This window comes from Megascapheus bottae, chromosome 21 (assembly GCF_031878675.1).
Source record: "Megascapheus bottae isolate mThoBot1 chromosome 21, mThoBot2.hap1, whole genome shotgun sequence".
NCBI lineage: Eukaryota > Metazoa > Chordata > Mammalia > Rodentia > Geomyidae > Megascapheus > Megascapheus bottae.
In genome coordinates, this window is record NC_143529.1 from 37,040,068 (window position 1) to 37,182,144 (window position 142,077).

Genomic DNA, 142,077 nt, shown 5'->3' on the forward strand with positions numbered 1-142,077 from the left:
TCTGCTGTAATTCGAATTTTCTTCCCATTATAATATAGCTCCTTCTTTGTTTTTGCAGCATTTACGATCAATTCCTTGGTATTCGGGTCTAGTGTCTTTACTATGCTATGTCTACATGAGTTCCTTCTAGGATCTTGCCTGTTTGGGGTCCTGAAACCTTCAATAATGAGAGTATTTTCCCTTTTGAAGTTGGGGAAGTTCTCTGCTATGATTTTGGTGAATAAAGGTTGCATTCCTTTGTCCTGAAATTCGGCCTCCTCCTCAATCCCTATTATACGAAGATTAGACTTCTTTGCTGCATCTGCCAGTTCATGGAGCTCTCTCTGGTAGATTCTGACTGATTTTTCCAAGGTGGCAATTCTCTGTTCCAGCTCTTGTGTTTTATCTTCCGTTTCTGATGTTCTATTCTCCATCTGCTGCTTAATGCCTCCATTTTTGCTTGAAGTGTGGACGCTGAGCTGATCATGTCTTCTCTGAGGGCATTAATCTTTTCTTCCATTTCTCTTTTGAATTTGAGGAGCTTTTTGGAGATTTCCTGCTTATGTTCTGTTTTAATCTCTTTAGTCATGTTCACAATCATCTCCTTGAATAGGGTCATGTTTCGTGTCTCTTCAGGTGTCATTTCGTGGGATGGTGACATCTCTCTCGTCCTTTGCTCTTGTTACCTTTTGGGCTTTGCATGGGACTTTGATTATTTATGTATGTCATAATTCATCTTTGCACTCTCCTCAGCGTCGAGAACTGTTGTTGTAGTTCTCTCTGTGGTCAGTAGGTAGCGGTCTTTACTTGGATCAGGACCGGTGGTTCTGGGAATATGTGAATACCTGTGGTTCTCAGCCAAATTGATTCCTCTGCTGACTAGGTCAGAGTTTGCAGTTTTTGCAGGTGTTCGGTCGGTTCTCAGAAGCTGTGTGCTGCTGCACGACTAGCTCTCAGCCCAAACAGTGGCCTCACAGTGGGCCGTGGGATGGATCTGTGAGCTTCAGTCTCAGCGTGCTGGGTGGATGGTTGGTTTTCCTGTGCTGCTTCTAGGGGCGGGCCCCGGCCAAGGGTCTGGGGTTTGGGAGTTTCCAGGGGCTCTCAGCAGGACCAGCAGGAGACCGCTCTGTTCCCAGGGGCGGGGCCCAGCTGAGGATGTGGGCTCCAAGGGCAGAGCCGCGCCTTTTTGATTCTCAGAAGGTGAGCTTGGCTGCTGGTCGGCCCTTCAGTTCTCTGCTGCTTTGTCAGAGAGTCTGTGACTGTGGGGGGCCCCTCGGTGCTGTCTTGCTCAGGATTCCCAGCTGGAGGATGCCCGACTCAAGATTTGAGGGGGACAGATGCTGGCTCCTATTTTCCCACACACCCCACCCGCTGTTGTAAGGCAGGGTCTCAGCGCCCCCCACTCTCCAGACCCAGTGGCCTGGAAGAGGAACCTGGTGGGCAGGTGGGAGCTGGGACACCTCCGCCTCCCTTGGTGGGGTGCTGGGTCTTAGCACCGCCTGCCTGTCAGTCTCCAGTCAATGGCCTGGGGGAGAGGGCTGTTGAGGGAAGGGACAGGATTCTAAATTCCTTGCCCCCCTGCTCCTGCCGGTCTTTCTCGGGCGGGGTGGAGGGGTCTGAGTTAAGTTCTATAGCTTGGCACCAGCTCTGCTTTCCTGATGGGTTTGGGGACCCCCCCTGTGCTACTCACACCTCTGCGTTCGTCTGTGGGTGCTGCACGGTGTTGGAGAATCCTTCACTCCCCTCGGATCTCCGCTGCCGCCTGTGTTCTGCGTCTGGGTTCCGCTGCTTGCTGTTCTGGTTCCATGTCCGGGTTCCGCTGCTTCTGCGGTTCGCTGGCCCGGTCCTATGCTGGTTTCTGCAGCGGTCAGGGCTGCCCGGCCCGGCGCTCTCTGCTGCGGCTTTTCGCAGCTCAGAGCCGGCGGAGAGAGGTGGGGGAGGGGTCCTTGCGTTCCGAATTCTTTGAGAAAGTTGGATGTGAGCTTTATCTGGATTTCTTTTCCGGTTTGAGTCCTTCTCCATTGCTTTTTGAGTTTGTTGTTGTGGGTTTCTTAAGGTAGTTGGCTCGTGGGACTCCCTGGTTCTCTCTTTTTGTGAGAGAGAGCTAGGCAGCGTCCCTATTGTCTCGGCGCCATCTTCCACTTGGAACCCTTTCTTATATTGTGGTTTTCCTAGGGTCCTTGGCCTGCCAACATCTGAGCGCTTCCACCAAGCACTAATCCAGCTAATGCTGGGCACCCCCGCCATCTCTTCCCAGCATTCCACACCTTCCTGGTGGCCCCTGGGCCTTCTGGGGGTTGAAAGAGTCATCTCCATGACCTTGTTTGGTTGTGCCAAGATTGTTCCATGTTCTGGGAATGACCCCCCCACCTTGTTTAGGGTCCATGTACTTGAACCCCAGGTGGTAACAGCTTGGTGCTCAGTGGTTAGACACCTGAGCTCTGATTCGACCAGTGGTTTGAGTTAAATAGTCAATCAGGTAATTGTACTTTCCCTATAAAAGCAGTGTAAAGTTCTTGCTCTGGGCCTTTTCAGCATTGCCGGCTGTTGGTACGTGGAGGCCCGAGTCTAGACTGGTAAATAAAATGACCCCTGCTTTTTAGCTTTGACTGTGGACTCTGGTGGTCTTTTCGGGGTTCTAGGAATTCGGGTACAACAGTTTAGCCGCACCCAGCCAATCACTGAGTCGGTGGTTCAAGGACAACAGCTTTATTGCATTACATAACATATCTTACTAGGGCAGAGAATTATTTTGTTAAAACATGTGCAAGATAATATACAGTGTGGAGACCTGGTGACAGACTCGTGGCTTACCAGTGGCCAAACGAGAATATTTCCCCTCACGTTCTAAATTTGACACTAGTACTGACGAGCGTCTAACTTGAAACGCGTGTGGGGTATGGGTGTGTGAAAAAGTGAATTTCGGTGGTAGACAAACCTTCCATAGATTGAGGACCAATCAAGCACGGGAACAACTGCTATGGACCCGTGGCCAGGTGTCCAGCCGACTGAAATGAACGGAGGCGGCGCAGTGGTGGGCGGGCGGGCAGGGGCATCTGTACGCGGCCCAAGGCTTCTCGGGTGGGCAGTGGAGAGCTGGGGCCTCACCATTCCAAAGAGGCTCAAAGCTGTGTCTCAGAAGGGCATTACTTTCTCTTTTTCTCCTTTTTTCCTTTCTTTTTCCCTTTAGGCCTCTCCTTTTCTTTGCCCCCGATGTTTAATGCTGACAGGCGTCTCTTCCCCAGAGGGGTCTTTGCATACCAGTTCTGAAATAGAAGACATGTTTCAGAAAAGATACAGAGGGACTCTTACAAAGTAAGGCAAGCCTGCGACGAAGGCAGTGGCTGGCAGCCACCTCAAACAGGAACTCTTCTTACCAGGTTTTCTGTGTGACTTGAAATTTTACCTAAGGGCTTTGCAGTTTCTGAGAATCACAGAGGGTCACTCAAGACAGCTGCTTCCCTGCACACTGCGGTGTCCTGGAGATGTGCATTTTCTTGGAAATGTAACAGGGCCCTTAGACTACCTGTGGCCACTAGAGGTTTCACTGGTGGCCACGGGAACCATTCCCCTTCTCTGAGGGGGACTGAAAAATGGAGCCCAAACAGCAGCCGAGGCCTCAGTGACTGAGACTGTCGCCAGCCTCACCATCTGGTTTAAACCTGAGAAGCATTTTGGCTTATGAACTGTACTGTTACAATATTTCATGGAACACTCATCTCAGGTTATTTATCAGGTTTTGTTCCCTGGGAACAATGCCATCATCCCTTACAAGGTTCGCACAGTTGTTTGTATCTGTGAGAGGGAGTTTTGGGGATTGATGAATTTGAGCATCTTCAACCCAACTCAACGTGCCTATTAGCTAATTTAGCTGGATAGAAGTAGTACATGGGTAGTTGTTTTTCCTCACTGCCTTCCAGGCACAGTTCCGCTGTCTGTGGTCATCTACTATTGTCAAAGGGATGGCTTATTGTGCAGCTGGTATTCTGGGAGCTTCTAAGTCAGGCAATTTTAAGATTTTCACTAATAGACCAGGGTATGGAAAGTTCTAGCATGTATTTCTTCAAATAATTGTTCTGCTATTTCTGCCCCCTCACTCCCCGCTCATTTCTTCTGTCAGTTGAATGCCATTGTCTTTGGCCTGAGTTCTGTGTTTTCCTGTGTGGGGTGCTGAGGGAAAGCCCCCCGACTGCCCTCCAGCCCCTGCTGTGCTACCTGGACATGTCTATCTAGAGCTCATCACTGGCACGGCTTTTCCATGAAGGCTAACTACTGTAGTATTTATTATTCAAGGTCTGGATGGCTCTGTACATTTCTGATGGAAGTCCTGTTTTCACTTGATTTCTTTAACATCTTAATTACACTCACTTAAACATTGTTTTGTCCACCTGCAGTTAACATTAGACTTCCGAAAATGTTTTGAAATTCTGATTTTTCACATTCATTTTGAGTGTGAAGCTTTGCGTTGTCTTTGTCACTCATTTTTTCTTCTGGCAGTTCTGCAGTTTCTTCTAAAGGGCTTCTCAAGCTAACCCATGGTAGTCTGCATAGCTCAAGGCCAGGACGCCAGCAAATTTAGCCCACCTCTGCCACACAAGGCAGCAGTCACCACAGGCTCCCGACACTGACATCTTTGAGGAGCCACTCCTATGCCTCCATCATCTCTCTGGAGCTGTGGTGAGGGCTGTGAGAATTATAATTACACAATTAACACTGAATATTTTCTTCATGCCTCCATGGACTAGGGTAAAATTTCTTGGAGCAAATGGGCCTAATTAGAAGCAGCTACAGTAGTACATTGGACCAACACAACTCTGGAATTTGATGACTTCTTTTCATCCTGAAATTTGTCGCTTATTGCACATACAGTAGAGCTGGGGATGACTTCATGTCTTTGAAAAGTGAAGAGAGTGATGCCGTCTTTGGAGACTGTAGGTGAGGAGTATGTGCATTCCCACTCCTCTTCTTGAACAGTAGACTTGGCCCGCAAACACATGTCACAGGTAGAAAAACTCCCAAAGGTCCCTCAGCATGTTAAAACCCCACACTGAGGTTTTAATATCCTCAACTGAGTTCCTCAAAACCGGGAGGAAAAGCAACAGTTTAAGAAACAGAAAACAAGGGAGAATTTCAGAAAAAATAGGATCCATCACTGTAAGAGGATATTTGCGATTAATAAAAACAATCTTAAGCCAAAAATTAAACAAAATACTATTTACTAATTAAATAGAACATTCATTCAAACACTAGGCAAACACTTGTCTGGAGTTGAAAATGTGTTCCTCCTCTTTTCTTTAGTTCAATTAGGGCTGGGTTCGGAAAAAATATGGCTGATGGGACAATCCTCTCCTGTTATCCATTTAAATTTTTTTTTTTTTGTCGGTTGTGGTGCTTGGACTCTGGGCCTGGGCGCTGTCCCTGAGCTCTTCAGCTCAAGGCTACCACCCCACCCCTTGAGCCACAGCGTCACTTCTGGTTTCCTAGTGGTTAACTGGAGATAAGAGTCTCACAGACTTCAGTGCCCTGGCTGACTTTGAACTGCAATCCTTAGCTCTCAGCCCCCTGAGTAGCCAGGATTACAGGAGTGAGCCACCATGCCCCGCCTGTTATCCATTTTTGCAAATGAAGTTTTATTGGAATCAAACCCTGAACACTCTTTTCTAATGTATAGAAATGCTTTTGGAATCTGACGCAGAGTTGAATGGTGACAGCAGAGGCCACGGAGCTCTCAGAGCTTGAAGTGATTGGCATCAGGGCTGCTGCGGAGAGCACTTGCTGACATCACAACATCCTTATTGGAATTTTTATGACTATTTCTCACCTTCCACTGAAGCCTTAGAAGAGTGGAAAAGCAATATATTGAGAAAGGAAATGTCCTGATGTTGACCAGTTCTGAGAGGTGACAGTTGGTGAGAATTGTCATCTGGGTGGGTACTGGTTTTCTCCCTTGACTTTCCAGTTGGTCAAGGAGCATCCCATGGGTATAGAAGGAGTGCTGGCTGGCCTGGGGCTGAGAGGGCTGGGCTCCGCCCTGAGGTAGGCCTTGGACACAATGGACAACGCACGTAAATGGTGAGCACTTAGCAACTTCCTGTGGAAGAGGGGCTGGAAGGCAGACCTCCCCTTCCCTGCAGACCCGAAACCTCTCCTGAGGACATGCCACAGCAGATTGTTCTGAGTCCCATGTCATCTCCCTTATAGGGACACAAAAAACCCACAAGTAAAATGTTTCATGGCAAATATGGGGCCAGATTGCATTAGCATGAGGCTAGATGAAAACTCCTTATATAGAGTATTTACTATCTTGACCTTCTTCTGTCTATGAAAATCTTGTTCTCTAATGAAGAGAAGGCCAAGGTAAAGTGTGTGTGTGTGTGTGTGTGTGTGTGTGTGTGTAAAGCAGGAGAGATTGCTATCTTAGAGCCATTCAATTCTCCAGTTTGTCAATCTGTAATCGGCCAGTCGCTAAGGTCATGGGCTATGGTTTTTCTGAATCTTGGAAGATGTACTGCTGACGCTTAAAAGACTGTGTACTTTAAAATGGCCACTTGCCAGCATTCACTGCCTGTGGCGGAGGCTCGGGTCGGGGAGGAGGCGGGAGGAGCGTGGGGGGGCAGCCCGGCCTACCTTGAAGCTCTCCTCCTCCTCTCTGTACACGGGGCTCATGCTGGCCATGGCGGTGATGAACTCCACCGCCGTGAGCGGCTTGCGGCCTTGCTGCCGGATTCGGCGGTCGGTGAGCACCGTTTTCACCACCTCCACGATGTGGCCTTGCGTGAAGCCGTCCGTGACCTTGGCCAGGCAACTGATGTTCAGGCCATTGTTGAGGACGCCGCGCTGCTGCTGAATGATCTTCTTCCACAGAACTGTGCACGGAAGAAGCGGGAGAGCAGTTAGCAATGCCAGGAGAGCACTGCAGGACGAGCCCTCCCGCACTCACTTCCTGCCGAGACACTGCACGGTGCCGCAGGAACCACCTCTGCCCTGCCGGCTTGGCTTAGAGTGGGAGAACAAATCCGTGATCGCTGTGGAGGGGAAGAGAGCAACAGCAGGAAGGAGGACATACCCACCGCTGGGCACAGCCACCTCCTGGCTGGATGTGCACTGCTGTGGTGCATGTGTCTTCCTGTGGTGCGTGTGTCCTCCTGTGGTGCGTGTGTCCTCCTGTGGTGCGTGTGTCCTCCTGTGGTTGGTGTGTCCTCCTGTGGTGAGTGTCATCTCCGGTGGTGAGTGTGTCCTCCTGTGGTTGGTGTGTCCTCCTGTGGTGAGTGTCATTTCCTGTGGTTGGTGTGTCCTCCTGTGGTGAGTGTCATTTCCTGTGGTTGGGTGTCCTCCTGTGGTGAGTGTCATTTCCTGTGGTGAGTGAGTTCTCCTGTGGTTGGTGTGTCCTCCTGTGGTTGGTGTGTCCTCCTGTGGTGAGTGTCATCTCCTGTGCTGAGTTTGTCCTCCTGTGGTTGGTGTGTCCTCCTGTGGTGAGTGTCATCTCCTGTGCTGAGTTTGTTCTCCTGTGGTTGGTGTATTCTCCTGTGGTGAGTGTCATCTCCTGTGCTGAGTGTGTCCTCCTGTGGTGAGTGTCATTTCCTGTGGTGAGTGAGTTCTCCTGTGGTTGGTGTGTCCTCCTGTGGTTGGTGTGTCCTCCTGTGGTGAGTGTCATCTCCTGTGCTGAGTTTGTTCTCCTGTGGTTGGTGTGTCCTCCTGTGGTGAGTGTCATCTCCTGTGCTGAGTGTGTCCTCCTGTGGTTGGTGTGTCCTCCTGTGGTGAGTGTCATCTCCTGTGCTGAGTTTGTTCTACTGTAGTTGGTGTGTTCTCCTGTGGTTCGTGTGTTCTCCTGTTGTGAGTGTCATCTCTTGTGGTTGGTGTGTCCTCCTGTGGTTGGTGTGTCCTCCTGTGGTTAGTGTGTTCTCCTGTGCTCCCATGGTTGGTGTGTCCTCCTATGGTTGGTGACTTTTCCTGTGGCTGGTGTGTTCTCCTGTGGTTGGTGTGTCCTCCTGTGGCTGGTGAGTTCTCCTGTGGGGCGTGTGTTCTTCTGTGGTTGGTGTGTCCTCCTGTGGTGTGTTCTTCTGTGGTTGGTGTGTCCTCCTGTGGTTGGTGTGTCCTCCTGTGGTCAGTGTGTTCTCCTGTGCTCCCATGGTTGGTGTGTCCTCCTATGCTTGGTGAGTTCCCTCATGGTTGGTGAGTTTTCCTGTGGTTGGTGAGTTTTCCTGTGGTTGGTATGTCCTCCTGTAGTTGGTGTGTCCTCCTGTGGTTGGTGTGTTCTCCTGTGGTTGGTGTGTCCTCCTGTGGTCAGTGTGTTCCCCTGTGCTCCCATGGTTGGTGTGTCCTCCTATGCTTGGTGAGTTCCCTCATGGTTGGTGAGTTTTCCTGTGGTTGGTGAGTTTTCCTGTGGTTGGTATGTCCTCCTGTGGTTGGTGTGTCCTCCTGTGGTTGGTGAGTTCTCCTGTGGTTGGTGTGTTCTCTGGTGGTTGCTGAGTTCTCCTGTGGTTGGTGAGTTCTCCTGTGGTTCTTGTGTCCTGCTGTGGTTAGTGTGTTCTCCTGTGCTCCCATGGTTGGTGTGTCCTCCTATGGTTGGTGACTTTTCCTGTGGCTGGTGTGTTCTCCTGTGGTTGGTGTGTCCCCCTATGGTTGGTGACTTTTCCTGTGGCTGGTGTGTCCTCCTGTGGTTGGTGTGTCCTCCTGTGGGGGGTGTATCCTCCTGTGGTGAGTATGTCCTACTGTGGTTGTTGTGTTCCCCTGTGATGGGTGTGTTCTCCTGTGGTTGCTGTGTTCTTCTGTGGTTGGTGTGTCCTCCTGTGGTTGGTGTGTCCTCCTGTGGTTAGTGTGTCCTCCTATGGTGGTGACTTTTCCTGTGGCTGGTGTGTCCTCCTGTGGTTGGTGAGTTCTCCTGTGGGGGGGTGTTCTTCTGTGGTTGGTGTGTACTCCTGTGGTTGGTGTGTCCTCCTGTGGGGGGTGTATCCTCCTATGGTGGTGACTTTTCCTGTGGCTGGTGTGTCCTCCTGTGGTTGGTGAGTTCTCCTGTGGGGGGGGTGTTGTTCTGTGGTTGGTGTGTACTCCTGTGGTTGGTGTGTTCTCCTGTGGTTAGTGTGTTCTCCTGTGCTCCCATGGTTGGTGTGTCCTCCTATGGTTGGTGACTTTTCCGGTGGCTAGTGTGTTCTCCTGTGGTTGGTGTGTCCTCCTGTGGTTGGTGTATTCTCCTGTGGTGAGTGTCATCTCCTGTGGTGAGTGTGTCCTCCTATGGTTGGTGTGTCCTCCTGTAGTTGGTAATCTTCCTGTGGTCAGTGTGTTCTCCTGTGCTCCCATGGTTGGTGTGTCCTCCTATGGTTGGTGAGTTCCCTCATGGTTCGTGTGTCCTCCTGTGGTTGGTGTGTTCTCCTGTGGTTGGTGAATTCTCCTGTGGTGGGTGTGTTCTCCTGTGGTGAGTGTGTTCTCCTGTGGTTGTTGTGTCCTCCTATGGTGGGTGTGTTCTCCTGTGGTGGTGAGTTCTCCTGTGGTTGGTGTGTCCTCCTGTGGTTGGTGTGTCCTCCTGTGGTTGTTGTGACCTCCTGTGGTGGGTGTGTTCTCCTGTGGTGAGTGTGTTCTCCTGTGGTGGGTGAGTTCTCCTGTGGCTGTTGTGTTCTCCTGTGGTTGGTGTGTCCTCCTGTGGTTGGTGTGTTCTCCTGTAGTTGTAGTTGGTGTGTCCTCCATCTTGGGCGTGTCCTTCTATGTGCAGCTACTCTTTGTCTCTTGGTTAGTGGACATCACACCTGGCAGTTTCCAGCACTGATTGAAATAAGCTCTAGGCGCAGTCTGGGCAGGTTTGTATGAGAGATCAGATCGGGGAAGGAGGATTCTCGGTCAAGATGGAGTTACAAACTAGGAAGGAAACCCCAGTGAAACGGCAGAAAGCCACAGCCACTAGACAGCACGTCAGCAGGAAATCGGTGTGACGTGTGCACCAACTTGTAAGTGCTGCAGAAGACAGTCCAAACCTGAGCGGAGACCTGGAAGAGAAGGGGGGAAGACAGAGAGAAAGAGGGAGAGGGAGAGGGAGAGGGAGAGGGAGAGGGAGGGGGAGAGGAAGAGGAGAGGGAGAGGAGAGGGAGAGGAGAGGGAGGGGGAGAGGAGAGGGAGAGGGAGGGGGAGAGGAGAGGGAGAGGGAGAGGAGAGGGAGAGGGAGAGGGAGAAGAGAGGGAGAGGGAGAGGGAGAAGAGAGGGAGAGGGAGAGGAGAGGGAGGAGGAGAGGAGAGGGAGAGGAGAGGGGGAGGAGAGGGAGAGGAGAGGGGGAGGAGAGGGAGAGGGAGAGGGGGAGGAGAGGGAGAGGGAGAGGAGAGGGAGAGGGAGAGGGAAGGGGAGAGGAGAGGGAGAGGAGAGGGAGGGGGAGAGGGAAGGGGAGAGGAGAGGGAGAGGAGAGGGAGGGGGAGAGGAGAGGGAGAGGGAAAGGAGAGGGAGAGGAGAGGGAGGGGGAGGGAGAGAGGAGAGGGAGAGGAGAGGGAGGGGGAGGGAGAGAGGAGAGGGAGGGGGAGAGGAGAGGGGGAGAGAAGGGGGAGGGGGAGAGCAGGGGAAGGGAAGAGGAGGGGGAGGGGAGGGGGAGAGGAGGGGGAGGGCGCAGTCCAGCCCTGAAGGCTGCATCCGGGCCTGCGGCGCACTCTGATCATGCGCAGTCCAGCACTTAAAGCTGCATCCGGGCCTGCGGCACAGTCCAGCCCTGAAGGCTGCATCCGGGCCTGCGGCGCACTCTGAGCCTGCGCAGTGCAGCGCCGAAGGCTGCATCCGGGCCTGCGGCGCACTCTGAGCCTGCGCAGTGCAGCGCCGAAGGCTGCATCCGGGCCTGCGGCGCACTCTGAGCCTGGGCAGTGCAGCGCCAAAGGCTGCATCCGGGCCTGCGGCGCACTCTGAGCCTGCGCAGTGCAGCGCCGAAGGCTGGGCCCAGACCCAGGAAGGAATCTCTAGCACCACTTGAGACTTTCAAGTGCCCGGCACTCATCAAGAGAACAAAGTGGCACAGCCCAGCAGCTTCCTCTCTGAGGGGCCGGAAGTTTGGTCAAAGAACGGAGACACCTCACCCACAGTCAAGAGCAACACTCTCCCTCTTCCAAAGAATAACACCTTACCTCGTGTGGTTAAAGTCACTTAAATATGCTCAGTAAAAACGAATATGAGGCCGGGCCGGGGCTGGGCCTAGCGGTGGAGTGCTGGCCTAGCGTGCACGAGGATCTGGGTTCGATTCCTCGGTGTCATAGAAAAATGCTGGAAGTGGTCGGGTGGCTCAAGTGGCAGAGTGTTAGCCTGGAGAAAAGCTCAAGGACCGTGCTCAGGCCCTGAGTTCAAGCCCCACGAGTAGAAAAAAAAATATGAAAGAGAGAGGGAGAGAGAGAGAGGGAAAGGACAATGTGTGGGAATGAGAGAGGGAGGCTCTGCCAGAGCCTGGCATCTCACCAGCCACCGCTGCTTCCCACACTTTGTTCACTGTGCCCATCGCCGTGCCAGCTTGCCACAGCCCCCACTCTGCCTCTGGTAATTCCCTATCACTGGACTCTGAGCTAGGAGCTATGGTCTGACTCCATGGCCATTGTGACGAGGCAGAAGAAGCATTGGTTCTCTTAGGTCTTGTCCCTAAGACCTTCTGTGACATGCTCCAAACCTTTCTTTATTGGTGGACTGCAGAGAAGCCAGTGTGGGCTCCTGTGACCTCCACGGGGGACCTCCAGCCTGCCTCCCGTGCTTCCTGTGGGAAGCCAAGAGCACAGTGCATCCAGATGGAGGAAGCACACACTGGGTAGAGTGGGCCATAAGCTGGTGGGATGTGGCTTGGTGGGGGCGGGGTGGAGGGCTGTTCTCTAACCAAGAGACACTGACCAGGAACTCAGAACACGGAGGGCCATGTAACCCTTTATGGTGGCCGAATCCAAGACTGACCTAGTGGCTTGCCCTGACACCATTAGTAACGACCACTCCTGTCCCTTTCGCCACCATGCCGCCCCATGCTGCTTCACCATCTCTGCACCATCACCCTCGCACCGTTGCCTAGCTCCCTGCATCCCCTCACCTCTACCACTCTCCTCCACATGGCCACCCCCACCTCCACACTACAGTCACGTCTCCCCACCATTGCCACACCAAACGCCTCCTCGCTACCCCTACACTGGGGCCGGCACGGCCCGGCGCGGGCCACACTCGTGGCTGTTTCCGAGGACGGCTGGCCCTGCAGCTTCCCCTTGACCACAGACAGGAGTGACAGTGCCGCTGCGTGCCCAGATCTCAAGAATATTTGGGGGGCTCAAACTCTTGAGGGTTCTTCCATGGTTGTGGCGCAGACGCTTGGCCCTCCGGTCCTCCCGAGAGGGCAGCGACCAGGAGCACAACAGCAGCCCCCGCCTGCCATTCACCATGCCAGCCTAAGCCTCTCCAAGGAGGCCACACCACCATCTCACTGCCAGTGCCCACTCTCAAACCCTCCTGGGGCCAATGTGGAGCTGGGGTTTCTGAACACCAACTTATGAGGGCCAAGAAAGCCCCGTGGAGTAAATGGATGGCGAGATTCACACAGTCTCTTATTTCAGAGCTGAGAAGACGGGGCTCAGGTCGACCTGGTGAAGACACACAGTGCTCTATCACCTCACTCTCCCACTGTCCACGCACCATCCATCATCTGTCACCTGCCCTACCACTGTCCACACACCAGAGGAGGAGAGAGCCTCACCTTCCTGTCAAGAGAAAAGTCCAAACTGGGCCTGTAACCCCAGGCATGTGGGAAGTAGAGACAGAAGATCTGGATTTGAAGCCACCCTGGGCAAATAAGTTAGCAAGGCCTTGGTGCATTGAGCAAGCTGTCGTGGCAGTGTACGTCTGTATGTCTACAATCCCAGTTGTGTGGGAGGCATCAGTTTGAGAGCAGCTTGAGGACAAGTGTGAGACCCCACCCGAAAAACCACCAAAGCCCAAAGGGCTGAGGCCTGGCTCAGCAAGGAAGGAAAGAGAAAAATCAGCCCCCGGGCCTTTTGTTACTACCGGGGACAAATGTAAGAACAGAACCAGGATTTGCCCTTCACAAGAGCAACCATGCCAAAAAGGCTCCTGTGAGGTGTGGTTGTGCGCCTAGGTGGATGGAGATGGCCTGGGCGCCCCCCCTCCCGGCCCCCACCCACTTCTGAAGGCCACAGGACACTTGCCGTATCTGGAGGCGTAGTCTGGCCTGGGAACCAGAATAATTTTTTGGTAAACCCTGCAAAAAGATTGAAGTTCAGCATCAAAAGGGCGCTGCGTGGTCCCCACGATCAGAATCCTGTCGTCGGGTTTCAGGAGCTTCAGGAATTTGGGGAGCTGCTTCTTCAGGCGTTTGGGTTCATTCTGGTAGGGGGGAGAGAGAGGGGATGTCAGACCACACTCAGGAGCAAGAACCAGAAATGATGGGAAACACACTCTTAGGCCCAGAGCGATCAGAGCCATCAGGCCAGTGGACGTCCGGGCGCCCACTATCCTGCCTGCCTGGACAGCACCTCCTAGCGTGGGAGGTTTTCGTTTTTCCTGTCCTCTGGCTCTGGCATGCAGCACTGGATGAAGGAAGGAAGGAAGGAAGGAAGGAAGGATTGACCTCCACATGGAAGGCCTTAGCATTCCCTCTGCTGAAGGTGGAACCGTGAGGACAGAGGTCCTGGGTCTCCTGTTGAAAACTCCTGGTCCGGAGGGGCCTGGACGCTGTCTCTCTCTAGCACATGGGAAGGGTTCTGACACTTCAAGAAGGGGAAGGAGCACTGCCCACCGGTCGGTACAGCCAGGGAGGCCTTGTGGCCACGGGCAATGCTCTGGCTTTAAATGAAGCCTGCCTGGCACAGAGAGGTGACGAAGACACGTGGGAAGGAGAATGGGGGGTGATGAGCAGATATTCTGAGCACAGTCCTGGCCAGTTCTGCGCCCCTTTGGCCACCAGGCTGGTATTTGGTATATGCTCCTGAGCTCACTACACATGGCGTGTCTGCTTTGGAAAAAGCATGTACTTAGATCCCTGTCCCATTAATAAAATTCGGTTGTCTTTTTATTACTGAGTTGTAATGGTTTAAATACAAGTCCCTTAACCAGTACATGGTACGTAAATATTTGTTTCATCCTGTGAGTTGATATGGCCCATTCCTGCTGTTTTAAATTTTCTTTTGCTTAGTTCTTTGTGCCCTGGAAGAGAAATGTGGAAATGTACTCTTATTGGGGTGTTCTCTGGCCCCTTGGGTGGACAGCAAAAGGAGGAGACTCAGAAATAAGGGACTTACAGGACAAGATCAGAAGAGAGGCTGGGTGCCAGTGCTCAATGCCTGTTGAGTTACCGATTCTCCTCAAGCCCACTAGTCTTTGTTCTTTACTCTTGTGGTCTTAATCATTTACCCTTCCTGAGGCAGATTCCCCCTTTACACCCGACCTCCTGACCTTGCCACCATCAGGTCCAAAAACCACCCCAGGGCGAGAGTGCTCAGGTGACAGGGCTGGGAAAAGTTCCAGTGGAAGATAGTAAGTGCCAAAACCTGGCGGTAGCAAGTCACTTGGCAGGTGACAGGAACACAGAGAAGGTACAAGGAGAGGCGGGAGGTGTGGGCAGAAAGGGATCCGAGATCAGACCAGCAGGGGCCTCGTGGTGGTGGCGTAAAGCTTGCGAGTGGCTCTTCCTCTGTGAAGAGAAGCATCCTGGTTTCTTCCGTTGGTAGGAGACGTTCAAGGAAAGAATCACTGCTTCAGGGAAGGCCTCAGCTCCAACTCCACACACCGGGTGCTTGCCCAGAATCTCCCACCAATCCCCACTGGCCTCACCTCCGCCATGCAACTGTGTTGATTTCAGTATAAACCCACTGCACTGTATGTTTGCAGGGAAAACATTTATTTGGTTGGCTTGTGGTTTTGGTGTCACACCTAAGAAATCATGGCCTAACTTGAGATCATGTAGAACTCCGCTGACATTTTCTCCGAGGCCTACAGCTTGTGAGGGGAAGTCCACCGTGGCTTACTTTCCATTCTGTGTGAGGCAGGGGTCTTTTCCTTTGGCAGACGCTGCTCCAGTTTTCCTGCGTCACTGTTTGAAAAGATAATTTCTTCCTTTTATTGGCTTGACACTTTTATTGAAAGTCAATTGCTTGCAAAAGAGCAGGCTTATTTCTGGACTCAATTCTATGTCATTGATTTGTGTCTTTTCCTTGTGCCAGGCTGGCACTCTCGTCATTGTAAGTTGGCTGGGAATAAAAGTGGTGGGAATGGTGGAGACTTTCCTTCAAAGTTGTGCTTCTGTCCAAGATTGTTTTGGGTGTGACCTTCGAATTTCCGTATGAGCCTCAGGACCTGTGCACCAGTTTCTGCAAATAAGGTAGCTAGAATATGGATGGAGATGGGACCGAGGCTGCCGGTTGGAGATGACTGGTAGCAGTTATTAAGCTTTTCAATCCGTGAATGGAAAATATCTTTCCGTTTATTTAGAGCTTTCGAATTTCTCAGTGTGTGTGTGTGTGTGTGTGTGTGTGTGTCTGTGTGTGTGTGTGTGTGTATACATGGCTTGGCTGAAAATTCAAAACAGTTATTATTTCAGTGACATCTTGCGCCTTTATGGCAGGAAAGAGTGCGGCGAGCAATTCATACAGCAAGCCAACTGGGGGCGATGGGACCTGTGGGTGCTCGCGTTAGCTCCCGGTGTCTCCTGGGAGCAGGCCCAGCTGAGGGTTGTGCAAAGTCAGAGACAGACTTCCTGGGGGCGGGGCCCATCACCAGCCCCAGCCTCTCCTCGCCTCTGCAGCCCAGTTGCCATGGTGAAGGTAGCTCAACTCCTTAGGTGGGAGGCAACATTGAGACCCACATATCCTGGAATGGCGGGGACCCTGAAATTAATTAGCCTATTTGGATGGCACGTTGATCCTGGGGTGCGTCTGCCATTGGCCTCTGCAATAAGAGCTTCTCTGCATCCAGCTGCCGCCAGAGCTGTGCGTTGCTGGAGACGGCGTGTTTGCCACGCCCAATGGGCAGCGTGCACCCCCACGCCGCTGCCAGCCCCTCACAGCGAATCCATGGCTAGCATCTATGCAGCAGTTTCGGTTTGGTTTGCTGCAGTTAGCTCCCCAGCCCCCGCGGGCATTATGAGGACGCCAGGGGAGCGGCGGCGGCCGGCCGGTCAGAAGTAACAAGGGGTAACGGTGCAGAAAACGCGGAATGGCTGCTGGATCTCATTCTTACTGCCTGAGCCTGGGACGCTGAGCAACTGCCATCTGGTAGAAGCTAGAGGGGAGGCTGACTCCCCTGCCCCGAGGGTAGGAGGGGCCCCACCCAGCCTTCCACCAGCCGGCATGGGGCTGTGGTTGCACTCAGTGTTGGACTTGCCCTGGAGTTCCAGAAGCATCTAGGCTTCTCTGGAGCTTTGCAGTGACATGGAGTAGTGGGAGGGGGGACAGAAGGGAGGGAAGCTGCGGAGCCGTGTGCCTTGGCCCAGTGCTGACAGGGTGTTGGGTACCAGGAGGGTCTGCGGCAGGCAGAAGGGCAAGGAAGGTCACTGTCTTCCCGTCTGTGAGCTGGCAGGCCAGGGGTGGCCAGTGAAGGGCATGGCTTCAGCGGTCACCCAACCTCTCCAGCTGGGGGCAACACACCAGGCCTTCTCGCTGGCCTGCTGGGCACTGTCCTCTTCTTCCTGCATGCCGTGGTGCCAGGGGTCAGGCTCCTGTCCCTAGCCGTCAGAGGGTGGTCTCCTGACAGTCGCTAGGCGTGGACGCTGGCTGCCCTCTCCCCCGACTCACTGCTTTGGACCGATGAACTTCTTGCGTCTTACCTTAGAGGCCCCTAAGCTAAGACAGAGGCCTTGAGGTGGGTCACTGGGGAGATTTCTTGGAGGGAAGTTCTGTGCATCCCTCTCAGCTACTCTGGGGCAGCTTGGCCCTGCTGCTGTGCTGTCCTGGAGGCCATGGGTTTCTTGGTTCCCTTGTAGATGGCCATGCTTCTCTGGGCCTCTGGGCTCTGTCAGGATGGCGGCTGGTGCAGAGGAGAAAGGACGCTAGGTCTCAGTGTCCTCACTTCCAGGGTCCTGCGGAAGGGTCTGTCCCAGAGGCTTATGTCCTCTCGCTTTGAGAATCCAAGGGGATCCAGAAACCACTGCTGTGGCTGCCAGAGGCCTGGTGGCTGAGGAAAGGCGAGTGTAGGAGGCCGAGAGGCTGGGGGAGGGGATAGTGGGCTGAGCCAGAGTCCTGGAGTCCCGGAGGGCAGGGGAACCCAGGGGCCCCGCTGTTGCCGTGGCGTAGGCTGAGCTCCCAGGCGTGGCCAGTTTCTCCACACAGTAACTGTGGGGCGCAGGGCCGCTTGCACCTGTGAAAGCCAGGGTGGCTCGGGTCCTCAGAACCCTGTTTGCGCTTCAGTGCAGCGAACACCTGACTCGATGGATCTTCTAACCTGGGAGTGTCCAGGGAACACGTCAGGTTCACCACGAGCCCTGTGCCCACCGGGGCTTTTCCTTTCAGGCTGCAGGGTGAGAGAGGAGAGTGTGTACCCACACTAGAGGGCCACCCGGCGAGGCATCGGGAGGCGTGGCCCTGTTCAGTGCCCGCTCCCGCCTTCACGCTGATCCCTCTATTCAAGGTCGTAAAACGTGCCTGCTCCTGTCCCAGCACCTCTAGTTTTCCTATCACTGAACATGTCACCTTCCTCCGACTGGCTGTGCACTGTGGCACGGCTGAGCAGCTGCTTGTGACTGGTGACAGCCAATCTACAGCCCAAGGAGGTTGTTGGAAGAGTAGGTGTGTGTGTGTGTGTGTGTGTGTGTGTGTGTGAGAGAGAGAGAGAGAGAGACAGACAGACAGACAGACAGACAGAAAGACACAGACAGAGTCAGAAGGAAAGACAGACAGAGTCGGAAGGAAAGACAGACAGAGAGGCCTCATGAACTAGGGGATGTTCTGGCTGGCACCTTTTAACACAGCAGTTAAAGGAATGGAAACACAGAGAGGTTCAATTACTGGCTCAAGGACTCACAGTCAGCTTAGCTAAAAGGTAGAACAAGACTGAAAAAAGCCCATGCTCTCCAACTCCAGGCCAGTGTCTTCCCATCTCCCACGGCTGAGAAGCCCCTGCTCATCAGGGACCCAAACTCTCTAGGGCTTGGGGCGGATTAAGTCCAGTCCAGCTTGGGATGCTCTGGTTTAGTCATTTCAGTGTTTCTCACTGGTGTGGACTTTTCCTCCAGTGTCCGGCAGGGGGCGCTAACCATCGGTTTCTCAGATTAAATAATAAACTTCTAAAGAGTTCCTGAAATGACAGGGCAATCAAAGCTCATTTGGAGAAGAGGGGGGAAAAATGAGCTTTCATTCTTTATCCAAATCATCTCTAACCTTCTAAAAATGATGTATAATACATAAGATTCAAAAGTGATTAAAATCCTTAGGAATTTAATCAGAAATTCACAGTTAACCACTATTTGCTTTGGTGCAAATTGATGTGGAATAACAATCATGTGTATCTGGAGTTTTTTTTTTTTTAACCTGTGGGAAATTCGCTGGTGATTTGTGGGTGGGAAGTGCGGGGGAGGGGAGCCATTGAAAGGAGAGAAAAGGAGGAAGGAAGCAATTGGCCGGGGCTCCCTGGAGGCCCCATGCAAGCCACTTAGCAATGCTGTTGACAATCTTTGTTCATAAATTTTGGGCCTTTCGCTATTTATTAGGAACAATAGGAAATCCTAATAATAACTCTTTTGTGTGCCACTGGAAGTAACCGAGCTGAGTTCTTCAAATGGTTTCTTTCCTCTACATCTGTTTGGGTTGAAAAATCTCCCACCTCCCTTCTCCCCAGTTTTGGTCATTGTCTTCTAAATGACACCTTATAAAATCAGACCCCCGGATCCCTCCAAACACAGACAAGCACTGAGGGCGGAGAAGGCTTGCTGCAGATGTGACTCCCTCTCCCCCCATGTCTGTCTTCTTGAATAGACACGTTTCCCTAACCGGAAGGAAGTTCCTGTAACCTTCACCCCTCCTCCCCATCCCATGGAGGAGAGCAAGGGCCCAAAGGAGAAATTAAACGATGGAGAAATCCTCACCATCTTTTCTGTGTTCGGAACTTTTTTGTAGAATGTTTTCTCTGTGTCTTCAATCCACACCACGGAGGGCTGAAGCTGCTGAGCCACCTGCAGAGGAGAGGAGAGGACAGGCGAAAGAGCGGCCCTGCCAGGTGAAGGGCGCTCCCCCTGCACAGACATCTGCAATCCCTGCTACCCACCACCCCCTGAGCTGCCTCCGGGGCTGGCAGGCTTCAGACCGGGACCCACACAGGGCTGCAAGCAGATCCGAGCTTTGCAGCTCCGAACCTGCCCTGGCTTGGGCACCCCAGGGGCCTTCTCTGATGGATGAAGATTTCTGCCCCTGGACTGTGAGCTGTGCTGCAGTTTGGCTGGGAATGAGCAGCTGTGCTCCATGGGGCTGATGGCAGCAGCACCACCGTTTTAATTACAGTTGACTTGCCATTCCCAGGTTCACTCAGGTTTGCTTATCGCGAGAAAACTGATTTTAGCACAGGCCCCTGCCAGGCTATTTATTCATGTCCCTTCTGCTGGGCCTTTGTGGCCGAGACCCCCCCTGAAGAGGACTCTCAGCCCCTCCAGGGTGAGCCGGGCTTTGTGGCAGAGTGGGGATGAGACTTAACGTGGCCCCTGAATAACTGCCACACACCTAACAATCTCTTCAAAGACCCCCATGACTGCGCAGTTCGGGTATTTTTTGCAACAATTTGTGCTTTGTGTGAAATTGGGACAGATAAAAGCAGTTTCAGCCACAGTAGATATGTGTTATGTATTCCTATTTATAAATTTCTTAGCGCCTCATTAAGGCAGCGGGCATGGTTTTAAACCAAGGCATGTCATTCTGTTTCCCTGGCATTACTTATGGGTGAGGCAGGGCTGGAAAGCAGATGACCTATACTCAAGGACAGAAGGGGACAGGTGCTGGTGACTCTCCCCTGGACTCCTAGCCCCTTGGGAGGTGGAGAATTAGAGGCGGGGGTTTGAGACCAGCCCAGGCAGAGAAGTTCTCAACTCATGGCTGGGCTCATAGCATCATCCGGGCTGTAAGCGAGGCTGGGTTTGGAAGGGTCACCGTGTCAGGCCAGACGGTGTCATCCTGTTTACCAAGGGGACACTGAGGCATAGCTTCAAAGCACGAGACTATTCCCACAGAGCGAGACTGGACAAGGTGCCATGCACCTGTGACCAGCAACTATGCAAGTCTAAAGTAGGCAGATGAACTTCAGGGCTGGGCGTGGTTCAAGTGGTAAAACACCAGCCTAGAAAGCATGAGGCCTTGAGTTCAAACCATAGTACACAGAGTCAGACAGCCACACACATATACACAGCCCAAACGCACCACATACACATGTACACACACGGATACATATATCACACACATACACACACACATACAGACCCCCACAAAAGACTCAGGTAGTTACTGACTGAACTTGGTCCTTCTGTAGCCCAACTCATGGCTGTATCTGTGGTACCCAACACGAGACTTTCAACAAGAAAGCTGCAGCACCCAGGCACTGTGGGAATGAGTGAAGCATGCAGAATTTAAGAATTTAGAATCCCGTTTTGAGCCCAGTCTCCCAGGCGGGATGGGGTGTTAACCTGAGGGCCCGGTATATGTCAGGCGTTGCACAGGTCAGAGCTGGTGTGCCTGGTACTGCTTCCCTCTCCTCAAACCCAGGGATCTCATGGCACGGCTGCCATCCTGTTTTCCAAAGGGACACTGAGGCTTAAAGATGGGATGGGTGACCGGGCCAGATAGCTTCAAAGCACAGACCCGAGGCCGGACTGAAGCTGGAGCATGGGCCATATTCACAGAGGCCACCAGGGAACGCCACAGTGATGCCTCAGAGCAGGGACAGGCGCACGGAGGGGGCCTGGCGAAGACCCACGCCCCTCTCCCTGACCCTAGGCGCTGTCTCTCTGTCTTGGCAGGATTCCATGCCTGTTGCCGGCCTGCCCAGCTGGGCACCTACAAAGGCCAGGCTATTCCTGGCTGCATAGAGTCTACTGCTGGCGCCAGCATCCCATGTTAAGAGCCTCCTTATCCATCGTCCAGGTCTGGGGACGGTCCTTTTCCTGTATTTGGATCATCAGAGAGAATGATGATGGCAAATTCAGACAGGCTGTGGCGGTCATGGACTAAAGTCCCTGCCAGTGCCGCCCACCGTTTCCCGCTCTGAGCTGCTGCCAGAGCTACTCAGCTGCCTGGGTGCCAGGTCACATGCTGTCCTAGTTGAAGGCGACACGTCAGCCAGCAGTCAAGGTTGCAGATCAGCGTCTGGCCAGTGCCCTGCACAGGGCAGTGGCTGCCGCCAGCTCGGCCAGGAGCCGCCCTTGGTGAGATAAAAAGTTGCAGAAAAAAGGCGAGGGCCCCCATCTTCTCTCCTTGTCATCTGTGATCTTTTATTGGATCCAATCAGCCCTCTGATGTGTCAAAGCAACTTATTAAGGGATTCTCCAGCTTACACAGCCCCCCAATTTTCCAAGGAAGTCTGGGGTACGATGCAGAGCGCAGGCGGAGCCTTGAGGAGACAATTCCGAGTTCTCGTCACTGGGCCTGGCCACGCTGTCCACGCCCAGGCTCCGAGCGCTGTGCTGGAACGGCGACACCACAGACAGGCACAGGATGACAGGGATGCGGATTCTGCCCAAGCAGTCACCTGACAGGGAAGCCATGGGTCGCCTCTGTCAGAGGGCCACACTCCTGGCAGTGACAGGTGTGGGGCGCTGGGAGCTGACACCCTCCAAGTACTTCACCCTTCCAAGGGCTGGGACTACAGGGGCACGCCACCTGGCCCAGTCCTCTTCGGCAGCTTAACCAACCGCACGGACCCCTCTCCCTTGCATTCGGCTGCAGTGTGCACTTGCGGGGCAGCGGCCTTGCCGCCGTGGCACGCCCTGACCAGCAGCCGATTTCCTGCGGTTTCCAGCTCTCCGTCTCTCCGCTTTCGTCCCACTTCCTCCCGAGGGGGGCACAGCCGGCTGGCTACTCAGCACTGCAGGGCTGCCCCGAGCCAGCTGCGCGCGGGCTTGAGAATCAAGAGGCTCGTGAGCAGGGCTCCTCTAACTGTCTGCTCCTCTGGGCAGTGGGGGAATTCCACACACACTGGTGTAGTTGTCCCCTCCCAGGCCACCTAGTCAGGGTGACTTGGAGGAGAAAGGTGGAGGACCCAGCCTGAGGCGCCTCGAGGTGATTTTAGAGCCGTGGCTTCACTCTGGCCTCGGGGGCCGCTCACCGCCCACCCGCCAGCCTGCTCGCCTTTTTCTCGGGAGGCCACTGAGACACTGATGTCCCTTCACAAGCATCCCGACCCTGGGCTCAAGTCCTCCTGTGCCACCTTTCATCCCAGTGAGAAGATCTGGAAATCTCTCCCTGTCCTGTCCTCTGCTGTCCTGTCCTCTGGCTGCGGCCACAGACTCCCCAGGAGACCACACTCAGTTGCGGCCGAGGAGAGAGGTGCCCGCTGCTGCCAGGGGGAGCGGAGGATTCGGGCCCAGGGAGGGCTGTTTCCTGGAGAAGACAGGCATGTTGGAGCACAGGGTGAAGGCCGCTGTCCCTTCGTCCTTCTGAAGCCGTGGCCTGGAGCTCGGAGAAGCTGGTCTGTGCAGAGCGAAGCTGCCACAAACAGCAGAAGCTGGAGGAGCCACGAAGGAGGACGGGAAACAGAGGCGGGCGGAGGACGGCAGGTGTCGGCAAGGACACGAGGGGGTGGGTCACGAGGCTGGAGGCTGCGGATGAAGGCTCAAGGTTCCAGGTCTCCAGAAAGTAAGCGCAGGAGCCAGGGCGTGGGTCAGGGCACGCACGTGGGGCCCAGGCTCCCCCGAGGCTCATGAGGGGTCAGGGAGGCTGCCGCCCTGTGGGGAGGTTTGCCTACACCTGAGAAGTCTTCGTGAGAGTCTCAGCGGTCCCGCTGTGGCAGGCAAGGCCTCTGGTGAGCACCGAGGCCTTCGGAGGTGGAGTCCCAATGTGGTGGATCTGTGGGCTCGGGGGGCTGGGAAGGGTGAGGCTTCTCCGGGGAGGAGGTCCGAGCCCGAGTGGCCAGCTATGAAGGAGGGCCAGGAAGAGACACGAGGGGTGAGATGTGAGGGAGGCTTCAAGAGGGCCGCTCCCAAGAACGAGATGCAGGGCGGGGGAGGGCTGAAGGACGGCAGATCCGGGAGGGGACGGCATGCAGGAGGCGGTGACCAGGTCCGTTCGGGTTGTGAGGAGCTGGGAGAGAGAGAGAGAGAGAGAGAGAGAGAGAGAGAGAGAGAGAGAGAGAGAGAGAGAGAGAGAGAGAGAGAGAGAGAGAGAGAGAGAGACAGAGAGAGACAGAGAGAGAGAGAGAGAGAGGCAGAGAGAGAGACAGAGAGAGAGACAGAGACAGAGAGAGAGACAGAGACAGAGAGAGAGAGACAGAGACAGAGACAGAGAGAGAGACAGAGAGAGAGAGACAGAGAGAGAGAGAGACAGAGAGAGAGAGAGAGAGAGAGAGAGAGAGAGAGAGAGAGAGAGAGAGAGAGAGAGAGAGAGAGAGAGAGGGGCGCATGCAAGCACACCATCCTGGAAGGGAAGCCAGGCAAGGATGCAGGTGGGCAAGGAGGGGACAGGTGGCAGGTGACAAGCTGCTGTGAATGGACAGAGGCCAGAGGTTCTATGGGACCGTTCTTTTAGAAAGATGGCAGACAGTGATCCTGGAGCAAGAGTGCAGTGGGGCCATACCCGGCTCCGGGCTGAGGGCCAGGAGAGCGAGGAGGTGGGTGGGAGGGGAGGGAGGGCAGGAGAGAGGGAGGGAGTCGCTGGCCCTCAGCAGCAGTGACTGAGATGGCTGGATGGAGGAAGGGAGAGGGAAAGGGAAGGGGGCTGACGACATCGGGCAGGTGTGCCGACCCAGGGGGAGGGCGTTGCCTATTGGTGCAAAAGGGAAAGGTTGAGAGTGTGCAGGCGGGCACCAGGGCATCTCTCCTCCCACCTGGCACATTATCCAAGGCCCCCGCTCTGCACACCCCATCCATAGCAGGTTCCAGCAGCTGGACCATCGCCCAGTGGAGTCTTATCCACACAACATGGCGTTTACGTCCATCTTAGAAGATGCCCTGTCAGCTTTGGCTGCCACCCTCTGTGTTGGGGCATGTAGTTGTTTTATGACTTTTAATTAAAACCAACAGTGCTTAAACTGGCACTTGGGGAAAGAGGGGCCAGCATTTCTGCAGAATGTGGGCTGAGGGGAGCTGCCAGGCACAAGGACCTGCCTGGGATATGTGATTTTATCCACACAGAACTTCCCAGCCCCCCACCTTCTCCCCTGTCCCGCCCCTGCCCCGTCCACCTGTCCACAGCCAGCCTGCTGGAGACTCTTACCTGTCTACAGCATTTAGCGACTGCATCTGATTTCCCATATTTCTTCTTTTTTTTTTTTTTACAAGCACTAACTAATAAGGGATTCTGCCCTGTGCTCTGTGAAAATGCCCACAGACAGTCTGAATACGATTGATTCATCACTGAGCGCTCCAGATGCCAGCGCGGCACGGCGTGCGCACAGCCAGCAGAGGGCTCTTCAGGCCATCAAATCACCGTGGCCCCTCTGTTCTCGGTCAGCTATGGAGTAAGACAGATTTCCACCCAGGTCAGCCTTTCAACATTCTAGGAAACTCATGCAAACGAGTTAAGGATGTCCTTTGTGGAGCTGATCTTTTCTGTCCCTCAAGGGACACCGTCCAAGGATCACCACTGGTATTTGATCTCAGGACACAATGGCGGAGCAGTTAGAACCTGTTTTGTGTACAGGCACATGAGTTGCTGTCATGATCCCTAGAGGTTTCAGACAGGTCCTCTGCTATAAGGAAATAGCTTAAGGATCATCCATCTGTCCATCTGTCCATCCATGTATCTGTCCACCCATCCCTCCAACCATCCATCCGCCCACATGTTGTCTGTGTGGCAGGAGCTGAAGACGAGAGCCCTCCGGGGCGACAGCGGGGAGTGCTGCTGTGCTGTGGGAGATTTGAAGGGCGTGCATTGTGTGGAGGGGAGGGGCTCACATTTTTTCTGGTTGTTCAAGAGTCTATACTTACTCGTCAGCATGTTTCATTCTACATTTCCTGCTCTTTAAAATTACTGTAAATTTCTTTTTTCTTGGAATGTGTTTTTTTTTCTTTGTGATCCTAGATATTATTTCAAGTCCTTGCTGGAGGTCAGCTTGATTAATTAATTTAAAAACCAGAGGTGATAATAGAAGTGTCCTAAAGCCAGGACTCTGAAGGCAGGAAGGTAAACTGAGGCATCAGAGAGGAGCAGAGAGAGCTGGGGGTACAGGGACTCGTGGGAAGGGTGAGGCAAAGTCACTGTGCCAGGGACAGTGTCACACGCAGGGCCTGGCTGGCGACCGGAGCACGGGCATGCTGGTGATGACGCAGGCCGCACTCAAGGGCAGGGGCTGGGATGAAGAGGCAGAGATGGTCCCTTCCCCTTCCAGCCTCAGGACTGAGTAATTCATGCCCGTGTGCGGTGCATGCATGCCGGCTGCGCCAGCTTCATCTGGGAAGCTCAGAGCAAAGCCTGCGCCCAAAGTCACGCCCTCCCCGACAGGGTGGCCTCGGCCACCTCCGAGGCCCCCAGGCCTCCTAAATGTGTCTAGGGTGGATCAAAATTCTCAGCGCCAGGCATCCGGCCTGGCCCCGGGTCTCTCCTCGGCAGGTCAGCGGCCACGCAGCCTCTGCACGGTGACTTCCAGCCTACATGGCATGTTCCACCCGATGCAGACTGGCAGTCAGCGCCAGGGCTTCTGTGGAGCAGCTCATCCCATGCTTCTCCTTCTTGGAGGCCCATTCCATGACCTGGCACTGTGCAGCCCCCTTAACGAAGGGGCCTTTTCCTCTCACTCGTTTTCTCTTTTCAGGTACTGGGTCTCAGAGGTGAAGATTTCCTCCAGGCTCCTCCGCCTGGCCCCCTCCGTCTCCCGGGCCCTCTCTGGGCATCCTCTCCATTGACCCCGGACCTCCCAGGACTGGGAGGTGGAGGCCGAGCTCTGCTTGGCTGTCCTGGACCTGGCACCTCAGTAGGTCTGAGGGAGTTTGGTCTTTTGTTACCGCAGCTCGTGCATGGCTGCACTGTCCACACAGGGGCGCTGGTGGTGGCGCTCGGGTGAGAATGAGAAATGGCAGACATCCTGTGTTATCCCGCCGTGCGCCTCCAGCTGCTCTGAACGCTGAGGTCCACGCTGAGGAGGGTGTGGTGCCTGCCCACGGCAGCCTCTCTCCTCTCAGCTGCTTTGTCACACAGTGGGAGGGATCAGCTGAGGGCCACGGCTCTGTCTCCCACGCCTCCTCTTGCGGTGGCTCTATTTTAGAGTCCGCTGTAGGCTTTTGCATGAACACTATTTAATACCACCCCGGAAAGCCAGGGCACGCGTCCGCACCACACCGTCACGTCTCTCAGCGTTCCGCTGTCAACCGTCGGCAAATGGGTGGGTGATTAATTGGTACCAGCAACTCTGGACCATCTCTGCCCAGGTCTGCCCTCACCCTGGTGCAAGCTGTGTGTAGTGGCCTGGCTGAGTGGCGTCCTGTGAGCCTGACAAGGAGCCCAGTGGGTGAGTGCTGGGTGCCAGCAATCTCGTGGGTTTCTGTGCCAGGTGCTGAAGTGAGTGTGGTTCCGTGGCTCACCCTGACCCTGGCGGAGCAGCCATGCTAGCTTTGTTCTCCTCGGCCCCCTCTCTCATGCTGGCCCTTGGTGGCAAGATGCAGAAGGAAGAGAAGGGCCCAGGACCTCTGGAGAAGCAGACAAGTCCTCCCTGGAGCCAGGTGTAAGGTGTTGAGTTCTGTCTCTGGCCTCCCTTCTGGGCTCTGCTGGCCATGGTCACTTAGACTCTAAGCCTTGGCATTTCCAAGGAGGCCGGGGAAGCAAGACCATCTCATGGTTAGGGAGGAGCTGGAGAAGGGGCTTCAGGAGGAAGAATTCCCCTGTGGAGCTGGGGAATCTTCTCAGCCACCCCCGACACTATGGTCCAGGAGCCCAGCAAGGCTGACAAAGGAGCCTCCTGTCCTCTGGGGGTGGCTTACCTGCCGATTCCTTTGCTCTAGCTGTATATTTTGGGTCAAAGTCAATACTCTGAATTTTAATGTTTTATGGGTAAAATGGGGACGTTCATTTGTTCCTCACCAGGATTCTGGCACAGTAAGAAATGAAAACATTGTACCACTCACATGTGCCTGTTGCGGGGGTGGCCCACAAAGGCCTTCCAGCTCCGCCGTCCCCAGTCCACTGTGGGGAAAGCCCCAGGAGGCTGGCGCTGGGGGGGGGTGGTCACCGGCCCAGGCCCTGCTTTGTAAACACAAGCTGCTAAATAATATTTCCTGACCTGACGGATACATATTTTTCTAATATTTCCAAAGTGCATCTTTCCTTTTCTACACATAACTTCAGCCACATAAGGAACTTGAAACATCAACTGTACAAGTTGTTTTCTTGTACACTGTATACACCCTTTAAAGACCTCCGCTCCTCGACTTGCTGTTGAAGTTATTACGTATAAAACACAGGAGTCGCCTAGAAACAGCCACAGCAATATGATCTCTGGTTTACTATGATGAAACAAGGCCAAGCTAAGGACTTACTTCCCTGAATGCCACCCCCCAGGGGTGAAAGCCCACCGAGCCTCCTGGTTGGTGCCCTGCTCCCTCCCTAGAAGCCAGTAGGACCAATGACCAGTCATCAGGCCCTGCTGTCACTTTACCTGCTCTAGAAAATTCCACAGACCCGGCTTTGCTGTGCATGCGAGCCACGGCCTGCACGCCTTGATCTGAACAACACACAACATGACCTCACCACACCACATGGCCCCACGCTCGGCTCCCTGCGCAGGCCTCACCGCACCACATCCCACTTCCCTTTGTTAATTAAAAGCAAATACCTCTGCGTGATGCGGATAGTGGCTCTGTCCATCACACGGGGCCTCGCTGCACACAGTTTTAATTGAATGACTCCCCCAGCAGAGACCTCTGGGCCTCCCACTAATCAGCTGTGTACACAACAGAGGTGCAGTGTAACGAGATGAGTGCCATTGGCTGCCACGCCGAGCGGCCTGGCGTGGCGGGGGCATTGTTACACGTTTTAGTGGGCAACCGAATGTTGGATGTCGGTTCATGAGCACTTTAATACGTGCAGCAGTAACTTAGATGATTTCAAGACACAGGCTCTTGACAGCAGGAGAAAGTCATCTCTGCCAGCAGAGGGGTGAGCAGGCTGTTGGCGCTGCCTACCCATGGTAGGGGTGAGAGAAGAGGTCCCAAGAGCAGCTCTGTGTCAGGTGCAGCCTGGCAACCTGGGAAAGTTTCCTAAGTGCCGTGTGCCTGGGTGCTCTTATTGGTAGAGTGAGAGTAGCGATGGTACCCGTAAGGTTGTGTGAGGGCTACATCTCTCTCTCTCTCTCTGTCTCCATCTCGTTTGGGCATTCATTCATCATTATTGTGTGTGTGTGTGTGTATGTGTGTGTGTGTGTGTGTGTGTGTGTATCTCACTTATGCATTCTCTCTCTCTAGCTTACATTATACATCTATTATCTGTATAATTTATATTATATAACTATATATTATATTATCTAGTATGTAACTAAAAAGTGTCTGAAGTGCTTAGATACTTACTAATGTTTTCATACTTAGGTGTCTCCGTCTGTGACTTGGAAACATTAAGCGTCAACAAAATTTAATGTTTTTTTTCATGAACTTCTCTTACTTTCTCTCCAAAGACCTTGGTGCTTAGTGGGTGGGCCCCAAGTCAGGCTGACTGACTTCAAATTCCAGCTCAGCCTCAAATCACTCACTAACCTCTGACGTGTCAGGCAGAGGGACAGATCTGGGCAAACAGCTTTCTTCCTGATCTCAGGACTGAGGGCAAAATCAACATAGACCCATGTTAATGAAACAGAGAACTCAGCAAGTTCAAGATCACCAGCCAGTGATTTAACTGCCTGCTAGAACAAAGCCCAACTTTCTTCAAGGCTCTCTGAGAAATATCTTCCTCCTTGCCTAATAATACACAGTGAAGAATAAGACAAGAAGAATGGTTAGGGAAAAACAAAAAAATAACCAAACAGAGATAGATTTGATGACGAGTCAGTCTTAGAGCTGCAGATATGGACTAAAAGGCACCTATCAAGTTTAAAGACTTGAAGGAAGACATGGCTAGAGTGAAGAAACAGAGACCTAAGCAGAGGAACAAAAAACCCAACCATAAACAAATTCTAGAACTGGAAAGCAAAATGTCAGCAATAAATGCCCCCCGCCCTGCCCTCACGATGTAGTTACAAATTGGGAAGCGTGAAAGAACGGATAGGTAAGTTGAAACAAAGACTGGTGGAGACCATTCAATGAAGGAACAGACAGGGCAGAACCAAGCACTTGTGGAATAACAATAAGCAGTCAGACACGTGCACGTGTGACTTAGAAAGAGAGAGGAGAGGAGGAAGTCAAACCGATGAAAACTAAAATGAAGTGATAAACTTGCAATCACTCAGAGAATAATGATACATCTCACATGGGACATAATTCAAATACTTGGTAACTTTTCATTGGAAACCATGAGCTGAGAAAGCAATATCCTAACATTGTTGAAAGAAAAATGTCTACCTGGAATTCTATACCCAGAAAGACTATCCTTTAAAAACTTAGAGTCAGTGTAAGCCCGTTTTAAGATAAAAGAGTGAAAAGTGAGAAGATCTGCTGCTGGTGCGCCTGCACTGAAAGAAGTGCCAAGGGAACTTCTTTGGCTGAGGGGCCAAAAGGAAGGAGAGTGCTGACGCTGTGCTCAAACGTAACAGGTCATTTCTTCCTCTCTAAAGTTTTAAAAAGACAAATCCCTAGTGCAAAAAAGCATTGTTTTGTAAACGATTGTGGCACTGACATACCTGGATGTAAAATGTGTGATCGTACAAACATAAAGAACTGCATGATCAATGAGTCACTTTGATGTAGACTCCCGGAAGTAGTTCGTATAAAATGGTGCAACACTCACTCTCCATGAATGTGCTTGGTGGCTCTGGTGATTTACAGAACCACCACTAAGAAATCAAAAGAGAGGGGTGGCTACAAGGATAATGGAAATACCAAGAGACTCAAGGCCTAGGGGCTATTCCTGAGCTTTTTCTCTCAAGGCTTAGGGCTCTTCCACTTGAGCCACAATTCTGTTTTCAGCTTTTTGGTGGATAATTGGAGATAAGAGTCTCACGGACTCTCCTGCCCAGGCTGTCTGTGAACCAACATCCTCAGATCTCGGTCTCCTGAGTAGCTGGGATTCCAGGTACGAGCCACCAGTGTACATCTATGGATTTGACAGTGTGGTCTGACCTGGAGAAGTGGGAACCACGACGTCGAGGCGTACCTTGAAGACGACGTGCAGCATGATCTGGAGGCCGCTCTTGCCCGGGTACTTTCCGGCAATGTTCGCTGCAGACAGGTTGAACAGGTTGGCCCCCGTTTCGGTGCAGATGGCGTGGACCAGCATTTTCTTCCCGACCCCAGACGGCCCGGCCAACAGCAGTGATTTCACCAGCGGGGCTTTCTCATGCACAGCCGCAGACCCTGGAAAAGGTGGAGGTTCAGGTTTGGAAATCCTACCATGGAAACTGGTGGTTCTTATGCTAAGGTGCCCTGGGCTGAGGCTGCACCGTGAAGCCCGTTTCCGCAGCCAGAATGAATCCGTGGAAGCATGTGGCCCCCGGCTGCCTCTGCCCATGGGCTCAGGTACGGTGGTATGTATATCAGGGCTTAGGGGGAACTCTGAGGTCTCTGTAGTCTTGGTGCCATCTCGTAACTGTAAATGGGCACTCCTGCAAGAGCTTGCCATGTGTGTGTGTGTGTGTGTGTGTGTGTGTGTGTGTGTGTGTGTGTGTGTGTGTGACTGGAGTGGGACTTGAACTCAGGACTTGGGTGCAGCCCCTTAACTTCTTTTGCTCAAGGCCAAAGTTCTAATATTTGTGCCACAAGTCTACATCTGGCTTTTTTTTTCCATTCCTGGGGCTTGAACTCAGGGCCTGAGCACTCACTGTCCTTGGGCTTTCTCAAGGCCAGTGCTCTACCACTTGAGCCACAGCACCACTTCTGATTGTTTTCTATGTATGCGGTACTGAGGAATTGAACCTGGGTCTTCGTGCATGCTAGGCAGGCACACTACCACTAGGCCAAACTTCCGGCCTGCATCTGACTTTTTGGCGGATAACTGGAAATAGGAATTTTATGGACTTTTCTGCCTGAGCTGGCTTCGAACCTTGACCCTCACATCTCAGCCTCCTGAGCATCGAGGATTACAGGCGTGAGCCACCAGCACCTCTGGACGTTTGTGTATTTGTTTGCAGGGGTTTCTCTGCATGTTGGTGGCACTAAGTGCTCTGAAAGGATTGTGGGACAAGGACACGAGGCTGGCTACAAAGACTTTGTTTCTCTGGGAACCTCCCTCCTTGAACTGAGCAAGTCTTAAAATGAAAAGCAGGACCCGAAGGGCAGAAAGCTGGGCACTTCTCCTGCCGCAGCTCTGGTGGATGTGGGCGATGGGGAGTCTGACAATTGCAAGAAGACAGTGTGAGTTGTGGTCACTTAGAGGGTGCTGCCCTGGCGTCCCGAACACCTGCCCAGCCCTGTGGGCTGGCGTTTTCTATGGCAGAGGGAAGGCAGAGCTCAAACTAGGCCCCAAGCCCTCCCTTGAATTACAATAATTTATGATTGCATGGTGATTTTTCCTGTACTCCTGGGAATGTGATCCACCAGAACCACCACGACCAAGTCAGTTTGCTTTCCGCCAACAACTGGGCTCTTCTCAGTCAGCCGTCGGTATAATTATTTTCCTATTTTCCTTTTCATCCTTCCCGGTAAAACAGAAGTCAGGACATGATGTGACCGATGCGAACATCACTGCACAGTCGTTCACACCGTCCACACAAGCCTGGAGAGCTGGCTGAGCGTGCTCTCCGTTGCATGGCCTCCAGCCGGCTGCTTCCTCTGGTCAGGGCACAGATGAAGGACACTCAGGATGCCATTTCCTCCTGGCCCGTTCAGCATCCAGGTGCAGAGGGCAGCTCTGGGCGGGGCCCGGGCTTCGGGGGCACGTGGCACACCGTGGGGACTAAAGGGGCAAAGTCTCAGGATTTGCCTGGCTTGTCCTTCTTGCTTCAGTGGTCCTGGGGTTGAACTCAGGGCCTCACGCTTGCTAGCACAGGGCTCCATTTGAGTCTCCTCTGGGCCCTCCACCCCCACAAACTTGACTATAGCGACTCACTTTTGACGAGGCTGACTGACCTGGACTCCAATCTGTCCATCAAGTCTTCTCGTGTGGTCGGGATGGCAGGCATATATTGGCTGAGATGGGGTCTCCCTAACTCTTTGCCCAGGGTGGTCTTAAACCACCATCTTCCCGGGCTCTGCTCCTGAGCTATCTGGATATAGGAACCAGACTTTCTCAGCTTTTGCTTGGCCAAGAGTTTCTGGCTAGGCAGAGGGCAGTCCCCGGAAGGGCGCCTGCCAGGGGAAGCGGAAGGTGCTCAGAGCTGCGGGACACAGGGAGGCCTGGGGAGAAGCAAGTCCAGATGGGTGCTCTGGAAGGGGGACATCCATGTCAGCCTCTAGAGAACGGAAGTGAAGGAGGCGTTGGAGAAAGTTCCAAGCCTGAGGCCACAAACAGATCTAAAGCGAGGAATCAGCCTGGTTTTGGGGGAGCAGTGTGTAAATTTGATTGTTGGGGTGTCAAGGACAGGCAGCAGGGAGTGGGGAGGGACAGTGGTACCCATTGTTGAGGTTCCTGAAGGGTGGCTGGAAACAGCAGAGGCCGTGGGCTGGGAGAGGGCGGGGAGATGGGGAGGGAGGAGAGACTGGGTGGTGCCTCCTCTGCCCATGGGAAAGACACACCAGCCCTTACCCAGTGGCAGGATTCCGTAGAGCGTGATGAGCTGTCTGACGTCCAGGAGGGAAGGCATGGGCTCTATGGCCACCTGGCGGAGGGTGGTTCCCAGGTAGCTGTACTCACCTAGGGAGGAACCAAACCCTGGTGAGTGAGGAGGCAGCTGGGAGGATGTCAGGTGAACACAGAACACACGTGAAACGTTTCCGAGCAAGTACAGATCTGGAGAGCTGTTACAAAGAACAGATCCTTCCTCAGATGGAGAGTGGAAGCAAGCCACCAGAGGAACGAGTGCTGCCCTCTGGTCTGGTGAACTGCCAGCTAGGTCGACTATTATGCTAATCTAACTAATAGTTAAAAAATGAGATAAATGTCTCAAAATGAGAGACATACAGATATTGTGGACTTTATATTCTATTTTCTCTCTGTATATGCATGCACACACATATGTACATATACACATATATCCATAGATAGTTAGATGGATGGATAGATCTATCTATCTATAGACAGATATACACATGTATGTCACTTATACAAAGTTCACAAATACATTATTTAAGATTCATGTAGAATTTGTATAGGAGAAGTATAAGCCTGACTCTCAACCGCAGTCATTTGAAAAGATGGGCCTGAGTCTAATTTACAATAAACAGAAACATCCTTTTGAGGGTTATATTCATTTACATTTTTATCATTTTTTAAAGGGTTACCAGAGGAATAATACAGAAATAAATCTCCCCAGGTTTAATTAGAAGATATCAAAGGGCTTAATTGTAACTAGCCATAAATCTGAAGTGTTATTTTCTAACTAATTTAGATAAGGTCACCAGGAAAATTAGTTTGGCTGTCTCCATTTGTCATGAGGCTGGACCTTTACGTGCTCTTATGATTCCCTTGATTTGTATCTGAGTCTGGAGTAAAAATATTCACTGAATGAACCCCAGTGGCTAGACTTTTTTTCTTGGTGCTTACTTCCTACAGCAAGTATTGATTGTACAGAGCTCAGAGGCTGTGTATGGATGAAGAATACAATATGCACAATCATGTGCACGTGAAATACTGTCAATGTTGGAAGCTTACAGCCATCTTCAACTGCTCGGGAGACCAGAGTTGCAATGCAGAGCGTGCATGCTGCCCTGTTGTGGAGGGCACTTCCAAAGCTTTGTCCTTGGCAAGGACAATGTCATGGTTTGGGGAAATGAGTGATAATGAAGGCCTCCATTATGGCTTCAGATACCTTCGCTTTTTAATGAGCAGGTAATAAATACCAGAGTGGCTCATTTAGCCTCCACTAGAATAGGAAGAGATCCTGCAGCAACCATTAAACCCAGCGGTTATTGCCAGTAAACATGGCATTAGAGGGATGTGAAAGTGACCTCTATTTTCCTCCATGTTAATGGATCCAGACAGGCCATATTTTCTAGAACCTAACAGATTTTAGTTAAACAAATTAGATTCGATTGGATTAGTGGCTGTTGGTTCTGAGATCATGAAGGAGCCAATTAGCCCAGGCCACGTTCACACTCAGAACCCGTGTGAACCGGGCTTGCGATGGATGCTCGGGGAGGAGCCACCCTTCCACCTCATGCACTGGGTTAGGGATCAGAAAGTTCTGGACTCCCTGCCTTGGCCCCAAGCATTTTACACGGCCAGATAGCGGGCATGTCAAAGGATGAGGAAACCTAACGCAACGGAAACAAAAGAACGGTAGAAGGTATTCTGGGCGAACGTGTCTCCTTCTGAGGCTTTCTTCCCACAGGCGCGGCTGTGGCTTCGCTTGGAAGTGGGGTGACTGCAAACATGGTGAGTTACATGATTCTGTCGTGGTGGGCCCCAAATCTTGAAGGACTCTGTTCTTACGTAAGAGGGGCCTCTGAACACAGAGAAAGACACACACGGAGTGCCCCGAGAGGGTGGAGATGGGGCAACGTCTCTGCACACACCGGGACACCAAAGGCCAGTGGCCACCAGAAGCAGCAGAATCACCCCGGCTTTGCACCCAGCCTGACTACACTGTGGCCTGGCACTTCTCCAGAGCCTTGTGACAGTTTCAATGGTTGAACCCGCTTGCTTTGATGTGTGTGAAGGGAGGGCAGATCAGCCACACTGGAGACGGAGAAAACTCTGTAGCACTTGAATGAGAGACACAAAGAACATACAGAAACCCAGGAATTCTCCCAGAAAAATTCTTATGCTATTAGGAAACAGAAAGGTTCCTGAAGCACCATGATGATGCCAGGTTGCCTTTCAGAGGAAGTAAAGTGCGTGCGTGTGCATGCGTGCGTGCGTGCGTGCGTGCGTGCGTGTGCTGCTGGGATAAAGTCCAGAGCTTTGCACATGCTAAGCAAGCAATGTGCTACATCCTCAGACCTTGTTCTTTGTTGTTTTGAGACAGGGCTTTACTCGGTAGCCCAGTCTGGCTTCAAACTCTGATCCTCCGGCCTCTGGCTTCTGAGTGATCAGAGGGAGGCACCAGACTTCTGGCGGCTCTCAGTGGCCAACTTAGATAAGAATAAATGGTAGAATACATGACAGGGGTTGATTATGACACACTGGCGTCTGGGAAAGACTGATATCACTGCGGTCTTCATGACCCCATCTTCCTGGCAGATTCAGACTGTGATCGACTCAAAAGTGGGCTGGGCTGGGGAGGAAACCCCATTTCACCACCACCACGGTGATAAGAGATGCAGGTGAAAAAATCAGTGCAGCTCAGAGAGTCTGCTGGGACCAGAGTTTCCAGAGCAACGGGAGTCACGCCAAAGATGAATTACCAACTAGAAAGGGCAGATGAAGCTTTCCATGGAGAAATCTGGGGACAGCCCCTCTGCCACATGATTCAGCGTAAGGCTGCAGGGACAGTGGCACCTTGGGCCCCGGTGGGGACCCTAAAGAATGCCCTCCTGGTGAGGACTGCGTCTGCGCCACAGCAATGAGAACCACCCGAGGAGCTCGGTGGAGGGACAGCTTGTAAGGCAGCTCACCATCTTCAAAACTGGACATGCTGTGATGGAAATGGTGGGAAAAGGCCAGGGAGCCCCTCTTGAGGAAGGAGTCACAGGAGAGTGGAGAGACAGTCACACGGCTGTCCTGATGGGGTTTTGTGAAGAACAGGACTGAGAAACCTGAATGTCAGTAGGGTATCAGTTCACAGCATTTGTGCTAATGTTGGACTTTCCATGCCACTGCCCCGTTGTGGCTGTGTAGGAGGCGGCCCTGGCCCACTGGAGACAGTTTCCTTGTTGGAATAAACCTACCTGCATAGGGAGGAATTTTAAGCTGTGCATTTTCTGGTCATCATCATCATTTTACACACACACACACACACACACACACACACACACACACACACACACACACAATATCAACAGGAGCTGGGTGCCAGTGGCTCGTGCCTGAAATCCTGGCTTCTCAGGAGGCTGAGACCCAAGGATCATGGTTCAAAGCCAGTCCAAGCAGGAAAGTCTGTAAGACTCTTATCTCCATTAAACTACCCCAAATCCCAGAAGTAGAGCTGTAGCTCGAGTGGTAGAGCACTAGCCTTGAGCAAAAGAAACTCAGAGACAGAGCCCAGCCCCTGAGTTCAAGCCCCAGGACCGGCAGAGACACAACAAAACATTGGTTGAAGACTGTCATACAGCAGAGTACGAACCATTCTTCTTTTCCTCAAGTCAGATTGTGCCCGAAAGAATGGAGCAAGGAATTCTGTGAGCAGACTTTTTAAAACAAAACACAAAACACCAAATGCGGCAGGGAGAACAGAGTCCCTTTTGTTAAAGAACTTACGAGACCTTAGTGGCTGCTTTACACGCATCCTCTTAGCTTCCTTAATTCAACTCAGACCCACACTGACCAGCTTTGGTTTGGATGACGGCATAAATGAAGTACACTCCAGCTACTGGACCTCAGAGCCCATGGGGTCGGTGACCCATGCGTGCTTGGTGCTTCATGTACGTTACCGATGTAATCAGAGAGGTTGACCTTCCGTGCCTGGATCAGCAGGCCTTCTTCCACCAGCTCCTTGTACAGAGACTCGATGGTTCTAGGGAAGAAGCACAGGGCCGTGCCATCAGCGGTTCCTCAGCTCGGATGTGAGGAACTTGAACCACATCCACTGAAAGCATGTTCGCATGGATGCAAATAAACAGAGTTGGGGAGCGTTTCTACAATTTGGGGGTGAGTTAGGCCTTTTTAAAAAACCCACACATTCCTTCAGCATGTGCACAGTACATGTCTCCCACCGCTAAGAATGATTCCTCGGGGAACCTGATAACACCTATGACTCTTCTAGTCTTTGCCGTGGCACAAATATGAATTAGAAATTGCCCAGTCAGTCATAGTAATACAGCTGGCCTATGATTGTGCACCCAGCATGTGCAAGCTGTAGGATCTTAATCCCTTGTGAAATTTATTTTTCCTTTTAATTCAATAGTAAGACTTAAAAGAAATATCCACAAGGACCAATAAGGCTTATACTGGAGGTAATGTGTGTGTGTGTGTGTGTGTGTGTGTGTGTGTGTGTGTGTGTGTACACTGAGCCTCATGTTCATGAGTGGCTTTTTCCCCTCAAAGCAGGCACTCTGCAACTTGAGCCACATCCTCGTTTCTGTGGATTGTTTCTGCTCTGTCTGGCATCAGACATGAACCTCAGATCTCAGTCTCCTGAGTAGCTAGGATTACAGACGTGAGCCACCATGCCCAGATGGAGGTGATTCTTATAAGGAAGCTAAAACGTCTAAAGCTGTGTATAATAATGTTGATGAACAATGCATGTGAACAGTGTATATGCTCTTCTATATTGACTTAACATGCCCAAACCACTTCTTAAAGAGGGCTTGGGCACAGAGCCAGCACACTGGTAAAGTTACCCTACCCGGAAGAGTGGAGGTGGAATCCACAGAGTGGATGAGATTCCCACTGGTAATGAGTGGGGTTTGGGTTACTGGAATTCAGATTGGAGCTCAAATGCTATTCACTGTGCTCCTTTCAGATGTTTTGTCTGCTGTTTTTCTTTATTCTTCTGTCCTAACTCTGTCTTCCCTTAGGTTAGGAATTGTAAATACAACTAAATTTAAATAGTTGAATGATCCCACTTGAGTGAGAGAGACTCAAAAATGTTAGTGAGCCTCGGGCCAAATACTATTGGGATGAACTTTAATCCACTCATCTGAGTTTTTGGTTTTCTGAAACTTTATTCCATCACATGTATTTAGCATACTCTACCCCAGCTGATAATTAGGGAAGATTTAATTGTAGTGGAATTTGAGATGACAGCATCTGACCTCTATCAAGGAAATACCAACCAGATTGTTTAAGCTCAAATACTTATTTAATGCACAACACAGACATAATCTAGTCATATAAATGTAAAGATAATTCTCTAAAATCATCAAAACATTTGGGGAGCCAAATCCAAATGTATTTTTGCATTTTTTCCCTAGTGAGATGAATTTCTTTGTTATGGCATAAAACATTCTCAACTCTAAAGCTAACTTGAACTATAATAACGCAGCTGTATCAGGAGGACGAGAGAAGCAGAAGCTGTGGCCAAAATACCTGTCTTAGAGACACAGTGTCTTTACAGTGAAAATGAAGAGTCCTTCGGGACAGGAGGCCAGCTATTTCTGTAATTCTGGGGATTGAAACGAATACAAAGCACTGGTCTCTGGCTCTTTCACTAGAACACTGCCTGCAGCTCAGCCACTGTAGCCCTGCTGTCAGGAAGCTTGGGCCAAGCAGACATCAAGGTCCAGCAGTTGTTACTCGTCTGTGAATCAATCATTTTAACTTGATGATAGGGTTACATTGGCAGATGTGCCGTTTACGTCTTAGTTTATTATTTTTGCTCTCTGTTTTGAGACTGTTTTGAGGAGAGAAGTGGACTTAAGAATTATAAAAGACACGCCTGTGGCACTGTGTGTTTGTCCTTGCTAAAGGGGTAGGAAGGGCCAGGGTGTCCTGTGGTCCCAGGAGCTGCTTCCAGGGGCATCGGTGCTTCTGTACAGATAGATAACTGTCTCCTCATAGTGAGGGCACCGAGTCTCAGATTGGTGCCTTGGTCTATCTTAGGTAGCAATTGGCCCTAACGTGTTGACCCTTTCTCCAACAAATGGGGACTTGAGTGGGGTCCTGTGTCCCGTTCTCTGTGGATACTCTAGAAGAACCTCTTCACCGCTCTGTGGAGGGGTCTGGAGTTGCCTTGCCTCCAGGCAGGCTTCCTCTTCCAGCACTATCTGAGAAAGAACGAACTTCCACCACAGGAATGGAGTTGGGGGGACACAACACATGTCCATTTGTGAGTAAAACCCGTGGCAAGAAAGGTCCACTGCCAACTCCACTTGTAAGAGTCTCAAAAAACTTAAAACATGTAAAGTAAATTAACTTAATTTAACCGAAGAGGTGAAGGATCTCTGTGATGAAAACTTTAAAACCCTGAAAAAGAAATTAAGCAGATTTAAGGAAGTGGAAAACCTCCCATGCTCCTGGACTGGGAGGGCTAACATCACGAAAATAGCAATATTGCCAAAGTCAATCTACAAATTCAATGGTTATCCATCAATCTCCCAACAACATTCTTCAAGGAAAAAGAAGACCAACCCCCAAATTCATATGGAATAACAGAAGACCCCCAATAGCAAAGACAAGACAATCCCTAGCAGGCAAAACAGCGCTGGAGGAATATCAATACCAAACTTCAAACTCTATTATAAAGGCATAGTTATAAAAACAGCTTGAATGCATGAAGACCCGGGTTCGATTTCTGGGTACCACATACATAGAAAAAAAAAAGCCAGAAGTGGTGCTGAGGCTCAAGTGGTAGAGCTCTAGCCTTGAGAAAGTCCAAGGACAGTGCTCAGGCTCTGAGTTCAAGCCCAGGACTGGAAAAAAAAAAGATGAAAACAGCTTGGTACTGGCACATGAATGGGCTCGAGGACCAATGGAATAGAACTGAAGAGGCAGAAGTGATCTCACAGACCTATGGCCACCTAATCTTTGATAAGTGAGCCCAAATCATCAAATGGAAAAAAGACAGCCGCTTCAACAAATGGTGCCGGCAGAAGTTAGATCCACACATGTCACCCTGGACCAGAATCAACTCCCAGTGGTCAGAGATCTCGATCACACACCCTATAAATGTTACAGGAAGGGGTAGGGAATACACTAGGGTTGGTTGACACAGGTTAAAACTTCCTCAAGAAAGACCCAGAAACACAATAAATCAAAGAAAGACTCAATAAATGGGATTGTATTAACCTTCGGAACTTCTGCATGGCCAAGGACAGAACTAGCAGGCAAACAGAAAGCCCATAGATGGGGAGAAGCTTCTTCATTAGCCACACAACAGACAAGGGAGGGCCTCATATCAAAAATATACCTAGAACCCCCAAAATTAAACTCCACAACAGCAAATCCTCAAAGAAACAACCATCCCATTAATAGGTGGGCTAAGGTATTATAAAAAAACTTTTCTGGAGAGGAAGTAAGAATAGCTAATAGACACATGAAGAAATGTTCGACATTTTTGGCCACAAGAGAAATGCAAATTAAAGCTATATTGAAATTCCATCTCACCTCAGTTAAAATGGCCATTATCAGGAAAACAAATAATAACAGAGATTGGTGGGGATGTGGCCAAAAGGGAACGCTACTACATTGTTGGTGGGAGTGTAAACTGGTCCCACCACTCTAGAAAGCAGTATTGAGGTTCCTCAAAAGACTAAACATAGAGCTCCCCTATGACCCAGCAATCCCACTCCTGGGCATTTACCCAATGACCACAAACAAGGCCATACTAAAGCCACCAAGACAACTAGGCTCACTGCAGAATTATTTACAATAGCTAAAATATGAAACCAACCCAGATGCCCCTCAGTAGATGAATGAATCATGAAGCTGTGGTATATATACACAATGGAGTTCTATGCTTCCATCAGAAAGAATGAAATCATTTCATTTGTAAGGAAAAAGAAGGACTTGGAAAAAAATCATATTAAATGGAGTAAGCCAGACCCAAAGAAACATAGGCTCCATGATTTCCTTCATTTGTAATAATTAGTATATGCTTAGGGTAGTCCTAGCAGAGGATCACAATAGTTTAATAGCTATGTCTATGACATATAAAATGACGCTAATTGAAGTGAAACAGGTTTTTTAAAATATTCTTTGAAATGCATGGTGTGAAGTTATTTTCCTTTTCTTTAGTCCCCCCCCCTTTTTGTTTATCTCCTATTGTCACTGGTTTTGATTCTAGTGCACTGGTCTTGTGTATCCATTTATCTGATTTGGGGAAGGGATGGTGAGACAAAGACCAAGGGTGAACCAATGTAACAGCCATACTCACAAGACACTTCCCTGGAAATGAACTTTACAACTGGTGTTGGTGGGGAGCAGGGGAGGGAAAGCGGGAGAAGATGAGGGAGGGGGCAACACTGTTTAACAAAAAATGTACTCATTACCTCACTTATATTATCGTAACCCCTCTGTACATCACCATTACCATAAAATTAAATTGAAAAAAAAAAGAAAAAGAAAGGGCCATCCACAAAATGATGTCCATTTGTGAGGGATTTAAATTTCAATTCTGGATCACGCATGTCTGGAAACCCAGATCTTTATTTTCCATGTTTCAGCACTAAAGGGATATTTGAGCTTAAAAATAAAACAACAACGCACAAATCCGAGCATCAGGGATGGAGAGGAAGTGGTGGGGGCTCCTGGGGGGGAGGGGGAGGGGGAAGCGACACTGCAGGGGTTACTGCAGGAGACACTGCTTGGCCTGTGATGTGAAGCCTCACTGGGATGGTGTTTCCTATCCACGGTAATGAACGCCGTCGCACCCCTGCATACAGCTAACCCCCTCCCATACCCCAAATGCCAGACTCTGATGTAACTGGTAGTGGTGGTTGCCCGTGGCTGGTGCTCTCGCTGGGCATCTTCCTAGAGTCGGATGTGGCCGAACACTTCCCCTGGTCACCTCCCATCCCTGCCCCTTCACAAGGAAACCAGGCCTTACCGGTCAGCCGTCAGGTCTTTATCCTTCTTCCCTTTCTTCCCTTTTTTGCCTTTCTTGTCTTTCTTTTGTTGAAATGGAAAGAATCAACAAATTAGTAAAATCAAACAAACCTTAGCTCTACCCATCAGTGAAGCAAATTGGGCTTTGGAGCAGGGGGACGGGAGGGCGGTGCACTGGACACCGGGCGCAGGGACTGGCCCAGAGATGGGGGCTGCGCTGGCGACTGTGGCTGTGAGGGTTCTGTGCCACCTCCATTCCCCATGGACCCAGGGCCGGCAGGAAATCAGGCGTGTTTGTTCTTGGAACCCGCTGTGGGCCCGCGATTATGTCTCCTCCCTTTGGAAAGTGGTTGCCACACCAGGAGGCTGGACCTCCTAGAGGGGACAGACATGGGCGTGTGTCCACCTCATCACGTAAAGACACAGATAGAGGGGCCTTCAGTGAAGCAGAGAGCAGCCCTCATCAGACGCCCAATCTGCAGAAGCCTCTCTTGGATCGCCCAGCTCCCAGACTGTAGCAAATTTCTACCGGTTAGAAATGTCCCCATCTAGGGACTTGGTTTTAACACCACAAATGCATCAAGCAGTTCCCAGCCACCTCTCAGTTAGCACCTGGTCCCTAAGGAGAAGCTCCCAGGGCCAGAGGCCTGCCCTAACACTCCCCAGGGAGCTGTGTTCCAATGTGACCTTTCCGTGGTGTTGATTGACTGGCAGTTCTATTTAAACTCCACTGGTAGTGAGGAAGGGAGAATTCCACAGCATGGTGGATGAAGTCCTTCCACGCTGGCTGGAGCTCTCCCATTCGGTGGTTTTCTGTTTCAGGATTCCTTATGCAAGCCAGGTTTTCTCCACATACAACGGGCGCCAGGGTGCCTTCCTAACTTTCCACACTCCACTCTTCATGCACTTGTCATTCAGTCATTTAAGCAGCCATGCTTTGTTCGCTAATTCATTCATTCATTCATTCATTCACTTACTCATTCAGTTTGCTGCAAGGAGCACTGCCTCTCATCTTGATCAACTTTGGTCTAATTTTTGCATATTACCAGATAACCACCATCTTGCTCAAAATACTGAACACTTACTTGTCTCCCCTTTATGTCTCCTGACTGCTCTTCCCACCTGCAGGTATGTACTGTAATAATTCACTGTCCGTGCTTACAAATGGAATCATAACACAGGGCCTTTTATGTCTGGCTTCTCCAAATACTATTATGACTGCAAGATTCATCTCTATGACTGCACTGCTATGATTTATCCATGTTTCAGTCTTTTAGAAATCAATGTTTTTCACCGGAAGCCAGTGGTGAATGCCTATAATCCTAGTGAGTGAGGCAGCTGGCCTGGGGAAGACGCATCTGTGACGGTTGTCTCCACTTTAGTAGTCAAAAGCCAGACACAGACTCCAGGGGTCAGGAGCCAGCCATGAGTGAGAAAGCCAAGTCAGATTGTGAGGCGGCCATGAGTTCAAGGCCTAATCCTGGCATAAACACTATTATTATTATTATTATTTCTTTTGAGATAGCAGTAGACTCATAAAGTTTTAAGAAAGAACGCACAGAGGGTTTTCCCACAGAAGGAAGCTGTCTTCCAGGCTCACAGAAAGGAGACCTGCCTCACACTGCCACTCTGCCTCCTGTTCCACTCCCCCTCCGCACTCACCTTCTTTGCTTTCTTTGGTTTGATTGGAAGTTCCTTTTCTCTGTTCACAGCAAGTTTTAAGTTTTTGAGTTCTTGTCTCATCAACTCATCAACCTGGTCACAGATACAGAACAACACTTTTAGGTATCACTGCATGCTTCCATTTCCTTTTTCCCTCCTTCCCTCCTTCCCTTCCTTCCTTCCTTCCTTCCTTCCTTCCTTCCTTCCTTCCTTCCTTCCTTCCTTCCTTTTCCCTCCTGTCCTCCCTCCCTCCCTCCTTCCTTCCTTTCTCCTCCTCTCTTTTTCTCTCACTTTCTCTTTGTTTGTCTTTTTTTGTTCTTTCTTCTCCTTTCCTTCTTCCCTTCCTTCCTTTTCCCTCCTCCCCCTCCTTCCTTTCTTCTTTCCTTCCTTCCTCCCTCTCTTTCTGTCTCTTTTTCTTTGTTCCTTTCCTTCCTTCCTTTCTTCTTTTTTTTGCCAGTCTTAGGCTTGAGCTCAGGGCCTGAGCACTGTCCTTGGACTTTCTCAAGGTTAGAGCTCTACCACTTGAGCCTCAGCACCACTTCTGTCATTTTTTCTATGTATGTGGTACCGAGGAATTGAACCTGGGTCTTTGTGCATGCTAGGCAAGCACTCTACCACTAGGCCAAACTCCTGCCCCCCTTTCTTTCCTTCTTTTCCCTCCCTCCCTCCCTCCCTCCCTCCTTCCTTCCTTCCTTATTTCTTTCTTCCCCCTCCCTCTCCCCCCCTTCCCCCCTTCTCCCTCTATCACTCCTTCCCTCCCTCCCCATCTCTTTTTCTTTTCTTTGCTGGTCCTGGGGCTTAAGCTCAGGCTTTGGGCACTGTCCCTGAACTTTTGCTCAAGACTAGTGGTCTACCACTGGATTCCCATCGCCACTTTCGGCTTTTTCTGAGCAGCTGATTGGAGATAAATGTCTCAAGGACTTTCCTGCCCAGGCTGGCTTCCAACTGTGATCCTCCAATATCAGTCTCGAGTATCTAGGATTTACAGGTGTGAGCCAACAGCACTCTTTTTTTTTTTTTCTTTTTTGGTGGAACACAAATATGGCCTCAATTCTGGGGTAGATGCAAGCATTGCCATAAGTGCATGTTTTACTACTATAGACAAATGTAACTTTACCTGAAGCCTTATTTCTGCCTCAAGTTCTTTCCGCTTTTCCTGTTTGATCATTTCTGGGTCATAGTTCTGAACAAAATTCCAAGATTCATCTTTATTCATCCATGTGTCTATATCCCAGAAGAACCAAGGAAAAGAAAAGAGAAAAAGAAATTCAACATTCAGGTTAAAAGCAACTCTTGTCCTATTGACAGAAGTCAGCCTTTATCTTTGGAAATTCAAGAGAAGGCTCCTTTGGCCATAAGGTGTTTCAGGGATGAATTGTGTGCTGCCCTTTCCCGGGTACAGAGGGTCAGTCAAGGACAGCCAACCTTGCTGAGGGATGAGGAATTTTAAAGCAAAGTAGGGATTTATAGGGAGTCACTGGTCTTTCTTTCTTTGTTTCTTTTTTCTTCTTCTCCCCCTCCCCCCCATAGAGTTACTACAACAAAGAAGAAAGCATTCAGTAGTAAACGGACTTCAAAGTACTTAAGAGAAAAGAAACTGCACTGTGATTATTTATGTAAAAGCAGCTACAGGAACCCATTTTCACGAGGGAATCACAGCCACTCTGCAATCGAGCTCAGCCCTTGGCCCTGCCGCCTTTCCCTCCTGGTTTCAATGGACTGAGTGTGCACAGAAACTCCGCTTTCTCATGACACGGGGGCGAGGGGCACTTCTCAATCCCTTCAGGAATTTCATGGGCATTTGTGACTGCAGGAAGCGGCTTGCCACCCTCACAGGGCCACGAAAGCCCCAGGCTCTGACAGCCAGAAGGAGCTTTTATCCCAAGACTGTGAAAAGCAGGCCCTGGCACTTTCACAGGAGCAGGAGCGGGGAGGGGGAAGGGGAGGGGAAGGGGTTAATCTCAGTGATTAAAATGCTAATGTCTCATTTGTAAAGGAAAACCTTTGATTTTAAGGAAAGGATTGTGGGGCGAAGAGATTGGTTTTGTGAGTTTCTAAGGACCTAGTAGAGGATACAGTCACTGCCAGAGCGGTCAGCGGGGAGATGACCCTGGAGGGGTCCCTTGGGGGACACAGCTGGCTGCCTTAGCCTTAGATAAACACCCCAGGAGAGGACGGTGCTTCTAGAGCTCTCCAGTGAGGCTCAGCAGGTTATTTAAATCCTGCTGGGGGGTCAGTGTCTCTCCTCAGCTCTCCCCTGCGCAGGCCTCACTGGCATTGAGCCTGAAGGAAGCTGGAAGTGTGCAGCTTGGCCAGAGGAGTTTCTGTCCTTGTTCTTCACTCTCATCTGCATAACAAACTCTGATGCGCCTTCTCTCTCTTTTTGTGCCAGTTCAGGGACTTGACTCAGGCTTTGTGCTCTTGCTTGGCTTTTTCCTTCATGTCTGACACTCTTCCACTTGAGCCACAGCTCCACGCCCAGCTTTTTGCTGGTTATTTAGAGATCAGAGTCTCATGGACTTTCTGTCTGGGCTGGCTTGGAATTTTGATCCTCAGATCTCAGCCTCCTGAGTAGCTGGGATTCCAGGAGGAGCTACCAGTGTGTCTTTTCTAGGTATCAGTTTCAGACTGCAGCTTTCACTCTCGGCCCCTCTTCCGGTTGCCTCATATTCTGAGCACAGGTGAGGTAGAAGGGGAGGGAGCCCGTCCTAGGCCATCCGTGCACGAGATGTCCTGGAGAGTATAGCATCGCCAGGGCATCAGGAGAAAGCAGGGGAGCGGCCTGCAGAAGCAGAGGTCGGGCCTGGACAATTGCAGGATTACACTGGCAGCAGGGGTGTCATGTCTATGGATGGTGCAGTGAAGGGAGACCGTCCTACGGTTCAGGCAGAAGACAGTTTATTGGGGCAGAGCTTGCTGCAGGCCTGCACAAGGCAAGGGGCTCAGGGACAGGAAAGGAGGGAGGGGCACAGGGATAAAAGGGGCGGGACTAATGGAGACTGGTGTATATATAGAGAGAGGGCAGGGAGGAGGTGTGGCTGCAGTGAAGCCCTCAGAGCCTGGGGGGCCTCCCCTGACCCCCAGGGGTGCTTGGGGTACAGGTGCTGGGTGGGTCTTCTAGGAAAGATGCCATATATGTGCCAAGGTTGAACAAAAGGGGCCATTATTGTGTGTGTGGGGGGGGACCTAACAGGATGGGCTCCCCAGGGAGGGAAGAGGAGTCACCAGGCGGGTGCATGGGAGGGTGGGAGAAGCTGGTGGCAGAGCCTGTGTGTAGCACAGGAAGCCAGGGAGAAATTGTAGAGGCCCAAGGCCAGCGCGTTCTGATCTGTGTCTTAACGGGCACTGTTCTGAGTGCAGGGGCACCCGTGCTGGACGCCACCCCCTGGCTGCCATCCTGATCCCCACAACTGCTTCAGCCCCTTTCCCCACTGTCACAGTCACACTCTGCACACCGTCCTTGTGCCACCGCATCAGCGCTGCATCTGGGAAGAGGTTGCTGGGTGAGTGTGCAAGTGCCTGAGGGCCGCCAGCGGGTCCTCTGCGCCAAGGTGCATTCCTGCACTGGCACGGCCTCTGGGCCGCATGCTGCTGGCCTCCTATGGCCCTGCTGACCACGGGACACTGGGGCTCCTTTCCCAGCTCTTGTGAAAACAGAATCAGGGCCAGGTCTCAGGCACTTAGTAAATGTTAGTTGACCCTCTTTGTGCCAAGGACAGCAGGTATCAACCCCACCGACGTCATGGTAGCCTCTGGACTTGAATTCAGAATTCCAGGCAGTATGAAACACTTCATTATATGCTGTGAAATCATTAATAGACAATGGCCTGCCTACTCACGAATCGCTTTTTGGATTTATACACAATGTCCTTTAACACACAGACATTTGGATCTTATGTAATTAGCCTCACTTCCCTGTCTGTGTACATATACTGTTCAGAGTGAGATTCAGCTTACTGGGGTAAACACCTTGAGTCAAACTTAAAATTCCCTCCCTTGCTGGATGGCAGTGGCTTACATCTGTAATCCTAACTGATTAGGGAGCTGAAATCTGTGGATCAAAGCCAGCAGGAAAGTTTATGAGTCTTTTATCTTCGGTTAATCACCAAAAAGCTAAAGTGGAGCTGTGGCTCCAGTGGTAGAGTGCTCACTTAGAGCAAAAAAGCTCAGGGACAGAGACTACGTCCTGAGTTCAAGCTTCAGGACCAGCATGCACGTGTACACACACACACTCACTCACACACACACTCACACACACACACACACACACACACACACACACACACCACCCCACTTTCACTCTGACATTGCTAATAAGAGCATGGTGTCCAGAATAGACTGGAGTTGGGAAAGGGGCCCTTGATTGGCTGGTAACTGGACATTTTCTCGTGCTTGCCATTATTGCATTTTTCAAGAATTTTCACAAGAGCGCTAAGGACCAGGTTGATGATGCTGGCAAAACACTTGGAATTTATTCCAAGAGTGGGTGATGCTAAAGAAAATGAATAAAAGCTCTAGCAAATAGTAATGGAAATGTCTGGAAGATCAGCTCACAGTCTCGCAGATCTGCCTTGATTATGCCTACATGAACGAGACTGAACAAGTGACACAAGGATTATCTGTCAGGACTCAGGCACACATCTTAGTTTAACAGAATTAAGACATTGTACTGTACATATGGTATTGGTTTTCTTAATGTAAATAATCTAGAAAATGCCTTTCCTCTTGCTGCTAAGCAAGAGGAAGGGCAGCTGAAGGGTTGGGGTGTAGGGAATGAGAGTGCTGTTTTGAATGGGCTCTCTTAGGGGTGCCCCAAAGTCTTCAGGAAAACCAGAGGAAGGCAGAAAGGCATGACTGGAATTGCATCTCAGCCCTCGGTGACCAGGCACTCACTCGAGTCTCCCTAGCCCACTCTGGGGTTGGGTCAGGTGATCATGTGACCTGGACACACGACACCTGGGCTATCATGAATATGTTTGTGAACTGACCTTTGTATAAGGTATGTCCTTCCTCCACCGAATGAAGGAAAACACTTGGTGTCATTTTCCATTCTTCTTCTTCTTCCTGTTTAGAGCAGAATAATATTTTTGTTTGTTAAGGCGTAGTTTTTCTGTCAAAATTGGACAGGGAAAGGAGCAGGACTTCAGTTGTTTGTTGGTGGCTCTGCGGATTAAAACGTGCCAGGCCAGCACTCTACCATTTTTGTTGCACACTAGGCTCTTCAGATGGGGCTGCTTTTCAGACAGGAAACTTCAGATTATGATTCTTCTACCTCTGCTTCAGTCACTGGGATGACAGAGATGTAGTCCCTAATCAGGACCCCAGGATGGAATGGCCCTATACCATGGCATCCGCCATGTCTCTGTGTAGAGACAGCCATGGCCGCCAGCTGGAGTAACCCATACCCATAGTCACTGAGGTGTGCCCAGCCATAGCACTGTCTCTGCTGTGGCTTCCCTGCAACACACAGCTCCCAGTTTGGTCTAATGTTTTAATGATTGACTCCTGTCCCTGTCTGAAAGCTGCTTCCAGCCAGAGTCCTGTCTGTGTCCCTCTTCCACGGTCCGTGGTCAGGCTCTGAGCTGCTCCTCAGCAGGTTCTGGGCTGTGACCCAGCAGTCCTGCTTTATGGCTATCTGTGCTGTTCCTTCTTCTTGTTCACCTGTACCCTGGCTGAGCCCCGAGACAGCCTTAAGGCTGCAGGCTACTGCTGGTGGCCTGGGTTTCTTCTGGAACACCAACGGGGAGCCCAGGGTGGAGAGCCCGACCGCCTCCCCCCAGGCCCATGCTGGTGGAGAGGAGACGGAAGCCCACCTGCCACCTGCACAGGGCACAGCTCTGTTCTGAACTCCAGGAAAGCACGCTTGGGTTCTGTACCGCCAGAATCCGCGTGTCTGCAGCTACCATAACTGCCCTGCAAGCTCCAGGCAATGAAGTTTCCATCATCCTGACGGTGTCAGAAGCCTAAGGTCATGGTGGTTGTTGAACTCAGAAAGGGCAGAAGTCTTCCCTGGAGGATTCTCCGGCAGCTCTGCACCCACCGGCCCAAGGGCCAGACAGAACGGTAATGCTTGTAGCTCTCTGTCCAGCTGCTGTGGAGTTTCTGGGCACTTACACGTGCACTCAATCACTTGCAAAACTCTGCCAGTTGGTTATGTTGAGATAGGGTCTTTCACTTCATGCCCCGGCCAGCCTGGACTGTGGTCCTCCGATTTGTGTTTCTCTGCGTTGCCAGGTAATAGGAACCTATATGACTGTGTCTAGTCCTTGGTCAAGATGGAGTCTTCGGAAGATTTTTGGCCAGGCTGTCCTCAGACCACACCCCCTGATTTCTGCCTCCCTTGTAGTTAGGATTATGAGCTATAGCCACTGTGCCTGGCTGTGGACTTGCTGGGTATGGCAAAAGTCAAACAGGCCCCAATCAGTTACAACAGAGCCACGCATTTTGGCATCTGTCAGCACACAAGTTCAAATGTCAAGGTGTGAGCCCTCTGCGCTTGTTTGTGGCTCTGCCCCAGCATCTGCGTTCTGGGGTAGAGAGGCTCCATGACTCCCCCAGGAGGGCTGAAAACTCCCACCTAGGCCTGTGAGCTCAGCAGGCCTTTGTGTAGATCTGGAAGTCACAGTGAGTAATCATGTTTTAAAACAAAAACGCACAGAAACAGTGGCTGGCCTGTGCAACTTAACTTGCAAAAAAAATGGAGCGTCTCTTCCCTACGATCCCACCATACCACTTCTGGGCATCCACCCTGAACATCATAACCCAAAATATGATAAGGACTCCTGCTCAGCTATGTTCATCTCTGCACTATTCACAATAGCCAGGCGATGGAAACAATCCAGATGCCCTACTGCAGATGAATGGATACAGAAAATGTGGTGTATATACACAATGGAATTCTACACAGCCAACAGACAAGATAAAATAATGGCATTTGCAGGGAAGTGGATGAATCTAGAGTGAATCATGTTGAGTGAGACAAGTCAAGACCTAAGGATCAAAAGGCGCATGGCATCCTTAATATGTGGCTATTAAATCCAAAGAGTACAAGAGCGAGGACTCAATATCTGCATACCCAAAGCTATGGACATGGTAATGGAAATATAAACATAGCTATATAGACATAAAAACCTATGACTCTATAGACATCATGTTTTATTTCATAAATTAATGTTTCTATGACATACAAACCCTTAGCCTAATTTTGATTAAATTCTAAATACTAAGTCCCAGTGATTGTAAATAGAGATTCCCTTCTTGAACACTTGTTTGTTAAACTTGTCATTCAAAATATGATGTAACAATCAACATTAATAAATTCTTTAATAACCCCCCCAAAATGGAGCATCTCATCACTTTCTGAGTTTGCATTTAGTTTTGTCATTTCTCTGGGTGCTTGCTCACACATTTCCATCTGCACTGAGGCTCCACATTTTCCATGCCTGTCACGGCGTCAGAGGGCTGCTTCTTCCCTCACAAAGGAAGACAAGTGCTGAAGATTCGCAGTACCACCAGAAATGTGTTGCTATGTCCTAAGAGCATCTGTCTCAGTAGGACAACAGTGTGTGCGATGTTTGTCAGTGCAGTCTCCTCGGGATTGTTGGTGAAGAATAAATGGAACTTCTTACATGGACCATCAGTACGGCTGGCTGATTCTCTTCCACAAACACATTCCCCACGACCCCCACGTCCTGGTCTCCCAAGCTCCGAAACCCCTTGTGGCTGTGTTGATGAGAGTTGCTCCCCCTCCCCACCTTGTCGGGGAAAGGCCTCTGCCCTGTCCCCACCCCTGTGTTCTTGCAAAGCCCAGAGTGTTCAGCCTTCCTCCTCACTGCCAGTGGGCAAATTAAATCCTCTTTCTTCTAGCCTCTCCCATGTCCCAACTCCAACATTAGATTGCTATGTCCTACATGTATGTTTCAATTAATGATGAGTAGGAACAGTAGGTATAAAGTATTGCATTCATGTTCATAAAGAACTTTCTGGTGGGTAGCCATCGTTGCCATGTAATGATGGTTAATTTTGAGTGGTGGATTTCTTCTCTGCTCTACTGGAGGGTGAACTCAGAGCCTTGACCTTGCTTTATCATTTGGGCCATGCCCCCAGATTTTATGTATTTATTTGTCTCCAGATAGAGTCTTGTTCTTTTCCCTGGATGAGCCCGTGGACTGTGATCCTCCTGTCTGTTCCCTGGGTAGCTGGGATTAGAGATGGTCACTGCATGCTGAGCATTTCTCTCTCTTGTTGGTAACTGAATACTAAAAATGTTCATTTTACTGTAGTTCCACTATGTCAGGAAATAGCCAGCTCGGGTGAAACACTGTTTTTTTTTTTCTGAGTGTGTCTGTGAGGGTGTCAGTGTCAGCCTTGAGGACGCCAGGTGGCCTTCCCCAGGGCAAATGGAAGCGTCTGACCCTTTGAGGTCAGAATGGAGTCAGGAGTGAAGGAGGGTGGGGCTGCAGCTCTGCCTGGCTGCCTTGGCTGTCTTTGCTGTGCTCAGGCCTTCAGTCTTAGCCTGAAAGCTGCACCACTAGCCCTGGGCCCTCAGGCCTCTGGGTTGTACCATTCTCCAGGGGCTCCGGCGTGTGGTGACAGAGCCTGGGACTTTTCAGCCACACAAAGCTTCATAATAAAACCTTTCTCTTCCTCGCTGTTTCCACATGAAACATGCACTGCTTGAGGATAAACACGGTATCATATGTTGCTGGATAGGATGATGAGATGAGGAGGGACAGCAGCTCAGGGAAACGAAGCCGCAGGAGATCGTTGGGTCCTCACGTCTTCATTCTCGTGGAAGAAGATCTCAATCAGCTTGGCAGACCTTCTCATGCTGGGAGGTCAGGCCCAGTGAGAACTGCTGCCCCGGCCCGAGGAGCCTGTGAGCATCAGCTGTGGGCGGAAGCCGACAGACTGTGAGCAGGCCGTGGCCCTAGGTGTTCTACCTACTGCCAGCCTCTGTCTACCTGGCCCAGCGCTGGCTCCTTCCCAGCCGAGCAGGGCTATACTGATTTATTTTAACATTACACTCTTTCCTTCTCCCCAGCTTTGCTTCCTGTTGTCTCTAATAAATGAGGAAATGGAGGCTGTTGGGATCGGGCAGGCTCTTCCTCACTCTGCCCCTCTCCCTCGGCCTTGGCCACCCTGGCTTTCCCCCTCACCACTGACACCTGGGCTTTGCTCTTTGTACTTGGTGAGGGACACTGGCTGTCCCCTCATTGGGCCACAATCCTGCTGCCTCCTCTGCCTCGGAGCTCCCTCTCTCACCCCCTCTTTGACTGGAGTGAATTGTAGACAAGCTTCCCCATTCCCCACCTTGCAGAGGAAGCATCTAGGGGACAGGTGACACGTGGGCTACCCAACCACGCCTCACCAATGCTTCCCAGCCCACCATTGGCAGCATGGTGGAGGTGGGGGGCTCTCTCCTGGGAGAACTCCTGGTTTGTCTCCATTACGTTCTTAGTTCTCCTTTCTCAGTGTAGACAGGGTCAACTCAGAGAAGATTCGAGCATTCTCACAGTGCTGTGTGATGTTCAGGTCAAAATCACTTCCAGCAATTCCTGATGCATCACTGGTGATTCTGGACGGTTCCATAAATGACGGAAAGAAAACAGAAGAATGGGCTGCCCAGGGCCTCGTCCTGTTCTTTTCATGTCAGAGCCAAGGCTGGTCACGTGACTGATCTGAGACCAACCCACCTGGTGGACACGCACTTCCAGAGCTGCACTGCAGGATGCAGATGCCTCCCTCCCACTCCACCTCCTCCCTCACTGAAGCCCTCCACAGGGCCTGCTGGCCTCACCCGTTTTGACGGAAGCTAAGGAGCCCATGAGAGCTACTCATTTCTTTTTTTTTTCCTGTGTAGCTGTGAGAATTCTTTATATATCCCAGGTATTAGTCCTTTGTCAGATACAGAGTTGGCAAATATTCCCTCTCCCAGTCTATAACTTGTCTTTTTGTGTTCTTCTGTGGGTCATTTATGGAGTGAATTCTTAAACTTGGTGAGATCCAATTTGGCTAGCTTTCTTTTTATGGACTGTACTTTTGATGAAAAGGATCCTGGGGATTTTCCTTATCTTTTTAGTCTCAAAGTCGCTCAGATTCATGGTCAAGTCAATGTCCATAAGTCCACGGGAAAGACCACCTTATTTCCCTCCAAAAAAGTTTAGCGTTATTTTATTAGAGGTTGCCATTTCTTTCTTTTAACAATCACATTGTCACTCTGTAAAGCTGACCTTACATGAACAAATTAATTCTTAAGTAATTCTGAAGGATTTTCCCCTTTAGTTTTCAGCACTTCCTAAATGTCATAAATGCTGATGATCTTAAACTTTGCCTTTTGTCCAAAACTGTTCAGCATTAAGTGATTCTTTAATAGTTAATAAAATACTTGTGCCCAGTGCCAGGTTACGTGGCTGATAATTTCAGATTTATATGGAACAAGCCTCACTAACAGCAGGTTTTTAATTTCCAGATGTACAAGGTCCCTCATGCATATTTAGAGGGAGGGATGCTTATAACAAAATTGACGTTCTTTCAATTTTTTTTATTCATAGGTGCTTTGCAATTATCTCACAGAGGAGAAGATTAAGAAAAAAATGAACTCCACTGAGGGAGAAGTCTTCTTCCTCTCTGGACCAAATGAGAACTCTCACATGCGGGGACAAAGATCACAGGGAGCTCATACCTACAATCCTAGTGATGAAGCCGGCCCAGGAGGAAAGACTTTGAGACTCCTATCTCAAGTGATACAGCACTAGCCTTGGGCAAAAAAGGTGGCCAGGGACAGAGCTCAGCCCTGAGTTTAAGCCCCAGTGTGCATGGGTGTGCATATGGAAGCACACAGACAGGCAGAGAGACACATAAAAATCAGTGGGAAGGTTCAGGGCAGGTCTAAGGATGGTTATCCTGCAGGGAGGCAGGGGGAAGCTCTGGGCAAAAGAGAAGCTGACTGTATGTACACTGATGCACAAGAGCCTAGAAACAAGGAAAAGCCTATAGCGCTGCCTGGGTGGCAGACCAGATCTTGTTACGTACCGTCCTTAAATGAACCCCTAAGTGCTAAGGACCTGAGCTGCCAGCACTGACACCCTAGGTAGCACGAGATAGAACACACTGGCCCAAGTGGCATCTGAAGGGCTCAGCCTGGCGCACCTATCACTGCTGGCTTGAGTTGTGACATGAGGGGCCACCAAGAGCCTTTACGTGTTCATGCAGAGAACAATGGCCTTGGTCCAAGGAAGCAATGAGGCTGAAGTGGGTGGGTGAGAGAGCGCAGGGGTGTGCCGTGCAAGAAGAGGCCGCCCCTTCAGCTGTCCAGATGCGACCCTGCTGTGGGGTTTTTGGGGAAACGGGCTTCCTCACCATCTCTCCCCCTTGCCCAGGCCGATGCTTTGGGCATATGGAGCCTGCTCCTCCCCCACGCAGCCGGATCCCTTCTCACTGCAGCAGGCCCTGGATCCCCAGGCAGTCACCAGGCCCGGCTGCTGCTTATCCCACACCCAAATCTCCCCTCAGTGTTGCCTGGAACTGCGTTTTGGGATGTTAGGGGCACGGCCACTGCTACTTGAGCCAGAGCTGGGTCTTGGCCTCTATCCAGGGGGTGGCAGTGGACCCTAACCTTTAGGATTCCCTTCTGGAGATCCTTGAGATCAGAGTCGCAGGGTTGAAGCAGTCACACTGGGGTCAGCTGTGAAGAAGGACCTAGTGCTAAACGCTGTCACAGTTTAGGCCGGTGCCACTTTTAAGCCCGACTCCATTTCCTGCAGAGGAGCTCATGATGAGAGCCCACAGCAGTCCTGGGGGCGCCCCTCTCCCCACGCCTGAAGATGGGACCTCTATGACAGCACCAGGACAAGAGCACCTGGCAGATGGCCCATCCCATTTCCAGCCCCTCCCGCACTCGGGTGCCTGGTTCCACACCACGCTGCCTGCCTGGTCTCTTGTCAATTCTGGGGAGGAAGAAACACCTGCTGCTTCCATGAAAATGCATCCGGATGTCAATGCTAATAATGATGAAGGTGAATTCAGATATTTGGGCTGAGCTAGGTGTGATTATTTTGACTTCTCAGGGGCTCCTCAGTGGGACAGACAAATGGGGTGACTTATTTTGAGTTGTTAAAAACACACCTCACAATGTACTTATATGTCACAGAAAAGAGGGCAAATAAATGTCAATTCCTATAAAACAAAGTGAGCATCTTTTGGCCACTCGATCAGTTTTCTTAGGAAACAAGTGACTGCAATCTCAATGTACTTTAGATGATCCCATTAACTAAAAGCCAATAAAATTTAAAACCCAATTTCTAAAATTCCATACAAATTCCTTACCTTAGCTTTTTCCTTCGTTGCTTTCTGCACATTCTCTTTTTTCTTTTCCTTCTTTCCCTGCTTCTGTTTTTTCTTCTTACTCTTTTCCTCCTCTTCTTGGCTGGCCATGATGTCATCCATAACCTGGAAAACCCCCAAACAAAACTGTCAGCCCTCCCAAGAGGTGATAGCACTTCCTGCCTGCTCTCTCACGAGGATGATGGCATTTCCTGTCTGGAAGAAAGCTTGCTTGCCGGTCAGGATCTCTCCTCTGCCTTTCCCTGGACCTTGATGGTTGATTGTCCTGAGAAGCTGGATTTTCTGGAGGAGGCAGTGCCCTATTTCAAAAGGGCAGATAGAAAGAGATCAGGGATTTCTGAGTCCTGTTCCCCACCGAGTCCTGGAGACTTTACATTTGCTTACCGAGCAATCACCCATTGCCATTTGAGAGCTGTGAATTTTGGGAGCTGCCAGGGTGACAGTGACAGGGCATCTGTCCTGGGCTGGGTTCATCAGGGAACCTGCGCCAAGACAAGCTGCACTGTCACTTGGGTAGTGTGGCTATTTTAATAGTATGATTTTCCCACTCCACAGACCAGTCTGTTTTATTCATGTAGCTGTATCTGCTTCCGTTTCTTTTCTTTCATGAGTTCATTGTTAGTATATAGAAATGCTACTTTTTTTTTGAATTTTTGCATCCTGTGGTTTTAGTGGATTTGTTAGCTTTGACAATCTTACGATACAATCTAGTTTCCTGTATGTAAGATCACATCATTGGTAGAGACATTCCTATTCGGATATTTTTATTTCTTTTCCTTGGTTAATTGCTCTGGCTAGGACTTCCAGGTCCCTGTGGAAGAGGAGTGGCACTGTGACCATGCTTGGCCCGTTCCTGATCTTAGAGGAAAGTCTTTCACATCCATCGTGCTGTGAGTTGTGTGTGCCTTCTCACAGGACCTTCCTTCTATTAGGGTAAGTTGTCTCCATTCCTGGTTAGTTGAAAATTTGTCTCATGAAAGAAGACTGGCTTTTGTCAAATATTTTTCTGCCTGTATGAAGAAAATTACCTTTCTGTTAGTTTGATGTGTCATACTAATTAATTTTCATACATTCAACCATCGTTGTATTCCAGGGATAGGTACTATTTGATTGGATTGGATTTAAATTTTTTTATTAGTATCAAGACTTACATTTAGAAACCTGTGCCAGTTTTCTTGCTTGCTCTGATGGTACTCTATCATTTGAGCCATGCCTCTAGACTACCTTTTTTGTTTTCAAGATGCCATTTTATTATAAAACGTCATGCCAAGATAAATCAACAACAACCATGAAATTGTATTGAATGAACTATCCTTATTAAAGACATAGATTAGCTTTTTTGTGCCAATTCTGGGCTTAATTTAGGATCTAGACCTGGACACTGTCCCTGAGTGTTTTTGCTCAAGGCTAGCATTCTATTACTTGAGCCACGGCTCCACTTCTGGCTTTTTGGTGGAGTGGGTCTTTCAGAAGTTCCTGCCTAGGCTCGCTCCAAACTGTGATCCTCAGATCTCAGTCCCCGGAGTAGCTGGGGTTTTAGGCGTGAGCCACATGCCTGACGACCAGCTTTTTTTCCTGGTTGTTTTGCAGATGGAGTTTTGCTGGATTTTTCTGTCCAGGTTGGCTTTGGACTGCTAGCCTCCAAATTGCAGTGTTCTAGGACTGGCTAGGAGTAAAAGTGTGCGCAGTTCCGTCACTTTCCTCTAACTCACGCAAGTCAGTTCTCTGGCTAGGAGTAAAAGTGTGCGCAGTTCCGTCACTCTCCTCTAACTCACGCAAGTCAGCTCTCTTCATGGAGCGTCACAGCGCCCATGGATTTTCTCCACTGGTTCCCCAATTTTTTATCCTCTGACTTGATGATTTGAAGAGATGTGTCTTAAGAGTTACTCTTTCTTTTCTGAATCTGCTACTAATGCTCACTAAAACATTAAAATATTGTTATTATAAAGGTTATTGTTATTACATACAGAGAGGTTACAGTTAGATAAATCAGGTAAAGAGCACATTCCCTTGTCAACAGGGCTCTCCATTGTATTTTTTAAAACTCCAGTTATTATATCCTTCTTCCCCCAAATTTTGGTTGATTTTAATATGTTTCATGTGTTTAGTTTTTCATTTTGTTCTTGCATTGTTAGTCTGATTTTATTTGTGCGTCTTGTAATATGCGGCGCCTTTTTAGAGCAACTATTTTGGGTTTTTCATCAGTCGGTGCACCTCTACTTCTTTTGACTGGCCTGTTGTGCTCCTCTGGTGAGTCCCTGTGATGCAAAGGGTCGTGCCAGCAGTCAACCCTCCGGTCTTTCCAGACTGGCACTGGGACGGGCACACCTTCACTGGACGTGCTGTGGTGCTGGGGCTGGGACATGGGGGGAGGTTTCCACGTTGGGAGCTGCTGCTCAGGCTTAGCGCAGGCAGTGATGTCTGGGCTGCACTGGTATGGTCCTTGGTGACAAGGGAGAGTCGGAGGGGTCTTCTGTAAGGGTTGTTGGGGGTCCTCCAACAGCCTCGGGTCCCCTGGCTCTGGGGCAGGATCCCAGCAGTGGAGCCCGGAGGCCAGTGGCGCCTGCGCCATGGAGGATGCCACCAGCTGCAGGCAGGAGCACAGCGGTGAGGCTGGGCGGACTGCGGGAACACACGTGGCAGAGACCATCCACAGGCATGTGCATGACTGCAGGGGCAGCTGCCTCACAGGGACAGGGGTCGGGTCATGGTGTGTGTGCAGTGCACCTGTGGGCCAAGCTGGAGGCGTGCATGGATGTGCTGCTGCGAGGGAGGTGTGGGGGCCCCTGCAGGACTGGCCCTCGGAGCAAGCACCCTGGCCTGGGGTGGGGGGTGTCTCCAGTCCTGCCAGCTCAGCTGGCCAGCGTGCTGTGAGTCGTGTGGCTGGAAAGCTGAAGTGTCTAGAATTGTTTTAATTCTCTGAGAAGTCAGTGTCGAGCTGATTTTGCTCATGCTCTTTAACTGGAGTAAAAATCTTCCAAAATCAGAGGAGCACATCACTGCTGACCAGGCCAGCCATGACTGGTTTGGGCTGGAAGTCCAAATCTGGCCTGCTGCCTCTTTTCTCTTATTAAATATAATTTTATGGAGGGATATTTTCCTATACGATGCGCTTACCATTCCAAGAATAAAATTCAATAAGTTTTTAATAATGGTCTCCAGTTGTCCAAGCCTCACCATAATGAGTTTTAGAAGGTTTCCATCACCCAGGGAGGTCCCCTGGGTCCCCTGTTGACGCTCCCCCTCCCTTCTTCCATGGCAAGAGCTAGCCTCCTTTCTGTCTCTACAGCTTTGCTTTTTCTGGATATTTCATATAAATGAAATCACATGCTATTCAGTCTGCTTGTATCTGGCCCCTCTTGCCAGGTATAATGTTTTTAAGGGTCATCCATGTTGCTGTATCAGCTGTTGGCTCCTTTTAACTATCACCACACGGATATAGCATATTGAGCTTATCTGTTCTTTCATTGATGGGTACTTAAATTGCTTCAAAACTCTGGCCACATGTACAATGCCACCATAAATCTATATATCTATATATTTCCTGTGCCAGTACTTGGGCTTGAACTCAGTATCTGGGTGCTCTGCTTGTTTTTTTTTTGCACAAAGTTCGCACTCTACCACTTGAGTCACAGGTCTACCTTTGGCTTTAGCTGGTTAATGAAAGAGTCTTACAGACTTTCCAGGCTGGACTAGCCTTGAACTACATTTCTCAGACTTCAGCCTCCTGAGTAGTTAGAATTACAGGCATGAGTCATGAGTTTCTGGTTCACTAGTACACAGTGTGTGTGTGTGTGTGTGTGTGTGTGTGTGTGTGTGTGTGTGCGCGCGCGCACGCGCTATTCCTGAGCTTCTATGTCCTATCACATGAGCCACAGCTCCATTTTCAGCTTTTGTTTTTGTGTAGTTAATTGATGATCAGAGTCTTAGAGACTTCTTGCTGGGCTGGTTTTGAACCAGTATTCTCAGATCTCAGCCTCCTGAGTGGCTAGGATTCCAGGTGCCAGCCACCAGCACCTGGTATGGTACACAAGTTTTATGTGAACATGCTTTCATTTCTCTTGGAACTGTTGGGGCATAAACTGTTCTCTAAGGTGGCCCTACCATTTTCCATTCTGCCCAGCAATGTGTGAGGGTCCTTTCCATCTGGTATTCAACATTTGGTATTTTTAAAAAAATCTTTTTTTTTTAAATTGTAGCTCCCAGTGAGTGTGAAATGGTGTCACGTGGTCTTATTTTCATTCCACAGATGAACTAATAATGTTGAACACTGTTTGTTCATATTCTTATCAGGTATTCAGTCTTTCTTTGGCCATTGCTTGTTCAAGTGTTTTCTCCTTTTTGATTGACTGGATCTGTCTAATTATTGAAGCGTGTTAATAGCACTTTGCATACAAATCTTTTAGCAAGTATGATTTGCAGGTACCTCCTCTCAGTGTGTGTGTGTGTGTGTGTGTGTGTGTGTGTGTGTGTGCTGATACTGGGTGTGAACTCATGGTCTTGAGCTCTTGCTTGGGGTTCAGTTCAAGATCGCTGCTCTCCCATGCCACCCTGAGGGCGATGCCTCCATTTCTCACTTTCTGGGATGGACTGGCGTTGAGTCTCACGGGCTCCTTTGAACAACTGGGATCCTTTGTCCTTAGTTTCTGAGCAGCTAGGATTACAGGTGTGAGACACCAGCACCTGGCGGGTCCTTTCCACATTCTTAATGGTGAATTCTCAAGTGGAGATGATATGAATTTTGATAATACTTCATTTATCCATTTTGTCTGCTAGTGCGATTGTAACCTGCATCTTACGTGGCTTGGATTTTACTTTCTCTCAGTGATCTTTCTATACCTTTTGCTACTTTTTTAAAAATTGGGTTATTGACCTTTCTCTTGTAGAGCTCTAGGTATCCTCTAAGCATTACAAAAATAATCTTCCATCTGTGATACTGCAATGAATTCTCCCAGTGAGTGGGTTGGGCCTGAAATGACAATGTCTTTCCATGCAGATTAAAAAATATATAGAGCTCAGTGTATCAAAAAAACCTTTTTCTATGACTCCTGGAAAGTTTTCCCCTACTTTGAGATCATGACGGATTCTTCCTGGTTTCCAATCCATTTGTATTTTTGTTCGGTGTCACATAGAAAGCCTTGTTTTACTTGGAACCATTCTGGAGCTAAGTGCAAAGTGATAGGGGCTTCATTTTCTTTTGCAGGCAACAACATGGTATTCTGATACTATTTATTTCCTTTTCTCTCATCCGTTGGAGATGTCTAATTTCCATGTGTATTTGAGTATATGTTTTGGTTTCCTAATTTATTTATATTAAAGGTGTATTTTTACTTATCAGTCATTTTACTGTTATCAACAGGGTCTTAATAGTATTAAAATTTTTTTTGCCAGTCCTGGGGCTTGAATTCAGGGTTTGAGCACTGTCCTTGGGCTTTTTCAAGGCTAGCGCTCCACCACCACTTCCAGTTTTTTCTGTGTATGTGGTTATCAAGGACTTGAACCCAGGGCTTCATGCATGTTAGGCAAGCATTCTACCACTAGGCCACACTCTTCGTCCCATCAATAGTATTTTTAATTTAAAAAAATTTTTATTAAAGATTTTATTGATTTTTCCCTCATATTTCAAATGTCATGTTTAACACACAAGTATTCAAGAAGGGAATCTGTATATACCATCACCGCACATAGATTTTAGACCCTCAATCATATTTTTTAAATTAGTTAATTGATTATTCTGTGATGGTACTGAGGCCTGAGCTCACAGTTCCAATCACAGTTGGAACTCTACCACCTGAGCTATGCCTCTGCTCCACGTAGTCTGTTTTAATACATGGCCAGTTCATTTAATTATTATTAATTAGATTATTAATATAATTAATATATATCATCAATTATAATGAATAATCGTTATTAATGATTATTTGCTTTGTTTCCCAAGCGTAGGGTGATTACTCCCTCTCTTTCCTCTCCTCTTACGTAACACCTCTGGTACTTTTATTTAGGTCGTATTCTATTTTGGATGACATTTGCGAGAGCTGAGGATTCAGTGTCGAGTCTCCCTACCTAAGAACATGTCTGCCCTGTTCCTTCCCCTGCAGCCCCCAGTGTTGTTTTCAACGTTTCTTCATGTGGAGCACACATGTAATTGTTCAGTTTATTCCTGGGTGTTGCATTTTGGTGGTGGTGCTATTGTTGTAAATGGATTTCTATTACATTTCCCATCTCCCTGATGCCTGCATGTGCAAACCCGGTGCTTTCTGTAGACTAATTTTGTAACTTCCCAGTCCCGCTTCTCACATTATTTATTATTTATTCTTCAGTTTATTCTTTCCGTTTTTCCATGTGTGGAATACACCTGCAATAAATGATCATTGTGTTTTCTGCGCTCTGTGTTGTCTTTCTTGTCGACCAGTGTACAGTGGTTTGTGCGAGGCCATGCTTGGTAATAGCAGTGGTAACGACCATTCTCTCCATTTTCCTGCATTAGTGGAAATGTTTCTGGTGAATTTAATTAAGCATGATATTGGGTTTTGAACTAAGAAAGACTCTGTCATGTTGACGAAGTATCTGTATGATTCCATTTCCAGTGGGTTTTAGTGTTCAGTATCAGGAATGGAGGTGACTCTGTAAACACTCTGGCTGCACCCGCAGTGCAGAGTGTAGGGCTCTCCTTCTCTGGAGCAGTGCACTCTGCTCTCGCATTGCTTGGTTTTCAGCACCTGTGCTGGGGATTGAACTTGGGGCCCTCGGCTCTTGCTTAGCTTTTTAAAACAAGGCTGGTGCTTTACCTCTTGAGCTCTGTCTTTACTTCTGGTATTTTGCTGGTTAACTGGAGTTAAGAGTCTCTCGGATTTGTCTGCTCAGTGTCTGGGTAAGCCACTAGCCCCCAGCTGTTCTTGCATTGTGAGATGGCCCAGCAGCCAAGCCCCAGGCTCCCTCCTGGAGTCCGAAATGGCTGTGGAGACTGAGGCAGGTGTGTGCTTCAATTGTGAGAGATGCCCTCACTGAGCCCGGCCTCGGTGCAGCGGGGGGCAGTGCTACCGTCTCCATGAGGAGAGCAAACCTGGAGGCGAGGGAGGCCCTGACGGGAGCTGCAGACACACTGAGCCTGGCTGTGCTTGTAATCATGGCAGGTGTCTGCCTATTGCTATTAAGTTGTTCAACTCGGTGTGTGTGTGCAGTATGTGTGTATGTGGGGTGTGTGTGTGGTGTGTGTAATGTGTATGTGTGGTGTGGGAGTATAGTGTGTGTGGTGTGTGTGTATTATGTGTGTATGTGGTGTGTGGGTATGGTGTGTGTGTGGGGGTGTGTGTGAGTATGGTATGTGTGTAATGTGTGTGTGTAGTGTGTGTGGTGTGTGTGTAGTATGTGTGTATGTGGTGTGTGAGTGTGGTATGTGTGTAGTATGTGTGGTGTGTGTGTAGTATGTGTGTATGTGATATGTGTGGTATGTATGTGTGGTACGTGAGTATGATGTGTGTGGTGTGTGTATGTGTGGTATGTGAGTGTGGTATGTGTGTAGTATGTAGTGTGTATGTGTGTACTGTGTGTAGTGTGTGTGTGTGTGTTTGTGTGTGTGTTGCTTGTAATCGCAGTAATCTGGGAAGTTAGATTGGCAGCAGCACAGTGTGCGGGCAGTGTAGGCCCTTTCTCTGCCCCGGTGGCTGCACTAGTAGTGCTGTCCTCCCCCAGTTCCCCGGGAGAAGGCAGGGCAGAGGGGAAGGGAGGGAGGGTTGGCATTCCAGGCCAGCCCAGGCAGAAAGGTCCATGGGGCTCCATCTGAACGAAGAGCTGGGCGTGGCGGAGTACACATCCCAGCTATAATGGAAAGCACAAGATAGCCGCTGGATCACAGTGCAAAAAGTGAGATTCTATCTCAAAATAACCAATGTGGAAAAGAGTGAGTGGCATAGCTCAGTAGGAGGGAACCTGCCTAACAAGCACGAGGCCCAGAGTTCAAACCCCAGTACTGCCAAGGGGAAACAAAAACAATTACGCTGTCCTGTGGTCCCCTTTCTGTATCACAAGGCATTAAACAACCAATCCTGCCTCTGTTTTCAGTCTGACTGGGAGTTAACACGTCTTCTTAATGCATCTTGGGGACAACTTAGACATTCCACTGACATTCTTAAGCCTATAATTGCCACCTTTCTAAACCATCACTAGTGAGTTTGGCTGCCTGCAGTGGTCTGACTTTCAAGACACAACTTGTACCTGATGATCCAGACAAATAAGAAAGCAAGGGAAAGGCAAAGGCAAAGGACAGGTCCTCAGGGCAGAGCTGGCTGAACTGGCGGTGGAGTTCAGGTGGAGTTCAGGGAGAGGTGGGGGAGGATGGTTCTGGCAAGGGAGGGAGCAAGAGAACTTGTGGCTAAAGAGGAGCCCTGGGCCTGACCCCTGAGTTCACAGGGGGTGCACAGGGGTGGAGGGCGGAGGGGTGCAAGCCCTGACCTGCAGCTCAGGTCTTCCTTCTGCCCAGAGCTTCATGCATTTGATTCTTTATCCAAGCCCTAGATGGGGTCTCCTGGGCCAGGGCCATGAGCTGCTTTGAAATCTATGGCAGGGGGAGGGGACATACTTGGCCTGCTGCCAAGATCTTGGCTGGAACCCAGGCTCGCCTGCCCACTTGTTCACTGTCTGGGGCAGCGTGGCCGAGCCAGGGGGCCTGTGTGCGCCACTCCCATGCTGGCTTTCTGGCTCTGTGAGGAACACTGACCTCTAGTCTAGGGCAGTTTGTCCTATTATGGGCTTCAGTGTAAATTCTTCAAATAGCATTCTTGAGTCAAAGGGTAGCCATGTTAAAACACTGACTTTCTGTGTCGCATGCAGTAGCCTGCTAGTTTAGGCCAATTCTGCAGAAAATAGGACAGAACTCATGCTCCTCAATTTGTTATTGCCCTGTTTAAAACTTGTACCAATTGCCTAGGTAAACAGGCACAGCAAAATTATTTTATATTGAAATGACTTTGCTAGTGGACTTAAACGTAATTTAGAGTACACTATATGCATGTAGGGAAATGTCACAATAGAAAACCTTTGTACAATTAGCATATGCTAATATAAGGTTAAAAAAGTCATTTCATATTCTGATTCTTTTCTACAGGAATGATTGTTCACATTGTTCTAAGAATGCTTTAAATATGAATGGCAACTTGTCCCCACACCCATGTTCTCAATGATTTCCTGAAGTTACTTTGTGACTTTCACTTCACTTATTTATTTTTGCCGTTTTGAGTTTTGCATACTCAGACATGGCAGTATACTTTCTCAATGATTTGTGCCTCTAGCAATCTGGTTCTAAAAGCATTTTCTATCCTCTGATTCTTAGTGAATATGAAAATTACTATTACTATTGTTACTTTTGTGCTGGTCCTGGAGTTTGAACTTAGGTCCTTGGACCAGTTGTGGGGCTTGAACTCAGGGCCTGAGCACTGTCCTTGGACTTTCTCAAGGCTAGAGCTCTCTCACTTGAGCCACAGCACCACTTTCAGCTTTTTTCTATGTATATGGTACGGAAGAGTCGAACCCGGGCCTTCGTGCATGCTAGGCAAGCACTCTACCACAAGGCCAAACTCCTGGCCCATATTTATTTATTTTTTGCTCAAGGCTAGCACTCTACCACATGTGCCACTGCTTCCTTCTGGCTTTTTGGGGGAGCAGTGGTTGACTGGAGATAAACAGTGTCATGGACTTTCCTGCCTGGGGTTGGTTTCAAACTGCAATCCTCAGACCTCAGCCTCCACAGTAGCTGGAATTACAGGTGTGAGCTACTAGTCCTCAGCTCCAAAAATTATTTTGTTTAGCAACCCAATAGTATTTATTAGTCCATTATTTAATAGTCCATTATTCCTTCCAGTTTTGGCAGTTCTGGGGATTGAAATTTGAACCCAGCATTTTATTCTTTCTAGGGAGGCACACTACCACTCAGACCACGCTCCAGACTTTGTGTTTTGATGTCACTGTTGGGATAGGGTGTCACTAACGCTGCCTGGACTAGCCTCTGGCTTTGGTCTTCCTCCCTCTGCCTTCTCCATAGCTGGAATTACCAGACCTGCACAGCCATGCTAGGTAGCCACACACGACACTGTCCTATTGAGCTTCAGTTTATATTAGAATCAGCTTCAGATACAGTATTCTAAAGTCGGCCTATTTGGGTTTTAAGTTTTGCTTTATAGCACACGAACTGGGCATTTGTTCAAATTTCTTGATCTTCATAACTTAATGTGCAGGAGGTGTTTTGCAAGTACTTGACATGTGCATTTACCTGTTGTTTTTGTTGTTGCTGTCCCCAAACTGTGGTGTTCAATTAATTACAAAAAATAGATTTGTATCTACAACACAACTCCACATCATTACACTTATTAAAGAAAACTTTTTGGACATTTTGATAGGTTTTTTCAGATAAACTTGAAAATAAACTTAATACAAAATTTACTTTGATTATTGTGATTTGATTATTATTACTACTGTGATGGTTATTTTGATCGAACTGCATTTACTTCAGATAGTAAAAGGAAGATTATATATATATATATATATATATATTTGTACTTAATTGAGTCTTTCCATCCAGAAAAATGATCCATTATTCTATTTATCAAATCTTGGATTTGACAGACAATTCTGTACAATTATTTAATTTGTCAATAAAATTTCTTGGTAAGTTTTCGAGGACAGAAACTCATATTCTGAAGTGATTCAATAGTCACTTCAAAAATTGAACTTCCTTTCTGGTTCTTATCTTACTGCTGCTAGCATTTTCAAGGAAATACTAACCACTAGTTCTGACAGAGGCATCCTAGAGTGAGGGAAGGGGGGCCATATGTGAAGGTGCTGAAGGTGAGACTTGTGGGGACAGGTAAGAAGAGGGCTGGGGTCACTCGGATGCTGGGGGTGGGGAGGGGGCAGATGGGAAGGCAGGCGGGAACCAGGACATGCCAGCTCTTGGAGGCAAGCTGCTTAGGGTTTGCCCAGGCCTTAGAATTAGCATATCTTTGTAAAAGTCTAGTCAGGAATTAGGATAAATGCATTTTCAAGGAAACTTAAAAGAATAATGCAGCTGAGTGTGGTGGCTCACGCCTATAATCTTAGCTACTCTGGAGGCTGAGATCTGAGGATCAAGGTTCAAAGCTAGCCAGGGCACAAAAGGAGCTGAGACTCTTATCCTCAATGAACCTCTAGAGAATGGGAAGTGGGGCTTGTCTCAAGGGAAGGGCGGTAGCCTTGAGCGGAGGAGCTCAGGGATGGCGCCCAGGCCCAGGGGTAGGGTGGAAACCTTGGGCTGAAGACTCAGGGACAGCGCCCAGGCTGAGTTCAAGCCCCATGACCCACAGAATTAAAAAAAGTAATAATGTATTGAGATACACCATAGGGCAGGTCCATGCAAATGATGGTGGGAAAATAACCAAGGCCTAAAATATGCACCATGAGCCTGTTAACATTAAAGTCTAAAGGAAGGTGACGGCGAGATATTTACATTTTATTTCTCAGTCTCACGTGGTACCTGCTCTGGAGTTTTGTCAGAAAAGATAACAGCAGAGCCTCCTTCCTCTATTTCAGGGTAGTCAGGAAATGAGCCCGTCAGATTCCTGTGGAAGGACAGAAGGCACATCAAAATGAAAAGGAGGCCAGTTCTCCCAGACCCCTCACTAGTGGTGGTGGGGGGCGCTTCCTGTGGAGGGGAGGCTAGACGCTGCCTCCCCAGGAGCAGGCAGGTGGGGGGGGCAGCCAGCAGCCAGCTCCCCTACTCCAGGACTGCTTAGACTGAGACAAAACTCTCTTTAATACAGATTGTCCTTTTCTGCCTTCTCTTCTCCTTTTGTTTTTAATCTTTCGTTCTCTAAAAACAACATGTTGAGATGTCCTTTGCTTTAGTTACAAATGGAGACAGAAGCACAAATGTAGTGATTTTATATTTCACAAAATCCTAAGTTGGGCACTGGTGGCTCAGATTTACAATCTTAGCTAGTCAGGAGGCTGAGAATGGAAGGATCGTGGTTCAAGGACAGCCTGGGCAGAAAAGTCCACAAGATCCTATTATGAAAATCACTACCACCAACCACCACAAAACAGGATGTAGGGTTGTAGATTGACTCAGGTGGTAGAGCACCTTTCCAGCAAATATGAGGCCCTGAGTTCAAACCTCAGTACCACTCCCCACCTTAAAACAACCCCCACCCCCAAAACACCCCTGCAGCGGAGCCTGGTGGTTCAAATCTGTAATCCTGATTATGTGGGAGGAGGAGACTGGGGGATTTCCGTCTGTGGGACTCATCACAAGAGCAGGCTGTGTTGAGAGTACCCGTGATCCCAGCAGCAGGGAAGACAGGGCTGGGTGCGGTGGGTTGTATCTGCCGTCCATGACTCCAGAAAGTAGGCTGATTATAACCCATAAATTGAAAATAACCAATGGGGAAGCAGCTGGAGGAATGGCTCAAGTGGTAAAAAGACCACTGAGCAAGCATGAGGCCCTAAATTCAACCCTAATACTTCCAGAAAAACCAAAACCACCCTAAATGTTACGTATGATTTGAACATGGGATTCTTATAGAAACACACCAGTTTTCCTACTGATTTAATCACATTCTATCTTCACAGTACCTTTTATTAAGTGCATTGCCTTTTCATAGATAAATGAACATATTTGCCTAATCATGTTGCCTTCTATAAGTTTATATAACTTATTTTATGCAAGGTGAGATTGAATTACTTTTTTTTTTTGGTCGGTTGGGGGGTTTGAACAGGGGCCTGGGCGCTGTCCCTAAGCTCTTTTGCTCAAGGCTAGCGCTCTACCACTTTGAGCCACGGTGCCACTGCAGGTTTTCTGATGCTTCACTGGAGGTAAGAGTCTCGCAGACTTTCCCGCTTGGGCAGTCTCTGAACTGGGATCCTCGGATCTCTGTGTCTTAAGCATCGAGGATTTCAGGCATGAGCCACTGGCGCCTGGCGGAACGACTCTTAAGAATCTGACAATCGGGAATTAAAAAAACAAAACTCCCAAATCCCAGCATAACAGCAGCAAATTTAAGAAGCCATCTATGTAAAGGATGACAGTGCATGCTCACAGACATACGGACAGACACACAGACACAGACACAGACACAGACACGCAATTTCCCACTGCCCCCTCTGCGCTCCTCCTGGGGTGGGGGGACCTCTGTGCCCACAGTGGTGAGACATTCCCCTGTACACGGGCCCTGCCCTCACCCAGCTGGCCAGCCTTCTCCAAACCCTGGCTCTGCAGGCTCACTGTGTGGCTGGCAGAGGTCTGAGCGCCGCGTGCTTGGGCTCAGCTCCCTGTGGGGAGGTGCCAGGGCTGCAGGGTGCAGACAGCTGAGCAGCAGGCATGAGGGCCCTTCTCGTGTTTCCGGGGTGAACAGGTGGGGCCTGACAGCCGTGACTGCAGGTGACACCCACCTGGGGCTTCGCGGGACCCCAAATTACATGGTGTCAGGACAATGGCACTTTTGATGAAATGTGGAAACCACAGTATCTGCTTCCTGTGGAATCAGATCCCGCCGAGTCCCGGGACTGTCCTGGGGCACGGGCTGTCCTTCCTCCCCATCACACGGGTGGCCACGTCCCAGGATCTGGACCCCCCCAGACCAAGTGCATGCTGGGTGCTCCACCGCGCGCGCGGGCCGACTCACTGAGCACTGTCAGCCCGAGGCCCACGGCTGTGGCTGTCTGCATTTTCAGCCACTGTGGCCTGGGACCCACCAAGTGCTTCACACCCTGCACCCGATGAAGACAGTTCTCCCAGCAGCCGAGGGTGGTGACCTTGCTTGGAGAGAGGGTCCTTGCAGGGACCCCGAGGAAAGATGATGGTCTCAGTGAGCCACCTGACTGGAGTCCTCATAAGGGACGTTTGGACACAGTCGGCCACAGAGGGAAGCCATGCAGAGAGGGGCCAGCGATATCCAAGCCGAAGACAGGGGACCTTGGGCTCCACTACTGAAAGGAGACTTCACTGCTGGGCTGAGGACCCAACTATGGCGACCCCGGCACCCGGCTCTGTGGGAGTCTCCCCACGAAGGGTGCTGCCAGAAGTCTTCCACCCCTTTCCTGAAAAGCGCTAGCTATCTCCTGGCTTTCTACAACCTGGCAGTCCTTGCAGCTTCCCGGCATTGCCCCACCTCACCCTGGCTTCTGGGGTGCCCCCTCCCTGCCTTCCATAGTGCCAGCTCACCTAGGGGCCCGACAGCAGCCAGCAAGTTCCCTGTCCGCCTTCTTGCTGGCAGACTTGGCATGCTGGCCTCTCTCTCCCAAGGGCTTCTTGGCAGGGTCCCCAGCTGTGAGACTGGGGGTTCACAGTAGGGTCTTGGGGTTTTTCCTCACCTCTCAGCCTCACCGCCTGCTGTACCAGGATGCTCAGCACAAATGTCACCAACTTACACAGGAGGACTGACTCAGGACTCCACAGGCCAGAGCTCCCGTGGGTACTGTGCTCAGTCTGTCTGCACACTCTACGGGGCTCCGTCCCTCCAGTCTGTTCCTGTGTGACCCGTCCTGTCCCTGCTGGGGCCCGACACCACTGCCATGTACTGCTGTCAGGTGAGTGGCCTGGCATGGCATGTGCCCTAGAGCCCCCTGGCGTGTCACAGGGTGACATCTTCCACGGCTCTGTGCCTCAACGGGAAACCTGTCCTCATCTCAGGATGTCTACTCACGTGGCAGCCCGCTCAGGCCAGGGTCAGGGGATCCCAAGTTAACACCAGTGTCCCCTTTGTCATTCTATTTCCCTTTTTTCTTCTCGAATGTACAGTTGGACTTCAAAAAAGTTGTGCGAGGGGATCAGAACTTAATGTGTCCACCTAAGAGAACAGTGCTTCCCGAGCAGAGCCTCTTTCATCATTCTCCCCTTCTAGATGGCTCCCTCCCTGCTTAACTCCACATTCCTCCCTCCCTTCTCATACTAGTTCACGCAGTGTTCTGGCTGGGTTTGTCCGGTTTTCTTCTTGAATGTTAATTACATGGTTTTCCTGCTTACAGTACCACCCCTCCCGTGACATTCCTGTCACCTCCTGTCTGTCTCCCCCATCTCCTCCACTACACTCATCCCCTCTGGCGCTCATTCTAGCTCCAGCCCCTCCTCCAAGGCTTCACCCGTGATGAGAGAAATAAAATATTTGAGTGGTTGAATATACTTGTCTTCATGTTTTACTTGAATATCAAAGTGAGTGTCGGAGAAGCCCTCTCTAATCCTGTGTGTGTGTGTGTGTGTGTGTGTGTGTGTGTGTGTGTGTGTGTGTGTGTGTGTGTGTGTGTGTGCACCAGTACTGGGGCTGAAAGTCAGGGGCCTAGGAATTGTCCCTTAGTTTTTCATCAAGGCTGGTTCTCTCCCACTTGAGCCACAGCTCTGCTTTTGGCGTGGTGGAGGCTAACTGGAGCTAAGAGTCCCACAGACTTCCTGCCAGGACTGGCTTCAAACTAAGATCCTCAGATCTCAGCCTCTGAGTGGACAGAGTTACAGACACGAGCCATGGGTGTCTGGTGATAATTTCCCTCTTATCTCACAAACAGATCCTGCTGTGGTGGGGAAGAAGGTGACCGCACGAGGATGTTTTGGGATGATAATCACAGTTTCTCCTCGCTGCCTGGTTAGTGATTTAATTGAGGTTTGGGTCTTTACTATTTAAAGTACATTTCAATGCAAAATCCTCTGCACAATTAAGTGTTAAACATGCTGCCTTTATGCATAATAATTATTCAAATTACAGCTTTCCCTCGATTGTAATTCCAAAAGCTACCCAATTATCTCCAAACTTGCACGGTTTCCTGATTTAGTGTGTGCCAGAATGTCATTCTGGAACATCCCACCCCCGCTCCCCACCCACGTTTCATCAGCTCTCAAGTCGCTGAGCGAGGAGGAGTGAGAACAGGCTCATTGCTTGAGCCTGGGAGCCCCTGAATGCAATGGGCGGTGCAGGAGAAGGGGGCCCGGGGTCTGCTGCTCATGAACATGCTGGCACACCTTACGTGCCAGCTCACCACACCTCACCACGAGCCCACTGTCTGGGAACAGGCAGCCTTGTGGATTATATGAACCCAAGTCATAACCTCCAAAAGATAAAACCTCAAATGACCCCCCAATTCCCTCCACATCATGGAGAAAATTTTGTTTTAAATCCATTGCCTTTTAGAAATTCATATTTAAAAAATGATATTCCCTTATCACTAAGCCTAGACTAAGCCGAGAACATTATGAGAGGGGGGAGAAGGGAAGGCAGGAGGGAAGAAAGAAAAGAGGAGGGAAAGAGGAAAGGAAGGAGGAAAATATGGAGAAAAGGAGGGAGGAGAGGAGGAAAGAAAGAAGGGAAAGAGGGGGTAAGGAAGGAAAGGAAGAAGGGAAATGGGAGGGAAGGAAGAGAAAGTGGGAGGCAGAGAGGGGGAGGGAAGAAGGAAGAAGGAAAAACAGGAAGGAAAGAAGGAAGACAGGAAGGCAAAGAGGGTGCAAGGAAGGAAGGAAAGAAAGAAAAGAAGAAAAAAATGGAGGAGGGAAGAGAAGAAAGGGAGGGAAAGAAGGAAGGAAGGAAAGAAAAAGAAGAAAACAGAGGAGGGAAGGAAAGAAAGGGAGGGAAGAAAGGAAGGAAAGAAAAAAAGAAGAAAACAGAGGAGGGAAGGAAAGAAAGGGAGGGAAGAAAGGAAGGAAAGAAGGAAGACAGGAAGGCAGAGAGGGTGGAAGGAAGGAAGGAAAGAAAAGTAAAAATGGAGAAGGGAATGGAAGAGAGGGAGGGAGGGAGGGAAGGAAGGAAGGAAGGAAGGAAGGAAGGAAGGAAGGGTGGGAGGGCGGGAGGGAGGGAAGCAAGGCACTGTGTGGGCATTTCTATTTTCTGCCTCATACTCCTCCAGCTCTTCTAGCACCACATTCCCTTTGCTTCTTCCATTGTGGAGCTTCCAAATTAAGACGCGAGTGTTACATGTCACGCACGCCCTCCCCACCAAATTTCTCGTGGGGCAATGGCTGTGACCGTGGTCTGAAGAGACCAGGCTCGTCATGGCCTACTCTGCCTGCCAGAAAAGAGGCCACAACGAGGAAAGCTCCCCTGTGGACATGGCTGCTGGCAGGCAAGACTCTCACCTGGGTCGGGCTGGTTGGGATGGAGGAAGGCTGTCTCACTGTCTTGGTTTGGTGGCACTGGGGCCCAAATGCTGCCCCCCTTCACTTGACTTCCTGCTTACAGCTGGAGCTCTGCTCATATCGTACTCCCAGCCAAGCTTCTGAAGATGGAGTCTGGCAGATTTATCTGCCTGAGGCTGGCTTTGAACCTCAATCCCTGGGACCCTGAGTAGTCAGGGTTATTCATTTCAGTATGGTTTCCCAGCCAGAGCAAGTAGGAATTATGTATCTAATTAAATAAACAAGAAAGTAAAAAATGTATACTAACCACAAGTGTCATATTTGCTTGTTTCCTCTTATACTTTAGAAGTTCCTCTTATATTTAGAAGTTTTAGAGATGGATTATTAAATAGAACTTATCATTTTTTTACAGGAGAGTTAGTCCATTTTTATTTTTAAATACTTTGGCTTCAATAGTTAGAAAATTCTGGTTTCTCTTGAGGGAATTCAGTTCTCCATTCTGCTTTCTGCTATTTTTTTGGCCTTGACAATTATACCAATTAGTAGGTACAATTGTACTTCTTTTGTTGTTGAGATTATTACTTTTCTGTTTACTGCATTTATCACACAGCACTTAATTCTATTTCTGTCAGTTCCTGGGTTATCTACTTTGTTTCATTGATCTACATTTGTGCGTTTATATTAATAAAACCACTTATCTTATTTTTCTTTATAATATACTTAAAATACAGTGCCATTTGTCCTTCCTATTGTTCTTATTTTCTTATTTTAATCCTAATGACTTTGATAATTATATTTTCAGCTTCAATAAATAATCCTGTTGGGATTTTAATTGAAATCGTGTTATCTCGATAAATCACTTAAAGCAGATCCATCTTCTTTCGATTTCACCAGAAGCAAGACAAAGCCCCCGTTTATTGAAGCAGCTTTTGTTCACAGGCCTCTGACAGCTACACCGATTTCCCTTACAAAGTTAAACATAGACACACTTCTACACTTCCTTTAGAATATGAATTCCTGTTATTCCTCCTTTTACATCCACATTAACACCAATTCCTATCAGGGTTTCCATTATTATCAAGGACAAAAGTCATTCTTATTGTCCTTTTCTGAGACACACGTCTCTATTAAGGTGTAGGTTTCTTGTTTTAAAGAATTCTTGATCTTCCATTCATTTACTGATCTATCTGAACCTGGTTACTTAGTACTGGGTTCTATTCAGGCTCTCATAAAAACCTATGAACTGAAGACATAAACAGTCTTTCCCGGATGAATTTATATTTTATCATGCCAAAATTAATTATTTTTCTCCTTCCTTCCTTCCTTCCCTATCTCTCTCTCTCTCTCTGTCTCTCTGTCTCTGTCTCTGTCTCTGTCTCTGTCTCTGTCTCTGTCTCTGTCTCTCTCTCTCTCTCTCTCTCGTGCCAGCACTGGGGCTTGAACTCGGTCTCCTGTTCTTGCTTGGTTTTTTTCCCCTCAAGGCTGGGTGGGCACTCTATTACTTGAGCCACAGCTCCACTTTTCGACCTTTGCTGGTTAACTGGACACAAGAGTCTCACAGACTTTTCTGCCTGGCATGGCTTCAAACTGGGATCCTTGGATCTCAACATCCTGAGTAGCTAGCATTGTAGGCATTAGTCACTGGTGCCCGGCTTGTGTATTGAACTTCTTTTAAATAAGGAAAGGTGTGATATGAATCAAGATGCATTTATCCATAAACTGCTTTATTGAATGGCAGCTCCTTCGGGCAACTACTTGCAGACAATAAAATGTATCAGAATGATGAGCTCATGTTTAAGTTTTGCATGAGCAGAAATGATCAAAGTTCTCTGATGTATATGATATTCATTTAGCAACCATTTAATGACCTATATTTGTGGGTGTAGGCACTTGAACCTCTTGGAAATATAAAAGAACTCTTTGAAATAACTGGATGATTGAAGCAGAGAAAATGATGGAGAACAGACATGTTAGAAATTGTGCAATACAGAAACTGATGACTATAATTTACCTTTACTTTTTGGTACTGGGGTTTAGACTCAGGGCCTCATGTTGGTTAGGCAGGCGCGCTACCATTTGAGCCAGGTACTCCCTGCCGCCCTTTTTGCTTTACATTTGCTTTTCAGGTAGGGTCTTTCCTTCATATGACATTCACTTCCTGGTGAGAGCTTGGTAGTTCTGTCTCACTGAAATCCTTCCAGCCAGCCATCCCACGATCTGAGCACTGTTGCTGCTGATAGTTTGCAGATGAGGAAGTGGTTTAGGGCCTTGCCCAGGTAGGGCAGAGTGGATCTAGAATCTGCCAGATTGGCTTCCACTGAGCTCAGCTGACCAGCCGAGGGAAGCATGCCCTCTGCGTAGGCGCTGATGAGTAAGGCTTAACATAGGCTTCATACAGGAGATTAGATGTAAAAGGAACATGGGACAGGAGGGGCAGTGTTGCTAATGAGGTGGGTGCCATGGATTAAACCCGGGGTCATTTCCTTCCCCACTGCACCCACAGGCTACCCACAGAGCCACAGGACAAGAGGCTCTGAGCCTGCTAGACAAGCTGTGCACTCCCTCTGAGCCCCTGAATCTCAGTGAGCTTTGTGTGACAAATGCATGGGGTGGGGTGGGGTGGGGATAGACAGTGTTGAGTTCTTACAGAATTTATTCAATGACTAATGTTCCTTTCTTCATAAAACTCCATCCCACATGGCAAACTGCTTTCTTCCTCCTTTATTTGAGGAGGCTTGAGAGGTAGAGCATGGTGCCTTAAATTTTACAGCGAAGAAATGGGAGATACAGAGCATTTGGCAAAGTTAGGGCCTATTAAGAATTTATGCATATTGTCAAAGATTCTTGCACAAATGTGAGAATGGCCAGCACTGGAGTTGGAGGTGATTTAGAAAGCAGAACTACTCCAGTGGTGAATTTCTCCCCAGGGTCTGACACGGGCCTCTGCGGGCCTCACCACTTCAGACTTGCTGGACAGAGATTTATCTGTGTTTCATCAAGTATGAAAAATATATGGGTGGGGGGGTTTCCGGGCGAGCCCTCGCAGTCATCCCGACACCTCCATTAACGTCAGCAGGCCCATAAATTCACCGTGGGTTCTGGGGCAAGCCGCGATGCCACTGCACAGAAGCCGTCCAAGGTGTCGCTCGCTGCCCATAAATTCGCTGACACTCCATAAAGGCAGCACATGGACTTAATTACAAGCACCTCCTTGGGGAAGCGGGGACGTGGGTGTGACACCCGTTTCACCCATTCTCAGAGGAGAGAAGGGGGCCGTGTGCACAGCCAGTCACGCTCCTCTGCCTCATCCTGACTTCCCTAGGGCTATCGCCTGTGTCAGCAGGAGGCCCTGGCAGTGCCAAGGCGTCCTTTCTGGCCTGAAGCTGTTCCTGTGAATTCGGCTCATACTCCATGGACGGGAATCACCCCCAGACAACCTGGCAACCTAGCCTTCGGTTTAAAAATTCAACAAGCTCATTAATTCACTTATTTTGGGCAGTCTTGGGCTTTGAACTCATGGCCTCACAATTGCTAGGTTAACTGCTCTACCACTTGAGCCTCTACCCCAGCCTTTAAACTTTTATGAAATGAAACGACGTATTACAGATGACCTATTATGATGACTCTTCTGCTGAGAAAATGGCACACAGGTTTGTTTCCATGTTCCTATCTCCATCATCTATTTGTGTAGAAAAATCAGTCTCCAGGCTAGGAGAGTGGTCCAGGGAGGAGAAGAACCACACAGCAGTCTAGGCAGACATCTGTCCTGTGTGTGATTTACAGTTTATATCTAAAGAGTTGCACAAAGGAGTTGCCATTTCACAAAGCAGTTTAGGAAGAACGTGTATCTTGACCGGTGTCTTACATGCATGAGCAGACGAGTGTTAACGGGGAGGTGTGGCTCAGTCAGAACATACACTTAGCAGATGCGAGGCACTGAGTTCAAACGCCAGGCCAAAATGAATTACAGAGAAGAGAAACTTTAGGGCCTAAAGGCAAACTTTGAAGACCAGGAATTCAGTGAATATTCATATTTATGATCGTAAAGGCACAAAATCTTTCGGCACTATGCAATGCTTACATTGTGGGATAGCACAGAAGCCAAGAGAGCACACGCACAGACCGGAAGGATCTGTGAGCAAAACCCAGTTCTGTGAGCAAACTGCAGGGCATCGCCCTGTGGCGCCATCGGACTCAGGGCTGTGCCTCTGGTCAGTCCATCTCCTGCTACACCTGCAGCAGAGCTGCCTGGCCCTGAGGCCCTCCACCCCTCACCTTCCTGGCCCAAATGCTGGCATCCCAGTGATACCCCAGAGTAGCTGGCGTGAAGAAGGCAGTGGGGTGGGGGTAGGGGCCTGCAGCTCACCATGCCAGCAGCTCAGGGCACGTGTTTGAAGCTCACAGAGAGGCCCACTCGAGGTGTGTGTGCAGAGGCATGGTCTGTGGCCGACAGAAAGGAATCAGTCACTGAGCCGCCCCGCAGCCTCTGCGTCTGTCTTTCATCAAGACCTGGCGCCTGGATCTGCCACAACAGCCTCGAGCTGCTGGGGGTTCTTAATTTGATTTACTGTGACGACTGACATCAAAACGCGGGGTTTCCTGTGGGCCTCGCACCTGTCCCTGAGGCCCAGGGGAGTAGTGTGCTGACCTCCAGGTCTCGTCCCCCGGTCACAGTGCTCCTCACTGCAGCCTCATGTGCCTTCCACGCCCACAAGGAATGGGAAGAAAGGCATCCCCACCTTCTCACGTGAGCACCTGGCACAGTGCTCCTGTGTCCTCTCCTGACCACAGCTGCTGCCCAGCAGTCACTGAGCGTGAGTTACTGAGAAGTGGACAAGCCGGAACCTCTGACTCCCCTCTCTGAGCGTGACCATCCATCTTGCTAAAATTTCCCTCTCGCCCTGAAAACAATTTGAGCTCCCTGTGCACAACTAGGAAGACAAAAGAAAAGGATGCTGCCACAGCCATGCCACCAGAAGAGACGGAGCGGAGACTTCCTGGGGCTTCTCCTGGATGTCCCCAGGAGTCTGTAGAGAGAGCCAGCCTCTCCCTGGAGACCTGGCCCTGGCTGAGCACATCCCGGCGGGCTCTGTGGTTCCCGCTCCCCTCACACAGCTTGGCAAGGCAGCCCCGTGACCAGGAGGCACAGAAGGCTAGCCTGGCTGTGGCTGTAAGAGCTCCAGCCTCGGGAATGAGAACATGGAGGGCCAAGCATGTGGTCCAGAACTATGACCCAGGTGCTGGAGTCTCTCCAGGATCCCCTTCGAATCTAAAGCGGTCATTCAAGGAGCATCCCATGCCCTGTGTTGTTCCAGTGCCTTGTGCTTATTAACCAACAACAAGGGACATCAAGAACTAGAAAAACTGTTAGCAACACGCCCTTTGCCCCTTTTAAGAGGTGGCAAGGGAAGCAGAGGGAAGGTGAGCAGCTGGCTCATGGTCTCGCAGCAGGGCTGGGGCTGGAACTCGGGCAGTCTGGGGTCTAGGACCGCTCCCTCTGGCATTCAATGTGTGCTTGTGGCATCCTGAGCGTATCACCATACATGCACGGGACACACCAACCCCTCGTGTGAATGAAAGGCAGGGAGGGGCTGCCCCCGCCAGCCATCAGCTCAGGCCCAAGAAACGCTGAGGGCTGGAGCTGGTTTCTGCCTTTGTCTAGGCGTTGCCCTGAAGCTGAACCCAGGCTGCCTTGGTCATAGCCCTGTCAGGTGCCTGACGTCTGCATTAGAAGGAAGGGGTCTGCTGAGGCCCCTGGGCCATGCCCAGCACTCACCTCAGGGCGGTCAGGCACAGGTTTAACAACGAACGGGACGAGGAGGCAGATCGAGAGCAGTGCCCACAGCAGGACATGCATTGGTGTGGGCTGCCCTCCCGCCTGGGGTGGGTCTGTCCCCAGTGAGGGCAGACAGGCAGCTGGCACACCAGGTGGAGCTCCTCAGCTCAACCATACTGTCCACACAGGGTACCCAATGTCCCTGCTGGGGTGGCCACTGTCCAGTGGACTGTGCAGCTCTGAGACAGAACATGAACCCATGGTTGTTGTAGCCCAGGGGAAAATACCATTCAAAAACAGCAGAGCAGCTTCTCTTGAAAGCCTAGTGTGTTTGTACCCTGGTACAGTAAAGAAGAGGTAATTAACGTTTGTAAATCAGGATAACTGAGCTTCTGAAATGGAAGCCCTCTGTACAACTAAATATAAGCACATAAATAATCAAAACCTCCCCCGTCAGCCACCTTTCGAGCTCAGCAGCCACACGTGGCCAGGCTGACGTGTTGGGCAGTGGATATTCTGAGCCCTGTCATCGGTCCTCGGGTCCTGTTGGACAGCATGGCTTAAACTAAACTCAAACTCTGCGAGACCTGTCCTTCACTGTGAAGGGACGGGGGCAGTGGGCCTCTCACAGGGCTGTGGGTGCTGGGGGGGGCCGAGTAATGGTCCCCAAGGATCCCGATCCTAGTCCCTGGAGCAGGAAGAGGGTCTTTGCTGATGGAACTGAGGTGAGAGTCAGGAGCTGACTCTGGGTGATCTCAGTGTAGGCCAAATACTGTCTTGAGAGCCCTGCAAGACAGAGGCAGAGGGAGACTGGCACCTCACAGACGAGAACAGAATGGTGGCGCCTGCCAGAGGCTAGAAGAGGCAAAGAGGGGCTTCTCCAGAAGCTTCCCGAGGTGTCCAGCATGCCAACACTTTGACCAGACCTCTGACTTCCCAAACAAGGTGAAAACATGTTTCTGCTTCAATCCACCAATTCTGGGGCGACGTGGTACAGCAGCAACAGCTAAGGAATGCAAGGCCGTGCATAAAGCAATCTTGGCCCAGAATAAATGCTCAACAAACATTAGTTCCTACTGCTATATCCCGGGGATAGGAAGGAGGACCAGGTGACATGGGGGGGGGGGCTATTGTTTGCTTGATGAATGACAGATACCTCCACCAATTGAACTTATCTTTTCAAATTGCAGTTTTCCACAAAAATTTGCTGCTTTAAAGAATGCACGCTGTGCTAAGGATAAAGGCACCGGGCCACTCTCCTAGATGCTCCTCAGTCCCGGGCTGTGTGGGAAACAGGAAGAGACAGCAGAGCAGAGGTGCTAAAGGCGCCTGGCAGAGGGCTGACACCTTCTTTGTCTGCTCTGGGCAGGGCCAGATGTCCAGGAAGATGCCAGATGCCACTGGGAAACCGTGACACAGGACTAACCAGATAACCCAGTAGGCAATGACACTAAGTATACAGAGTGTGCAACCTAGATACATGAGAAAACTAGAATTGCAGAAAACAGCATTCAAAATGGAAAAAAAATTGTATATGCTAGCTGTAATGCCAATATGTTGGAGGCTGAGACAGAAGGACCGAAAATTCAAGAACAATTTGGGCTACACAGTGAGGCCTTGTCTCAAAAAAAAAAGAAGAAGCAAGAAAACATGGAAAATTCATAAACCTGTCGTCCAAATAATACTTTCTTGAACCTCCACAACCACCTTGATGGCAGGTGTGCAGGCCAGTCTCTTCCGGATGGCGGTCTGAAACAGCGCAGGGATGGCTGCAGACTCACAGCCAGCAAGGGCACAGCTGGGCAGGAACTACACGACCAGTTCCAGGAAGGGGCTGCTTCCCTCCCTGCCTCCCTCTCTCCCTTCCTTTCCCTTTTCTAGCTTAACACAGGCCAGGTATAATAAAAGACAAACGATAACGTGGGAATCAGAAAGCACTGGGATCTGTAATCATGCAATCCTATTCAGAGGTCACTTGAGGAAGAAGGAAAAACGGTAGCACAAAGGGACACAGATACAAGGCAGCCAGTTCACGGAAACGCAGATGACTGACTCCCCACCTCACACTAGACAAGCAGCCCCCACCAAAGGATTGCCAAGACAGGAGTCATGTCTGATCAACCTGGGAAATATTAAAGAAATCAAAATCAATTCATTAATGCATTGATACATGATTGAACACTAAGCAATTGTTAGAAACACGTTTGAGAACATTTTAAGGACACTGGAGAATCCAATGTCTAAGTTTTAGAATTTAAAGAAAGGATCCAGAAAGGTGCCATTGAAACACATATGTGAAAGAAAAAGCTGAATTAAACTTTCCTAAAACCTTTCATAATATCGATGTATATATGCATTGTTAATGATTTAACTTATCTTCTCTAAACTCACCTGACAGATTTCACATGAGCATGTGTTATTTTTAACTTAGGGAAAAATATTTAATTTGGAATTGCTTAAAATTTGACTTAACAGATAACTCGCTTTGGTAGCTATATGCACTGGTAAAATGAGCTGAGACTAGGTATTCTGGGTGTGGGAGTATTTATTGCTTGTAACTTCTCCTAATTTATTGAACTATCCTTGAGTGTCTGACTGGAATTTATCCTGATTACTAATCATGTGTCATGTTCCAAAAGACAATATTTTCTTTCGATTTGAAAAAGCAAGAAGGGTTTTGATCAAAGTCAATCAGATAAATGTAATCCAATTACAAAAATAAATGCACCCTTGACCTTATATGACTTTTTAAAAGGGATTTTTTTTTATAGCTTGGTGAATTCCTCAGTGTACCAGGAGATTGCCTCTGACTGGTCTCCAGACCTGAGGTCAGCAATCGCAGGAGGAAGGATCCTCCGGGGTCTTCAAAGGATGTCCACGAGCTTTGCCACAACTGGGTGGGCCAGGAAGACACTGGGCAAGGTCTGGTCCCCACAGAAACTCACTCAGACCACTGGCTCTCTGCCTGCACTGATGGGTGACGCCAAGCATGTTTTGAGGGTGTTACGTTCACTTTTATCTCTAAAGGCAGGGGGTAAAACTTTTAAAGATCAGTCCAAATCGTTTTCTTCCCTCCCTCCCTCCCTTCGCCCCTCCCCCCTTCCACACTTTCCTTCTTCCCTCCCTCCCTTCTTCCTCCTATTTTCCTAAAACCATACTTATTGAAACAAAAGACTCCTTGCAGGCTGAAGGGTATGAAGTGAAACACGGCCACACAGCCCCATCGCTCTCGTCCCCACGGCAGGCAGGGTCACTGGTCTCTGGCAGACCCATCAAGGTTCCCGTATGTGTACGAACACGTATTTAAGAGTGTTCTAAAACAGTAGTCCCCCGTTATCTGCAGCTTCTCTTCCTGTGGTTTTGGTTTCAGTTACTTGCTGTCAACTGTGGTCTGAAAATATTGAGTGCAAAATTCCAGAAATAAACAGTCCCCGAGTTTACAGCTGCGTGCCATTGGGAGTAGCATAATGAGGTCTTGTGCTAAGCAAGCCTGCCAGAAAGTGGATCATCCCCTTTTTTAGTGTATCCAGGCAGTGGGTATAAGCTGCCACCTTGGTTATGAGACCAGCTCCTGCAGTACCCTGGTGCTTGTGTTTAATCCTCATTTAATAATTAATAAGGACCTCAAACACAATGCAGTGGTACTCATTCTATCTTATTATTCTTTACTGCTATTTATCTCTTACTGTGCCTAATTTATAGACTCAACTTTGTTACACGGATATGCAAGTTTAGGGAAGACGCATTATATGTCTCAGGTCCTGCACTATCTGGGGGTATCTTGGCAGATGCTGGGGTTCTGGAACAAAAGGGAGACCTCTGTATGGGTATGCAAACATATGCAAATGTAGATGTACCTTTTAACTTATCTGGACTATAATTGTACATAAAACTTTCCACCAAGTTTTGTCACTTAATAATGTGCTGGGTTTTTTAAATGTCTATATAAAAATAATCTTTTCATTTAGTGAGAACTTATTTTCGCAAAGCTATTCTCTGACACACAGCTGAGGGAGGGCTCTGGATGATGGAAGAGTGTGAATACAGGGCATAGAATAATCATTAATCATGGTAAGGCAGAAGACTTGGTTCTCCTGGAAAACTGCCTTTCTAACTAAATTCCTGTGATTTCAGTTGGAAAAAAATCCTATTTTCTCCAGATTTAGCCATGTAGTTGGTTAAGAATGGAAGACTACCTAGGTACCAGTGGTTCAAACCTGCCATTCGAGCTACTCAGGAGGCTGAGAATGGAGAACTGTGGTTCAAAGTTAGGCAGAAAAATCCATGTGTTTCTTATCTCCAATTAATCAGCCAAAAGCTAGAAGTGGATGAATGGTTCAAGTGGTAGAGGGACAGCGTTAGGCCCAAAAGCCAAGCAATGATAGCACAGGACCCTGTGTTCAGGCCCCTTTCAAAAAGAACAGAAGATCCTAATAGACTGGCCTGCCCTGTTCATTGCTTCCTGGTGGAATCTACAGAACTCTCATCCTAGTAGCAGGCCCGTTGCTAATGGAAGAAGGCATGTACGAGTGAGCAGAGGAATTAATGGTTGACACACAGAGACCAGCAGTCTGGCTGTGACATGCCAAGAAATAGGGTTCTTGGGTTCCAGATGACAGAAGTGACCCACAGAGAAATGAGGTGATAATATCTCCTGGGGAGTAAGGACTCCAGCTTCCTAAGTTTTCTTTTCATTACGCAAAACCGTGTGGAGAAGGAAAGTGAAGTGTCTCCTCAGAGCTCGGGAGGAGACAGGGGGAAGTGGGGAGGAAACTTTCCGCGAGGGTCTGAGAACCACTCCCAACTTGAAGAACGAGGCGGTGAGGAAAGGGAGAAGGAAGGAAGCAGCTGCGTGCGTGGGATACCATTAAGGATCTGAGCGCATGCCCAGACACCAGCAGAAAACTCAAGTGTTCAGGGAGGGCCCTGAACTTGTGGGTGGGGATAAGGAGGTTGCTTAACACCTGAGACATCTGGGCAGGGCTCAGGAGAACCAGCAGTGTGTGGCTGCCAGTGGGGAGGACCACAAATACTTGGTCCCAAGAGAACCAGTACTCCAGGGGGACAGGCTAGGACCCAGGAGCTGGGACTGGGGCTCTTGGTGATGGGGTGCGCAGAGCGGAAGCCATGGGCTGCAGAAGGAAGACCCCAAAGATCAAGCTTGCCAGAAGCCAAGCCTCTTTCCTTGTGTTTACTGCACATCAGTACACTGTATTACACAGGCGGAGTTCTCCTGAGCTCCACTTAATCTCATCTTGTGTTCAGCATGGTGCTGAGAGCAACAAACTATACTGTATGTGTGTGTGTGTGTGTGTGTGTGTGTGTGTGTGTGTGTGTGTGTACGCACATGCATGCACCATGCAGCCAGGATTTGTGCACAACCATGAATTCACCTACACTCAGAATAGGATGGTTGTAAAGTGCCATATGTTTGTATGAGCTGGGCTACGTTTGTATGAGCTGGGCTACAGTCCACTCTGCCCCATACACAGCAGCGGGTGTGAGTGAAGGCCTGGAGCCTTCCCCCAAACCCCTTCAGATGCCATAGGAGAAGAAGAACGGGGCAAGATTCTTGAGAGGGAGGTGTTTGGATTGCCTCTAAATCTACTCAGAAGAGATGGTTGACCCAAACAGACTACGTTGAAGTAAAAGAGACAGCTGGTGATAGCCAGTGAATGTCATTTTTTTTTTATGCTGTGAGTAAGAGTGGGAGGGAGAACCAGGCTGACAAGTGGAAGCCAGCGTCTGAAAAGCCAGCATTTTATGAGCTGAGTCCTGGCATTCTACTGATATCTATCATTACGGTGGCACATTTCTAACAGCTTGACTGGAGCATAATTGATATGCAATCAACTGCTCATATTTCACGGGTACAATTTGGTACATTTTGACAAATGTGTATATTCACTGCAGCCGTCACCCAAGGACAGGATGAGAGGAGGCCAAGGGGGAAAACAGGAGGAGCCATGCACTGTGCATGCGGGCCCCTTTCTCTCCCCTGACCACCATGCCCTGTCCTCACGGGAAGCACGCAATTTGCACCTTGGCATCCTCACTCACATATCCCTCCTCACATTCAAGATAGCAGACACTTGCCATAGGGCATCCTTAGAAGACAGACGACGAGATCACGCATCTCATCAAGAGAGCTTGAGAAATACCATTAAATATTTCAAATGCTATCTACAGGAGAGGGCAGAGCACCTTCATCACAACCGTCATATCAAACAACCATAGAGAAGCCGTTACACTTTAACTTTGTTAAGTTTAACTTCATAAACTTTGACTATTTCTTTCTTTTTTTTTTTCTTGCCAGTCCTGGACTTGAGCTCAGGGTCTGAGCACTGTCCTTGGGCTTTCTCAAGACTAGAACTCTACCACTTGAGCCTCAGCACCACTTCCAGCTTTTTCTATATATGTGGTACCAAGGAATTGAACCTGGGTCTTTGTGCATGCTAGGCAAGCACTTTAACCAGTAGGCTAAATTCCCGGCCATAAATTTTGACTATTTCTAAAGAAGTATGAGTACCAGAGTCCCAAGGAAGAGGAATCTGGGAGTTCAAACCTTTGTAAATCATGCAAAGCAAGAGACGCAGGCAAATCTCTCCCCTGGCAGGGCTGGAGCAGTGTCTGGCGCCCCTCCCGCCCTCGAGTTGGAATTTAAATGCTGCTGGGACTGTGTGGAGAGGTAGGACCTTTAAGTCTGAGATTAGGAAGGCCTAACGCCATGACCAGCAGACCAGCTTGCTTGTTTTGAGAGTGGTTGGTTGCTGTGGGGTGAGACAGTTCTAGCAAGGAGGAGCTCGGGCCCCAGATGCCTCTGTGTTGCCGCCTGATATAGCAATGTGATGAGAAGGTTCACACCAGCTAAGGCCTTTGTCTTGAATTTATGAGCTAAATAAACCCACCTATGGTATTCTGTTAGAGCAGCAACGGATTAAAGAGAGACAACCGATTAAGGCAATGTCACCCCAGACTCAGTGGCTGGTACCCACAAACATTTCCTTTGTTCAGGAACTAGATGAGCTCAGCTGGGTGCCCTCTGTTCAGCCCCTCTCACAGGGCCACAAGCCAAGTGTCACGTGGGGGGACCCATTTCCCAGTGTACCGAGTGGGTGTGGACTAGAATTAGCCCTCGGAATGCTGGGATGAGGCCTCCACCTTCCTTCTGCTCCTGGTCCAGGAGATCCCTGCAGGCCCCACCCTGACAGCCTCTGCACTGGGCACTGACAATGCAGGCGCTGACTTCCCCAAGCCAGCAGAAGCAATGCATGGAGATAGAGACCGGCCATCACTTCTGCCATATTGTTTTCTTTAGAACTGAGTTATTAGGTTTAAACTTCACCAAAGGGAGGACCTTCGAGCCTTCGAAGGAGTCTGCTTGCCACAGACACAAAATAACCTAAAATATTCAATACCGTTTTGTGAGGGAAAGTGTGATTTTTCTGTGGTCACCAATGCCTTCTAATGGGCCTGCTCAGCTAAGTTAGCAGGCACTGGTGTCTGAGCATCCTGGGAGTCGGGGTGAGGGGACACAATGTCCACATTGGCCTTTCCCAGCACCCACAGGGTGTATGGCCTTCTGCTCTCCCTTTATGAACTAGAACAGGGGCTCAGTCTCCAGAAGTCCTACTGTCCCAGGACCTGGGAGCCCAGGTCCTGTTGAAATTCTGAGGCTGGCAGCCATCTCACAAGCACAGCAGACAGTTCCAGGGTGGAGAATCCTGAGCCTCTTACAAGCATGTAGACCTGCCAGAAGGGTCCAGAGCAGAGGGAAAGCTTTGGATGATTACCGGAACTTTCGTTTTGGAGACACATCTGGCTATGAAATCCTACTTCAAGTAGCTCGTATGTTTGTTTTCAGAACAAGACAGGAAGAATTTTCACTTACACAAAATCTCACTTTCTAGAGATGAAGCCCGGAGACTGCCTCTAAACCCACAGGCTGCTGTGCTTAAGAACCTGACACCAGCGGCCAGGGAGGACCCAATGGGAGCTGGTGGCACACACCTCCCCCCTGCACATGCGCACGCCCGTCACCTGCACTCGATGAACCACTGGCGGATCTGGTCCTGGAGGGTCTCCTTGAAGTCCTGGCCTTCGATCAGCTTCAGGTCCTCCTTGATGGTTACCATGGCTTCCTGGTAGTTGTCCTCGTGCTTCTTCTGCATGTCACTCCGCAGTCGGTCCACATTCTCAGCCTGCACGATGGTGGTGCTGACTTCATTGAAGAGTGGAGGTGGGTTCTGAAAGCGGAAGAGGAAACATTGGAGATGGTGGAAGGGTTCAGGGCCGGGAGAAATGACAAGAAGAGAATCTGGCAAGGCAAGTGGCTTCTGTGGCGTCCTGTGGATGTTACAGAGGAGCTGTGCGGATTGCCGCAGGCCTGGCAGGAGCCAGGCAGGAGCTGGTTCACCCAGGGAAGGGCCCCCAACTCCCCTGACACTGTTCCCATGCCCAGCCTCATGCACATGCGCTCAGTGCCGCGGGTCGCATGCTGAATGCTCTTCAAAGTCCCACAGGTAAAGGTGTGGGCCCCAGGGCAGTGCCGCAGGGAGGTGGTGGGAGCTTAAGGAGGTGAGACCTAGTGGACAGGACTGTAGGTCAGGGGACCCCACTTCCTTCTTCTTCATTTTTATATATTTTTTAAATTTTCAGATACAAGAATTCTCTGCCAGCCAGTGCCACGAGGATGGGAGGCCATGCCACAAGCACCAAGCAATCTGGCCAGTTGATCTGGTAATCCAAAGGATCGCAGCTTAAGCAAACCTTTTATCTTTAAGTTGTTCATTCAGGTATTGTCACTGTGACAGAAAGCTGATTAACACAGTAAGTCCTAAAAATATCCTCTCCCACTACAGAAAGTAAACACTTTGCCAAAGCATCCTGGCCAGCAGGAGGACAAGGGCACACAGAGAAAGACAGCATTTGAAGCCACAGTCAGGTCCTGGGTGACACACGATGTCGGCAGGCTTGGCTGAGGGGAGGCATGGGAACTGGGAAAGGATGATCATCCTGCATCCCGGGGGGCAGAAAGCCACCGAGCTGGGGGCAGCCTGCCACAGCCTCTGAGACACCAATGACAAGTTTCCAGGGATTTTTGCAAGCTACGCATGAAACATATGTATGTTTAGATCAAAAACTACATAAATGTGCTGACATACACAAAATTGGAAACAGAAGCTATCAATATTCAAAACTCATCAGTTTTGGATTACTTTCCTGGTGTGTCTGCCCTTGCTATTATTTATGTATGCTGTGTCTATGAAGCTATAATGCTGACTTCCTGTAACTTCCCACCTGGATTTGGTTTAGTACTTTGCCAGTGGGCACAGCGGGAAGGTTCACACCATGGAAATTGGCCAATGTTGCCAGTAAGAGACAGGTTTTTATCATTTTATTTGATTTTATGGACTCAGAGTATGACAGAAGGAATGTCAGCAATGCAGACGAGCACCAAAACATGCTGCATGCCAGGTGTCTGGAGGCTTGAACAACACAGCACAAGACTATTCTTCAAGGACTGACGTCCTCAAAGAAGACATGAAGATAATCATGAAGAAGTTGTAAATTGGTCTAGCAAAGAAGTTGATCATTTGAGAACAAGAATGGGTGATGTTCTGGCGCACACCCTCTCGTTTCATCTCCTCTTAGACACAGTGCAAAGATCAACAGCATCCAAAACAGAACTGTGTTTGTAGACCACAATTCCAGGTTGATGGCAGATATACAGGTTCAGTTAAATCAAGAAGTGTCCCGTGCAAATCAATGGCTACACGGAATTTGTGGCAGAGAAATGACAGCTTTTATTATTTGTCAAGTGTGTTTATGACATGTTCAACATTATAGCAAATTTACATGTGAAATTTTCTGTCCAAGATAGCCACATTTAAACCCAGCCCAGGGCTGGGTCCCTGGCCAGGCCCGCTTGTGGTGGACATTCCTTCCTGACACCCTCTGAACATCCCTCTGCCTGTCATCCATCTCCAGCCACCCATGGGGTCTCCTTCCTAAAGGCCAGAATCCTCCAAGTCCAGGGCAAAGCCAACCCCAGGTTCTGACATGGGGAAGCACACAGCCAAGGCTCCAAGTGAGAGGTAGAAGGTGGGTTTGGGTTTGAGGAGAGGAGTGTTGCTTGAAAAATGTGATTGTTCTATCACTTGAGCCATAGCTCTGCTCCCAGGTTCTTTTGGTGCTAATAGCTAAGAATCTCATGGACTTTTCTGCCAGGTCTAGCTATGAACCATAACCCTCAGATCTCAGCCTCCGGTGTAGCTGGGGTTCTAGGTGGGAGCCACTGGTGCCTCGCTTTAAGGTTCTTCACCACAGAGTGTTGACTATCTTGTGAAGTCGGTGGACCATTTTGTAAAACAATGCTTTTAAGTTGACAAATATAAAACATATATGCTTGTGATGAAAACCAGTTCTATGAAGATAATTAGGTAACTTGGGATAATTAGGTTGGTCAGGGAACAAAGTGTGGCTCCCATCCCTTCACTGAGGGCCATGCTGCCACCATGTGAAGGGATACTGTAGGAGGTAAGTGTGGTCACTGGGCAGAGGGGACATCTATGGAGTCTCCGCTGGGACTTCTGGTCTACCTCCTGAGGACAGATTCTCCTGGATATGAGGTTTATTCCTTTCCCCTATTTGTTAATTTATACCATCATTTATGTGAGGATGGACTAAGGATGTTTACTCTTTATCTGGGTTTTACTTATTTTCTTGCTCAACTTGCCCCAGCTGTGGCTCTTTGGAGCACTTTTTTTCTTTTTTTTTTTAAATATATTTTTATTGTAATAGAAGGGTTACATTATATTCACCAGATAGAAAGTGCATTACTTCACAAACATTGCTACCCTTTCTCATGTTTTTGTCCTCATTTCCTTTCCCTCCCCTCACCTTGTTTCCCCTCTTCTCTATCCTACTTCAAATAAATATAAGATACAATATTATCTGCCAGATAACAAGGTAAGATATTGTAACAATATGAGATAACCAACGGACAGCAAAAGATATGAGAAATAACATAGTACATTAAGAACAACAATCACACATTATATGGCTCTTGTTTCTATATCTTGGAGGTCCTTTCATTTAGCTTATCTTATATGGCCTTATGTATCTAGGTTTTGCCCTATTGTATACCTCTGTTAGGATAGTCCAAGGTTCACACTAATTATGACAAATGAGGGAAACCATGGAGCCTATTTTCCTTTGAGTCTGGCTTGCTTCACTTAATATGATTTTTTCTAAGTCTTTCCATTTTCTTGGGAGCACTTTCAACTACTGTCGTTCTCTGTATCTCTTTGACTGACCTTCATGGTGTGTGATTGTTATTTCACAGGTATTTGATTTTGCAATTTCAAATGAGCATCTCTTCAGCTCTCTCCACACCCCTCATTTCTGGCCATGCGGCCTCTCTAAGGTGGTCACTAGGTTATAAGGACCAAATGGACCCCACAGAGCCACACCACATTGGTTGCAGGGCATTGGTTGCAGGAGTGAGGTGCTGCTGCAGCGGCTCTTGTTTGACTGTTGTATTGTTAGGCCACCGACAACCAAGCTAGGAGACCTGCAACATGGCAGAAAGGGGCACTTACAGGACAAAGAAATGCTGGAGCTATGGGAAAAATGTACAAGTCCCTTCAGACACAAGAATTGGACTACATTTAAGATCTTTTCTACAAAAGACATTAGCAAAGTTACATCTTTAAATCAACTGAATTTATATCACATACTGAAATAAAGTTCAGAGATTAAATATTAAATGTAATTCACATGTATGAAATCTCCCCCCACCTCTCTTCTCTTCCCTCTCTCTCCCTTTCTCTGGAGAATCTCTGAACCTCAAGGGACAGGGTTGGTTGTCATTATGGAGATTCTACTGAATATAGAGACTTTAGACCAAAAAGTTAAGTGAAGGAAATAAAGGAAATCATACATGTAATGTGTCATAAATATATACATCAGGAAATTCAAGAGAATAATCCTATTTTTAAGGTTAGTTTGACAGCATATAGCTCTTATGCAAAGAGGAAAACATCCTAAAATATGTAAAAAGTGAGTACAGAGTGAGCATTGTTACTATAAAGACCCATGATAAAAATCAAATAATCTGGTTAGGCACTGGTGGCCTATGTCTGTAGGTGACTGAGATCTGAGGACTGTGGTTCAAAGCCATCCCAGGCAGAAAAGTCTATGAGAATCTTAGCTCCAAGTAACCAACATAAATGCAGAAGCGGAGCTGTAGTTCCAGTGGTAAGAGCACCAGCCTTGAATAGGGATAGCACCTCGGTTCTGAGTTCAAGCCCCAAAACTGGCACAAAAGCAAAGCAGGCCAAATGGTTTAAATCTCTGTTCTGTTCAGGTCCATAGAGTCCAGTAGAGCTGAGATCGGGACCCGTACATCCCCTCCTAAATCCCAGAGGTTGGTGCTCTTACCTAACATTTTCTTCTTCCTGGTTGACATCTTAAAGGCAGGGTGATTTTTACCTAACCTCACAGTCATGTGGCTACATTACAGTTCATGTTTTTACATAGATGTTAATGTGAGGCCCAAATCTGTTTGCCCTTGGCTTGTGTGGAGAATAGGGCTGCAGTCTGAGATGGATGCCCCCGGAGGGGGAGGGAGTGTGAGTCCTGTGATGCCCCCACCCCCCTGCTCACTTCGCTGAGATGCTCTGATCTGCGTCTGGTTGTGTGCAGAGCAGGCAGAAGGGCTGGCCAGAACCCCTAACATCGCTGTGATCTGAGTGAGGCAGGAAGTCCTGAGCTTTCTTTGGAGTTTACCACAAACACTGCTTTAAGGAGCACAGTGCCACTATCTGTCCTGCACGTGTCTGTTCTGATGTCATTCCTGAGGCGTGCACACCTCCACCTTGGTTGGTAGAAATGAGAGGCTGAGAGGTGTGGATACTTCCCCCAAGTCCCATAGGCCAAGGAGGAAGGCAGCAGGGAGGGCCGGTTCTTCTCCATGGTGTGGTGTTAATGGACGAGCATCCAGACATGCATCTTGATGTAGACTTTCTCAGACAAAAAATACATTTAGGTCATTCAGAGCTCCCTGCTCTGGTTGTTTTTGAATTTAAGGCTTGTAATATATAGAGGACCTCTGCTAATGAACAGACCTTCCTCTGAGCTAACACATCTCTTCCTCATTAACAGCTTTTGTCGTATGGAATTCAAATTTGTTAACTCACCACGTAAACTGCAATTCATTTAAAAATAAATTACAAACGTTAAAGGGAGCTGAAGAACATGATAATATACCACATATCGGAATGCATCAGCTGGAGAATAATGCATCTTAATGAAGGCTTCCCATGTGAATACACCATTATATTTACAAGCTTTCCATGGTAAATGACCCAGAACGGGATAACGAAACCTACATTTATAGCAGGGTCCTCTGTCAGCAAAAATATACATATTAATAATTGATGTTGCTGAAAAGAAAAAAAAACAGGACTCAATAGGATGCTTCCTGGGTTTGTGGAGAAATAGGACTCACGCTCCATTAAGTTAAAATGCTTATCTAATGTTTGATGGGCTTTCTCCTTAAAATTCCTTGTTCGAATTAGTAAGAGAAAATGGACATTTGTTCAAATAAAAGTTTGTTCAATTTATCAGTCCCAAATACACTTGCAAGTAAGGGTTGCAGCTTTCTCTGAACATGAGCCTTGCCTAGGGAAAGAGGAGGTGGGGCTTGCAGCCCCTTCTGGAAGACTGGGGAAGGAGAGGCGCTGGTAGACAGCAGCCTTCTCCTGCTGCCCCCATCTCTGTGTGGAGACTGGGCAGCATGGGCCCCGGAGCCAGGCTCATTCGCAGGCTGGGCAGTGGGCCTCACGGTCATCCAGGCTGCGAAGCTGCACAGAGGTGGTCTCACACTACAGAAGGTCTGTTCCCAGGAGTTCCTCAGTTAAAACCAGCTGTTTTGCTTGATGGGTTTGTTTCAGATGCCTGTACTTATGGATTCATGTTTATACAAATACACCGAGTTACCCAGCTGAGAAGTGCAGAGGAGGAAAAAGCCTGTGTGGAGGGCAAGGCCGCCCCTCTTCTTTTGCCAGCTAGTTCAGAACAAGTTCACGCCCGGCTTCCTGTCTGAGGTCACAGTTTTTGCAAATATAAAAGTATTAAAGGAGTAATACAAGTTCTAGTCCACAGAGGTCAATTCTTTTCATTAGTATTCAAAAATTTGCTTACAAGTTGAATGTTGGTGCCTCATGACTGCAACCCTGGTCACTCAGGAGGCTGTGACCTGAGGATCAAGCCAGCCTAAAGAGACCCCTGTTTCCAACTAACCAGCAAAATGCAGCCAGAAGTGGAGCTGTGGGTCCGTAGTGGAGAGCCTGTCTTGAGCAGAAAAGCTAAAGGAGAACTTGATGTCCTGACTTTAAGCTCCTGTACCGGAACAGACAGAAGAAACGACCAGGCTGTAGTGGCTCACACCTGTAATTCTAGTTACTCAGGAGGAGGCTAAGATCTGAGGACCAAAGTGGCAGCCAGGGCAGAAAAGCCCACAAGACTCTTATCTTCATTTAAGTACACAAAATAAAGCTAGATGTGGGATTGTGGCTCTAGGGTTAGGGTGCAGCCTTGAACACAAACTCAGGGGCAGTGGGCAGGCTCTGAGTTCAGGTCCCATGGCCAACAGTATAACAGAGAGGTCATTTTGATGTATCCATGTCTACTCCTGCATGCCATACTTCTTGAGCGCTTTCTATTGAAGAAATCATCCAATGATTGTGACTTTCCATTGTCATTTTCCAAGATGACATCGGCTGCTGTTATTTGTAGGGGTCATCTACCTCATGGTCTAGAAGTCCTGACATCCCTGCTCCACAGAGGAGGAAACTGAGGCAACAGGGGGAGGTTCTCAGTGAGGGGGGAGGATCCCTTCCCTTCTCACCCTTCTCCTCTCTTCTCTTCTACTTTCCTTTCTTCTCTCTTCTCTTCTCCCCTCCCCTTCCCTCTCTTCCCTCCCCTCCTCTCCCTTCCTTTTATCTCCCCTTCCCTTCTCTTTTCTCCTTCACTTCCTTCTCCTCTTCCTGTAGTGGTGTGACCACAAGAAAGCTCATCATCACTTGGGTCCTCTGCTCACGTGGCCTTGCCAGCAGCTTCTACAGAGGCACCAGGAAAGCTGTGCCCCGGAGTATCAGCACAGAGCTCCCTCCAGGGCCCCCCTCCCACCCAGGAGGAGGCCACGCCCCGCAGGGCTCCCCATGCTGGGCAATCCCAGCAGTCACAGAGCTCTTTCCAGAGGCCCCTGGTTTTTCTTCTTGAAATGGAGCCTGTGAGTTCTGATTGCACCCGTGCTGCCCTCCCAGGCTCTTTGTCCACTCCCCTCTGTCCTGGTCCTGGGGCCACCACCCTCTCCGGTTCCTCTGACCTTTGCTGACAGTGTCCCAGTCACTCGTTCAGATATCACCACTGCCCTGTGACAGCTGGGTCTCACCAGCTAAGCGGGGCCATGGAAGTCTGCTGGCCTTTCCACTGCCATTAAGGCTTCTTGCTGCCCCAGGAGCCGTGGTCGCTTGGCCTTCCCTAGACAATCTCTTCTGCATGACCCTTTCTCTTCTCTCACCGTGGTTACTGACAGCAGATTTGTATGTTCTTTCCCTTTTTGTGTGTTTTGCAGTACTGGTTTGAACTTCGATGAGCTTGTGAAAACTGAGCATCATTTTTTAAAAATTGTTATTATAAAAGTGATGGACAGAGGAGTTACTGTTCTATGAGTCAGGATGCGTCGGTATTTTCACAGACAGTCCTTGTATTTACCAATGATACTGTTTAAATATCTTTATCTGGGGATCCCAAACGGGAGCAGCCTATCTTGAGTCAGTGTTGAAATAGGCTCCCCAGATTTCTTTTCTTCTAGTGCTTTAATGAAAATGAACCTGTCCCAGACAAGGCTCCACCAGAAAGGGCTGAGACTCTGATGACTAACAATGTGATAAGCTGGCCCACAGGGGCTCAAGCACGACCTCTGAACATGGCAAGGGTTGTCATGTAAGAAGGAAACAGGGACCTTCTTAGTCCTTATCAAAGTCCCAATGTCAGAGCGTTAGCAAACTTGAAAAATAGATCCCATTGTTTACATGAAAGCATAAAAGATCCAAGGACAGCAAAAGTGATCTTGAGCAAAAAAAAAAAAAAAAAAAGAGCAACACTGCAGGCACCTCAATGCCAGACTTCAAATGACACTAGGGAGTCACAGCAACAAAAGCAAGGCATTTTCAAGCTGAACACCGGAAATAAAATCATCTCAAAAAGAGCCTCTCCTCAACCTGCTGTCAGGGACCCTGGCTACCCATATGTGGGACACGGAAGGAGAAACTGTTTCTCACTCTATGCCAAAGTAAATTCAAAGTGGGTCAGGTGGTAGAGCACCAGCCTTGAATGAGAAAGTGGACGAAACACTGGAAGCTATGACATAGGCAGTGAGTTTCTGAACAGGACTGCAGCTGCTGAGAACACCTGGGAAAGGGCTGACACACAGGCTTGCTCTAATGGACTGCACGGCTGTGCAGAAGCTTTGTGATCATTTGATGCAGCTTGGTTCGTCAACGTGTATCGGCACACAACTCTTCCCGCTGGCTTTGGCGAAGGGAGTTGCCCACAGGGCAAGGATCTGGGGCTGTCTCCAGCTTTCAGCTGGCAAAGCCAGCTGGGAGCCTCACAGGATTGGAATTCTGTCCATAGCCATTCTGACTGGTCCTCAGATGTGTCTCATCTCCTGCCCACACCCTGACTGCAGTCACAGGAGGCCCCAGAGAAAATCCAGGTATGCAGACCTAAATCCCTGGCCTCCAGAAACTATGATTCCTGTCCCAAACTGCTAAGCTTTTGGCAATAGATAAGAAGCACATCTTGTCAACTCTGATCAGTAATCACCATAGAGAAAACCCCTCCAAAGCCAGCTGTATCAAAGCAGACCTGTTCTCCTGACCATAAATACTAACAACACGGAAGGTGCCACTGACAGCGGATATGTATGGCTTGTGTGAGGTGATACAGAGCTGTGCAAAGAGGCGCCACAACGGCCTCTCTCCACCCCCTGACACTGCATTCACCCAAGCCACCTGCATGGCTGTCAGCTCTAGAGAGGACATGTGTCTTAGACATCCATTTAAGAGACCAGATCCTGGGCTAAGTTAACTTACCATACCCAGGAATATCATCTCTTCTTCTCTCTGTCTCTCAGTTTTCTTGGACTGATGGAAACCTCGCCAAACCTGGAAGCAAAGGCCAGTGTGTTTACTTGTTCATGCATGCACATGTACTCATGCAGTCATGCATATCGCTTCCTCTGTAATCACAGCACAATCCAGAGCAATCACGATCAAGTCCAGGTTGTATGTGAGTGTGTTTCTGGAACATCTCAATTAGTCAAAGGAAGGATGAATCCTAAACGGAGTCAATAGCCCTCAGCTGGGAAGTTTCGCCCTGGAGTCTGTCAGAGAAACTTACAGAAGGCAGAAGTGCAAGGCTAGATCTAAGGATGGTACTGCATGGCTATACAAGAAAAATTTCCAAAGTGACAGAGGGAACTACAACAAGAATTATACAAATGTACTTTATAACTAGAAATTTTGAAGGAAATAATCTCTTATCTCTCTCACCTCCCCCTCCCCCTGAATCAAGCAGAATTTGGGGCGGAGCCTGATCCTCAGGCAGAATACTGATCATCTGTCAAGCCTGATTCTAATAGCGCCAGGCTGAGATCTTCTTCCTTTTCCTGTACGTAGCCCTGCCTCCGGCCCACAGGACACAGGGCAGGTGGTGGGGCTCACCTGGCCATCAGGTCATGTCCACAAAGCGTGTCAGTGCTCTGGTCATTATGTACCTTTAAAGCAGATTGCTCTTCTTGTTCCTCTCCTCTATAAGTTTATGTCTGTGCAGGAATTTTAAGTTTTAAAGTTTTTTGTGTGTGTGTGTGTGTGCTGGTCCTGGAGCTTGAACTCAAGGCCTGAGCGCTGTCCCTGAGCTTTTTTGCTCAAGATTAGTGCTCTACCATTTGGGCCAGAGCGCCACTTCCAGCTTTTCGGAAGTTCATTGGAGATAAAAATATCATGGACTTTCGTGCCCAGGCTGGCTTCCAACCATGATCTTCAGATCCCGGGCTCCGAGTAGCTAGGGTTACAGGTGTGAGCCACCCGGAGGTATTTTAAAAAATATTATTTATTCGTTTTTTTTTTTTTTGCCAGTCCTGGGCTTGAGCTCAGAGCCTAAGCACTATCCTTGGACTTTTTCCAAGGCTAGAACTCTCCCACTTGAGCCTCAGCACCACTCCTGGATTTTTTCTATGTAGGTGGTACCGAGGAATCAAACCCGGGTCTTCGTGCATGCTAGGCAAGCATTCTACCACTAGGCCACACTCCCGGCCCCTAAAAACTATTCTTTAAGAATTTACATCCTGGGGTCGTGAGTTTGGCCTAGTGGTAGAGTGCTTGCCTAGCATACATGAAGACCCGGGTTTGATTCCTCGGTACCACATACATAGAAAAAAGCCAGAAATGGTGCTGTGGCTCAAGTGGTAGAGCTCTAGCCTTAAGGAAGTCCAAGGACAGTGCCTAGGCACTGAGCTCAAGCCCCAGGACTGGCAAAAAAAAATTTAAAAAAAGAATTTACATCCTCACTGAAGTTTAGCATTTTCCTAACAATTACAAACATTCTCCTATAGTATTTAAGTAAAGAAAAATAATCCCCTTTGTTTTAGATCTATATGGAATAAAAAATTTTAAATACGACCAAGTTCATTCTCCAGGGTGTGACTTCTCAGCCCTGAAGTGAAAAGGTGTCCTTTGCCATGGGAGGGGCGCCCCTTCTCACTCCCACTGTCCCTTCACACCCCTGGCGTGGGAGGGCATCCCTTCTCACTCCCACTGTCCCTTCACACCCCTGGTGTGGGAGGGGCATCCCTTCTCACCCCCACTGTCCCTTCACACCCCTGGTGTGGGAGGGGCATCCCTTCTCACCCCCACTGTCCCTTCACACCCCTGGTGTGGGAGGGGCATCCCTTCTCACCCCAGCTGCACCTGCCAGCCCACTCCTACCTTCTGAATCCGGAGCGCTGCGATGCTGGTGTCTGCCTTCTCACCGAGTAACTTGGATTGTCTGGCTCTGTATTCTTGAAGAAAAATTTGCTTCATGAACAGGGCTCTGAGGCGGCCCTGCCGGGCCCGCTCAGCAATCTGGATGAATTTAATCGCTTCTTCGAAGGGCAAACTCTTGAGGTATTTCTGCGGAAGGAAGTAGGACAAATCAATGTTTACACACGGTAACTACCCACAAGGATTCCAGAAACATCACTCAGCCACTTGTGACGCTGCTGTGGGACCCCTTGGGGCGTGGTGTGTGTGTGTTTGTCCCCGTGATTTGCACACATGTTCATTCTATGCTCTGCTGCTCTTGAGTTGCCATCTCAAATTTAATCTCTACTCCTCCAAATGAAATAGTAATGAGCACCCCTTCTATTTTAGCTCGAGAGTTATGCTGGAAATACCAAACAGCTTCAGGACAATGTAACATTTCCACCAATACTTCATAACAAGAGTAGAAGCAGAAATTAAAAACACATTTCTAATATAGCAGTTTAAAATATACTTTAAGTCAAACACATAGTTGAAAAGCAATTGCAGGCTGACCTTTGTACATGACTAAGGCTGGAATCAGTTTATGTTGTCTATGAAATGACTTTCCGTACGGGCTTATTTGCATTGTGAGACACACAAAGGTGATGGGTACCACTACACAGAAAAAGGAGGGTTTGTACCCAAGATGGTTGTGAAGGGTGGTAGGGATTGTGCCACCGGGGCAGGTGTGATGGTCCTGGGGCACCTAGAGGCCTAGGTGAGCCGTGTGTGGGCTCAGGGATCAGAGGCCACTGCACTCTGAGGGCAGGAGCAAGAGCATGGCTTCTATGCTACAGGGTAATGCCCCTGAGTCACAAGGATGGAGAGAGAACAGGAACGATCACTGGCTGGGTACCTGCAGAAGGAGCGTGTGAGCACATGTGTGCGCATGTGTACACATGTATGTGTGTGCATGATTTCCTTTCTCTTTCTCCATTGACAGACCATCCCACATAACCAAGTGTCACTCAAATGGAAGTTACCCAAGGCCAGTGAGGAAACACGCTGACTTTCCAGTTCCCAGTAAGGCATGCCAACCCTTAATTACTTCCTATGAATAACACTTAACTAGAATTTAGGGCAAAAAAAAATTCAAGCTAATAATCAAGTCAGTCTTAGAGTTCCCAATTAAATGAGCAAAGTGTTATGTTTTGATCTTGATTTCAAAACTCGTGCAAAGCAGTGATTAGATTGCACTGGAAACATATCCAAGTTCTGCAACCTAAACTGCACATGGCAAGGCGGGCGGGTCAAGGCCCTCCCCCGGGCAGGCGCCAGGGGCTTCTCACAGCCCAGGAAGAAGGTTAGAGACCACACCCACCACATCCGGAATATTCAGTCCACTGTCCGATAAAATCTGAGCCAGGATCTTCTCTCTTGTTCTTATCACCTCCAATCTCTCCTTCAAAAAATACTTGGGTATAGGAATATCCAACTGTTGCTGCAGAAGAGAAAGAACAAGCAAAAGAACACCTCTGTCATGATTCCAGGAGCCAAAACCACTGGAAACAATGCAATGGCCAGCAGATCACAATGACTTTGTTTTACTCCTTTATTCTCAGGCCCGTGGGAGGTGGAGAGTCCCACCAATAAGACCCAGAACACCAAAAGGAAAAACACCGTGCCTTACTAACCACGGTCGCTGCATGAACTTTTTGAGGAAATACAGTATTTTCTCAACTATCTAAAATAATGATACAAAAGAAGGATGCCAAAGTATCTTTGAACTAAGTAATTCATCATAAGCACTACTGATTCATATGGATATACGTGGTCACATATTTTTCTAATTATCTGGTTTCATTTCTTACCAAAATTATGCAGTATATGGCCCTGCAGCAAGTGCTTCCTGACCCACCTCTGTCCACCTGTCAGCCGCCCAGTGCTCAGTGGCTTTACCCACACAGCAGTGACCCCAGCCCACAAGAAGATGGCCAGTGAAAGCCAGAAAGAGGGGCCAGCTGAGGTGATGGGAACAGTAAGGGAAAGGAGGAAGGAAGGGGCCCAGTTTACAAAATCCCATCTACTCACTAGTCCTCACAGTCGGGGGGGTTATTTAGTACCCTTGAAATTTGATTTATGAATATAATACTGCTCTCTAATTAAGTTTAGGAGCACCATTTAATCAATATTAGTTTTACATTTATCTGACCTAGGTTCTTCCTATTTTCACACACACCTGACTAAACACACATCTGACTAAATAATGTGGTGATTTAATTCACCGTCTTATGGATGAAGGCAACAAGCAGGCAGGTTTTGGAGTAAGTTTCATTATTTCTGTTCATCATTTCAGTTCCCCCTTTGGCATGCACTGATAGACATCAAATCACGAGACAGTGAGAGTCCATGCTAAGATGGGAAGGTGACGTCCATAAGAGCCAAAATATTTTCAGAGTGAAAAAATGCTAGATTCTCCGTTAACACTGAACATTTTCTCCTTTTAATTTTATTTGGGGGACATGGTTCTTAGGAACTGCAAGGGTCTCTAAGAAGCCAGGTGTCCTATGGTTCTCAGGCAGGCTCAGTCATGCTGAGCCTCAGAAGAAATCTCTGGCAGCCAATTGAGGAAAGGGAGTGATTCACAGAGTCACCAGTTGCCAGCTGAGAGGGCTTTGACATGAAGGGGTCCTTTAATTTGGTATTTAAGGCTCCAAGTCCAAAGCAATAATTCCATGGAGCCAACACTGACCCAACGCAAAGGAGAAGATACCCCTGCCAGGCCTAGAGACTGCAGTGCAGGAGGTGAGGTGGGGAAAGTGGACCAGCAAGCAGGGCATGGTCTGGACGCCAGAAGGCTCCATGTTGCAGGTATTTGTCATCCCAACGGCCCTGGTAGATGCTGCCTGGGCAGTTCACTCTAAACCTTGGTGCCTAAGAGGCCCACGGGCTGGGCAAAACCTTCATCTGGACGTAAAGGAAGGGAAACTCAAGGGAAGTATAACTTAACCACAATGTTTAGATTTTCACTTGACTAAACAAGTTGCCAGTGGATGTGTCTGTGGAGTGTGTTGAGTACTGGATGCTGGCCTCTGTCTCGTTCATGACAAAAAGGACCTGAGGGTGGAAGGCCTCTGGAGTACTCACCGGAGCCAACTTCAGGTCCTGCAAAATATCATCAAAATAATGAAACTCGGTCAATTCCAACTCCACCATCTCATTCTTCAGCTCCAGAATGCGACCCATCACGCCATCCAGAATCTTCCGGATAAGTACTCGCTTCTGCGGGTGGATTATCTGGTCGTAGACGTTCTCCAGGTTTCTGAAGATCTGCACATACTTTATGTAGAAGGTAGCCAACATTTGGAAGATGAAGACTTTATTTTTTGGTGGCTCTGTCATCTGAGTCTCTTTATCAAGCAAAGAATCGAGGGCCTCTTGGGTCTGGTACCACATTTTATTGTACATTCTGAGGGAAGACACAGAGTTCAGACAACTTAGCAAGCAAAATTTACCACGCCAGGTACACGTGTTGAACGCTGGCATAACACAGCAGAATGCATAGACCTGTGTGAGCTAAAATGCCTCAAGGGCTGCCCATGTTGCTTGGCTCTTTAGCAGCATGCTGTTCTTTGTGTATGTGGCTTTGCCATGACCACTGATATTATAAACAAACAGCTGGGTGTGGTCTGTAATCCTAACTACTCAGGAGGCTGACGTCTAAGGATCTTGGTTTGAAGCCAGTCCAGGCAGGAAAGCCTGTGGGACTCTTATCTCCAATTAGCCATCAAAAACCTGGGAGTGGAGATGGAACTCACGTGGCAGAGCAGCAGCCTTGTGTGAAAAACCCAAAAGACAGTTTGTAGGTTCTGAGTTCAAGCCGTAGTACCAGCACCAAAAACAAAAATAATAATCAAGTGGCTTAAGAAGCATCTACCAAAATGATACAATTGCTCCTCATCATATTAATGAAGCCAGTATTATTATACTCCCACAGATAATGAAGTGGCTGTTTTGTTTGTAGATGTCAGTACTGTGTACACTGGAACCACCATTTTTGATGGTACTTGGGCAGCATCAGGTAAAGTGCACAAACTCTGTGAATGAGCCATTACATCCTAGAGAAACTCATAGTTGTGCAGGAAGGACGATGCGGGTAGGATCTCTGTACTATGACAGACCACAATCTGGAGATGACCTGAATGTCCTTCCAGAAGAGGGCAGGTAATGATGGAGTCACGCACTGTCGCACGTTCCCCACAGTGACAACGTGTGAGTGAGCGACAGCTGAAGGCCCAGCTCTTGTCCCCAGATCACAGCGCAGTTGGAGAAGGCAGGTCAGAGGGGGGGCTGCAGGGGGGTGGGGAGGTGGCCTGGCCACTCGTCCTGCTCTGCTGTCCCCCCTGCCTCATCCCCGTGGGTGGGTGTGCAGGGGGGTGGGGAGGTGGCCTGGCCACTCGTCCTGCTCTGCTGTCCCCCCACCCCCGCCTCATCCCCGTGGGTGGGTGTGCAGGGGGCAGGGAGGTGGCCTGGTCAGTCGTCCTGCTCTGCTGTCCCCCCCCTCATCCCCGTGGGTGGGTGTGCAGGGGGCAGGGAGGCGGCCTGGCCACTAGTCCTACTCTGCTGCCCCCTCTCATCCCCGTGGGTGGGTGTGCAGAGGGGCGGGGAGGCGGCCTGGTCACTCGTCCTGCTCTGCTGCCCCCCCCTCATCCCCGTGGGTGGGTGTGCAGGGGGGTGGGGAGGTGGCCTGGTCACTCGTCCTGCTCTGCTGTGCCCCCTCATCCCCGTGGGTGGGTGTGCAGGGGGTGGGGAGGCGGCCTGGTCACTCGTCCTGCTCCACTGTCCCCCCCTCCCCCCTCATCCCCGTGGGTGGGTGTGCAGGGGTGGGGAGGCGGCCTGGTCACTCGTCCTGCTCCGCTGTCCCCCCCTCCCTCCTCATCCCCGTGGGTGGGTGTGCAGGGGGCGGGGAGGGGCGGCGTGGGCTCGGCGGGTGCGGTGGAGGTGGGGAGGGGCCCTGTCCACGCCCTGGACACCCCCGCCCCGCGCTCCGCGGAGCCGACGCCGGGCGCGGTCCCGCGCGGACTCCATCCCCACGGTCCCAGCGGACACCGGCCCTGCCCGAGGCCGGGTGGGCGGCGGCCAGGCGACAGTTAAGATCCGGGGCCGAGGGCGCCTGGGCGGGGGCTTCCCGCGGACCTCGGCCCGCTCCGCGGCCCCCCGCGGCCGGCTGGGTCCGGAGTCCGCGGCCCCGGGCCTCCTGCGCCTGACTTACGCGTTGGACATGGTGACACTTCTGTGTCCCCTGGGCGCTCAGGGGCTCCTCGCGTGGCCGGCGGCGGGGGCCTGGGCCCGGGAGGGGGACCGCGGAGGTGCGGGCCTGCGGGGGGACGAACGACACCAGGGACGGCCTCTCTGTGGGGCAGGAAAAGGCGTGCGTGCGTGTGCGGCGCCGCTCCGGCTCGGCGGCCCCGGCTCGGCGGCCCCGGCTCAGCCCCCAGGCTCCCGGACCTCCACGCGACCCTGGCAACGGGGACGCCGCGCCTGCGCAGTGCCGCCCGCGCGGTGCCGGCCGCCCGCCCCCTGCGCGTCCCGCGGCTGCGCAGTGCCGCCCGCCCGCCCCCTGCGCGTCCCGTGCCTGCGCAGACGCCGCCCGTTTCCGTGGCAACCGCAGGGGACGCGGGGGGCGGGGCCTGCAAGCCGGGCGAACTCGCGCTCTCCGAGCCGGCCCGCTGCCGGCTCCTCACTCCGAGTCCTGACCCCACCCAAGCCAGCTACACAAACAGGAAAGATTGTATCCAAGAGGATAAACTCCAACTAAATACGGGGACTAAATTCCTTACCTGGGCTCCATATCACACAGTGTGCAATCGGATCCGAGCTGGAAGAGAATGCAGAGCAAGAGAGGGAGACCCGTGAACCCACCCGGGCTCAGCCCCAAGCACCGCCGCCGAGGGCACAGCTGAGTGTGAATCAGTTACTGTGAATGGAGAGGGAAAAGAAGGGGACCTTGCAGTAGTTTAAGAAGGCTTGGTCGGGGTTGGGAGTGTGGCCCAGTGGTGGGGGGCTCACCCAGCATGATGAAGCCCTGGGTTCGAGTCCCTGGACCCACATACACAGAAAAAGCCAGACGTGGCACTGTGGCTCAAGTCCAAAGACAGTGGGCAGGCCCTGGGTTCAAGCCCCATGACTAGCAAAAAAAAAAAGAAGAAGGTTTGGTCTATACTTTTATAAGTGAGAACTGCGATACTAGGGGGTTTTCCAAGAAGTATAAGGCACATTTAATTTGCAGATCAAACAAAATTATTTTTTTATCATAGCCATGCACTGTGACTCATGCCTATCATCCTAATTGCTCAGAGGATGAAATCTGAGGAAAGCCAGGCGGAGCAGAGAAGTCCCCTAGACTCTTATCTCCAGTTAATCAACAACAAAGCTGGAAGTGGAAATGCAACTCAAGTGGTGGAGTGTTAGCTTTGTTCAAAAACTTCAAGTGGAAGTGAGTTCAGACCCCAGCACTGGCAAACAAAAAATTAAAATGTTTCAGGGAAGCTGATATGGACCAATCCATACGAGGAGCGCTCTTGAATCCATGATGGGGCAAGCCGGCAATCAGCTGGTGTCTCTGCAGTAACTTCCAGTGTCAGGTGGAAAGGAAGCAGTGTTTATTTACAATTTATTTATCATTTATTCTTGTGACTCAAGGATATTTCTTAAGAGAATATTTCCAAATATGAAATCCCTAAGGAAGGATAACACTCATGAATAATTTAGCATGTTACCAGATGCAAATGGAAAAGAAGTCTGCTGACTTAGCCAGTGAGAGGACTTACAACCTCCTTGGATGCCAAGAAGAGAGGTGAAGGGCCTCAGGGCTGGTGGTCTCAGAGGTTTCCTGGCACCATCCAGAATGGGCCTGAGATGGTCCCTTTCCAAAGAGGTGAAGGGCCTCAGGGCTGGTGGTCTCAGAGGTTTCCTGGCACCATCCAGAACGGGCCTGAGATGGTCCCTTTCTAAAGATGGTGAATGCATTCTTTGAGGGCCATAATTGGTCTTCAGCAGTGTAGGACGAATTCCATAGAGAAGAGCCCGCTGGGAAATGTGGCCACCATTATGGCCTGGCCTCAAAGTTCCCAGGGTTAACTAGGGTTAACCAGAGAAACAGCTGAGAGAGCCCAGCTGGGCCTGTGGATAGCAGTGCAGACGATAGGATGTGCCCTTCTCAGAAACAGGCTGCTCAACCAGGAAGTCCCGACAGGCAAAGGACACGAGTGATGTTAGAAAGAGCAGCGTGGCATTCTAGCACTAGGAGCTCCTGGCAGGAGGTCTGTGCTCTGTGCAGACCAGTGAGCTCCGGCTCCAGAAATCTCCAGCTCCAGCTCCGCTGCTTTGCAAGACCCAGCCATTAGCTGTCCAGCTCCCTCCAGGACCAGTGTGCAGCCAGGCATATTTTTATCCATCCAGTCTCCTCCTCCACTTCATGAGATGGGACTGGGGGACATTTCTGTCCCCATTTTGCACAGTGTGGAAATGGCCCAGGGAAGATAAGCAATTGCATGTCCGAGAACACACTCAAAATCACTGCGGGGTTGGCACCACCTACAAGGTAGCCTGGCCTCAAGACTCCATCCCTAAGTGTTGCTAATCTATAAAGGTAGTACTGGGCTTGCACCTAAGGTCTTATAGTTGCTAGGTTGGCATCCTGCTTCATGGGCCATGGCTCAGGCCTTACACTGTGCCTGTTCATGTGGTACTTTGGGACAACCTAAATGCTTACTAAATGATTTCTTTGGCTTTTGTTCATTTTACATATAGAGGGTCTTGATTTTGCTCAGACTTTTAAGCTTCTACCTAAGGTGAGTGTGCTGGCTTCAAATGGCCACACCTGGCCAGTTTGTTTAAAAAACTGTTATTCTGTGGGTTTCTGTGAGACAAGATAGCCCCCCGGCGTGGTTCGCAGTCACATGTCCTTTAGGACAGGTGCAGGGCTACCTGGCCGGCTGGTGTTGGAGGGGAGGTAACTTTATCCCCAGGATGTGACTCATTTCTAAGCCTCATAACCAGCCTGCCAGGGCCCGGGGACGCAGCTCCCCCAGGCTTCTCTTGTCTGTGTGAAGTCACTGGGGTGGACATCAGTTGATGTCCACCCTGGCCAGCCCTGTCCCTCAGAGTAGCCTCACCCTGACAGGAGTGAGCGCTGCTTTCCTGGAGTGGGAATGAAACCCGAGAGTCCGAGGAACACAGGCTGTTCCCAGAAGGACATCTGCTGAGAAGTCACAGAGGACTCCTGCACATGGTCCGTCTGCTCCTGCATCCATTCCGCGTGCATCAGATGGTCCAAGCTCCCAGTATGTTCCTTTCCTCCCTGGCCAGCCTGGCCTGTCAGGAAGTCTGGCTCTATTCCTCACTGCTTTCTTAGGGTGGCTTCACTGGCAGCGGCCCACTGCATCTGGAACAGGTGCGGCCTTGCTGGCTGCTAAGCTTTCGTGCCACGCTCTCCTCACCCTTGCTGACTGCAGCATAAGATGTGTTAACTGCATCCTCCAGCCAGTCTCTTACAAAGAGCCCCTAGGAGCAGGGGCTCTTCCTGGCCTGGGTGTGCTTCCTGGCACATCCGTCACCTGCTGCCACATTGCACGGGGACTCACGGGGCTCTCCCAGTCAGCCAAGGCCTCAGTCAGCCTGTAGTGGCTCCTCTGTCACTGGGTGTCATGGTGCTCCTGAAATGGAATCCATTGATTGCAGCTATGGATAGCCTATTGATGGAAATGCTCTCCCCAGCATGGCCAGCGTCCTGCAGCACAGCTCAGCACGGGTCAGCGTGCAGCAAACCTGCCCACAGTCCTCAGGCTGTGATTTTCCTTCACCAGGGAAGGGACACCAGTGCAGTCCCGTCATGCCAACACTGATGTCCTTGCCAGCTCATCTCTGAGAACCCAAGATAGTTCTGCTCCATTTTCCCAAACCCTAGAAGTCAACGTGACTGTGTGGTGTCAAAGCAATGTGAGGCCCGAGTCGCTCAGAGTCATAGGGTTCTCCGCTGTAATCTGCTGCATGCCGCCAGGAGAAGCTGGCCAAACCAAGGTCCTGCCTCCCGGGGCACATCTGAGTGTCTGGGATGCGGGAAACAGAGTCACTCATCTGTCCACCTGAGGCATGGAAGAACCTCAGGCTGCAGGGCTTCTTCCTGCCACCAGGGGGCACACAGCTCTACCCAATCTAAAGGGCCTCACCAGGGGCCCCCTGGGCCTCTCACTCCCCGCAGCTACCCTTTCTCCTCCTTCCCAAACAGTCCCTGTCCATTTTCCTAGCAAGGGAAGAAATGAACATTCCAAGAAGACCAGACCACAACCCCACCGACACCTGGACCAAGGCTATCTGGGAAAGACTGGGATGCAGAGCCATTTCTGGTCTTCCAGGGAGGCCTGGGCTATGTCTGTTCTGTCTCCCCTGTAGCCAGAATCCATCCTAAAGGCCTCTCCATCACTTCCTCCAGCTCATCAACGTCACTTACTGTCCATCTGTATACCAGCTCTGGATCCCAGTGCCATCTGGGATTATATCCCACAAATGCTATTGTCTCAACAGTGGATAGCTTGCTTTCATTCTTAGCCCCTTGTCCAAGAGGTCTAGTTCTTATGCCTTCCCTTCTCAACCTCTCCTCCCCCTCTCCCTCCTCCTCCTCCTCCTATCCTTCCTTCTTGTTCCTTTCCTCTTTATCTCCCCTCCTCTTTTTTTTCTCTCTCTCTCCTCTGTCTCTTTTCTATTCCTCTTATAAATGACATGAAATATGCAAGTGTGTGCGTATGTGTACTGAAGGATTCAGGAACTGGAGAAAGTGATGAAGTACAGTTGTTCAACAAAGCTTGGCAGTTGACAAGAGGACAGCAGATCAGCCGGGAAGGGTGACAGGGATATGGCAGAGCATTTTCAGGCAAATTCCTCCCTTTTTAAAGGGTGAATGGGAGGGAAGGAGTAGAAGTGGACTCCTTTGCTTCATGCACTTGAGTTTGAAACAGTGGTCTGGATCACTCTGTGCTCACCATCCTTCTTTCTTTTCCAGAAGTTTCAGCCTTCTTCCTGTGTTCTCACAGCACACAGAGCCCTTCCTGAATTTCGGTGACACGGTTTGGCCTTTGAGGAAGCAGTCAGCTCAGCGTAAGCGGCAGGATGCGCTTTTGCTAAGTGCCTGCAAGTTGTCTGGAATCGCCCGGCTAGTGCCTCACACGCCGCTCACCACGCCTCTCCACAGACAGTGGGAACTCGTCCACTGCCCCTGACGTCCCTTCCTTCCTCTGTCCAAGTGCAGGCTTCCCGCCAGTCCCGGGTAGGTGGGTCTTGCGCACTCCAAGTCCAGAGAGTACTGAATGCAGTTCTTCTCCTGGAACCTTCGGCTGTCTCTCTCGGTATTTGAAAGTAAGATCCACAGTGATCAGGCAGATCATGCATCCGTTCACTTGAAAACCAGAATGTTTAATGAGTGCAGGTGAGATTGTGGCAATTTGGGGCTACCATCTGCCATCCGTCCGTGATCTCCCATCACCCCCCGCAGTGCCCCCCCCCCCCACCGCCCCTGTGGGAGCCAGAGGTCCCCAGCCCCGGGGCCTGTGAGGCCCACCCTGGCTGGTGGGAAGCGGGACGGCAGCATGGTGTGATGGACTCGTGTCTCGAGGTTGTGTCTAGAAGCCTCCATGAAGAGACCTTCTCGGAAAGCAGTACCATGGCCCCATGCCCCTCACAGATGTGGAGGAAGGAGTGGAGTCCGGGGTGAGTTTACTTCTCCTGTCACGAGTCTGGACTGTGCAGTTGTGGAACAGTGGTGGCAGCAGGGGCCCTGCCACCATTTGATGGGCGCTTCAAGGCTCCGCGCAAAGACAGCAAGGCTTCCCGACGGCTTTGATTCAGTCTGGCTCGCCGCTCTGCCAGGCCCCAGAAAGAGCAGCGCACCAGGCTAGATGAAAGCGGAGAGGTGGAGAGTTCACACGGCACTGGAAGGCGTCTCTTCTAAATCTAGATGTAAGAAACATTTTCTCAGCTTCGAAGTCTGAAACTCACTGGACCCGAGAGGAGTGTTTAAACATGCCAGCTCCGAGCTGTCTCCTGCCACATGCCACTTTCTTTGGGCCTGATGCTATCATGTCTTCGCAGAATGAGATCGCCCAGGCCCCAGGCTCACTGCATTTGCGGGCACAGCTGGAGCCCAGGGAGGATGCAATCATCAAGGTCAATGCTGGCGGGTCTTTGACCTACACCACCAAATCTAACTCACAGTCACAGTTTCAACTTTTCTTGAGAACCCCCCAAGGTCCTTGTGAGTGACAGCTGACAATAGGAACATTTGGCTCACCCCAGAGGAATAAAGCTTGAGTGAATAAGGAACCTGAAGTCCTGCTGTGTGGCACTGGACCCTGGAGTTTTCTTAGACTTGACATCACTGTAAGCAGTATTCTTGACTCAGGGGTTGCAGGAATTTGAAGAGGTGACCCAGGGTCGGAGAGCTGGGCTCATTGGTGTCATCCAGAGACCAGCAGTGCAGAGGGCACCATTCCCCAGGCCCACAGTATCTGCTATCCATTTTGACCTCTCTCCAGTTGCTACAAACAACATGGCAAAGCGTAGTTTAGACAGGAAGTGAGTCAGATTTGGTAGATCTGATTGAAAAAAGGTGTTATTTAACTGATTCAAAAGGGATGTGAGTGATCAGAGTGTCTCGTTCCAGATGGGATTTCCAAAAGAATAGAAAGAAATTATGCGTCAAGTAGATATCACTTCCCCTGGGAAAAATGATGGCAAGGTGTGTGTGTGTGTGTGTGTGTGTGTGTGTGTGTGTGTGTGTGTGGTGTGCTTCTTATAAGCTGCCTCTATTATCTATAAATAAACCCTCCCACTGTGAGAAAAAATGAGCAGGAACTAGTCTGTGGCAGGATGTTTTTTTTTGTTGTTGTTATAATCCTGTTTTTTCACAAACATCGAGGCAGCTTTTGGAACCCAGATGCTAAGGAGGTCACTTCTCATTGTTTTAACACCTGCCATTTTCTCAAAGGAACTCAACTTCCACCAGCCATTCATAAATTCAGCCTCAGTGACTGTCTCCGGATTTGGATTTGGATAAATATGGGAGTAAATAACACATGCCTGCCAATTCGTGTTGTTTATTTGGGTTTTTTTTTCATTTGTCCCGGTATCCCCTCCTTTTCTATTCCATTTTCACAATGCTTATAAGAAAACAATAGCTCTGGTACCATAGGGTAGAAATCTAATTGCAAAGAACAGCTGTACTGTTCACAAAACAAAAGTGACATGCCTGCTCATTGGTGGGGGCGGGGGGAGGGGAGTCAAGACAGTGTTGCCCACAGCCTGGCCATGTCTCAGCAAGACTCAGTTGGACTGCAGAGAAAACAAACACCTCCTTCCCTATGTTATCACAAAACACTGCCAGGCATGACAGAAACGGAACTTGGGTTTTAAAACAGCCAGATAGGAAACTAGTAAGAAACTTCCATGCTCAAGGCTGGGGCTCTGTCACCTGAGCCCCACCTCTACTTCTAGAGTTTTGATGGTTATTTGAAGGTAAGAATCTTCAGCTAGTTGAACTATGATCCTCTGATCTCAGCCTGCTGAGTAGCATAGGATTACAGGTACAAGCCAGCAGTGCCTGGCTACACAAAAATGAACATAAACAACTCACAGACATGATTCTCCTAAAAGTCCAGAGGAGATCCTGCTTGGCTTTTACCCTGTAGAAAATCACGTGTGCACAAAGCCAGGGCAGAGAACTGGAGCATGCATGTGCATTTATATGTGTCCATGCCTGTATGTGTGCATGTGCTTGTGTGTGCACAGACATACACATGCAGCAAACTATCCTGCGTCAGACGACGCTTCTTCCATCCCATTGAGCCTGTGGCTTTTCCAGTTCCCAGGGCTCTTGGGGCCCCTCCGGAACCCTGGTCTCCCAGCTCTCTGTGTTTTATCTGAGTTCCTCGTCAGGGCAGGACTTTTCCAGCAGTGGAGTTCAGATTTTAATCATTTCGGGTGCATTCGGGTGAGGGTGTGAATCCATCCGAGGAAAGGGACCCTCTGCAAGTGCCAACCCCTTCCCCATGGTCCCCGGGGCTTGGGGAGGGGCCTGTCTAGAGCACCCCCAGAAGCAGATTTCACCTGGCCCCGGGAGTTAGCATTCACTGGGTACCCGATGTCAGTCACCAACATGGGATTGCTCTCCTTTGTGTGTTTATGCCCCTGGGGATTAAACTTCATGCCCCCTGCTTGGAGAGGCAGCAAATGCTCTGGTGGGGGCACTGATCTTCTGGTGAAGGAATTATTAGCCACACGTTGACCTCACATGAACTGGGCGGGAGCGGAGAGGTGTTGGGACAGCTCCTCAGTCTGCAGGCTCAGGGAGGAGGCCTGTGCTGAAATGTAAACACACCAGGCCTGCTTTCAATAACCACTATCCACCAGGTCCCTGCTCAGGGGGAAGCCTCCTCCTCAGGCGGTGTTTTGACACCGCACTTAAGATTGCACTGGCCCCATCTGCTCCAGTAATGTGGGGTTTTGGGAATCCCCAGCTATTTCTCAGACCCCAGCTCATTCTTATCTTCTCCATGAATGATTAGCCACAGTGTGAAACAGAGCTGGATATGTTCCCTCCTGACTTGGACGCTTTCTGCCTCCGGAGTAGCGTTTCAGCCAGGTGACAGTGCCCCACACCATGATCCTAGCTACGCAGGAGGCTGAGATCTGAAAGTCAGGGTTTGAAGCCAGTCCAAGCAAGAAAACCTCTGAGACTCTTATCTCCAATTGACTATCAAAGTAAATAGATAAATAAAACCAGAAGTGTGACTCAAATCAGGGAGTGCTAGCCTTGAGGCAAAAAAACCTCAGGGACAGGACCCAGCCCTGAGTTCAAATGCCAGATCCTGCATGCATACACACACACACACACACACACACACACACACACACACACACACACACCATTTACACACATTCTGTTCCCATTTCTCCTTAAACCTAGACCTATAACACCAAGGAGAGTCTCCTGCCATTCCTCTCTGTTTTGCAGCTGTGAGCAGGGTCCTGGCACCGCCCCCCCCCCCACGTTCCTTCCTGTCAGTCAAAGATCAGGAATCCAACTTTGTTTCCTCCCAGCCCCTTCTACCAGTCCCTCCTCACCTGAACTTCAGCGCATTTGTTTATTCCTTGAGGTTATCAATGACAGGGGAAAAACCAGATCAGCTCAGCTCAACACAAAGAGCTGTTTCCTGGCTTTGCAGCCCTGAGAAACCTGGAGACCTGCCGGAGCCTGCTGGAGACCCAGCTGTGCTCTGCAGCTGTGGGGCCCCTGCCAGATGGTGGCCCAGTAGATCTTCTCTAGCTTGTCTCCACTTAGCAACTTTCTGGTAAAGCAGGCAATAGATAATAGATGGAAATACAGAATCTATAATATTCCATTGGAATCATGCTGTCTGTCTCTATCTCTCCATTATCTGGAGGTACTTGGGGATTGAACACTTGCTAGGCACGCACTCTACCACTTGAACCACATATCCCTAGGTCTTCTTGGAATTGGTTATCTTCCAGGTAGGCTCTCACTGTCTCCTTGGCCTGTGAGCCTCCTAATTATGCTTTCCTGTGCTGAACATGACCGGTGGGCCTGTCACAAACTTCTAAGCCCAGGCTGCCTCTGTACTGTGAGCCTCTGGTCTCTGTCTCCCAAGTAGCTAGGAAAACAGGAACTGAGCCTGGCTTGGATTACATTCTTTTTCTCTAAAAAAAAAAAGTTTTACTTGTTATTGTACAGAGAAGGTTGCAGTTACATAAGTCAGGGAATAAGTACATTTCTTTTTGTAATGTAGTTTTTCTAATTGTTACTATGAAGACAATGTACAGAGGGGCTACAGTTACACAAGGCAGATAGAGCACTTGTCCTTTTGGACCATGTCACCATTCCCTGCTTTCTCCCAGTATTTCCTCCTCTTTCCACCCACAAGTTGTCTACTTCATTTCCAGGGACCATGACTGCGTTTGCTGACCCTTGTCTCTCCATGTCTGTGTCCTCCTTTCCCCCCAAACAGATAAATGAACAAACAAGACACACACACACACACACACGAAAGAAAATAAAAAAGCAACAAAGAAAACCCCCCTCATTTCCCGGAGTTCATTTTGATCAATATTATTTTCTGTGATCAGATGCACAAAGGCTTTGTGTTCTGTCCCTGAGTGCCCTTCGTGGGTCTCACTGTGTGTGAACGCCTAGAGTCCTGTGTAATTTATCATGTCCCAATGTATTGTAGGTAAGCACACTTCTTTTTCCCTCGCTCGCTCCCAGGATCTTCTTCTTACTTAGCTCATGAATTAGTCTCTCAGTGTGTTTGTGTCTGTGCATGTGAAGGGGCAGGACTTGTCCCGTTCGAGATTAGGTAGAGCTGAATACTGGGTATCGGCTTATCTCAGCATCAAGACACACGCACAGATGCTTCGTGTTATCAAGGACTAGAAATGAATGAACAATCAGCACTCTTTGTTTTCCTATCTATGACAATTAAAAAAAAACACCTGTTTTCCTCCAGGAACTCCGGGAAATGAGGGGGGTACAACCTTTACCCGAGAGTGACAAAGGACATGTGTCTGGAGTTCAGGTCCAAGGCGTGGAACAGAGAAGCGTGGGTCCCTGTCCCTTCCCCTGTTTTGGGCTGGGGCGTCCTTCACGGGACACCTGTGCACTGTGGACTTGGCGTGCTCCCCAAAAGGGGGGTATTGGGGGCAAAAGGAAGGCGGAAGAAACAGAAGACCAAGAGCAATATGGCAGACAGCCTCTAGCTGTGAATAATTTCACCAAGTGTAAATGGGCTGTGGAAGGGAAGGGAAGCCAGAGGCACCCCGAGTGCCTGGGGCTCTGACAGGCGGGGGTGTCTGCAGCTGTATGCACAGCCTTTGACTTTAAATTGTGCCTTCTTTAAAAAGAGGGGCCCGAGTTTGCTCACACAGACCTGTGAGAACAGGTGCTCACCTCTGCCTTTCCAGTCCTCTGTCTCTCCAGGAGATGAGCTTGATGGAGTTTTCCTGACAGAGCACTCAGGGTTATTTGAGGAGGAAAATATCAAAAGGCTACAGGTAGCATTTTATCATTTATAAAACCCTTTTTAAAATTGTCGGGAAAATGTATAGAGGGGTTACAGTTACATGCATCCCACATTGATACCCCGTCTCACATAAAACACGTTTTTTAATGTATCCCATTTAGTCCATACACTACGAAGACAATTATTGTTATCATATAAATATACATGTAAAGTCACATGACTTTCTTGAAGTCACACAACCTGAAGCAAAGCCAAGATTGACCTCAAGACTTTCAGAATCTACAAGTTCTCATGACAAGAAGACACATTAGATAAGCTTGGCAAGGCAAGAGACAAGCTCTCAAGAATCCAAGAGCTTGGAAAAGTACAGCAGTCCTGGAAACTTGCTGGGAGAGGAGAGGATACTGCGGAGAGCTCTGTGCTTACTGGAACTCATCTCCTCGAGGTCCTGGGGGGCACAGAGCTCTCCTGTGCTTTCCAGAAGAGACTAGGGCCCACCAGCAGGGTGAGATCACCCAGGGGGCCTCGGGTAGAAGAAGATGCATGGGGTGTGAACAGGGAGTCACAACAGAAAAGCAAATGGAAGCGACTTGCATCGCTTCAGATAGCATTTCAGCTATAAAAGGCCCATGATGGGAAAGAATGACAACACCCAGAATTGGTGAGGATTCTGAGAGTTGCTCCATTATGCCGGTCCAGGTTAGAAACCAGTATAAAAGTCATTTTGGTAATCTACACGTGAGTTATTCTCATTGACAAGGAGAGGGTGGGCGTGTCACTTCCCGCTAAGCTTGGATGTCTGACAGGAGGCAGAGGATGCGTCTAGGACTGACTTGTTCCTTATATATGGAAGAAGAATTACTAGCAGTCACTGACAAATCTCCCCTGTTTAATAGTCTTCCACTCCCCCATCGACCTTTTCCTCACTTATCTTCCTTAGAATCCTCATCACCCAGAATTCTGTCATTGTATTTTCCCCACCTATTTGGCGTTGTCTTTCTTATGACAATGTAAGTTCCCTGATGATGGAGCTTGTTGTTTACACTGATGGGTTTGTGCTTAGACAGAGATAACAATGAAGGCTTGGTGAATGACTACCAGCCTGGCTATGTGAGTGGTACACGGAGTCATGGAGGATGGAAGAATGGAAAGAAGATGAATGGAGGACGGATGGGTAAAGGCCGGAAGCCTGAATGGATAGATGGATGGATAGTTGGATGGTTGGAGAGATAACGGGCGGAGGATGAAAGGTAGAAGGATGGATGGAAGGCTGCGTCCCTGGGTGGAAGGGTGGTGGATGGAGGCTGGATGGATAGTGAAGGCTGTCTGGATGGATGAGTAAATAGCAGAGGGCTGAATGGTGGAGGATGGAAGGCTAGATGAATGGGTGGCTGGGTGGAAGGAAGAATGGAAGCATGGTAGAATGATGAGAGCTCTCACCTTTGCTTTCTCTAAAGGAGAGAAAGCAGGTTGGACGCTAGCTCTGGTAAAAATAAAGCTGATTCTGCCGCATTGTCCCCAACAAACCTTTCTCTCCCCATCCCTCGGGGATGGCTGGAGGGAGGACTTGTCTGATGCCTTCCACATGTCCACACTTGGCTCATAACCTATCCTGAGAGACCCGGACTCGCACCTCCAGAAACAGCCATCTGGGAGCCACATCCCTTCCCACGGTCTCGACCTGGGCGCTGAACACCGGCAAGTGGTGCCAAGCCTCATCCTTTCCCACAGGAGAGCAGAGACGAAGATCAGGACTTTGAGCGCCAGTCTTGGACAGAGCAGCCATGACCGAGGCAGTGCCTCCCCTGGCTCAGAGGTCCCCCACTGTGCCATGTGACTCCCCATTCTTCCCTCGTTCTTTGCTTGCCGAGGAGTCCCCCTCCCCCCCACACAAAGTTTGGTCCCTTGGGATTAATTACAGGCACAAACTGGGACTGTCCCCACGGTGGCCACTCACACTGCTCCCCAGAAGGGCCTGACTTCAGGAGAGAGGTTCCTGCCTGTTCACTTCCTCTCAGCGCATTGCGTCCCTGGCCACGGGACAAAGTGACTGGGCGATGGCTGCTCGTCACCTTCACAAACTAAGCTGATACTGGAGGAGAATTCCTCCCTGTACTGCAGTACCACTGAGGACTCCATCAATGAAACGCTGCACACCAAGTGACGGAAACCAAATCGACCTCTGAGATGAAGGACACAGGGATTGAACTGGCAGCCCTGTCCAGGCCCAGGCTCTTCCTGAAGAGCAGGAGAAGCCCGGCGGTGATGGGAATCCAGGATGAGGAACGGGCCATTGCCATCTGCACCTCCCACCTCCCTTCTAGCTGCCCTGCCCCCACCCCCACCCCAGCTCTGGAGCCACCTGGCCCTGGGCACCTATTGACAGACATCTCTCTGCCATCACTGGCTTCGGCTGCCTGGTGTGTAGGGCACTGGCATGCAGACCCTTGTCTGTCTCCTTGGGGGTGGGCTGCTCAAGTCCTGCCTCCAGAGCTGAGCACCAGGCTGGCAGAAAACAATTCTTAGTGAACGTTGGGTGGGTCAAATTGCTGTCAGGACTGGATTCTGCGGGGAGACGGTCCCCAGTTTTCTCCATGGGGATGGTGTGTGTGGTTGACCACTTGGGCTTAGAAAGTTCTGAGGACCCAGCAGGTTGAGGTTTATCTTAGGTTTGGATGGGGAGGGCAAGGCTTGCTCCCGAAGAAGACCCAAAGGGTTTGGAGACGATTGTAGACAGGGCTGCATATTCGCTGGGCCAGAATGGATAGGTCTTCTGAGTAGTCCTGTTGTGTTTTATTGCTATTGTAAAGGTGATGTACAGAGAGCTCACAGTTATATAAGTCAGTGATGAGTGCATTTCTTGTTGGGCAATGTCACTCTTCCCCTTACCCTCTCCCAGTTTCTCCCTCCCACCCACCCACAAGTTGTATACTTCATTTTCAGCAGTGTCCTGTGAGAACCACCACTGAACTTGTTCATCCTTTGTCCCTCCATTTTGGTGTTTGCCCCTTGCCTTCCCAAAGATGAACAAAGAAGACAAAAAGAGAGCCGAAACAGCAGGCCTTCCTGCAACTTGACTTTTATCCCCTCAGCCTTGGCTTAGGATTCTGCTTAGAATCTAGGGTCACCCAGCATGGACAGCCTTGTGGGATGGGGCTGGGACCCCAAGTAAAATGTGGGTCACTGGTGCCCAACAGGAGGGGGTGGTGTTGAGAAGTTAATACTTGACTCACAGCTCCTCTCCTGGAGATCCACTAAGGCCTGCTGGGACTTAGCCAGGGACGGTTCACCCTTGTTATGCAAGGAATCTGCACAGAGGGATGGAATAATTGTCCATTCCCCAAGATTCCAGACAGGTGCCGGTCTGGAAAGGTATCTCATCAGACACCAGAGTTCCTGCGATCTACAGACTCATGCTCCGCCCCTTGAAGGGGCTGGCATGAGAGTCAGACTCCGCAGGGGGGTTGGAATGATGGGATACTTTTGGAATTGAGCCATTAATACTGAAGTTGTTGTTCATTGTGTTATGGCTAAGGGCTTGTAGACAAAGCTTGGCAGTGTGCTTGCGATGAAGAAGGCAGCTCAAGTTGGGCCTTCCCACAGTTGGCCAATATGAGGAGGGCTTTGATGTGGGGCTGTATGGAAACAGCCAAAGGCTGGGCTCCCTGAGAAGGCTGGCCACAAGGATCCAGCTGCTGCTGGTCCGATTTCAGCCAAAAATCGGTCCCAGGCCTTCCTGTATGAGGTGTCAGGACGTGCTGTGAATGGTCGGATGTGAATCTGAGGAGGGCTGCTCCCTTCTCTGGCATCTCTCCCTCCTGTTTGAATGAAGGTCTAGGGCTACTACTTCAGGCCAGGTACAGTGCTCATGCCTGCAATCCTAGCCATTTGGCAGTCTACTCCCCACGAACTCCATGCAGGGCAGTGTGACTCAAGAGGAGCAGCAGCCGCGAGGCCCCCTCTGGGCGTGTGTCTAATCGGTGTGCCTGGCCTGTGAAGGCTGCTCTGGGCCTCCCTGCCTCCTGTCCACAGCTGCGTTCTGCCCACTCATGGGCTCCAGCCGGCACAGGTGAGATGGGAGCTCTCGTTGAAGGATTGCCTGTAACTCTTCATGCAGAGAAAGATGCCTGAAAACACACACACACACACACACACACACACACACAACTTGGAAAATTCTCAACTAGCTTCAGCTCGTATGTCATGCTGAAATACCGGGCCACCTCCTGGGTCTTCCATCAGGCCACGCCAGCACTCTCTCACAGTCCTCCGGCCATATGTTTTGAGGTAGCAAGGCAGCGTTCCCAGAGACTGCTTCAGTTCCAATCAAGGGTACATGTGACTGAAAAGTGTGTGACACTTCTTATGAACAGCATAGCCCCGATAGGAAAGTCAGATGGATCCCCGATGGTGCTGGCTGATCTGTGACGGTGCTGTGACCACAGTGTGCCATCGTGTGCATGTGTCTGCACACGTGTGTGTCTGCACACGTGTGTGTCTGCACACGTGTGTGTGTCTGCACGTGTGTGTGTCTGCACACGTGTGTGTGTGTGTCCCTTGGGGCCATTTGGCTATGTATTAGTCATGATTGGTGAAGAATTTGAAGTGTGTAGTGAGCACTGGTGTTCCTTTCCGCTGCGTCTTTTGCTAGTTTGGGGGCAGAGTCTTTCCCATGTGTCTGACTCACGTGGAGCTCATGATCTCTGGCCTCTGCCTCTCGAGTACTGGAATGACAGGCACATGCTTCCATGCCCACCTCCCAGGCAGGTCTGACCTTCTGGGGCACAAATCTAGTAGGAGGCCAGGTGCCAGCGGCTCCGGCCTGTGAATCTAGTTACTTGAGAGGCTGGGATCTGAGAATCGTGGTTCAAAGCCAGCATAGGCAGGAAAGTCCCCAAAACTTTTAACCAACAAAAAGCTGTCAGTGGAAGTATAGCTCAAGTGGTAGAATGCTGGCCTTGAGGGAAAAGACTAAGGAAGCATGCCTAGTGCCTGAGTTCAGACCTCAGTGTCCCAGTACCAAACAACATTGGGCAGAGAGGAGGGTATTCATGGGACAGTGTAACAAGTGCCTGGTGGGTGAAGGAGGGTCAGGAGTTATGAGTTACTGTTGTGGATGGCAGGGCAAGGGCGGGGGCTGCTCCAGGTGTGGGGGAGGGGGGGCTGGAACACACGAGAACCTCAGGCCAGAGAGAGCATTTGTTGTGGAGAATAGGTAGGATATGGATGCAGACTGGGGTCTTTACTGGCAGAACGTGAGTGGGGAAGAAAGGTCCCGGAGCATTGGATCCCGGCAGGGTCAGAGGGGAAGGCAGGATCCCTCACAGAACGGCTGCAGGATGGCATCTACGAATGGTGCCCACTTCATGTGGTGGCTGCAAATATGTCCCCGGATACATCTGCACCTGAATGCCAAGCGCCCTTGGGCCTGCGGACTGCAGATGGCCCTTCCCCTGGAGTGTGACAGACGCCACACCAGCAGCTTTGCTGCTCCCGCAGCCCCCTGGCTAGCAAGGTGCCCGTGGCTGTGGGGGTGTGCAGCAGGGGTGGAGGCCGAGCGGGCATTGGATGTGAAGGATTCAGAAGAAGGACTACCGGCTCTGGGGTTCTGGAGCTGCAGCTGGACAGATCATGGTCTCAGAACTACACTGCAGCACTGTAGAAGGAGGGGCAGGGTTTAGGGGGTGGCACTTGGCCTGGTCCAGGGATTGGAGGAGCCCCTGGGGAGGAGACGTGCAGGGTAGATTCTTAGGAGAGAGGTCTGGGCTGGATTGGGGAGGAAGCAAAGGAGAATAGGCAATTCCTTCCAAAAGCTGCATTATTAAAGATGACACAATGTGGAATTTGATTTTAATTGGAGACACGTGAACGCATTTATAGGGGACTTGGGCCCCAAAGAAGAAAAATCTGGTCCACGGATGGTGGCAGAAGACCAGAGGGAGGCAAAGGTGAGAGAGACCGTGGCCCTCTGGGAAGCCGAGCCCCTCAGGGCCCATCTGGGGCCGCTGCCTTCACTTCTTTCCGTCTGTGGGACACCCACAGCCCTTCCTGACCTTGGTTCTCAGACGTTTCCCTGAAGTTGAGAGGACTTCTGTCTCTGATTCTGAGCCTGATTCTCCCCACTCTGCTGGGGATCCCCTGCCCCTCCCCTTGTCAGCTGCTAAGAACACACCTCCAGATTCCCTCGGGACACACACAGGCTGTCAAAATCCCCTCAGCACTCCGCGTGCCCGCCTGACGTTGCTCTGGACGGGGACAGACATCTGTGCGATCTTGGCGCCCTCCACCAGGGCTGGAGTAAAGAAAGAAGACAGTCAGTCAATTCCTTCTACATCCCATCATCCTAGAGGCAGGGCACCATGGAGGTGATGAGGTGTGAGGGTGAGGAGAAGGTCTGTGCAGTCAGCATGTCAACAACAATGTGGAAAATCCACCTGGTCCATCGCCTGCCCTCCGGTGGGGTTCACCCTAGAGGAGGGGCAGGAAGTCAGACTCTCCCAGGTCTTTGTGCTTGAGCAGCCAGGGAAGGGGGGGGGGATGCTGCCCAGGGAATGGTTAGTCTCTCAAGGATGCTACACTTTACAACGTGGTCGTAAAAGCGTTTCACGACGTATAATGTGGCCTCTGTCCTCTCTGGGGCTGTAAGTGAAACCCCCTGGGACTATCCTTCACAGTCCTATGTCAGTGTGCTCCAAGCCAAGTCCTTTCAGATTACTAGAAAGAGAACCACTGTGTATTTATTAAGTTATTTGCATAGCTTAGTCCATCCTTGCTGAATTTCACATGTCTGTGCCACAGGCCTGGTTTACAGGTGTGAGAAAAGGGAAGTGAGGACCCTCTGTCCTCTTCCCCTCGGCCTATGAAGGAGGGCAGAGATCTCACCACAGTGAGTTTTGCTTCCTTTTCAGAGGTTCATGACATGCTTGTTGGAGAAAGCACAAGCATTGTGAAGTAATTGCATTTTAGCACTGCCATTGTCCTTTTCGGTATTGGGTCTCAAGCCTGCAGGTCACTGGCTAGGTGTGTTGCATTTGTGATATAAGAAGTGCTTGCACTAATCTACAGCACGATGGCTGCCTACATGTTTAGCTTCTTCAAGGGATCCTTCCAGGACTGTTTTTTGAGGAGGCCCAAAGGCCTCCCAAGGCCTTTTGCCTTCCTACTGAGAAAATAAAGGTTCCCTTCTCTCTGCCTAGTGGCATGGTGACTTTAGCACAGAGAGGATTTCCCACTCCAAATTCAATAAAACATGTTGGTTCTTGGGAAGCAGAGTGAGGTGTGGCAGTGAAGGGTGGAAGCCTGCGTATCCTGAGATGGATGTTAAAAATCTCTGTGGAGAGGGCCATCTGGTCAGTGAGGTCTGACCCTCCCCCTGACTGAAGGGTCACTCCAAAAGGAAGTGACCAGGGAGTCTGGGCCACAGTCAGCATGCAGAGCTCCAGGGACAGGGCTGGCAGCGCCACCCAGCCCTAGCCACGTGACATGCAGCTGAGCCAGGCCCTGCCACCATCAGATGACAAGCAGCAGCCCTAGGCCCTTTGCTCTGCATCAGTGCAGGTGGTCGCCTTCACACCGGCTCCCTTCTCCCACCTGCCCTGGCCTCTGTTCCTAGAGGCCTGCTGGGAGCACAGAGAACCTGGCCCCGGCCGGCCGGGAGTATGGGGCGCTGCTGGGGGCCATGCCTCACACAGGAAGTGGACAGAGCCTTAATCCACTAGCGCCTCCCTGGGGGGTTCTGCGTTTACACTTCTGACAGGTCGCATCCCCACCCCGCTCCGCCCCACGATTCCTTTCATGTCTTCCAGAAGCACTTTCCAAGAAGTTCTTCTGAGAAAGGTTTCATTAAGAAAGGGCTGTTTGTGAAAATCAGGTCTTGAAAGCAGTGGCTTTGAACTTGTGTTCTTTTTTGTTGTTTAGTTTGAGACTGGGTCTTGCTGTGTAGTCCAGGCTGGCCTTGAAACTCTCAACCTTCCCTCCTCAGCTTCCCAGGTGCTGGCATTACAGGGTATGAAACGTACACCTGGCTTGCAACTCCTTCTTCATGGCTAATCACCCTGGGTTTGTGGCCTTGGGAGCAGCCCTGTGACTGGCCAGAGGGCCTGTGGCTACAAGAGAGTCAGTCGCCTCGCTGGGCCTGCCAGGGTCACCTTCCCTTTGGCAGTGGGTAACTGGGGGTGTGGGGGCAAGGAGTAAGGGGTTGATGGGGGGTGTAGAAGGGGGAGCCTCTACAATCCACTAGAGTCTTGAGGTCTTTGTATGAGTTTTGCCCGAGGTTGGCTAGGCCTCCCGAGTCTGAGGATTTGTGTTTTTCCTCAGTTCTGGAAAGTTCTGACAAGTAGCCTGTCAGCCCCATTCTCTTAAGTCTGTCCTTCTGGAGTTTTATTCAGATGCTCATTACACAGGCCTGGCGGCTCTTCTCAGGTCACACCTCTCCTTACCCGCCTGTGCTGGAGACTCACTCAGGTTATGGTCTGTGGCCAGTGGTTGCAGTATCACTGATTCTTCTGCTTGTATCTGCAGATGCACAGGAAACCGTGCTCTTCCACCTGCGCCGTGAGTGATGACAGCATGGCTGTTGTGGATTCCTGGTCCATCTGTGGAAGGTAGGGGAAGCCACAGAGCCTGGCTGTGCTGCTGGCAGGCTCCTGGGTGAGAATGGACTTCGAACCAAATTCTCAAAGACTGCTTGGGGCCAAAAGCTGGTTTGCAATCAGGTCCCAAACTCCAAGAGGTCCCATCTGTTATTTGAGAATCTCTAGGAATGTTTTCCCTCCTTGCAGCCAGAACCAAGGTGGTAGGGCAAGATGCCCCATCTCTTCTTTGCGGCTCTGGGCATGGTGGGCTCTGCTCAGATCCTTGGGCTGTACCCTTCACAGCCAGAAGGAGCTCCGCAGAGACTGGACAAGCCCCTTCATTCAGCGTGGAAGGAGAGGAGAGGAGATGTGTCCAGGGCAGAGACTATTGGTGATGGCTTGAGGAGACTCATGTTGACTTTTCTCCCCAAACCGAAAACAAAACCCACCCAAGCCCGGTTTCGGTATTTATTTAAGCTGGGATTGATACTCAAGGGATGTGTTTCTTGCCAACTAGGTTGTTAAAAGCTCATTGGTGTGAATCATTTGGAAAATGATTCCTCGCAAGTGACAAGGGCACACATACCAAATGCTGTTCTTAAAGCTTCAACTTGAGAACCTGCTGGTCAAAATGTGGTTTACTTAAGAGCTTTAATTATCTTAGTTCAACTTTGGAGAAACCCGAGTGTGCTTTCGTGTGTGCTACTAAGAGGCAGGAGAACCCATTTCTCTAAAATAAAGTTTAGGAAACTCTTCTTAAGTAAGTCTGAGCTCAGGGCCAGGCAGAAGCGTGAAGCTCACCGGCCTGGGTCCTCCTTCCTTCCAGCTGTCCGGGAGAGGTCCACCCACCTGGCGCCCTGCCTGGATGTCACCAGTAGGTTGAGACGTGACGTTAAGTGTGTGCCAAGTGGTGATAAAGAACAGGTGATGTAAGGCAGGGCCCCAGCTGCACCCACAAAGGAGAGGACCAGCTCACAACTCATGACCAGAAATTGGTACCTGATCCCAGAGCCACCCAACCAAGCCACAGAAGGAAGGGAACAACCTACCCCTGCCTGTGTCCTCCGTAACAGGGGCATTCAGATTTGAAAGGCACCTCCTCTGCATAGATATGTGCTTGGATTGGCTGCTGTCAGCAGTCTATCAGGGTAGTTATTTGTGAGGGACAGGCAGGTGAGCAGATGTTGCAAATCTGCGATTTCTCTTAGGTGGTGGTAGAAGTCCCCGTCTCTCCAGTGCACCCCAGTTCGTCTTGAATGTGGGGTAATGGCTGGCGCTGGCTGCTGCAGCACAGCCCCATCTGCTGGGGGGCACGGTGGTGTTTTCACTGAATGGCCTTCAATGCTATAGAGGTGACCCCAACTCTGCAACTGGCAGCAAAACCCAGCTGTGCGGGTGCACGTTGGTCACCTGAGGGACCTGCTGAGTGCCCGGTGGGGTGGCCGTCCCTCGGGGACCATAGTGGGGTCTGGCGTGGAGTGGCTGACTCAAGGCCAGCCTCGTGTGGCCCCTGTGATCCCAGCAACCATGTGCTAATCGCTGGATAGGGACCCAGGATGCCCCAGTGTACAAACAGGCGATGCTCTGACCCAGTAGAAGGACCACGTTAGAGGACTGACCACAACACACGATGCCCTGGGCACGGCAAAGAACATCCTCTCATTCTCCGTGTCTTCCAGCCTAAATCTCTAGGCCCTGGGTCTGTGCCAGGTCTGTCCAGCTCTGCCTCCTTAATTTTCTGCTCTCACAGCTGAGACCTCTACAAGTGGCCTGGAGGGGGTTTGGCGCTATTACCCCCAGTCAGCTCTGCCCAGGTCCAGGGAGATCCAGGAGCCGTGGCTCGGGGTACAGCCTCTTGTCCAGGGTTGGTGAGGGGCTGCCTCTCTTCCTTGAGAGAGGCAGCCCCTCACCAACCCTGGACAAGAGGCTGTACCCCGAGCCACGGCTCCTGGATCTCCCTGGACCTGGGCAGAGCTGACTGGGGGTCATTAGGCCAAACCCCCTCCAGGCCACTTGTAGAGGTCTCAGCTGTGAGAGCAGAAAATTAAGGTGGGGAGCTGGGGGGGGTCACTGCTCTAGAGCTCCCCATTGTTCTGATACCGAGGTCAGGAGGGGACAGATGCCAGGGATAGAGAATCATCTGTCATCTAGCTAAGACTCACCTAATTAGCTTCCATTATGCCTGGCAAAAATTTGAGGAAATGAATAAAATCAGAAGAGAAACCATGTAACGACTCTAATGTTTTTAGTCTTTGGATGCCTCTCACCCCCACCCCCGCTCTCACTCTCACAGTCCGTTCTTCAGGCTGTCAGGGATCTCAAACCACATTCCCCACTTTTTCTGGAAGGGGAGAGGGTTAATTTTATTTGGAAAACATAGTGAAAATTGGCTATTGTTAACATTTAGAAAGTACAGATAACTATGACACCAATCACAATAAGGTTATCTTCAGAGTGTTTACAGAAGGGTGTGTGTGTGTGTGTGTGTGTGTGTGTGTGTGTGTGTGTGTGTGACAATGACAGCTGAGAGACAGGGGTCACAGCAAAGTCCAGGGGTCTCCACTCCGGCCTCACCTGAAAGAAACCGCAGAGACATTTGGCTTCTTTATGGATCTAGTTTTGGAAGCTTCGCTTGAGACGGGAAAAGACCCATCCGTGGAGAGCCAGGCCTAGCTAGATCTCCAAGCATGCAGAGTGTGCAGGGCCCAGCTGGGCGTGGTCTGGGGAGGGGACAGCCTTCCTGTACCCTAGGCCTGGGTGTCCCCGGAACCTGTGTCCACGTGCCGATGCAGGAAACCATGCAGAGTTCCACTGCACCTCTGACTCGGTTCACTTTTCCCACAGCGGCTCCCAACTTCTGCTTAACACCAAGCCACAAATCGCAGGTTTTCACTTCACGCTTCCGTGAGGCGCATTACCTTTTGCCTTGTTTGTTGAGCACCATTTGCTTTTAGGGAGATGGATTCCATACTATTAAAAGCAGGATACCATTTAGTCGTGACCAACAGGTGACTGATGTGAACGCTGACACAACTTCTCCATGTCCACTGAGCTTCCTAGCTTGCTTGATGGGAATGAGAGAATTTTGCCATCGTCATCATTAGTTTGGACTTCCCTTGGTCACAAATCATTTGAAATGAATTGAGGAATAAGGCTGGCTTTCTGAGCACCAAGGCACAGAAAAGAATCTGGTTGCGGCCCGAGACACAGAAGGGCAGGGCAGTGCTCCATCTTAGGGTGGGTCTGGGAGTGGGGCTGGGGCTCGGGGCGAGCAGGGCTCTTGACCTGTAGCGATCCTGTCTTCTTGTTCCTGTCGTTTGCAGAGACTCTTCCCTGATGACCAATCACCACACATGGGGTTGTGCAGGAAAGCGGGTGAGAGGCTGGCATGCCGGGGAGCCAGGCAGCCGGGCTGTGCACTTCTGAGGCTCAGCACTTCCTCTGTTCTGGGAAAATGAAAGCCAGAGGCCCTCCCCAGCTCTCAGGCGTGTTCATCCTCCACACAGCTCACACAAATAACTAACAGGAAGCGTGGCGAGGCTGGGGCCAACACGTCTGAGTCTGACCTCTCCAAACTCCTGAGGGTGATGGATTCTGAGCAGGACGATATTTAGACTAATGCTCAGTGTATCAACTGCAAGAGAGAAATGGCCCAATAACTCCAATGGGGAGAGTTGATTTAAAGAACTGGGTGGTGTGTGTGTGTGTGTGTGTGTGTGTGTGTGTGTGTGTGTGTGTGTGTGTGTGTGTGTGAGAGAGAGAGAGAGAGAGAGAGAGAGAGAGAGAGAGAGAGAGAGAGAGAGAGTCTGGAGGTATGGCTCAGAAGCACAGTTGCTTGCTGAGCATTCAAAAAGTGCTAACATTGTAAACAAAACTATCAGCTCTCTCCCCTAAAAAATGATAGCAGAGGATTAGAATGAGGTAGAAGAGGACTGTGTAGAAGATAGGATTCAGTGGGATTCTCAGACAGAGTAGAAGGAGAGCCTGCACCAAGCTAGACCCAGGCTCACTGGAAAAGGCAGATGGCTGTCCCAGGATGGCAGGCCTTCCCGTGAGCAGATGGAACATTGCAAACCCAGCAGGGATGCCAGCAAGATTCAGATGCACCCCGGGGCTGGGGGCTGGGGCACTGGGTAAGCAGCCGGACACCCCAACTCCAGACAAGGCCTTCCCCCTGGTGTGTGCCCCAGGTGCCCTCTCTGGACCAGCTCACGTTGGGAAAGGCACACACTCATTTTCACAGCCCAGGCAAGCGGGACTGTGTGTGGAGCCGAGGCAGTGAATCACTCAGCGTTTCAGGAGGGTTTCCTGATATTCCATGTGTGTGGCTCCTCCAGACTCCTCACACCCAGGGTTTGAATTCCAAGGACTCACTCTTAAGCAGTTGCCAAGCTTATTATGCTGGGCATCCCGTCCTGGGCCAGGCGGCTTCCTCCTGGCTAACCAGGCCGACTCCTCCAACCAAGCCCGCGAAGAATTTGCAAGGTAAGGAACCAGGTCTCCCGCGAGACAGTTGTTCCTTTCCCAAACATCAGCATGTCTGCTCTACTGCTTTCTCAAGTCTCCTGTGCCCGGCCCTCTTTCCTGCCTCTGAGGCAGTCCAGAGTCTTTCCCCAGTACCAAGCACAGGTCTGAGTGCATGGCAGGGGCAGAGCGAAGTCCTTTCCATCCTGGCTCCAGGACTAGATATGCTGGTGCATGCTGGCATCCCAGCTGGTCAGGAGGCTTAGGTTGAGAGGACTGTGGTTTAAGGACAGCCTGGGCAAAAAGTTAGTAGGACACCATCTCAACTAATAAGCTGGCTCAGTGGCTTGCGCCTGTGGCCCCGACTCTGCATGAGACACAGGTAGGAGCATCCAGATCCACAGCCAGTCCTGGCACGAGCTCTGGGAAGAGCCTACCTGAAAAATGATGAAAGCTTTACGTGTGAGGAATGGGGTTCAAGTGACAGAGTGCCTGTCTAGCAAGTCTGAGATGTTACTGACAAAAACCAGAACAAAACTAACAACTGCCACCAAGCCTTGCTGCAGCTGTGTCCTGAGAGTCAAATGGAGCAGGCCCCGTTCTCCTCCTCTGCTCCATCATCTCCTTGGCTGTAGTACTCGGTGGGGGAGGGGATGAGTTCTTAGCTAGGCCGAAAATCCAAAACAAGGGCTTGTCATCGGCTGGGTGGGACTGGGAGGAGTCTCTTTTCCTGGCCTGGTGACAGGTATGGAAGGCTGAGCCTTCTGGACGGCTCCATCCTGACTCCAACTGGAGGGGGAGAAAAGGCATACCTTCAGTCTGTCTTGACTGGGGAGGCGTGGTGGAGTTGTATGGGTGTGTGTGTGTGAGAGAGAGAGAGAGAGAGAGACAGACGACAGACAGACAGACAGACAGACAGTCAGACAGACGGACAGGGACAGGGAGAATATGGATGTTTGCACTGGGTGTGTTCTTCTCCCTCTTCATTCCGCCCGGGGCCAGTCCAGCCCTTCAGCGCCCGTCTCCCTCCGCGCACCACCTCTCGGCACTGCCGGATGTGGGCTTTGTGGATTCCCTAGGCACTTCACTTCCAATCCCAAGAAGTCCCTGTGCGCACTTACCATCAGAAGCAGCTGGAGATGCAGACGCCTCAGGAAGCTCCCGGGGCCCTTCCGTCCAGCTCCTGCCTTTCTTTGTCGTGATGTGTCACACACATCTGGAAATGCCTCTTTTGTTGGTTAAAACGGTTTAGGATGAATTCATAGAAATCGCCAACAGCCAATACCAACTCATGGTGCTTTCTCACCTGCACAAAGAGAAAATTGGCAGCAATACCTTTTGTCGTGATTCTGTGATACAGGCTGTGGAAGCTGCTGTGACCCAGCAGAAACCAGACCTGTGGTCCCCTCACGGCTTCCCTTTCCTTGGAAATTAATCAAGTCCTAAAACAATTAGAGTTCCTCCACGAGAAGTCACCGGGGCTCCCCTGAGCAGCCGAGGTGCAGACCGCATGGGGGGCCACTCTCACAGATGACAGCACGGCGCTGCTGGCAGAGGAGGGACTGGGCCCTAGGGAGGTTGAGTAAGGTCCCCAAAGTCCACACGTGAGTCTCCAGGGAGTGAGAATGCCACCCTCCACGGTAGTGGGGATGGGTTGAGAGTCAGTGGTAAGGTGAGCTGAGGAGAGAACCCGTCCTTCCAGGGGACTGTGGTGAGGTGGGTGGGAGCTCTGTGCTCGAGATGCCAGCACCAGAGTGGGTGGAGCATGTTCAGGGTTGGGGGGAGGGGGAGGAGAGGCTTGAGGGGGGGAGCTGCTGAGCCTCTGGGACTCCCTGAAGCCCTGGAGAGGAGGCAGCTTGGCTGGCACCTCAGCCTTGGACTTAGGACAGTGAGGATTGAAAGCCAGTATGTTTGGGTGGTTTTAAAGCCACTAAATTGCCAGGTTGTGGCAATTTGTTACAGAAGCAACAGTGCACTAATGAAGTTAATCCAAGGAGACTGATTAAATAATTAGCTATAGTGACAGAGGTCAGACCTCACACTATGGAGAATGCAGAGATTTCTCATGATGGAGAAAGGAGAAAATCTGAATGAATACTCTCTGTTGGAATTAGGTGTATCCGCACGAGCCGGTCTTGTTTAAAATAGACATATGTATATTTTATGTGTGTGTGCAAACGTGTCCATTTTAGTGTCAGCCACTGACCACTGTGCCTGGGATTCACCACAGAGCAATATCAATGGACATACTTAGCAACCAACCTTGGGTGCTAAGATCTAAGTACCATTGTCTACTGAGTTCCTTGCAGCAGGGTATAGACAGGCTAGGAAAAGTGGAGGATGTGCCTGGATCAATTTCTTGTGCCAGATAAGAAGGAAGGATGAGAAGATGAGGGGGGTATAGCAAAAAGATGCACAAGGCAGCTCCTGCTGGCCACATTTGGAACAATCTGAACTGTAAAATCAATATTGAGAGAGAGAGAGAGAGGTGTTATTACAAAATTCAAGGGGCAACCCCAAGTCTGCACGAATATAAACGGATGAATATACTGAAAATTGGAGGGAGCATGAGATATTTGTGTAGATCCCAAATATTTTCCCTTAAAATGTGTGTGACATGAAGAAAAGAGAAAGAATGGATTCCTCAATCCGTGGATCCATTAAACACTGTCAGAATGGAACCAAGCTGACATTGTCACCCTCCAGGAGGGTGCAGTGACAATGCAGCCTCACCCTCTGACATTGTACTGAAAAGTCTAAGGAACCCTTGCCCCATTCCCCCTCTCCCCTGCATGGAAGGCGAATTTATCAACCTCCCCTGATAAGACATCATGTGATGGTCCTCAGACTGGGGGTGAAGTTTGGGGATGTGGAGGCAGGAACAACTGATGTCTGTGTTTCAGTTTTGGCAGCTGCATTGAGACAGAGAGGAGCGTGGCTCTGTTTGCGAGAAGGGCACCTTGAAGGGCTTGGGGTGAGGGTCCCTGTCAGACATTCAGGGGAAATGTCTGCAGTAGGTTTATGGTATTTCAAAGTGCAGGGGAAGAGAGGCTGGAAAGGCAGAAGGGGAAAGGTCTTCCTGGTTAATTTTGCCTCAGCTATTGTTCTAGGCTCTTTTTGAGCCTAAGAAAATGAAAGTAGATAACTGCCACCCTGAATAGAATTGGAAGTCTTGAAGCCTGTGTCAGCCGAAATAGTTTTATCCGATGTTCTCAGATGATTAGACTTTGATGGCCTTCAGGGTTTGGATATTTTTGAGCTGAAACATTTTTCCCCCCATTCCTGGTTTGAAGCTAAAATCTATATATTGAGGTGTAAAGGATATTAAATCACGAAACTGTAGAATGTTGCTAAAATTTGGAAGAAATGAACCTTAGGTGTGACCTGAGGTGCTTGATACTTGGTACCTCATTAGGTGCTGGGTGCTTTGATGTGTCTTCAGGGCAGAAGTTTCCTGCCCTTGCTGAGAGCTGGTGCCTTTCTTTTCTGTGTCAAACTTTACAATAAACTGAAAATAGAGAAAGCAACTCTTGACTTAGAACTTTCAAGAAAATTTCCCCCAGGTTCTTAACAACCCTGAAAGGTAAGAATGAAAGATTCTGAACATAAGGACCAGGAAGCAAAGTACACCCACGCTGGCCACTAACGAGATGATAACACAAGTGAAGATGTTGGCTGCAGAAGAAAAAGCACCATGTGTGTCCTGCATTTCTCCCGCCCTTCCTCCCGCCTTCCTCCCCCTGTAAGCCTCTCTCTGCACAGAGGAGGGGTGGTCCTTGGACCGGGGCTCTGTGTTCTCTCCTCAGGGCTCCTGTATGGTCCACACATGTTGTGGATTTCTTGAAGATGTTAGGATCATAAAGACAGCACCGCTTGACCTGAATAGTCTGCCACTCCCCCTATTTTTTGTTGTGGTTGTTGGTGGTGGTGGTCGTGAGGCTTGAACTCTGGGCCGGGGTGCTGTCCCGGAGCTCTTCAGCTCAAGGCTAGTACTCTACCACTTGAGCCACAGCACTTGAGGTTTTCTGGTGGTTAATTGGAGATAGAGTCTCACAAACTTTTTGTGCCTGAAATGGCTTTGAACCTGGATTCTCAGATCTCAGCCTCCTGAGTAGCTAGGATTACGGGCATAAGCCTCCAGTGCCTGGGTACTGAACTCAGGGTCTGAGCACTGTCCTTGGGTTTTCTCAAGGCTAGCACTCTACCACATGAGCCACAGCACCACTTCTGGCTTTTCTATGTATGTGGTACTGAGAAATCGAACCCCGGTCAAACACTCTCCCAGCCCGGGTACACCTCACTTTTTAACAGAGGTGAAGTGTAATGTCAGTGCATTCTGTGTGATTTCAGTTTTGATGAATGTGAATGCTCATGGAACCAGGATTTCAAGGCATTCTAGACAATTTCTTTCTGGACAACCCTCATCCCTAGAGAGTTCTTTTAATTTGAACTTATTTTAGGTGAAGTTTAAAACATAAAAACATTATGCACCCATGAGCCCATGAATTACTGTGTGATGGCTCCATCTATGTTTGCATTTTGCAATATTTAAATCAGGGTTGACCTTTTTATCTTCTCAGACATTCACCATTTCTTTATGATAAGAATATTTAGAATTCCCTCGTGTAGCTTTTAAAATACATAGTAGGAAATTGTACCTTATTGTGAAATGGCAGACCAGAACTTCTTTATTTTATTTTATTTTTGAGACAGGGCCTTCCTATGTAATCTAGGCTGGTCTTGAACTTGTGGTTCTCTTGCTCCTGCTTCTTGAGTGCTGGGATTACAGGTGTGTATCACTCTACCACCTGGCTCACTAAAGTTTCTTCTTCCTACGTAACTGTAATTCAGTAATCATTGGCCAATCTTTCTCATCCCTCATCCCCTCCACTTTTCCCAGGACATGGCAATCATTTTCTGGTCCTCAGCTTCTAGGAGCCTGAATATGAGGGAGGTTATGCAGTACTTGTCTTTCAGTGCCTGGCTCAGTTCCCTTAAAAATGATCCATTTCTATCCATGTTGTCACATGTGACAATTTTTTAAAAAAGACTGAACAGTATTCAGCTCCGTGTGTGTGTGTGTGTGTGTGTGTGTGTGTGTGTGTGTGTGTGTGTTACACTCTTCTCCATTGGCCCATCCATCAGTTGATGGACAGCTAGTCTGCTTCTGTTTCTTGCTGTAGAGAATTGTGCTGCATGAATCGTGGGTGCTGATGTCCCTCTGACAGACTGACTTCGTTTCCCCTGAATGTATACGCAGGCGTAGGATTGCTGGACCGTATGGTAAGTTCTATTTTTAATTCTCCTGAGGAGCATCCATATTGCTTCCCACAAGGAGCGTGCTCATTTACATTCCCCTTTATCCAAACACTTGTTTTCAGTCTTTGGATGAAGCCAATGAGGTGACATCCCCCTGTGGTTTGGATTTGCATTTTCTTGATAATTAGTGGCATTGAACATTTCATCATGTGTCAGCCATTTGTAGGTTTTCTTGAGAAATGTCTGTTTCTAAGCTGTTTCCTACTTTTAGGTTGGGTTCTTTTTTATTTCGTTTGCTGTTTAGTTTTAAGAGCTCCTTATATGTTCTGGGTAGATATCTGGCACCCCTTGTCAGATGTGTAGTTTGCAAATATTTTCATTCATCTTGTGAGTGATTTCTTTACTCTTGGTGAAATGCTTTCCAAGTTGTTGTAATGCCATTTGTCTGTTTTTGCTGCTGTTTCCAGTTGGGTTCTTGCCATATGAATAAAATAAAATACAATGACATGAAAATAAAATAGGTTTGAGAAGGAAAAAGACACCTCCATGAAAACATGGAGGTTCATAAGCACCTGATTTTGGTCCTTTTTCATTTCTCTTGTGGCTGTTTTGCTGTATTCAGTGTCGAGGCCATGCTCATTATTGGGCTCAATTTATGTCTATGTAAAGGGATTTTCTCAATGTTATTTTCTAATTGTTGACACACAGAAAAACAATTGACTTTTGGTTCTGTGGTCTTTCTAAAGTAATTTTATAGATTCATCAAAAGTTTTCTGCATAAACAAATTCTAAAATTCTAATAAAAGCCGTTGCTCATCCTTCTCAGTCTGTACATATGCCTTTTATTTCTTTTTTCCTTCCTTATTCTGCTAGCTGGGACTTCTCATTAAGTGCATGTGGAATAAATGAGAATCATTTTATTCTTAGCACACGGGAAGCTATGATCAGGAATTAAGCTTGACTTTTGTCAAGTGCTTTTTACTATGAACTGCAGTAGCTTATGTTGATAATCAAGCATCAAATCAGCTTTGCCTTTCAGTGATAAACCTGGTTACCAGCGACTGTGTGTGTTACTATAGTTGTTTTGCATGTGTGAATGTGGAGTTTTAAGAATACATAACATAGATTTTCAGTAAGATTGGATCATTGTTGGTTTGGGACTCTGTGGGTGTTGTGCTGATTCTGGGGCTTGAACTTGGGGTCTCAAGTCCTCACTTGACTTTTTTGCTCAAGGCTGGTGTTCTACCATGTGAACCACTCCTCTACTTTTTGCCTTTTGCTAGTTCATTGGACTTTTTTTTGTCTGGGCTGGCTTAGAATTGTGATCCTTAGCTTTTGGCCTCCTGAGTTGCCAGGATTACAGGTGTGTGTGAGTCACCAGTGCCCAGTGGCTCTGGTGACTCTCATGAAGATTGTTGTAAATACATTTTTTGCCAGTCCTGGGGCTTGAACTCAGGGCCTGAGCACTGTCCTTGGACTTTCTCAAGGCTAGAGCTCTACCACTAGAGCCAACAGCCGCCATTTCCAGCTTTTTTCTATGTAGTGGTACTGAGGAATCGAACCCCGGTCTTCGTGCATGCTAGGCGAGCACTCTACCACTAGGCCAAACTCCCGGCCCTGTAAATACATTTTCCACATTTCTTTTGATGCACTGTGTACAGCTTTGAGTGGGCACTGCACAGTGGGGCTCTGAGCACATGCACCTGACCTTAGGAAGTACCAGCAAAGTGATTGTGCCCATTTACATCCCTCACTGCAGCCTGGGAGTGCCACCCAGAAGATGGAGAACTATTGCTTCTTCTTCTTTTTTTTTTCTTTTCTAGAGCTGAGGACCGAACTCAGGGCCTTGCACTTGCCTGGCAAGGGCTCTTCCTCTGAGCTAAATCCACAACCCCCTATTTGTTATTCTTGAGCTAGGAGGCAAGACAGGGAACTGTTGTAGGAGCCTTCCAAAGCCTCTGTGGACACTTTACCTGGCTGGTTTCGTGGTCACTCGGCTGCCCGTGTGTGTACTGATCCAGACACATCACACTTGAAGAAGGGGCCCCCGAGGTACCAGCTTGGGGCTGGGTATTCCCGGCGGCACCTTGTGTTGTGCGGTAATGAGTTGGAAATGTGAAAAGCACTAAAGCTGCTCCTTATCCTGCATGGGTTGAGAATACTGGTGCACAGGAACTGGAGAGAAGTTGGTGTAGGCCTGGCGCTGGGCCCTTCTCGCCTCTGACATAGCTTTGGTTTGTTTTCTGGGGAGTCCACGAGGAGCCGATGGGCTCAGGGAGGCCTGGGCTGGGTTCTCTCCAGGGTAGACGGCTCACCAGGCCTCTGTGCCCAGGCGACATCATCAGGGTGGTGGCTGGTTAAATCGGGGTCATTCTGGCGGCACAAGGCACCGGAGGCAGCAGGCAGACGGCGCGCGGGGCCTTCAGCTCCGGGCACCGGCCTGCTGGGGACGCTCAGGGGTCCTCGCCATTCTCCTGAGCGGGCACCAGCGCCCAGTGGGACCCGGGGTCCTGGCTGGGTGGGAGCCGAGCCAGGCCGGCGGGGGCTCGGGAAGCTGAGATCCCAGGATCACAGCCGGGCAGCCAGGCAAGGGCCCGGGGGCAGCCAGGCAAGGGGACATCGGATCATCGGATGCCAGCCCGATCTGCCCGGCGCGAGCCTCCAGGGCTGCGGCGCCCGCGGGGTCCCGGCCGGCACGGGTGCCCAGCGCCGGCTCCGGGGACGGCACCTGCGCCCTCTGCGTCTGCCGACAGCGTGCTGCTGGGCCCGGCCTCGAGGCCGCCCTGCCAGGCGTCGCGGGGGCGTCTCGGGGGGCGACTCGGGGGCGACTCGGGGGGCGTCTCGGGGGGGGGGGGCATGGCGGGGGGCGACTCGGGGGGCGTCTCGGGGGGCGACTCGGGGGGCGTCTCGGGGGCGTCTCGGGGGCGTCGCGGCTCCCCCTGCGCCTGCGCGCGCCCTGCGCGAGGACTGGCTCCCGCGCACTTGGCTCGCATCCGGGACCGGACCCCGCTTCCGCCGCCGGGAGAGCCGCGCGGCCGCCGCTGCTCGAGGCTGCTGCTCCGCTGGACCCGAATCCTCCTGGAGTGCAGGGCTGGTGAGGATCCAGCTTAGTGCGGCCCGGGGCTGCGCCCGCCAGGCTGGGGTGGGGGGTGCGGGGCCGGGAGAGGCCTGGGTGAGGCCTGGTGAGGCCTGGTGAGGCCTGGTGCGGGGCTGGGGGAGGCCTGGTGAGGCCTGGGTGAGGCCTGGTGAGGCCTGGTGAGGCCTGGTGCGGGGCCGGGTGAGGCCTGGTGAGGCCTGGGTGAGGCCTGGTGAGGCCTGGTGCGGGGCCGGGTGAGGCCTGGTGAGGCCTGGTGAGGCCTGGTGCGGGGCCGGGGGAGGCCTGGTGCGGGGCCGGGTGAGGCCTGGTGAGGCCTGGTGCGGGGCCGGGGGAGGCCTGGGTGAGGCCTGGTGCGGGGCCGGGGGAGGCCTGGTGAGGCCTGGTGCGGGGCCGGGGGAGGCCTGGTGCGGGGCCGGGTGAGGCCTGGTGAGGCCTGGTGCGGGGCCGGGTGAGGCCTGGGTGAGGCCTGGTGAGGCCTGGTGCGGGGCCGGGGGAGGCCTGGTGAGGCCTGGTGCGGGGCCGGGTGAGGCCTGGGTGAGGCCTGGTGAGGCCTGGTGCGGGGCCGGGGGAGGCCTGGTGAGGCCTGGTGCGGGGCCGGGGGAGGCCTGGTGCGGGCTGGGACTCAGTTCTCCTAAGGCACCCCGGCACCCCAAGGTTCATTTCTTGACAGCCATCAGAGGTTCTTGGCTGAGTTGTTGAGGAGAACTGGGGGATCAGACAGGGTTAGCGAGCTTCCCCATCCCCTCGATGGCTCCTGCCCACTACCCCCCCCTCTGCAAGTAGTCCCTTGATTTCTCCAGGCCCTGGAGCTCTGCAGATTAGGAATCCCACTGGAGCAGGGAGAGGGGAGGGGTGGGGCGCCTGGAGGCCCTCAAACAGCCCCTCCCACTGCCTGGAGAAAGCAGGCCTGCACCCCACACTCCCACAAATGGGGTCCTGCTGGGTCGGGAGTAAAGCTCCCCACTTTCATCTAAACAGTTTCTTCTGTTAAAGGGATTCTGCACAGGCTCTGACCTCCTCCACTCCAGACTTGGCATTTCATGATCTGCTGTCATCTTCAGAGTCCATGTGAAAGAATCTTAGAAAGTCTTAGCACAGGAGGAACTGCCTATAGCAACTGCTTCTACATATTGGTCTCGAAAGCTCCAGGAGAGTAAGGGCGCAGAATGAAAGCCAGGCTTGCCCATGGTGTGGGGAGAAGGAGGGAGGCAGGGAGGATGGAGGGAGAGGGAGAGGCAGGCAGCTGCACTAGAGAAGCATGGGCTTAAAAGTGAAAGTCTGGGTAATGTCTTCTGGATGATTTTAAAACGGACAATTAGAGATGAATATTACACACTTTTTTTGACTGAATTCCCCAACTGACGACTTTAACAATACAGTCTAGATTAAAATGCAGGTTTTAATTACAGTAATAATGACAATAATGAAGTGTTTGCTGGGCTCACCTGGGAGAGGACCTTATCAAAGCTGTTGATTAGCTTTTACTATGTGTCTGGCACTGGACAGGCTCTGTAGAATGTCATCTGGATAGAGTCTCAAGGATTTTATAATTTAAAAGATCTTTGCAAATAGGAGTATTTAAGTTGAATGTGTCCTAAAGATGCTTTACCCCTACTTCTAGGAAATATTAATTGGCCGGATCTATTAATTGCTCATAGCAGAATACAGAGACTTTTTTTTTTCTTGGACGAATTAACAAAGAAAGAGCAGGCTTAATTACATGAACACAGCAGTTCAGAAGTTCAGGGTAATTTATCTTGGGCCAAAGTCTTCAGTGGCGCTTCAGGCATTCAGAGGCACTGGGGCTGTTAATGGGATTATTAAAGATATACCTGAGACCAGATCAGTATCTGACCAGAAGGCAAAGCGGAGAGACTTACTTCAGTCATTCTTCTGCTGACATTTCCTCACCATGGGGTCTAGACCTTGTGCTTGCATTAGACTTTGCAAATGAAGGCGGGCTGGCGTTTCCCAAGAGTGTGCGCGTGCAGGAAACAACAGAGGATCAAGGTTTGCAAGTGTACGTGCGTGCGTGAGTGCGTGCGTGCGTGTAGGAGTGTGTCTGCAGGAGGGGGCGGGGGCATCGGGCAGAGGAGGCTGCCACCTAGAGGCGTCTCTCTGCAGTGTATATAATGCAGACCCGCGGCCCCAGCGCTCAGTTGCCACAACACTGCTCAGCACCGAGGAAGCCAGCTAGCTCGGCCTGGAAGGCAGTTCCGCCAGCCAGGAGGTAAGAGAGCTGCCGAGGTCACAAAGTGGGGTGTTGTGGGGTGCCGCAGCAACGAGGGAACGAGGGCAGGCTGACCCCCAGCCTTCAGCCACGCTGGCCTTTTCGGTGGAGCCTCTGAGCACTCGTTTATAGGTGCTCTGGCATCTGCCTTAGATCTGGTTCTGAAAGCCAGGCTGCACGTTGTTAAGTGCTGTGCTAATTCGGGGCTCTGCATCTCCCCACAGAAAGAAAAGAGAAGTTTTCTTTAGTCACTTGTGTGTGTGTGTTGGGGGGGCGGAACTTGAGAGACTGAGGATGTAGTGTCTCTCTGTTGCCGGGGGGATCTCAGTGCCAGCAAGCAGAGGAACTGTGCGGAGGGCAGGACGGCTGGAGGAGTCGCTTGATGCCACTCTGGACCTGTCCCGGGTCTGGCATGTAAATCTAGGAGTAGAATTAGCTGTGAGCACAGCATTGCACAAAGATGGAACCTTTCTCGAGAGGCATCTGTCAGTGGGCCAGTCCCCGGGACTGAAAGTTTCTGAATATATTCTTTGTAAGCCAGACTCGATTCAAACTTTGTGCTCTGAGGGGTTTCCAGACCCTGCAATGCACAAACTGGAGGCAGGGGTGCTCTGCACACTCGGTCTTCTTCTCTCCCGACTGCATCCATGCTAACCTGGGTATTTTTTGCTGTTGTGGTGTTAAGTCCAGCTTCAACTAGACTTTGCAGGTAACATGTGAATTTTGCTGGCTTGGTTAGCATGCATGACAATTCAGCAGGGGGCAGGGGTGTTCGGAGTGGGTGTTTGCTAAGATGTATAGCTTCCAGGGAGAACGAGAAGTTGTAAAAGTCAGACCTCCTCTCCTCCTCTCCTCTCCTCTCCTCTCCTCCATTTCCATTCATTTGCTTACAACAGGATTAATTAGCTTTTTTTCCCCCTTTTTCTAAAGGGGGAAGGAGTCTGAGCCTCCTTAAATGGCTTAGGACCCTTTGAAGGTATTGGGGCAGTGACATCTCTGGGAATTGAGGCTGCCAAGCCTCAATGTGGTACTTTCTTCTTTTAAAACACAGATGCTGCCTTTGTATGCCTTTATTTAAGTCCAGGAAAACTCGGAGCTCAAATAGACAGGACTAGAAAGGCGAGCTAGGCTCTGGTTTCTCTGCTGAACTTTCCCTAGATGTTTTAACTGGATAAACGGCTGGGTTGGGATGCAGAAGCTTTTCCTGGTGCGGACCTGCCCACAGGGCTCTAGTTTGGAAACAATTTGCTCTTTTTCCCTTGCTCTCCCTACCATAAACACTAGAATGGGGGCACATTGCCGTCTCCCCGGGGAAGGGGGACAGTCCCTGGAGACCCCAGCAGAAGCCCAGGAAAGCTGAGACTGGTCCGCATTTTGCTTCCTGTCAAGAGTTTTATTTATTTATTATTTTTTTTTTAAGGTTCATGCATCTGCGGTCGATGTATTTTTTTAAGTTCCAGAAATTTCCAAAGGAGTTCGGGAGTGACTATCCCATAATAAGAGCAAGTCCTTGGAGTTGAGAATGTATTATGATTTTTAATCAAGCCCAGAATGGGCGGAGTATGGGCTTTCTGGATGGAGGAAAAAGAAAAGAAAAGAAAAGAAAACACAAAACTCCCTACTTAATCAGAACAGTAGCTTTTTGTATGTTGGTATGGGGCCCAGAACTCCTGTTTTCAAGTTCACACTGGGAAGTTGGTTGGAGCTACTCAAACTCAGCCACTTTATAAACTTCAGGAAAAAGGGACCCCAACCTTTCAGATCTTGAGATTTCCTAGACTATGAATGGAATTTGGGCCCCGAGGCATGTCTCCTTTCAAATTGGGCGGCTCAAGGACTGGTGTTTGCTCTTAAGAACATGGGGTTGAATGTGTGTAGGTACAATTTATAAAGAAATGGAACACTGTGTCCTGACAAGTGTTTTTAAAGTCCGTGGAAGTAAGGCGGGGCTCCAGAGCACACATCTTCTGCTGTAAAGAAAGCAGGCCACCGAAAGAAAGCCAGGGAGGCAGGTCGGCAGCGGGGATGGCTGGTCCTGGGTTTGAATACTTGATGGATTTCTGCTGGGAATAGCGGGTGCTTTTGTTCCTCAGAATGTACCAAAGTGCAATTGTAAAAAGAAAAAGAAAAACAAAGGAATCCTTGCCCACACTATCCAGACTTCTTCCTCAAGGAAGTGGCCTGGGCATTGCATGGTTTACGGGACTTCTGCAGAGCTGCAGGTCCTTCTGGGAGGGAGCTGGGTCTTGTTCTGGGTGGGGAGAGGGCTGGGGCTGTCTCAGGTGGCCTTGAACCTGTAGAGGAGCCTGGGGCAGGGAGCCCGCACTTCAAAGGCCGTGCCATCGAGAGAGCTGGCACCTTCTGCTTCTCATAGTGACACTCCGAGGATGCCTCTGCCCTCTTCTGGCCTGGCCCATCTCCCTTCACCTCTCCCTGGTTCTTACTTGTGCAGGGAGGGGGCTCTGACTCCATTCTGCTAAACCAGATGTGGGGATCTCTGTGTCTGCTCTGTTGGGCTCCAGGGCACAGCCTTGAGCCCAGGGGCAGTTGGGCACAGCGGCCCAGGTCATTTTCTGGGTTGGCATTCTTTCCAGCCCCCAGCACCTCATGTGGATGAGGCTTTTCCACATGCCAGTGTAGGCCCGGGGAGCAGTCTGTGGGTGTCCCTCTCCATTGTGTCTCTTTGAGTTTGCATATAATGCAGGTTTCTTCCTTGCATTCAGTCAGGTCACCCAGAGTCCCAGTGAATGTGTTGTTTCCCAGGGAAGGGTGCTGGGAGCAGAAAGGCCTGTGCTCTCTGGCCTAGTGGATGCCCACAGAAAGCTGTCCGGGCATCCGCTCCATTGGGACCCACCCCTGGCTGGTGGTAAGAGATTCACCTCAGCAACCAACAGCAGACCCTCTGTGATGGGCGGCAGAGATGGCCAGTCTTCTGTGTTGGGTGAACTGGTCCAGCCCAGAGGAAGAGGTGGCTCTGTATGTCCCACGGGGACCAGGGAGGGAGCTGCTGTGCACAGTTCCTTCCTGCTTATGCCAAGAGCTCTGTTCCTGGTCACTCAGGCCCTCATGGGCCCTGGCCTGTTTCCAGGGAGCAGGCATTGGAATTGGGATGGCAGAACTGGTGGTCAGTGGGACACGTCATGAATTGCAGAAGCAGGGCGGCCTTCTGTTTCCGAGTCTGTCCTGGGGCCCCAGGACCTGCTCTGTGCTATCTTATCTGACTCCCGGGGAGCAGAGGCCTCTGACTGGAGGGTGGTAGGATCCCTGGGAGAGGCCTGCCATGGCTGTCCGGCCCCCACCCTCCAGAGCCAGGCCAAGCCTTGCTAGGAGTTGTGTGTCACCTCTGCACCACACCTGGCCTGGCTTAAAAAGCTCAGGCCTGACCTTCCTGACCCATCCATGCCTGTCCTTTATCCCTGCATCTCCCTTCTGGGCAGTCTGCCTCAGCCAGGTTGAGTGACTTCAGACTTTCCTAGATCACACTTCTAAAGGCCTCAGGCCCCCTGGGCCCCTCAGGTCAGGAAGTGGGTGATAAGCCTTTCTGAATCCCTGACCTCCTGTGGGGTAAGACTTCCTACTTCTCCTCCTCAGCTGCCGCAAAGCAAGGCTCTGCAGAAGAGACCCCAGGAACACTGACCGGTGAGCACTCTAGCAGGGCCTCTGTTAGACATCCAGTCAAGTGGGGACCAGGCCTCCCTGGAGCTTGATTGGCAGTTGCTTCACTGAGCAACTACTATGTGCCATGTCACTTGTATCCTGTGGCTGCACAAAGACAAAGGAGATCCTGGGAGTGTGTGGGCTTGAATATAGGAACAAGATGTGGTCAGCTGTGGGGAATGGAGTGCTTGGAGGGGGAAAGAGGAGAAGCAGCAGGAAGGAGGGGTGAGGGTCCTCACTCAGCCCCGAGGGCATGGAGAGCGTGCTGAGTCCGCTTGGGTGAACACCCAACTGGATCCCTGAATCTGCACGGGAGAGGAGCTCACTGAAGGAACTGAGTGAGCTAAGCACATGTGGATGGAAGGCCAAACTACCGCCCTGCAGGGACACCAGACTTGGCTCTGCCCACGGCACCCTGGGTGAGCTCAGGCAAAGCTCTGGGTGCAGCAGAATACCCAGGGCTGCTGGAGCAGCTGAGAGGCAAAGGCTCATCTCCCAGAAAACTCTGTGCTCCACAAAGGGCCTTGGCACCACTGGGGCTGGGTCAGTGCAGGAGCTCCTGGCACCCCTGGCAGGGCTGGATGCTGGATGTGCCCTGGGTGCAGGTGGGAGCAAGGGCACTGAGAGATTGACGGCCACATGGGCGCCGGGAAGGAGAGAAGGCAGAGCAGCACGACTGCCTTTGTTCTCAGTGGGGTCTCCATGGTGCAGAAAAACAGAACATGACACTTTCTCATGTAGAGTCCCAGACCTTAATCTTTTCTCCTCCATTGCTCGGACGTGTGCGTGGGCGCGTGCGTGCGCACGCGTGTGTGTGTGTGTGTTCGTGTTTGTTCCTTCACACACTTTTCACTTAATGGTGTGCCAGTGCCATAACTGTCCTTGTTTATAAAAGCAGCCCCCTTTCCTGATCTT

At 50.1% G+C, this 142,077-nt stretch overlaps 2 protein-coding genes across 4 annotated transcripts in view; one reads left to right on the forward strand and one right to left on the reverse strand.

Moving 5' to 3' along the window:
* Positions 1-2,672: 2,672 nt before the first annotated feature.
* On the reverse strand, positions 2,673-103,319 carry Drc11 (dynein regulatory complex subunit 11). 2 transcript variants are annotated; one of them, XM_090355107.1, is made up of 19 exons: positions 103,067-103,319; positions 100,942-101,263; positions 99,176-99,295; positions 97,777-97,962; positions 95,884-95,955; positions 86,756-86,961; positions 67,363-67,447; positions 55,842-55,964; positions 48,503-48,578; positions 44,632-44,738; positions 43,515-43,607; positions 41,854-41,915; positions 36,800-36,882; positions 32,856-32,963; positions 30,330-30,529; positions 18,992-19,078; positions 13,125-13,302; positions 6,607-6,845; positions 2,673-3,245 (listed from the first exon to the last, which is right to left on the reverse strand). In XM_090355107.1, the coding sequence occupies exons 1-19, from the start codon at positions 103,075-103,077 to the stop codon at positions 3,126-3,128; spliced, it is 2,478 nt and encodes an 825-aa protein (XP_090211233.1). In that variant the 5' UTR covers positions 103,078-103,319; the 3' UTR covers positions 2,673-3,125. The 2 variants fall into 2 exon arrangements, with proteins under 2 accessions (XP_090211233.1, XP_090211234.1); XM_090355108.1 differs by lacking the exon at positions 95,884-95,955.
* A 34,119-nt stretch (positions 103,320-137,438) lies between these two features.
* Positions 137,439-142,077, forward strand: part of Ackr3 (atypical chemokine receptor 3) — a 10,357-nt gene continuing 5,718 nt past the window's right edge. Inside the window, exon 1 of one of the 2 annotated variants that reach the window (XM_090355109.1) lies at positions 137,439-137,505. The gene's annotated coding sequence lies outside the window, so the exon portion shown is untranslated. The remainder of the gene's footprint in view (positions 137,506-142,077) is intronic. The other variant, XM_090355110.1, reaches the window with a different exon arrangement.

Coding starts and splice junctions, on each gene's coding strand:
- Drc11 (XM_090355107.1), bottom strand. Junction 6,846..13,124: donor AGACTACGCCTCCAGATACG/GCAAGTGTCCTG, acceptor TTCCGTGCACAG/TTCTGTGGAAGAAGATCATT. Junction 3,246..6,606: donor AGGAGGAGGAGAGCTTCAAG/GTAGGCCGGGCT, acceptor CTTCTATTTCAG/AACTGGTATGCAAAGACCCC.